This window comes from Leuresthes tenuis, unplaced genomic scaffold (assembly GCF_036924035.1).
Source record: "Leuresthes tenuis unplaced genomic scaffold, fLeuTen1.0.hap1 SCAF_21, whole genome shotgun sequence".
Classification (NCBI taxonomy): domain Eukaryota; kingdom Metazoa; phylum Chordata; class Actinopteri; order Atheriniformes; family Atherinopsidae; genus Leuresthes; species Leuresthes tenuis.
In genome coordinates this window covers 19,333,148-19,440,985 of record NW_027325375.1, presented here as the reverse complement: position 1 = coordinate 19,440,985, position 107,838 = coordinate 19,333,148, and the positions used below count along the sequence as shown (strand labels likewise).

General features: G+C 39.7%; 1 protein-coding gene across 3 annotated transcripts; it reads left to right on the top strand.

Moving 5' to 3' along the window:
* The first annotated feature begins 7,207 nt into the window (after positions 1–7,207).
* Positions 7,208–107,296, top strand: LOC140279535 (rho GTPase-activating protein 7). Of its 3 annotated transcripts, none has more exons than XM_072374687.1 (17): positions 7,208–7,441; positions 85,994–86,065; positions 86,163–86,244; positions 87,696–87,759; positions 87,880–88,469; positions 88,614–88,833; positions 88,945–89,352; positions 90,363–90,667; positions 91,315–91,488; positions 96,301–96,460; positions 96,591–96,789; positions 98,242–98,455; positions 100,784–100,898; positions 100,981–101,205; positions 101,590–101,819; positions 102,347–102,520; positions 107,040–107,296. In XM_072374687.1, the coding sequence occupies exons 1-17, from the start codon at positions 7,321–7,323 to the stop codon at positions 107,146–107,148; spliced, it is 3,462 nt and encodes a 1,153-aa protein (XP_072230788.1). In that variant the 5' UTR covers positions 7,208–7,320; the 3' UTR covers positions 107,149–107,296. The 3 variants fall into 3 exon arrangements, with proteins under 3 accessions (XP_072230788.1, XP_072230787.1, XP_072230789.1); XM_072374686.1 differs by having other exon boundaries at positions 91,312–91,488; XM_072374688.1 differs by lacking the exon at positions 7,208–7,441 and adding an exon at positions 77,558–77,796 and having other exon boundaries at positions 91,312–91,488.
* The last annotated feature ends 542 nt before the right edge of the window (positions 107,297–107,838 follow it).

Sequence of the window (107,838 nt, the reverse complement as noted above, 5' to 3'; positions counted from 1 at the left end):
TTATTAATTGGGTTTCTCTTGCTGTTTTTACTTTCTTTTCTTGAAAGATGTGAAAAAGGAAAGGAGAACTGGGGGGTGAATAGAATTTTTTAAGAAAACATACATTAATATACAAAGTTTATATACTTGCTTCAGGTGGTTCTTGCCGGTTTTGAAAACACTTGATGTGCATCAGGGAGAATGGAAGCAAGCTTGTGAATTGTCACTGATATGACTTTCAGTTGTGTTTTCGGCCTGAGGCGAAAAGCGCTGCAATGAGAATTCAACTACGCTTTAACTAAGCTGACTGTTTGTTTCCTGTTAAGGCAAATACTTCTTCTACTGAATTACAACAACTGGCAGCGTAGCCTATGCCATCACTCTCTGTTGACAGAACTCAGCCTACTTTATGCCAAGTTTCCATTAACTTGTCTGATTCTTTTTTTCTGCTTGATTGTTTCAGATTTGCTTCACTAGTGAATAGAAATCCAGCTGTTGAGGTGACTGATGATAATGCATGGCCAGCAGTTGAACTGAAATGAATAATGATACTCAGTACTCTAACAAGTCCACCAAGGAATGACTCACAACGAGGAAATGGCAGTTCAAGGAATGGACAAATCAAGGCAAAATCTTTATTTCCTTTGAAAAGAGTTAAAAGGATTAGAGATTTTATCCAGCTGAAGGATTTGTGAATGGAAGTTGCAGATGTTTTCTGATGTACAACTATACATAACCCACATTAGAGATGTTTTCTGCTAAACAGGACAATATGAGGCTTTAAAGCTTCTGACTCCAGAGAAGAGTTTTAAAATTCTTGTCAATAAATTGTTAAAGAATAGTGTTTATTCAAATATGTCACCTTTATCTAAAAGTGTTTGTCCTTAGATTCAGTTTACTTGCTTTGAAGTTGAAATGTTTGAAATTTAAGTTTTTGCTGGAATCTTTACTGACCATTTACTGAATATTTACAATGACCGTGATCATTTCCTCCAACTTTGCTATTTTAAATTTGGAGTTCAGTATAATGACAGGGAAGGAAGTCTGCTGAAAACAAAACTGGCCAAAATTAGCTCTCAGATGACCAGTGGAGATCTATCAAAACTTAACTGTTTGCACATCCAGATGAGCATGATAACAGCTACTCTGTTATCATCAAACTGAGTTAAATGAGGTGGACAGGCCACTGGGTGGTGGAATGGGAAGTCAGGGGGATGAAACAGGGTGGTGTTTTGGAAGAAGCTAAATAAAATAAGATGGATATGCATTTTCAGAGTGATAAAAATCTAATTAAATGGTTTAAAGTTAGCTGAAAAAACGTTCTTGTTTCCATCCTAAAAATGAAAACATTTTGCACGTTATACAGCCATCACTTCATTTATTCATAAGCTCCTTTTCTTAGTCTCCTTTACCACAGCACATGTTAATTTCTTGGAATAAAGACATCCGTGATGAGTCTCTCAAAGGATATGAGGGAATTCTGCCAAATTAAGTTCCAAGGTTTCTGATGGGGAAAAAAAAACGTACATATCGAGTGAATCAGTTAGCTTATTAACACAACTTGAATTGCAGCCAAACTTCCAACTTTTGTTGACAAATTGGGAATTCTTGGGATGTTACTTCTGCAATATTTGTAGACCCAAGTGAAATAATACATTCAAGGTTTTTATTCAGTATATTTTGATGGGCCACATGGAGGCATGCTCCGTACGTAGTCATTATTGCAGTTAGTGTGCAAAATGCAAAACAGGATTTCTGTGGTCACAGAAGTGACTCCAGGATGCTTCTCTGAAAGAATAGACTTAAACTCCACATGAGATGTCTGTCTGCTTGAACTTTGAACGCCTGGGGTTGCTTTCTGCCTTTTCTAGGCAGAGTTCAGACTGCAGATGTTAGGCTTAAATTCTGTCTAAGTGCGTAGAGACGGGAGGCTGCTACCTCTTACTGCTACATCCCAAGGCTGGACCATGGATCGTGTAAAGGCAATATTTAGGGAGACCTGATGAATAACCTCCTTGGAAAGACTGACTGTGGCAGTAAACGGCCATATACCACTTTTAAAAGTTTTTAAACCCAAGTGCCCCTGAACAAAACTCAAACACTTCACCAAAAGAGGAAGCAAAATATTTGTGTTTGGTGTAAACTGTTAAGATTCAGTAACATCTTTCAGCCTTTGAAGAGCTAGCAATCAGTCTGGTGTATTTCACCAAAGAGAGCCAATAAAATACAAAAAAATTAATTTGTCATATTGAAGGTGTTTTGATTTATTTTATTTGGCTGATGGTTAGAATATTTCAAATATTTAGCTAACACCTTTATCTAAATTCCTGTGACACACCCGTGGAATCCAGTGCTTGGCAATGGATCTCACAGGTAACTGCCAAGATGTCCAGCTTTACAGGTTTTACCATTACAAAAGTATTTTTCCCTTTTTCATTCTGAAATAACAAGCCCAGACAATGGTCATGGGTGGCAGAATTATGGTGTTGATTGACTGGCAGCAGTTCAGCAACACTGATACTATCGATCACATTAGCAGTGTATTTTCTTTGGCTCGAAGCTAGCATGAGATGAAAGTACCACAGTTCTGTGTGTTATATTGCACAGTGTAGCAAAAGTGTTACCTCAAAGTAATATCTGAAGAATGCGATGTTGAATGTTTTGAATATTACACTTCTGAAGATCTGAATGTCACAAACATAGCCTTAGTTGGAGAGTTAAGTTGAATAATGCATATTTCCCTTATTCAATTCTTCAAATTCAAGGAGCTGTCATTACAACACATTAATCATTAATCAATGATTTGTCATCACTTCACAACGCACGGGGAACTGCTCTAAAGCTGCACACTGACATATGGGATTTCTGCAGCAGTAAGTGACACACCAGCAGCAACATTAACAACAGCAACTTGAACATTTTATTGTGTTATGCTCTGTTATCATCATGTAACATGGTCTATGAAAGGAGACTTCCATGCATGGGACTTGTGTTGAAGCCCAGGCTTCAAACTGCTGTATTTCACTTCTTTTTATGTGCTTTTTTTCTGACATCTTTATTATTTTTATGATTTCCAGTCTTTAACCCTCTTTGCACCTCTAAATGTGACTTCTTGACGGTACCCTGTGCATTCAAAAGCAGCAGGCTGAAGGCATAGGGTACACCCAAAGAATTAAGCTCAGACGTAATTCTGACAAAGGAATCCAACACAGTCATAAAACTGATTAATAAAGAAATCCACAAAGAAAATATTTTTTTACAGTCAGTAAAGTTGAAAGCTTTGACTAAGGGGCTTTTTTTAAATAGAAATCACATGACATATGATAAGATCTAATAATGCAGACAGCACACCAGAACTACTCTAAATGCAATTCGATAGCAGTCTCCAGCAAATTCTGATAAAAATCAGAATGCCTTGTAAATGAAACACAAGATTCTGACAGTTTTTACTACTAAGCACCCCTTTTGGTTGTCATGTATGTTCAGTCCCTACATCGGAGGGTTCCTTCATTACCCCTCTTAAAGTCTTTGTGGTTATTACTGACGGATATTTCTCTCTTCCAGTTCTTTCCATTCAGCATCTCCCTTTGTTTCTATGTTCTGGCTCCTCTTGCTCTTTCCCAGCAGTTCTTTTCTCCAGTGTTTAGTTAATCTCTTTCCCAAGAGAGGAAGTGTGTTTAAACATATTTTACCATTAATAATGATTACGTTGATGATGCCATGATAGGTCATTATAGCTGAGATTTCCCCCGTCAGCTTCAGGTTTCTCTTAATGTGTAACTGTTGACTTTGGCCTTGAACCCTTTTTTATCCTCCCAAAGTGTGTTCTTCACTCACCCTCGTAAGTCTTTTTGATTGTGTCTACTTTTCCAGACTTCTTATTGACTTTTTAGAGCTTTATGATCATAACTTTACCTAATATGACAGTGTTGTATGATCCGAGATATCTTTAAGTCTGTTGGGGCATAACACAAGTCCCTGACAACAAGTTGAATTTGAGTCAATTGCCTGTAAAGTAAGAGCTAAGTCATCAAGATTAGTCCAAATATAGGGTCTGCAGTTTTGCACAATGTTTAAGGTTATTTAAGAGAAGTTCAAGTCAGGTCTGGCCTCATTCAAAACAGAAAGTCAAGTTCCTGTGGCACAAGTCCAAGTCAAATTACTCAAGACTGGACTGAGGTCTTAAGCCTGTCAGAGCCAATTTAAGTCTCAGGTCCTTCAAGACAAGTCATCATTCCATATCTATTGTAATTTTTTTATAAACAAGATTAAATTTTCAACATCTCCAATTGATTTCAAGTCATTACAACATTTTCAAGTCCTTGAGTATGATTCTTAAAAAGGCTTCAAGTCAATTTTGAAGACTTCCATTTTGAGTTCCACATCAGTCAGGCCACAAATTACCAAACAAGTCTTTCATGTTAAAGTCAAGTTGGCACAGTTCTCGTGTCCTTGTAAGTTAATGCCAAATCTCAAGTCATCTGTCTCTTAGGTTGGCCTGAACTACATAAACACATGTATCGTGTTACAGTAACAACTTTGACAGATTCCTAGTCCTTACGACTACATTTACAGTTTCAATTATAAGTCAAGTCCAAAGTCATCAAAAGATAAGTTTTACCCAAAAAGGTCAGTTCATAAGTTTATAAATTCATAAGATTCTTAGAGCAAGTCTTGAGTCTCATGATAAAGTCTCAGATAATACAATTCAAGATTCAAGAGGCTTTATTTATCCAGAGGGAAATTGCTGTGCAACAGTTATGGAACAAGGGGAAAAGTACTAAATAAAATAAAAATAAAATAGACAAATAAAATAAAGCTAACATAAAATAACAAAAGTAACTGCTGTACAATATGTGCAGTGTGCAAATAACAAATAGCAGCCTCAATAAAGAAAACAATATGTACAAGCAAGTGATTAGGAGAAGTGTCATTGTAAACTGGCATAGGGTAAAGTGACATTGTTATTTGGCCTCAGGACGCAATCTTTCCACTAATCCTCTCTCGACCTGAGGTAGATGAATTAAACAGTCAGATGGCCACAGGCAGAAAGGACTTCCTCTGGCGTTCAGTCCTACAAAGGGGTGGAATGAGTCTGTTGCTGAAGGTGCTTCTATGGGAGGTAAGCACCTGATGGAGAGGGTGAGTGTTGTTGCCCAGGATGCTGTGCAGTTTACACAGCATCCTCCTCTCATACACCACCAACAAAGAGTCCAGCAGGACCCCCAGGACGAAGCCAGCCTTCATGATGATCTTGTTGATATTGTTGGCATCTGCTCCCCCCAGCCTGCTGCCCCAGCACACCAAACCAAAGAAGAAGGCACTGGCTACCCCCGACTGGTAGAACATCCTCTGCATGATGTTCCATACAATGAAAGATCGGAGCCTCCTCAGGAAATATAGCCGGCTCCGACCCTTCTTGTACACAGCCTCAGTGTTTATTGTCCAGGTGTACACCAAGGTATTTGTAATCCTGGACCACTTCCACAGTCTCACCATTGATGGAAATGGGTGCAGGGGCAGATTTCCTCCTGCGGAAATCCACCACCAACCCCTTTGTCTTGGTGGTATTAAGATGCAGGTTAGTCTCACACCAGCTGACAAAGGAATCCACAACACCCCTGTACTCCTCCTCTTTACCCTCACTGACACAGCCAACAATTGCTGAGTCGTCTGAAAACTTCTGCTGTTGGCTGGACTCAGAATGGAACTGAAAGTCAGAGGTGTACAGGGTGAACAGAAAAGGGGAGAGAACAGTTCCCTGTGGGGCCCCTGTGCTGCTGACAGTGTCAGACACACAGTCCTGCAGTCTGACATACTGAGGACAACCCGTCAGATAGTTTGTAATACAGGAAGCCAGAGGGGGGTCCACTTGCATCGCCGTCAGCTTACTCCCCAGCAGGGCAGGCCGGATGGTGTTGAACGCACTGGAGAAATTAAAAAACGCGATTCTCACAGTGCTTCCCGGTTTGTCCAGGTGGGTACAGGCACGGTGGAGCAGGAAGATGATGGCGTCCTCCATTCCACATGTTAAAGTCAAGTGTCATCATAAGTCACTGTACTTAAGGTCAAAAAGAAAGTCTAATTTCCCTGAATGTTGCTTATTCAGATTTTTTTATGTAAGTCCAAGTCCTCCATCAAATCAGTCTTGATTTATTTCAATCCATCATAGCGCAGCCCAGGTTTAAGACACATAGAAGAGATGTTTCAAGTCAAGAAAAACAACTAAGCGGATGAAGTAGTTTAAAATTAGCCAAGTCCAGCCAGACTTTGATGTCAGAAGAAGTTTGAAGTGATTGATGTCACATGTTGGGAACAACCTGAAGTCAAACAATCAAGTCTGTCAATTATGATGAAGATTCTACTGTATAATCAGTAGAAACTTGAGGTCTCTGTCGAGTTTCATTACATTTGGGACTTCTCAGCAGAATCGAGCCTCTTAAAAATTCAAATTAAGATGCAGTGTGTCATGTCTGTGAATGCTTTTCATTTAAATGGACATTATTTTCCATTCAAAGGGCTTAAAGAGGTCTTTTACATAAATGAGGTCAAGTTCTTTCCATGCAGAGGCCTGATAACCAAATATTCAATGTGTGTGGTAATGTCCCGCTGTGTATATAAAAGTGTGGTGGTGCATTTGAGTTTGTGTTTATAATGCAAGTCTGTCTCTGTTTTCTTTTGTATGTGTGTGTGTGTGTTTTTGTGTAATGTTGATGTCTTTTACTCGGGTTAGATGTCATTTCCTCCTCAGGGGCGACCAAATCCTTTAACTTTCCACACAAAAACACTCATGGACAAAAGATGAATACTCCTAAGTGTCGCTCTGCTTCACAAGCACTCTTTTTCCTCTCATAGTTTGAAGCAGTTGACACACTTTTTCTTTCTGTAACTTTTTCTTAAACTCACCCGCACACATGTATCTATATTTTTGAAAGGATGATGAATCTCCTTGCTCCTGTCTGTGAGTGAGGACTGGCTTAAATGATCCTTACTTTCCAAAGATTTCCCCAGTCCCAAGAGATATAACTCAAATTAGTCCTCGCAAACATAGATGTACACCCATGAGAGTCTACAGTAGGCAGCTGTTGGGAGGGAGGGAGGGAGGGAGGGAGGGAGGGAATGTGGTGTTTCACAAATTGCACGCAGACTTTTTGCATCAAGTGTCAGACCCACTGCCTCCTCTTCTTCTCCCTCCTCCTCCTCCTTCCTCACTTTGCTTAACTCAAAAGTCCAGCACACCCTGTTCATGAGCTTTGAGGGAGTGGACACTGCTCTCATGGATTAGAAACTGTCTGGAAAGAATTTTCAAGTGGGAATATGTAACCGTTCAACGTGTGGATTATGGCTCAGACCTCCACAGTAAAAACTCCACTGCGAAGATCCTTCAGTGAGCATGTGAAAGACTCCACCAACAAGGCTTGGGATGTCTTCTGGAGGAGTGTGAGGGAGAGGCGGCTATGGGGTGAGTCTGGCTGTGATGTGCTGCAGTCTTAGCTGCAGCTCAGCGTATCTTGTTTTTGCTGTAAAGAAAGATGTCACCCATTTGAAAAAGGATGTCTCTTAAGCACATTGAGAGAGTTGGCACAAGTTCACCTGATCCTCAAAAAGAGTAAAGTTGGAAATGAATAATACTTTTTAGCATTTTAGTTCATGTTGTTGGCTTATGATTTTTATTATTTCAAAGTTGTGGGGGAAAAAAAGAAAGAAACACTATAATTTAAGGATTCTAAGAGATTTAAGCTGTCAGACTGCTCTTATCGAGGTCTCAAACCTTGGCCAACTCATTGGTGCTATGGCTTGTTCACATTCATTATCTGGAGAGGCCTCGTAGTACAACTTTCAAAGCAGATTCAAAAGGCTGATTATGCTAAATGCATCTGTAATTGCACTAGTGACTAGTGATGTCAGCAACCTTTAGCACGAGTGGAGGACTCGCTGCAGTCTCCATTCTGAACAGTAGGTGTCACTTCTGAGACAAATGACATTGCTACACTGCAAGAATCATGCTAGAAGAGGTCATACAGAAATGACATCATTCGTACACAAACATAACTACGGTTTCAGCTTATTTTCTTTATTTTAAAGCAGTATTTTCTGTGTTTTGTAACATCCGACATAGTTGTACTTTCTTGGGTTTTCATGGGTCGCACAAATGCCTTTAGAGACGGACCTGCTCGCTCTTCCATTCTGCTCTTCCCCACTTGCGCAGTAGGCAAAAAGTTACAATCCCGATATGCACAAGCAGCTGAAGTTTGCTGAGAACCTTAAACCTAGATAAAGTACTCCCCAGACTTGGTCTCAGCAGTCATGTCCTCTTTTTAGAAGATGCTTTGGTCCATCAAAACTTTGAAGAAAACCTTCTTCTTCTATTCTCATCACCACAAAATACAGCCTCAATAATTTTCCAATTAACTTGATGCATTTTGTAAACATGATCTCGGGAAAAAAGCTTTGGACCTGTGTTGCAGCCAATGGGGTCAATTAATTACAAACTAACTGTAGGCAAACATTACAGTGTATGTTTTGCTGAAGTTGAACAGAAGATGGCTTCTACAACAGGAAAACGATCCTCAAGATACAAGAAAAACCCACTGAGGAAAGGTTCAAACTGAAGCTTCTACGACTATATATATAGATATAGGTATATGTATAGCACCAGTTTACAATAAAAGTAATAGCAGAGTACTTAAGTTCAGTTCAAGTTCAATAAAATACAGTCTGATACGTGCAATCCAGCCGGCTTCATTACATTCCTTCCATGGTTTCTTTAGTTGGGAAACTTTTTAGAAATTGTCTTAGAATGAATTGGACTAATTTTGAATTTGAGAAGTTTATTGGATTAGGATTGTATTACAGTGAATTGGATTGCATTTGGTTTAAATCGGATTGTATCTTTGAAGTGCCTTGAGATGCAGTTTGTTGGGATTTGGAGCTTTATAAATAAAACTGAATTGAACTGAGTTAATCAATTGATTAATCAATCAAGAAATAAAGTGCTATTAATTGAAACCCAACTCAAAATTTTGCAATATGACGCATCGTTGACTCCAGTAAAAATAAATAACCACCTTTAAAGACCTTTCTCTGTTGGCTGTTGGAAGAATCATCTTCTCCAGGAACAGGGTGCCCTAGCATTAGCTTAGCATCTTTTCTTTGTTCTGAAAGTGTAAAAGATTTGAATCCGTCACTTTTAAATTGCCTTTTGGAAATCAAGCCCTCTTCTTCTCTTGTGCAGATAAAAAAAATAAAAATTGGGGTGCCCAAACCTTTTAGCTTCACTGGTCTCTTTGGTAGATTTATTCAATTATTTCAAATGCTGTTAATTTAAGGCTTTGACCTCATCTTAACGTCCCGGCTGGCTCCTGCTTCCTGCTGTCCGTCAAATGTTGAAAAAACAGCTCCACAAAGCCACGACTATGTGAACTGAAGCTGTGACTGATTGTGGTTTTTCTGCTCTTAAGGCACACCATAACAGTAACTTGAATATTGAAAATGGAAGTGCTAAAAGGAATCTGCGGTTTTCCACTTCGAGGAATCTCAGCATGTTGTCCCCACTGAGAAGTCGCTCCCCATCTGAGGGGTCAGACGGTCCCAGCAGGAGTCTGGCAGTGTTTGATCACTGTTAACACAAAGCAGGTTTTAATAGAAAGTGAGGCTGAGATCACACAGAGCTGCTGCTGTGTGTGTGTGTGTGTGTGTGTGTTTGTGCACATGCAAGCACCGTGTGGAAATTGTACAAACTTAAGCCGAGGCTGGTTTTTATTCATGAAAAGTGGGTTTGCGGTGTGGGGGAAAGTGTGTGGGCTTGCTAGATGAGCTTGTGACTGGAAGGTTACCAAAGGTTTACCAAACTGGCTGGAAAGATGTCTGGATGACCTCAGGCGCGAAAGTTTTCCTCCACCTGCTGTCGTCTCAGCTATGACTGTGACTGTTGTGTGAATGTAAAGCACGAAACTGAGGAAAGAAAACCTAAAAACGCATCCTAGTTTAGATTTTTTATGTTATTTTCTATTGTATGAGTGGATGGCTCATGGAAGGTGGGCCTCTGGGCAAAGTTAATGTTCCGTACAATCACCTGGTGCTCTTATTAATCCTGTTTGTTCAGGCGTTTTCTAAATGATGACTGATGAGATGTGCACATTAATCGTTCCGTGTTACAGACACAGAGCACTGTGCAATAGAAAAATACGTGAAGAGTAAACAACAGTAGCGACTTGAAATAAAAGAAATGTGGAAAAACAAGTATTTACAGAAGAATAATGGGAAAAAAATAAGTACAGTAATGTTCAAATGGACACGTATGTCCATACATTCATTTTCTGTACCCGCTTAATCCAACTGAGGGTCGTGGGGGGGCTGGAGCCTCTACCAGCTGTCATTGGGCAAGAGGCGGGGTACACTCTGGACAGGTTATTAGTCCATCATGGGGAGAATGAGATGAAAATATAATGCAGACAGACAAGCAAACAAACAGACGAATGCTATTCATAATGTTGCACATCATTTAAGAAGGAAAAAAGTATTAAAGGTGCATGTTAAGAGTTCGGACAGCCCATGGGAAGAAATTATTCCTGAGTCTTAATGAGCCTGTACCTCTTACCAGAGGGCAACACGCTGAACAGGTGGTGGTTCGGATGGAGGTGGTCTCTGGCTATGTTTTAGGTATCTATATACACAGATCATGTAATGTGCTGTGATTGATTATCCAGCTGAACCAGTTGGTCATAACCACCAGGTTAAAATTGTCAGAAATTACGTAGATTTGGAGAGAAACTCAGGTCCTCTCCTCAGGCATATGGATATTTTTGAAAAAACAGCTACTCATACATGTTCTGGCCTTTGATCTACATGCAAACATATTTTTGGGTCAATGCAAATTAACCTTCCGGAAACTCTGCTCTTTGCAGCACCTCTGTATTAATATGCTAACTTCAGGGGATGCAAGCAGCCACCACTACTGCAGCGTTCGTGCTTTTTTTCTTCTCTCATGATTCAGTGTGCATGTCGTGAGTATTACATGACGAATTAAATTATTAAGCCTTCAAACTCTCCACCTTTCTTCATCGAGGCTTCATTCTGGTTTTGCATTTTGAGACAGGCACCCTCTGGTCAAACCACCCTCTTAGGCCTCTCTATCCATTCAGGGCAGATCTCAACGGATACTTATCCTGAAGGTGTTTGTAGCCCTGTCCATGCCATGACTCCAAGTCCCAGAATGGCCCTCAGAGGCTTAACACAGTGTGGCGGTTTCACACTCGCTGTCCATTCAGCCTTCAAGTACTTCACTCTCCTCCCACCTCTGGGGAAGTATCAGAAGAAAATGGACAAATGACGTGTGAAAAGACAGTTGAAACGTCGATGGGACTGTATTAGTTTATCGTTTAAAAAGGTTGGTTTAACACTAGCATCTTAAAAGCTGCATTCTCAGTGTACTCTGTGGTTACTAATCCAGTGCAATACTCAGAGCAGACACTCTCCGGAGGAATGGAAAACTCCTTTAAGGCACTTTTACATAATGTTTTCATCATTAAACATGCAGAAAAACATGCTTCACAACCCCATTTCACACGGCCTTGGATGGGGAAAGAGACGTGTGGCTCGTCCAAGTGTTGGACGAAGGGATTTGCAGGGACGACCTATGATTTGGTCTTGAGAGTTTTGCTGAAGGTGGTGAAAAAAAGCTTGAATTTGAAAAACATCTGTTCAGCTGTGGAACATTTTCATGTTGGGTAAATGTTCTTTAAAATGTGAAAAATGTTGACTGGTGTAGCTAAAACCATCCCGTTTCCTGTAAGTAAAATATTATTTCCCGATCGGCTTTTCCCGCGTTGCATCAGATGCGTCATGCTGACAGGCATAGTGGAAAATTAAATCTAAATAGTGAGGTCTGTAATGTTTTTTGCTGATCAGCAAAATCATCTGAGATGAGCAGCTTTTTGTGATGATGCTGCAAAATTTTCAAACTTTAAAAGGAATGCAACAGTAAAGCAAACAGTTGATGTGAAATGCTGCTTTTGGTTTGTGTTGACCTCTGGATTGTGTCTGTTTTAAAGTACTGCTTCTTCTTTTCCTGTGCCTGTGTGTGCAGGTCCATGAGTGTGTTTTTGTGCTTTTTTTTTTTTTCAATCTTGACAGCTGGTTCTGAGTGCTGATTCCTAACTCCAGCTGTGTGTACACTTACATCACCATGCAAATGTTTAGATTAAACCTACAAATTACGCTGGGGCAGTCATGCTCACTGGTCGGCTGAAATGGATTATGCAACGCTTGCATGGCTCAGAGAAGAGAAGCTTGGCTGGCTTTTTCTGGAAGAATCACATAGCGCCCAATGACTTTGCATTAACCTCTGCCCTTGATATACACAGCTTACAGGAAGACACTGATATATAAGGCTGTGAAATCCCAAAGTGAGTGAAAATAACCTCCTTCAATGGCTGGAAAATAAAGTGAATTTCAAATTCTTTATCATTTTCCAGAAACTCCATCTACCCGTAAGAGCTGAAATTATTATACTGAACAGCAAAAACAAGACTGCTAGTTTTCCCGTTTCCTCTGCCCATCACAGTTCTTTAGAATATCACCTGCAGGTCTTGATTCTAATTATTTCAGTGGAAAATGTGACTCTCTGACAGATGGAGATCTGAAACTGGCATAGGATCGTCCATCCATCTATTTTTTATACCCGCTTAGTCCAATTCAGGGTCACAGGGGGGCTGGAGTCTCTCCCAGAAGCCATTGGGCGAGAGACAGGGTACAACTTGGACAGATCACCAATCCAGTAGCATCAATGAACTGATATTAAGTATTATTTTTGTTATTGTATGTACAGCATTTATCCTTTATTTATTCTTGTCTTTAATCCCTGCATGTCTTTCTTAACTATTCTTTTCTTTTCCACTATTCAGTTGTGTATATATAGCATGTAGAAAACATTATGTTTTGCTTTAGTTAATAGCATTCATTATGATAATAATAATAATAATAATAATAATTCACAGCCTTTTCATAACTTAAGTTACTGCATAGAATATAAGTCAAGTTGGCAAGTAAATGCTGCAACGACTGATATAAGCAAATATCATGATGATAGTAATAATGAGACTGGAAAGACTGGAAGTTTCTATCATTTCAGATCTTTAGCGCCATGTGAAATGCTTTATCTTTTTGATTCAGAGGATGACATCATGCCAAACGTTTGGCCAGTAAGATCAATTTTATTCGCTGACTCCAAATTCTAAATGAATAGATTAATTTGGTGCATGTTTCATAGAGAGAAACCCGCCAGTTTCCTTTGAGCTTCACTTGGCAAAGCTGGCAAAAAAGATTCTTCCTTTTTTGAGGAGAAAACCTCCAGCAGCACCAGACTTGCAGAAGGTGTTCATACTAAACCGACTGGGAGAGGATTCATGTTCCACAGCGGGCTCACTACAAATAAATGCAAGTTACTTTTTACAAGTTTATTTAGGTGGTAAGAAGCTGCTGAAATATGGAGCTACAATAGAGACGTTTTGTAACTTGTATCACTATATTTGAATGTGTGCCAACAAGTACAAATCAGTACTGAAGTCTGAAGATGCAAGTCAATTCTACAAAGCTTTTGTCACACTTTTTACTCGCCTTGCTGAGTAACCAATGGCGATGCTAAGTTTAAGTCACCAATCAGATTTATCTAATAGCTAACCAGTCAGGGAGAGAGAGCGATGAGTGCTATCTTCTGCTTTCTTTGCTGTTGTAATGTCGTTACAGACATGTTTACTGATATACTGGTGCAAATGTGGTGTTAAACAGCTCTTTTTGCCAGTGATGGACCAACAGGTGCAGACAATGCCTTGTCCAACCTTTATTTGAAATAACGTGTGCTAGATAAATGGAGGGCAAAATTGTTGGTATCTTTAATCCAACTTCCTCTAAATAGTCACTGTGATTCAACTTGGCTCGTTCAACTTGGCTCGGTCGGACGGCTGCAGCAGTACTTTTCCCTACTCTCTCCGTGACTGGTTGGCAATAAGGCGAGTTAAACCGAGCATCGCCACTGGTTACTCAGCGAGGTGAGATAAAATAATGTGACAAGAGTTTTGTAGGACTTGTAGGACTTGTAAATTTGTTTTGTACTTACAGACATGTATATTTGATTTGTGCTTGTTAGCACACATTAACACACAAGTTACAAAACTTGTGTCTCTATTGCAGCTCCGCACTGAAACGGTGTTGCAAAAGCAATTCAAACCCATCAGTGGGCTTGTTGTAGATGCCTGAGTCCATATTCTATCATCCAGAATCTAACATGATGGAAGGAACCCAAAGAAAATGTTCAATATGATGCTTTTAAACTGTAAAATGATATATCTCTATTTTTTAACATTTACCCATTGTTTTCTTAAGTTGTCCCTTATTGCTCACTCACAGCAAACATTGGTTCTTAGAATTCAAGGCATTGAATTGATTTAAAAAATGTATTTGATATTGATTTATATGTAGAAGTCCCAGCTTTCAAAAATTGTTTTGGTTCATTTTGCCAAGGAAAGCCAACCTCAGAGAAATAAATCCAGCCTGCACTCTCTGAGATTTATTAAAGCAGATACGTCTGTGATAAAACCTGATGGATATTTAAATAAAAGAGTGCACTTTGTACCTTTTCCTTCGGAGTAGCGACTGTGTGTGAACAAGATCCACGAGAACTCCTGCGGCAGTCTTCTTTTCAGTCTCTTTGTGCGCCACTTGTCTCCCATCGCTTGCCGCCTGAGTGTCTCCACCGCAGAAGCATCTCCCGCGCGTTCTTCATCAGCCCCTCTTCATATTTACACATCTGTAAATCAAAAAAAAAGTTTTCATTACTCATGGCCCAAATATGGCCATCCATTCAAAGCTCACAAGCAGCGTTCTTCCAAACACAGTGTGTGCCAGATGCGCTCTGTAAACTCTCCCATAACTTTTTCCTCATGCTTGTTAAGACTGATCGCTGGTGCAACATGGTGAAAGTATCCAGAAACACACCACCAGATGCAGAGTTTAAATTGACTCCAAATGCTCAGATGTCTCCTGTGGTTGGACAACCTGCAAAATTCCCAGGGAGTGTGAGGGTATTTTGGAAAAAAGGGCAAACGCAAACATAATAATGAGAACTTAGACCCTGACTTGAGTTGTATTTTTGGTTACTTTTTATTGTCAGAGAAGGAGATCATGTTAAAGTTAACAATGTACAACAGTTCGAGCATTAAAACAGCAGAAATCTTTGTAAAGATATACTGTATATATGGCAAGTTAATCTGAGAAAGAAATCCCACTCCCTCCACTTTAATTGTCCACTTATTTAATATATGTGTTGTGAAGGAACCAGCAGTGCTTTAAAGGTTATTCACTATATAGAGCTCGGCAAACCCGTCACATGATACACCAGAAGTCGTGCACAGAAACTGCACATATTTTATATTCTTCATTCAGTAAATAACCAAAACAACCTATTTAACAGTTTTGTTTTCATTATATGTGGGTCTTTACAGACATTCACCACTGACGTGCAGTAAAATCGATCGTAAAAATAGCTGTTAGTGGGAGGCACTACATACAAGGGAGGAAATAAACTGATATCACTGTCAAACCTTGCAGCTGATTACCAACATCAGCACTATCATCATCATTATTATTGTTATTATAGTGTAGTGTAGTGTGACTATTGTGGGTTATATTTCCTTCATGATTTCTAAAGTTTCATCTTTAAATGGGCAAATGAAGCTATCTCAACTAAATTAGCTTAATATTTAAAGAGAAAACTTTCATGGCAAACCGTTACTGGGAAATGTTTCAGCTTATATAGAACTATTTGCCCTCCCTCAGTTGATTGTTTAGTTTAAGGCTGTTATTTTTTGTATCACAGATTTATTTGGAATAAGTACATAACAAATTCCTGTGATTAAATTCTACTGTCACATGAAGCCTTAGAGACAACTGCTGTTTCTCAGCATCAACAGATGGATAATTTTACAGTTATTTTACAGTAAAAAGCCTTGTTTAAAGATGATGTGAGAGATACTGATGCTCTGAGCCAAATATGATGGAGAGAATCAATGTTTGGGCTTCTGTTAGTTCTGATCAGACAGGCCAAACTAAACTAAAGGCCAAATGGTGATATTCGGTTGGGAATCTGGTAACTCACACTATCATCAACTTTCAAATAAACACGCAGTTTTGGTTTTCCAACTTGTGCGGTAAATGAATCTGCTCTGGGCCGGAAGGAGCAGGATGAATGAAGAGGGGTGTGTTTGTTATCTGTCTCCGAGCTTCAGAGGGACAAGAGGAAGAGCGCTGTTGCGGGAATGAACCACAGGGTTTAAACACGGGAGACGCAAAGAAAATAAACACTCTTTGCTCTCACAGGAAGGGCTGGGTCACAGCAGCATTTATAACAACAAGATTACAGTAAAAGAAAAATGTCTTTTAAAATTGATTTTGAGTTCAGACCCTGGCTGAGGCAAAGATGTTCCACACTGCAGGCAGGCAGAAGATACAGGCCTTACTGACCCAAAACTGAACTGTATTAAATATTGGACATGCCAGTGAGACATACTAAATGACATACACACAATCCTCTCCAGTTTGTAAAATACAGTGAACTTGCAAAATAGATCTGACCTGTTATTTCCTTCTTCTCAGATTACAAGTCATTAAGTTCTTGTTGTGGAAAATCAGTGACATTATCCACAGGCTATAAAGCACCAAGTGTACAGCAGTTTATTTAACTTTATCAACTTCAAACTTCATCCAGACCGCTAGTTTTATGGTTCAACCCTAAAACCAAGCATCATTTCCTTAAGTTGGCTGATACATTTCTTTTTTAGGTTGACGGGCCTCAAATCAGCATGTTTTGTGAAAGCTTTTTGTTTACACCAATGGAAATAACCGCTTTCATTGGTTACTGGTTGGCTGAATACTGGTGTTACCAGCCAACCAGGCTGGTTGCTGTTAGCAGGTTGGTTGGTTGTTTTGCAGCTTTGCATCTGCTGGTTACTGGTGTTACCACCAGTTACCACCAGTAACCAGCTCAGGTAAAACACCCTTTGCCATAATTGTTTGTGTCTTGCTTTGCAAACGCTTGAGATAATATAAGAGATAAGAGTTGAGTTTTGCACGCCTTGTACATCCCTGATGTATAACCATGGTAATGGAAAATATTTTGCATGTTTAAGCAGCTGATCCAGCTTTCCAAAGCCCAAGTAATGCCTGGAATGAGACCCCAAATCTAGATGAGTTGTAAGGGAGACGTCTGGGATACAGAGCAGGAATAAAATGGAGAAAAAGGAGGAGGAAGTCTAAACAATGTCTTCCTTTGATCATCATAAGAAATGTGAGATAACAGGCAGATAAAATGGATGAGCTTGGAGCAGCAGGAATATCAGGAAGAGACCTGGCTGCAGGAACAACTCTAACAGCTCTGTGCTCAGCTTTAAGATTATACAGGCAGACAGAGACTGTAGACAGAGTGGTAACAGCAAAGGAGGAGGATTGCAGAGCTTGTTGACAACAGATGATGTAATCCTGGACACTGAGAAAGAGCGTCTCTACACCCCAGATGTTGAGCTGTTGGCTGTGAGTTTCTGTCCGTGTTGTCTACTGAGAGTTCACCAGTGTTACCTGCTGACGCTGTGTGTGACATCATCAGCTAAGTTGTTGCTAAGCTACTGAAACATAATTTCTACCACACCTCTCTCTGCTACAACTTTCTGAACATTTGTGAGCTGATTTATTTTTCGATTATTTTGTTTTCTGTCCATAACAACAGCATTACGTCTTTAATGCTAATTACTGCAGCAATATAATTTCCCTTCAGAGATTAGTAAAGAATTTTTTATGTGAATTTAAATGATGACATAGCATGCATACACTCTATAGAGACATTTCTGAGCTATTCTTGCTTTATTTAATTATTTTTTGTGTGTTTTACTTGAACTCCCACGTAGAGACAGTATCTAAGTACATTTGTTCCCCTCCGTTCCGCTGTCTCCCTTTTTCTTGTTTATTTCACAGCTTTTTCCCTCTTCATTTCTTTGCCTCTCCTTACACACTTAGAATGCCTGTCTTCATAGCTGTCTGGATTTCATCAGTGGTATTACCTCATCCTGATCACTGGGACCACATGCTGTCCCTCCTTCCCTCTCAACATTTTTCGTATCCTCCCCTCCTTTTTTCTTCACAAATTCTTTTCCTTTCCTTCTCTCTGTTTGCTGCCTTCATTATTCTCTTCTTTACCCCGTTTGCCATCACGCTGGCTGTACACCTATGCCTAGCTCAGGGGATTGCTGTATGCTTGAGGGTTTTTACTGTTCAGATCGAGGCTCTGCTACATTTAAAAAATCTTTACTAAAAAATCTTTAAAAGAAAAAAAAGAATCCAGCTCAAATAAAAAAGGATTCTGATTTCACGTTTCTCCAGTCCCAATACTGGCAAGAGAATATTTAACAAATGGCTTAGTTTACGATATGTTCACCATCTCGTTGTTGTCTTTCACAATTTGTGAATGTATATGTTTAATATTTTGGACTTTAAAAATAATTTATACCAGAAATAGTTTATAAAGATGCAATCTGTAGGTGGGGGAAGAATAAGACTAAGAAGAAGGCACGTCTCTCTGTTCCAGATGAGAAAGGCTGACTTTCTGCTTGAGCTGCAAAGAAAATGTGGCTCTAATGCAGCTGCAGATGAGTCAGAGAGTGGTTTGATTTTTGCTTTGCCATTCAAGTGGCTGTTAATACTGGCATCAACCACATCTTAATCTCTATGATTTCACAGCTGGTCACAGAGATTTGTGTTTTTCAGACTCTACGTATGTCAACTGAATGACTGATGAGAAGGGTGAAGGAACAACATAACATTAAACACCTGGCAGTTTACCTTTTGATTATGATCCATCCATCAGTTTTCACTCGCTTGTCCGGGTCTACGTCATGGTGGGGGTAGGATGATCAGGGTAGCCCAGATATCCTTGTGCAGGATAGCATCTTCAAATCTTGCTGAATACAGGCCATTAAAAGATATTTCCCCAGTGTTGGGGAAATAGGTCCATTCCCCAAAAGTAATGAATTAACAGTAGTTTTTCAGAATAGTAACCGATTTTTTTTTTCCAACTCTGCGCCCTTGATTTGACATTCCTGCTCTAACAAAGACTACTGATCCTCTTTTTATAACGCAGATGCTGTCCACAGTGGATATCACAATGCCTACTCAGGATTTAGCGTGTTTATTACCAATAACAACAACTCAACTATACCTTTTCATAGTAGCAGTCATTCCCAGAGAACATGAAGCTATATCTTCACTTTTGTTATATTTTGAAAACTCTGAAAATAAAGTTTTTGCCTTACAAAACACAAATCCTTATTTACAACTTCTGGAAATTGTCATTTCAAAGAGAAGATAGTGTTTTAACGTTCCATAATCCAGTGGCGCAAACATAACTTCCTTCAGTTTAGTGTTGAAACTGTTCAGAGGATTTACAGTATGTCCCAACTTCAAATAGTTCTCATCAAGAAGAATTTATGAAGACCATATGAAGAAGAAGCTACAAATTTCCAACTTTATTCCATCTGAAGTTGGTAAAACACTCTTTGAATCAGTGAGTTCATCTTGGTTGCAAAAGAACAACTCTGGCATTCTCCAACAAATTAGCAACAGTGTGAACGTAAAAAGGTGTCTTTCATAAAGCAATCTGTCTATTTTCTGTACTAGGTTCTTCCAGTGGGACTTAACATATGCGGTGCTGGAGCCTATACCAGATGTCATAGGGCAAGAAGTGGGTTACGCCATCGCTGAACACCAGTCCATCACAGGACTATAGCAGAGAAACATCCATTAACGCTCTCAGTCAATTTAGACTTCCCTATTAACCAAAGACTTTGGTCAATGAACTGGAGGGAAAGAAGAGCCCCGAGAGCAAACCCTCAAATGTCAAAAATGGGATTCAAACCAGAAAGCTCCTTGCTGTGACGCAAGACCGTCCTAATCACTACATCGCCCAACTTTCATGAAGCAGGAATAGTAACTTAAAACCAACACACCAAAGTCATAACTTTGCATCAACCAGGTCTTTATTTCCACTGTAGATATACTGAAAAATTTAAATTGAAGTCAATTTGTCATATGCATGTCAACACACATGATACAAGGACAACATCACAATGAAATGTGTTGCATGAGAAGATGGCACAAAGTCTCTCAATCTTTTGTTATTCCTAAAACCTGAAAGGAGTTGTAAAGTGGAAGGGTATAGAGCAGGGGTCGGGAACCTATGGCTCGCGAGCCAGGTGTGGCTCTTTTGATGATTGCATCTGGCTCGCAGATAAAACAAAATATTCTCACTTGTTTTAATCCATCCATCGATTTTTCACTGCTCATGTCCTGTTCAGGGCTGCAGGAGCAATTGTCCATTATTTTAATTGGATGATACTGGACTACGTTGGCCGTTGCAGCGTAAAACAGGTAAACGCCCCCTTTTGAATCAGTCTGCTCGGTCATTAGCTCAAAGCTAACCCTTCGACGAAGAAGATGGCGAAAAGAAAAAAAGATGACAAGTATCGTACATTTCAGGCCGAATGGACTGAAGAATTCGCCTTTGTGGAGAGAGCAAATTCTGCGGTGTGTCTAATTTGCAAAGACAAAATTACATCGATGAAACGGTCGAATGTAAAGCGGCACTTCGACACGCGCCATGCTACCTTTGCATCAAAATACCCGGCAGGAGACAGCAGAAAGAAAGCGTGCCAAGAGCTACTGATTCACTTTTAAAATATATTATATGGCTCTCATTGAAATAAATTTCCAAATTTTTTGCTTTCATGGCTCTCTTAGTCAAAAAGGTTCCCGACCCCTGGTATAGAGTAAAGGAGTATCTACAAAGGTATGTTGGCGCGCAAAACGTTGACTGTGTGGAGTGTAGATATGTGGACATAATGTAAATGTAAAGCAGTATTTACAGTTTAAGGATACAGTGGCCTTGTAGAAAAGCTGCATCAAGTCATGAGAAACAAAACTGTCAGAGGTGATTGCACACACACAATACTGCATAATGTTACTAAGTGCATAAACGGAAGTAAAGTGCAGGGTGGACGATTCTAACTGCAACTCATTTATATCAACCTCCTGTCAGAGCTTTAAAATCAGCAATTTAATCATGAGGCAAATACTCACGCACTCTTCCCTCCTCTGCTGCACCATAAATCTTTGTCCAAGAGCCTTTGGTCCTCTCAAAACTCACATTTTGAAAGGTTAAATGTGTTAATTAGGCTAATAGCATTTGATTCAAAACGACTGGTAAGTCATTTTGATTTTCAAATTAGGATAAACCTGTCCTTGAATTTTATTGTGCACATTGTAAAGAATTATTAATCAGCAAACAAAAACAGTTGTTAAACTTGTCAAGCTGAGCGTTTGAGGGAATGGTTATGTTGCAGTTATTACCCTAATCAAAACACATGAATGACCTCGGGCCTCGTACTGGACAGCTGAGCATAAATCTTGTGCCTTAATTAGATATCTGTATTGTTTAGAGCTCCAACTGAGCGGTGCAGAATGAAATTTATGGACACCACTCGCCTGATAGAAAGTAAACAGCAACGTAGTCAGAATGAAAAGCCAAACAGGGGCTTTACTTTTGGTCCCATACACTCCATCCATACGCACAAATATTCATGGTCTTTTAAACTGGAACCAATATTCAGGATTCCAGCCTGCAGACTAAATTCTTTATTGACTATTTTACTGTTTTTTGCAACAACTTGAAAGACTAGCTGAGACTCAGCTGAACATCTTGTTCTGTATGCTTTGCCTTCCAGTGTTTTGTTGGCATATTTTTCAGTCACAAGACCACACAGCTCAGTAGGAGTCTGCGTGAGGCCATGTTTTTCTACGTTATAAAAGATTTAAACAAAATACAGCAGTACTTGGTTTGAATTTGAATTGGTGGACAAAAGTTAAAAGATGAATGAAGATAACTTGTAGGCCCCTCCTGCTCCCTCTCTGCTGTGCTTCCTCCTTGCAAAGATTCAACATATTCGCACAACTTTAGAAATAAATCTAGAGTAGGAGTTTTGTTGTAATAACTAACCTATAAATCACTTTGGTATAGGATTCATGGAGTTTTCTCTCTTATTATGCCTTCAGAGTGGCAACAGATAACTTCTCCCTGCCAGAAGAGAGATCAAATCGCTCTGAGTAATAGCTTAGTTGGAGTGTTTTATACTGTCGGCTGAATGCAAGATTCTAGGCAGGTTAACTGTAAAATGAAGCAAGCTTGAATTCAGCATAAGCTGTAAAGTGAGCTAGCTTAAAATAAATTAATATTGTATGAACTTTAATGGTTTGTCAGAGTAAATTACATCTTGGCTTTTTGATATATGCTAATCTGGCTGTTTCCTGCTATAACATTGACTCATGAAAATAAATTAGCCCACAGTCATCCTTTTCATACTCTATACTATTCCACTGAATTTTTACGGTTCAGCGCAACATTTTGGAATGAGTAAAATAAAGACATTTTTTTACATTTTTTATTCGTCTTTTTTTTTTATATGTACTCCAAATCACAACAAATGTCATCTCAAGTCACTTCAAAGATACAACCCAGTTCAAGTCAATTATCATCTAATTCATTGTAATACAATAGTGAGGGAAATCAACAAATTGTGTCAAAATTTCTCTTTGACCCAATCTCCTGAAACTGAACAGCTTTTTAAAAAAAATGCAAATTCGACATGTACTGAAAGAGGGTTTTGAAGATGGTAAGGAAGCAATGATATAAATTACAGGCGCTTCTGAAAAGCCACAGAAAGCTCTGGAGATTCTAAAAACTGTCTACATCAAGTATATTTTGTAATACTGCGAGATATACATCATTTCTCATTTAATTAAAAACTGTTCTCATCATACTTCCTCATGTTATTCTTTCCTTTAGGGGCGACACCAATGTTACGATAGCTATATTTAGATACTCAATAGAGAGCACTTTCTGACAACTTTCTCTACAATACCTGTTGATTAGTGTGCAGACCAGAAAAGGTGGGTCACCTCTTTTGACTTATAGTTTCTCAAATTACGTCTCTCAGATTTAGTTGTCCAGGTAGGCACAAACAAAGAGCATTGTTGGCAACCGTAACATCCCTTAATGCACTCCCTTGGGGGCAGTGATGGTAGATACATGTGAAAATCAGTGGACAAAAAATATGTAATTTTTATGTTCATACCGTTAATTTTACTGATTGCGGGCTTATTAGAAACTTAATTTTATTGCACTTCAAACTTCATCCAACAAAAAGTTACTTTTATCCAGACTTAGAATTTCCTCATACATCTGGTAATTAATTTGGTTTGCACATTTTAGTCAACAGTGTTTGTGAGTGGTGCATCAGTTTTTAATAAAATTTAAAAAAAAACTGCTGTCTGGATTGGCACAATGAACTACAATGAGAAGCACCTGCAGTTGGAAACAGGTTTTGAAAAGGAAGCAAAGTGAATAGAGGAAAAATGGGCTTTCAGCAGAAGCCAGGGTCCCATATTCAACAGAATGTATGGAGTTCCTTTTAGTCTCATGAAGAAAAGGTGTTTTGGTTTCTTCCAAAGAGAGTAGAGGTAAGGGGAGGACGAGGCCACCTGAGAGTCACAGAAAGACCCAAAATTTTCTCAGCTCCTCAGTCGATTTTCTTAAAGGAAGGGTGTGGCAGCAAATCAGAACACGGCAGTGGAAAAGAAAGGATTGTGCTGTCTCGTAGCAACAGGATGCTCTGTTTGGCTTAAAGAGTGCAATCTCCTCTTTCTGAAGAAGCTGCCGTTTAGCCAGTTTGATTGTAGTTTAAACCACTCTGTTCATGCAGTCCGCCTTCTTCTCTTCTTCAGCTTTAAACAGAACTTAAACAAATGAATTCATCCTATTCGAGCCCAGACCCATTTTTCCTTAGAGAAAAATGATACGGACCAAATGGGCCATATAGATCAATTTCCGAAGAAAAAAAATTCATGTGTCAAAGATCTGTAATATTGCCCATGTCTGGTAAATTTATTTTAGTTCCAATCATTTGTCACACATGTGTCTCCATGGTTCTTTATAGATTATAAGTTGTGACAAGGTGTCTGAATAATTAACAAACTCAACTTGAGTTGAGTTGAGGTCCTGGCTGCCTCTCAGGGAGTGTCAGTCTGAAATCTCATTAAGAGACAAAAGACAGAAGAGACTTGGGAAAACCTTGAAAAGCTTTGAGCAAGTTTTCCAAGAGGCAGAATAGGCTTCAGTTCAGTTCAATTCAATAATACTTAATTAATACTGCAGCACTATGTTTTTCCTTCAGGGAAGTCATTATTATTAAATATCTTCTGTTGTTGTAGATGGATAACAAAATAAAATATGAATCAGCTGACAAACATGTAGAAAGTTGAAGTGTAGCAGAGAGGAAGGTGTGATAGAAATCTGCATTACACTTTGACTTGCTTTGTGTACGAATTGTTCTCGACAAATAAACTTGCCTTGTTTACCATCAGTGGGTTGGAGTGTTGTTTTTGTAGCTTAGTAACAACGTGGCTGATGATGTCACATATAGCATCAGTAGGTAACTCAATTGAACAGAAACTTACAGCCAACAGTTCAACATCTGGGGTGCAGAGACCCTCCTTCTCAGTGACATGTCCAGGATTACATCATCTGTTTTTCACAAGCTCTGTAATCCTCCTCCTTTACTGTTACCACTCTGTCTGCAGTCTCTGTCTGCCCATATAGTTAAAGCTGAGCAAAGAGCTGTTAGAGTTGTTCATGCAGCCACTTCTCTTCCTGATATTCCTGCCTGTGTCCTCATCTATATAAACAAAACTGAACTGAGAAATGAATTGTAGAAAAGCAAAAAGACTGTATTAGCCCTGCTAATCCACATGATGGAATACTACGACAAAGAGTTTGTCGTACAACGACCCACAAAAAAACAGGAGGGGTTGTAGCCTCACAAACTCAACTTCTAAGCAAAGAAACGTATCTCTTTGTGTCACTTTAGTTAGGTTTAGGCAAAAAAAAAAGAAACATCTTGATAAGGTTTTCGAAAATATGGTGATGTGGCCTAAAAGTGGGACTCTTCACACTGTTAACCAAGAGAAGCTTGTTCCTTTTTTAGCTACAGCATGTCATTTTTTCACGTTGTTTGTGCCTCAATCCATAACACCACAAAGACCACCTGGATGTGCAACATATGCCTGCCTGTGCAAGAGGAGGGAAGTCTGTTTTTAATGAAGCCAACAAAGGAAAACAGAGAACTGTATTGATTTAAAAAAAATGTAAAGAAAGCAGTGTTTGCTGGTCAGTGAGAACTTGACTGTGGAGTAGAATAAAAAGAGGCTGCTCAAAACTGTCCAAAATGTGTACAATCACAGATTCTTCCGAAAAGCTGTAGTGCCGGTCAGAGTGATCTTTCTAACTGACAGACCTGATTCTGGATCAATACCAGTAAGAGAGACAGGAATTCAGCGACCAGTGAAACCAGGCCTTGGTTTAGTGGTTGGTATTTTAGTAGTGCAGATTTGCAATATATTGTGTCCATTCTCTGCAGTTTTCCATTTATCTGTATTTATCTCAGAGCCTTTGAGGCTGAGATTATATGAGCTCAGCCTTTCAGTCGACAACTGTCCAGACCAAACCCTCTTCAGCGCCTGTCAGCCACCGGGAAATAAAAACTTTTTATATCATCCTGTGCCTTCCAGACTCTGGAAGCGGATTAGCTCATATTTTAGTTTTAATTAATCCCTCATCCATCTCCTGTGTCGTTGTTCTACTTCCTGCTGAAGGCCTAGTTTGAACCAAAGCATGCTTTGTGGTGCTGTTTTTCGTCCCCACCGAAAGTTTGGGTGGTGAGCGTTTGTTATTTCATGCGGTGTTTGACTGCTGTGCCATCTCCATCTACCCGAGTGAGGGTTGTGTTCATTTTCATATCCATAAAAACTCCCTTGATAGAGTCATCATTTGTGTCTGTGTGACTGAATAACTTTCCATTCCACTACCCAGGGGGAAGAATCTGTTTATATCTCGCTTCTTTGAAAGTCTGGTAGGAGGACACGTGATAATGGCGCAGGCGACAAATTGGTTTTGATAATGCAGGACAGCAGCATTGTGTGGATGGAGGCGAGTCTGCTTTCGCGCTGTTGCCCCCAAACAGACCTCATTTTCTCTTCTGTTAGCATGTTCACACCGCTGCCAGGTGAAAATCTGCAGTCCCAGACAGTAGCACTTATAAATAACTGGATGGACAGACAACATGCTCTCTTGTAGAGTGGTTGTGGGTGAATGTGTGAGGATATAAATTGTATTCATTTCTATTCATTATCTATGGAAATCCAATTGTTTTAACTTTCAACTTGTCAACCAATGCGTCAACCCTTCCAGTACTTATAGCTCTCCCGTAAACGCTGTAATCTACCAAATCAACAGCGCCTTTGGTTTTCTTGTTGGTAAAGCTGCCATTAACCATCAGCGTCTGTCTTCATTTGCTTCCTCCAGTTGTCCTGCCTTTGGGTCCTAAACTCAAGTTTAGCACGAATCCTGACAGAACTAATGTTGTTGTTGAGGACGTGACTGCTTTTTTTTTATGTGATGCAAAGACTGTGTTTTAAGCCTGCATTAATGGTTTTGTTCACCCATTTGGGGGCAGTGCATCAAGCTTTAAAGGTGCATTTTGTAACTTTTTCTTAAAAAAATAACATGTAAATTAATAAATAAAAGCAGTTTTTGGAGCACTTTAGTTTGCTATACATCAATACAACCCGTATATGCCAAATTTTGATAATATGTAAGTAATGAGTCCATACAAACTACATGAATTGTTAGTTAATTGATTGTTAGTGACGTGCAAGAAAATCACATGATAGTTCATACTCAAAACTTGATGACGTACAGTTAATTTAAAGATAAACGTGCAAATGGGAGCGCGGACGCTAATCTTAACCCCTATTTGAAGGGGTTAAGATTGAAATTAAATGATCGTACCGCTTCCATTTTAACTAACTATAAGACTTAAGATAGGATCATTTTGATCTTCCTGCTGATAATCTGCGGATCGGGCACAATAACGTGTGAACAACGTGTGGATAACGTGTAAAAGTAGAGCTACTTTTACAGGTGTACAGTTTATATTAAACGACTGGTTCAGTTTTTCGTACAACCCAGGCAAAATTGATGGAATCGACACTTTTAGCTTTTTTTATTTTGTGGAAAAAATAACCAAAACACAGATATGATACAAAACCATTTTGTGGCTTTTCAAAGCATTTCACACATTTTGATGAAATTGTTGAATTCTTTTATTTTTTGTATATAAGTCCAAGTCTAAGAAAAAACTGGGATAAAAGAAATCCCAAGTTGAAACACGCTGATAAGTCTGTGGTTGAAAGATTCTCAGCTGTATTTCTTGAGGAATGGGAGAGGAGTTCATCCTCTCCCAGCTTACATTCAGCTTCTAACCTGATAAAGTTCCTTCAGAGCTGTTTACTTACAAACATCTCACTGCCGTGTTGAGCCATAATCGATATTTTTTCCAGAAACGTGAACTAACTGTAAATGAAAGCGTCCTCTTTGAGAAAGCGCTTCCCATTTGTGATGTATTTTACAGCCTCACCTAACCTCTGCTCTGGTGCAAAATTCAGAATGTGTGTCTTTAGAAAAAGATTCTGCTGAAAGCATGAAACTGGGAATGTCATTTTTCTCTGTAATTTTGCTCAGGCTTAAAGGATATTTCGGTCATTCTGGGATTACTTCTGATCATTATTTGCATAAAATGAATCTGTGTGCAGGAAGCTGCATTAGTAATTTCACATTTAAAATACTCTTTTTGCCCTTCTTCCCCATATCATACCAGAGGAGACCGCTGAGAGTTCGCTGAGTGGGGCAGCCCCTTTATACATGTGTAAATGTGCAGTGAAGCGTGTTAAACCCAGATCTCTGTGCTACAATCCTGACATGTTTACTCTGTGTGAGTCTGTCATGCTCCTCAAACACAGCTGTGGTGTTTTTTCATCAGAGCTTCATGAGCTTGTGATGCTCCGACACAAAGCATCACAGGTTATACTGCTCAACATCAGCCACGAAGACTGGAGATTATTAACTGCGGAGCGGGGACGACCATTCAGACATGTTAGTTTTTCTCAGAGTTGTCACCTGGGGATACTTCCCAAAGTGTCTGCGAGCTTGTTTCAGTTCGTCTGCATACGCTTGCTTACTATGTAAGTAGGATAACTGATGGCTTTCTTGGATGTTCATTCAAAGATAAGTCTCAGTTGTGTCTTGTGCAAAACAAATTCATTACAACTGTCATATTTTATTAACTTCAGCTTTGTCTACATAATACACCGTGCAAGCGTGGAGGAAGGAGACACTGAAGACATTCTTAACACACGTTATTATTGGTTTATTATTTGTGATCTAATCACCTCTGTTGATGTTCGTTTATCAGCTGCAGCCAGGTTGTATTTTGTTACATTTCAATTCCAGCATTGTAAAATGGTTATCCGTCCATCCATCCATTCATTTATTATCTTCCACTTATCTGTGGTCGGGTTGTAGAAACCACAGGTCAGGGAGAGAAACCCAGATATCCCTCTCCTCAGCGACACTCTCCTCAGCGACACTCTCCAGCTCCTCCTAGGGGATCTCAAGGCATTCCCAGGCAAGAAAGAATATATAATCCCTCCAGTGAGTTCTGGGTTTGCCCCTGGGCCTCCTCTCAGTTGAACATACCTGAAAAACCTCCAAAGGGAGGCAACCAGGAGGCATCCTAACCAGATGAACCACCTCAGCTGACTCCTTTCTAAGTGGAGGAGCAGCGGCTCTACTCCAAGCTTCCTCCAGAGGATGGAGCTCCTCCCCCCTATCTGGGTGAGCTCAGCCACCCTCTGAAAGAAACTTCAGCCGCTTGTATTATTTCACTGGAAAATCAGAGCCCACACTCACTAGAAAAACATGTCGGTACATTTGTCCACATCTCTGAAAGTGTCACAAGTCATGGTTAGACATTTTAAAATGGCGACTTATACCTAGCCTGTTGATTCGTGTGGAGCAGCGTTCACGTGACTTGATAGGAACCATAACACATGAATGTATAAGTCCTAAACATATACAGTCATGTATACTCTTTTTAAAGTTTCAGATATAAGAACATGTTTTTTATTAAATCCATATTATTAGACACACTGTGTGTGACATTTATTAGATCCATATCAGGTCTTAACATGAGGTAGAATTAAACGTCGTAAACTGAGACAAAATGCAGAAGCAGTGTTTGAAAAACTAAGTGAACCCTTACTGCTTCCACAGCCATTAAGAGAAGAAGTAGCATCCAGATCCTGCTGATCAATGCACAGATTAATTGATCATCAGTAAGTGTGAGCACCTCTCTAAAAGCAGAAGTTTTGTCAGTTTGCTGGTCTGGAGCATTCAGGTGTCTGTTAAATCAATGCCAAGGAGGAAAGGTATCAGCAGTGATCTTAGAGAAGCAACTGTTGCTGCCCATCAATCTGGGAAGAGTTATAAGGCCATTTCCAAACTATTTGGAGTTCATCATTTTACAGAGAGAAAGATTATTCACAAGTGGAAAGCATTCAAGACAGCTGTCAACCTTCCCATGAGTGGACGTCCCAAGATCAGACGTCCCAAGATCGTGCAATGCTCAGAGGTACGGTCAACAACCCCAAGAGCTGCATCTAAGACTCTACGGGTCTCAGTTAGCATGTTAAATGTTAAAGTTCATGACAGTAGAATCAGAAAAAGACTGAACAAGTATGGCTTGTTTGGAAGGGTTGCAGGAGAAAACCTCTTCTCTCTAAAAAGAACATGGCAGCACAGATTAGGTTTGTAAAGTTACATCTGAACAAACCACAAGACTTTCACTACTTAAACAAGGTTCCATGCATAACCTCCACATGAAGCCTTTGAGTTCAACTCTGTCACAAACGGATAACATTAATTTCAAAGAAATTCCCAGAAAGATTTCCACACATGGTTTCTCTCTTTTAAGGAGAAGCATTATCCTGAGTGAAAACTAGAGCATAACAATGTGTCATTTTAACCTAAACTAAATGAGGGACACCAAATGTCACCATAAAGGAGCATTTCCTAATTGTACTCCCAAATACTTTAATCACAGGTCGATCATGTGACTTTTATTGTACTGAGAGCAGTTAGAGTTGTTAGAAATTATGGTGGATTTCATATGATTAAAGCAATAGAGACACAAGGACAAAAGCTTGGTTGGACAGAAGTCAGTTGTGACGTTAGATAACCAGAAAATTCAGTAGTCTACGAAGGCTGCCAGAAACACTTGTGTTAATGTGATTGGATGAGACCAATTGCCTGGTAGCAAACATGTTACCATCATTGAGACATTTCCATTGAATCCATTACGCTGCTTGGTGTTCAGGACCTTCTGTGTTTGAGTGCAAACCCTCACGTCAAACAGCCAGAGGCCTGATGGCCTTAAAAGGAGTCAACCTGTCGGGGGAAGATGAACGTCGGCAGTTGGGTTTGTTTGGACAGAAGCTGCGACTTAAACGTGGCAACTTAAAAACAAAAGCATCACCCAGCACTATTTCTCAGCTGGAAGGTGACTGGCTCTGTGTGACGTTGTTTTTCATATGTGTCCAAGGCTTTTTTGTGTCACTTGTAATGATGAGACTTTTTAAATTAACAACATATGATGGTTTATTTTATACTGTATCCAAGTAACTAAATGTTATGAATTTCGAGAGCAACACCATGCAAAGTCCATGGAAAGAGATAAATCGTCATCAACATGGCTGGTGTAAATACCCTCTTTCTTTTTTAGCTGTCTGGTCCTTTAAGCAAGCAGTTTCTAGTTTGTGAGTCATTGCAAACATAAATATAAATACATTAGAAAAGGCAAAAACAGAGTTTGTACAATTATAATGAGTTCTAAAGTCAGTATTTATTTCTCCAACACAGCCTAAACCCTCTTTGACCAGCTTTCTGTCATTTCTTTAAGTAGTCTTCAGGAATAGTTCTCCAGGCTTGGATGTCTGCTGCCTTTTGTTCCGTTCTCTGTCAAGATGATCCGACACTGCTTCAGTATTGTTGAGGTCTGGGCTCTGGGGAGGATTCATCCCTCCATAAGACCTGTTGCCACTGATTTTCAGTCCACTTCTTGTGTCATTTGGCATAGCTCAGCCTTTTCTCCCCATTCCCCCTTCCTTAAGAATGGCTTCCTAACAGCCACCCTTCCACAGAGACCATTTCTGATGAGGCTTGGATCAGCTGAAGGTCCAGATGCATCTCTCAGGTCCTGTGTCAGGTCTTTGCTGGATTTTTTCCTCACTTTCAGTTACTGTTCATCTGCTGTAGATATTTTTCTTTTTTAGGCCTGACTCTTCTTCTTTTTTCCTCCACTTGTCCAGTTTCCTAAAAATCTTATTGGAGCAAAGATACTATTTTCTGTCTATTTCTGACAGACTGCTGGTAACAAAGTGCCTAAAGATACAATTTAAAACTGGTTCTTTGCTAAGTTGTCTGTTATGTATAGAAACAACACTGGTTCATCCCTTGAGTTAGGAGCCTTTTTTCTGCTTGAATGAGTCATAGGTCAGATTTAGGAGGCTTAACAAAGAAAAATATAACACTTTCCTCTGAACAAGGACTGGACTGAAAAAAATGAGTGAAAAAGCAGCCAATGCCCAAAGAAAAACCTTGAAAGAAAGTCCAGCTGAACCCAATGGATTCACTGGACTTGAGTGAAAGCCCCCAGCTGTGGCCCCCGGAGCGTCGCAGCTCTTCTGGAAACAACTTATTTCCATCCACCTGTCACAGTGGGGGAGTTCTGATGCAGGAATGCTATGACTCCTCCCCATCCTCCTAACCCTCTCTGTTACAATACCTATATTACTGTTGTGTTTATCTATTAATGGCAAGTAGGGAGGACTATTCAGTAGTCCAAACGCTCAGCATGTTTGTGTGTTTCCAGTGAAGATGAAGTATCCAAGTTTGACTTGGACTCTACACTTGTGGTTGAAACTCTTTTCTGTTTTCAGCCCCTTATTTCCATGATTTTCAGCGTTTTACTTTTTTTTTTTTACTTCAGACTACATGTGTATAACCTCAAAACTCCCATCAGTAATCAACATCTTAAGCATTTTAAGACTGTTTTATAGATAATGGCAGCCAGATGAACTCATAACATTTGAACAAGGCTTGAAAATCATTTCTTTAGAGGTGTGGGAACCCTCTCCACTGCTTACTTTAGAGATATGATGAGCATAAGAAATCTGCACACAGGAGTCATTTAGATTAAGTCCACCTGAACTAACTGCAGACGCTGCCTCAACATTAATGCATCAGTGCCTCTAATAACTCCCAGGAGTATTTAGGAGTGTGAGACCAGAGTGGGATCGTTATTCTTACAATTGGTTCCATGTAATTTTTTTTTTTTTTGGTTTTCTGGACGCTATATGCCAGCAGAGAGCCATGTATTTACACCCAGTTATTAAGTGTCCTTCTTCAATACTAACTTTATCTTTGCAAAACCACACCAACAGCTCACTTTAGTGTTCAAATGATGACTCCTCTGCAAATGTTGCTTCAAGTTTGTTGTGTTTTTGCCGGTTATTGTCGCTCCATGCGGTTTTCAAAAGAACTGGTTACTGGTAGTGTCAATTTGAAAATTCTTCTTTTTCTCCCTGGGGTTGACATTTTTCGGCATTACTATCGTCACGACAGACATAGGGGCTGGTCGTACTAACTTACCGGGTTCTTAAACCTGTGCCTCGTAACCACACAGGGACTTTAGTTCTGATTGGATCTCTTTGTAACTCGTCCTGTTTACACTAAAGCCACTAGTTAAAGTTCAGAAAATGTAAGATTAGGACATAAACGCCTAGTTTGTGTCAGGGTGTTCACTATCATCCTATTTCTCCTGATACGGGGCATCTGCAAATGTAAAGCTTCAAATGTATGGAGCATACACATTGCACATATTTATGGTTTTCCTTGAAAAACGGTTGTCTGGAGGTTGGCTTTAAAATGATTTGGCTTTAATATGAGCGCTGTAGAATGGCGTTTGCAGCATTTCAGGTTGGCCTTTACTTGTGGATAGTTGGCTCTTCAGACAGCTAGAAAGCTTGTTTTCTTCTTCATCCCTGAACCTGTTGGAGAAATGCTGCGTTGATGTAAACCAGAATGACCCGGACATTTGCTGATCACAGTTTTGGACGGTAATGCCGTACTTTTATGTGTCACATGGTTTTATTGTTGTCAGACAGTTTTATTTGTGTGGCTGGATCTGAAGAAGAAGGGGTTACCAGCTCTGTCGCTTTGTATTGACGTTACACCTTTGATCTGCTTTCCTTTATTATAAATAATTCTCCTGTAATTGCTGTGTCAAATCTGTGTAATTCAGAATGTGTTTTGACTCTTAACAAGCAGCCACCAGATGATTTTCCTCAGGCAGATGAAAGGAAACCAAGGTGTTGCTCTTCTTAGCAGGATTATACACCTCATCAAAACAACCAGGAAAAAAAAAAAGGTGGAGATTGCTTTTATGGGTGTAGCTGTACATTGATTCTGGATCCAGAAGGAATCCTGATCCACTTTCTGTATTTTTGTGGCTTGTGAGAGGCTGAGGATTACTCGTCTCTGGCTGCACTTCTGTGGATGTGAATGTGGCTGCCGCTGATAAAGCAGCGATGCTTCGCCGGCGTTGTTGCTCTCAGCAGGAGGCACCATCACTTTTGGCTCCCTTCTCCAGTCGAGCATCCTCCTCTCGTCTTCTGTTACCCCACCACACCTTCTTCTTTGTTTTTCTTTTGTTTTCCTTCATATTGCTCAATCCGTTGCTTCATCACTGGTTTCCTCATCATTTCTTTGCATTACCAGGTGTTCAAATGATTTCCAATCCAGATAACTCACTCTCATAAGAAAGCATGTTGTTGTAAAATGATATTTACTTATTCAGCTCTGTGAAAATGTCAAATGTCAATGTCAGCAGATGAAAGTAGGACTGATCATCAAAATTACAGATGAACTTAATTCAGATGAAAAATACATATACTTTTGTAGAAAAAAATAAATATTTGGCTAGATTCAACTTGTCTGTTGAAGTAGAAGTTAAACAGAGTACAGGTTCTTTTAAATGTTAAGGTAAAAATTACTAGTATGTGTTTGTTTTTTTTAGTTGGAGTGTCATTTCATCTCCTAACCACTTGGTGTTGCCCCCCCCCCCCAAATGAGAGTGGAGAGTGAATTTAAAGCAAAAGATATTCCGCAGAGTTGTGTGTGTTTTATGTGTCTGCCAGAGAGCTGATAAGTTTTTCAGGGTTTTGTTTTAGTGTGTGTGGCTGGTAAAAACGGGCCTGCAGGGATTGAGATGTGAAAAACAGAGGGTGGGAATCCACCCTCGAGGCTTGGAATCATACAGGAAGTGGACGGAAATACAAAGCACACACACGCAGTATTTCAGAGCTTTGTTCCAGACTCACTCCTGCCGAACCGTCTGATCCACAAGAGAAAGAGCACAGTCGGCGTCAAAAGAACTCACAAACCTCGTCAGATTCTTCTGAAATCATGAACTTTAGAAGAAAAATGCGGACTCGGCGACTTTTCTTGTCTCTTTTTACCTGCCTCTTTCTGCTTCAGTCTCTCGCACCAGTCTCCTCCGTCAGGCGGCATTCAATTTGCAGTTAGCCCACTTTCCATTTGCAGTTAGCCGGCTAAATGTGCGACTCCGGGGATGTGAGGAGCTGAGGGAAGTTGAGCTATAGTTGTCACGCTTCATTACTTCACTTTTCGCCCTTGGGAGTTAAAAATTCAGTGCAAGTGGGAAGTTGAGGTAGCCGAGAAATTTGGGGCTGCTGTCATTTCTCTTCTGAAATGATTAAGCAGACATCTTTTCCCTGCAGGTGGAGGAGGTTTTTTTTTCACATGGCCTTCAGGTTCTGATGCGGAGGTCTTGTCCAACCTCTTCATATGAATGTTTGATAGCCAACTCAGTGTTAGGATTAATAAAGTTGACGAGCAGAAACTTGTAAGGTGGACAGTGAGTAAAATATTTTTACGCATGCACTGTTGGGCCTTCTGAATGGCGTTTCCACATGAAGTTTCAGTAATGGGTACCATGAAGCAATCAGGAAGAATACATTAGCCCACATGCTGGTTTTATAGTCAAGTCTTTGGGTCTTAATTGCCCAGCAACTATCAAGTTAACACAGGACCTGCTGCTGTGGAAAGGAACATATGCAGTATTGTGGTGTTTATTTATTTATTTCTGGCCTCTGATTTGGAGGTGACAACTTCTAAAGAATCTGTGAAAACTGCATCCTCCTTCTCGATTCATCCATCTGGGCTTGAGCTCCACAGCAAGAGTGCGCACACACGTGTTATTCTTTCTGTCAGTGTCATATTATTATAGTACTGAGTAAAAAAGTCTTAATCCAGCCCTCATTTCTTTTTGTTTCCTTCCAAGCCAGACTTTCTTATAATCTTTAAAGTGGTCTTCAGCAATCATTCTCCAGACTTTCTGAAGGTCTTTCAATGTCATTGGCTGCGCTTTCAGTTCAGTCCTTGTACCTGAACAGTGTTTTTGTCTTTTAACTCACTTAACTCTGACCCATGAATCATTCAAGCAGTAAAAAGACTCCTAACTCAAGTGTTGTGTGTACACATAACAGACAACTTAGCAAAGAACCAGTTTTAAATGGTATCTTTAGGCACTTTGTTACTAGCGGCCTGTCATTTGTTCCCATTTCCTTAGTTGCATCTATGAAAAACACAGTCTGACAGACAGAAAATAGTATTTTTGCTTTCACTCAAACTCTGAGTCCAGTGAATCCATTGGGTTCAGCTGGACTTTCTGAAGGTCTTTCAAGGTTTTTCTTTGGGCATTGGCTGCTTTTTCACTCATTTTTTTCAGTCCAGTCCTTGTACCTGAACATTTTCAGAGGAAAGTGTTATTCTTTTCTTTGTTAAGCCTCCTAAATCTGACCTATGACTCATTCAAGCAGAAAAAAGGCTCCTAACTCAAGGGATGAACCAGTGTTGTGTCTATACATAACAGACAACTTAGCAAAGAACCAGTTTTAAATAGTATCTTTAGGCACTTTGTTGCCAGCAGTCAGTCAGAAATAGACAGAAAATAGTATTTTTGCTCCAACAAGGTGATTCCCAAAGAGCTATTAGCTGAAAACTTGGCATATCTCAGCATGGTGTGCAGTTTGTCCTTAAAACATTTGAGGAAACTGGAAAAGTGGAGGACAAAAAAAGAAGTGTCAGGCCAAAAAAAACTATCTACACCAGATGAACAGTGTCTGAAAGTGATGTCCTTAAGAAAGAGGAAAAAATCCAGCAAAGACCTGACACAGGACCTGAGAGATGCATCTGGACCTTCAGCTGATCCATCTACTGTTGACCCAAGCCTCATCAGAAATGGTCTCCATGGAAGGGTGGCTGTCAAGAAGCCTTTCTTAAGGAAGAGAAACAGGGAGAAAAGACTGAGATATGCCAAATGACACAAGACGTGAAATGACAGAAAGCTCATCTAAGAGTGTTCAGGCTGTCTTGAAGAATAAAGCTGCTCAGACCAAACATTGACTTTCAATCTCCTTAGAATTGTACCAGCTCTGTTTTTGTCTTTGATACTTTATTTGTATTTATGTTTGACCATATTTGAATAGAATAAATTGCTGCATCTATTTCCTGTTTTGCTGGAAAATGAGGGGTCGATCAGGACTTTTGCACAGTGCTGTACATTAAAACCAAGCTTCTACTAAAATTTATAATGAAATGAGGAATGAAAATTAGCTCTGAATATGAGGAGTTTTGATTGATTCTGTTCACAAGCCTCCGTCTCTCCAGGTACATTCCTCCCCTTCATAGCATGGGTTTTCTTCTCTTTTTTATTTAAGTTATTAATTTTACAGATTATTTTCATTAAAACTATTTCTTGCTGTATTTTACTGCACTTCTTAAGCTGACGAGATACAGCATTTAGTCTCCTTCTGGGTGTTTGTATACTCAGAGAAATGACAATAAAGGAGGAAATGGAGGAAAATAAACTGCTTAAATGTAAGCGATGGAAGTTTGTTGACGGAGAGCGTAGCGGACTGTGGAAATTGTCCACCAATTACGATTTCCTCGATATCAAATGTTACATATCTCCTTGAGCGTTCTTTGCACTTGTATCCGCAAACTGCAAACAACTGGATGGAAACGGTCACGGTGGGAAACATTTCAGAGTCTTTACAGCGGAAATTATTTGAGACCTTTGCCCCACAATGAAACATCCACAATTACAAACATATGATAGCACACTTTAGGAAATGAATGCTGACACAAAAACGGAAAACTCACAATTAAGCTACGGGTTACCAGACATTTGTGCGAACACACGTGTTGCTTTTGAAAGGATGCAGCCGTCTGCATTATTGCTGCCATAGTCGTTAGTCTCATCAGTGTCATCATTGTTCCAAAAAGTGTGCAGCTTGTCCTAAAATAGAGGGATTCAATGGAAGATTATGCTGAATGTGGCCCCCTTCCATCTGTCAGAGCTAAATTCTGATTGTCATCATCACCATCATCATCATCAGTGAATAATAGAATCCTACCAAATGGATCTGGCCTCTGCCCAGCAGTTATGAGGTTTTATTTACAAGTCCCAGAAGCCGTCATGCAGCTATTCAGCATCCACTCTGAGCTACAAAGTGCTGAAACGGAGGCATTCTGAGACAAATAAATACTATTTATTTATGGTCACACACAGTAGGGAAGAAATTTCCTCTGAAAGGTGAACGATCACAGCTGTAACAGGTATATAATGAGCCCTCCTGAGACCAAATCAATGACTTTTGTCCCAAAAATATAGAACAAAGTTGTTGTTTTTTTTTAATTAGGCTTTCAGGTGACTGAACACACCTGAGCTGGACATCATTTATCACGTTGATTGTTTACTGAACAGAGGCAGCTGTCAAACAGTGTGAAGCAAAGCTGCGGGTTTGTGTTGCACTGAGACTTTTTTTTTCCCCCAGATTTGACGGCACTATGAGAGTTTTATGGCATCTGAAAATATCAAGGGACTCATGTAGACAACCTCTGCTCTGGTGGAAATGTTTCTCATTACTCTTAGAAGAGGTCAGCATGATTCTGCTGTATAAACTTTAGCTCTCCATCAAAGAATATATCCTATATATTTTTGTGAGACCACTGTCATACAGCCTGGACACCTTGGCTCTATTAGAAGGAACAGTAATAATAAAGATAAATAAGAAACATGTAGCAAAGTCTGAGGGATGTACTACGAAGTTCAACACTGCCAGGCTTTCTTTGTGTTTCTGAGATAACTGGTGTCATGATGGTGCTGCCATGTTCGTTTTAGAGAGAAGAGACTTTCTCCTGTAACCCTTCCAAACAAGTCATACTTGTTCAGTCTTTTTCTGATTGTGCTGTCATGAACTTTAACATTTAGCATGCTAACTGAGGCCTGTAGCTCTTGGGGTTTTGACCTTGGGGTGAACTTGCTGGGACGTCCACTCCTGGGAAGGTTGACAGCTATCTTGAACGTTTTCCGTGAATAATCTTTCTCTCTGTAGAATGATGGACTCTAAATAGTTTGGACCTTATAACCCTTCCCAGATTGATGGGCAGCAACAGTTGCTTCTCTAAGATCATTGCTGATGTCTTTCCTCCTTGGCATTGTGTTAACACACACTTGAATGCTCCAGAGCAGCGAACTGACAAAACTTCTGCTTTTATAAAGGTGCTCATACTTACTGATGATCATGACGTGTATTACTTGAATTATACCCCCAATTAAGGTGTCTCCATATTTTAAATTAAAATCCATAAATTAACGAGTAAATCAATTAAGTGACCTAAATGAAACACCGTATCGTGATGGGCAATAGCTCATTCTGCTCAGCGGAAGTGTTTATATCAAAGAAAGAAATTTTGAGAAATTGAATAGAAAATATTTAACAAGTGAAGATGTTTTGTTTTTCAGATCTTTGACTAAGACCCAGAGTGAGAGCTTCCTTTGAGAATGACGGTTCGGAAAGGGCAAGGATTTCAAACTGTTGTCCTGTGACGATGTAACGGGTTGATGAGTTATAATGACGGCGGAGAGGTGGACGTAGATGGGGCACGGGGGGGATCTGAATGTGCCTGGTTTTTCTGAATACTGATTAAGTGTAACGGGTGGTATTAGACACTTTGATGAGTCTGTTGGCTATCGAGGAGACAGAGATCTGACAAATGCTGAGCCCACTGAGTTGTGGTCCCTCTTCCTAACTGATCATTTGTAGACACAGAGAACAAATTAAACTAACAGATGTGAACACCAGCTCTTGACCACTCAAACACTGAAGCCAAAATCAAGATCCAATGGAAAGACATTTGACTGATTCTTACTGTTATTCCTTTTACTGGTTTTCTATTGTTTTTATGAGGATAAAATGACAGAAATACAAAAAAAGATCAGAACTTGAAATAGCTTTGTTCTGAGTTGTGTACATGAATTCAGAAAAGCATCACAAAATGAAAAAGAGAAAAAGAAAAACCATGTGGAAATGTGTTAAAAATCCAATGTTTACTGGAAGTTCTGGAGTCCATGGTGCAGCAATGCAATGATGTCATCAGTGATGTCACCACATTCAAATTAGATGAGTAAATTTATAAACTTTGGGTCACACTCAACATTTCTCCCATTTTGGGACCGCCTTAAAAATTAGATGTTACATCTCAAGGGACTATCCTTTAATAAATAAATTCAAAATACTGTGTCCCTTTATCTCTAACCATTTTTAAGCTGCAGCCTTAAAAGCCTGAAAGTCTGCAGTTTTCCTTAAGAGGGTTGATTCTTATCATCTGCTGCAGTGTGAGCAGTTTTTAGATGGAGGGAATAGATTATTGAGAGTAAAGAAAACGTCACTCTGCTCCACATTGTGGCATCTCAATGTGCCTCGTCTGTTACATAAGACTGTGACCTCATATTTTTGTGGTTTCGGTGATGGCCTCAGGTGACACTGACTCAGCAGATGTCTTCTCCAAACCGAGGACAATCACCGTACTGGGACAGCACTTGAATGCCATTCAGAAAAAGACGCGTCACGCCACGCTTGGAGCTGAGTTGCTCCTCTTCTGCATCTGCTCAACCTCTGGAGCAAGCTTGCTACGTGATACGTGACATGACGCCAGCATCTTGAGGTTCATTTCCAATTTCTCACTCAGAGTGAACTGTGATCCGCCTGCTCTGAACCTTACAAATGACATGTGAATTCTCATACTAGTGGAGGATAGGGATCACCGAGGTGAGTCCAGGTTTGTAGAAGCCATTCGCCCAACTGGATCTCATTACACTGCCATGTGGCCCCTTAAAACCTCATTCGTAACTGCGGGCACGGACAAGACGGGCAGGACGCAGGAGAGACGAGGCGGGAGGCTGAAAAACAATCTGTTTGTGTTTGAGTTGGAGCTCGGAGGGAGCTCGCTGTCTGAGGATCAGATTTTGGGTCATAGTGGTTTGTAAAGTAATTCATATCCGTGAGGATTGGTTTAGTTTGGAGTTCATATTTGTTGTTGGAAGCTTGTTATGTCGAATGAGGCTCGATGGTTTTCTGACTTTATATATATAAATCCACATATTTCATATCTTACCAGTGGTGCAAAAGAAGACAACATACACTCAACTTCCAACTCTTTGCAGTCTTTTTCTAAAGTAAATCAATAAGAATGAGTACTTTATATATTTGCAGATTATCTTCCTTAACTGTCTGTGCTTTTTGTCCCTTTTCTAATTTGCAAAGGTGGCCGATGCATGAATCTTTAAATGTCTCATAAGCAGCAGATGATTTGAAGGGGGACACTTCGCTAATTGACATAATAATCTAAATACTTTCTCCCTGTTAGCCTGTCATCCAGGGTGAATTTAAACCCTGAAGAAATAATCTCTGTTCACTGAAACTACAAATTGATACTTTTTTTATGCATAAAAGTATGTTAACGATGCCGACATCTAGTGGTCAAGTTTGAGATAGCAACCATCTTAAATAACACCTAAGAAATGGGTATACGGTTATTTTTTAAGAAGAAAGCAAGTCGTCGTCTCGACTGGTGGGAGTAATTAACTTCAGCTAATTACTCAGCTAATTAGTCAGCTAATTACTGGTGCGCAAAGACTTTGGCACAGTACTTTCTAGAATCAGTGCACAAGTGTTGAAGCTTGAAGTGCTGAAGTGTCTGTTTTTTCCGAAACAGAATATTGTGAAGACATGATAGAGTTCTTGTTTATACAGAAGAAGAAATACAAACTGAGTTACTCTTATTCCTTTTTGTATCCTTATTTTGCTTTAATAAATTAGATACTTCAAAAAAGCTCCTTTTCATCTTGTCAAATTCCACTGAGCTTTAAATTTTCTTTCTTTTTTTTCAGCTTTATTCTGCATGAAAGTACAGAGCAAACTATATTCTTATTGAACCAATCTATAGTGCCGTAACTGGTGTAATTAACTTTCTATATACCTGCAACAGGTTGCGTGACGGTGTGGTCATTATCAGTCTCCGTTACAGCCTTTCTGTGAGGAGTTTATATGTTCTTTCTGTCCCAGTGTGACTTTGCTTTGCTTATGCTTTCTATATGCTAATTCTAAATCGACCCAAAACAGGAATTAGGTTTGATATGTGGCTGTTCTAATCAAATATTTATGTCAATGCTCACAGGTCGTGTTGGTGTGTTAAACTCACACAGCTGGGAACCAGTATAATTTTTCAGACAGCTTTCTGTCTTACCTGCACCACTTTTATGTCTTTTGCAGCAACCCCATTTTGACGAGACACACTTTTTTGCCTGTTAAAACTGGCAATTACTTATTTTGTGACAGCATCACTAAATTTTGTTGGATTGTTCCTTTGTGTTCTTAAATGTTAACTTAATGAAGATAAAGTGCGAGGACATGAATAAACAGAAACCAGGAGTTGTTGAGAAAGTTGTTGATTTTATTTGATTATATGCAAGAATTAGGCTTTATTACACTGACTGACTCAAAACAGATTTTGTGGTCGCTTCCAGAGTACCTGAGGGTAAAAGTTGAAATATGCTTTGATTCTGTTCCCCTGGTCTCACGTTGAAATATCCAGAGTATGGCTTCCAGAATGAGGCAATACTTTCTTCCTTATCTGGAGGGCCCAAGCTTTAAAAGTTTGCAAAATCAATTGTAACCGGATCAAAGCGTGTCGGTGCACCAGTCAGTCAAAAATTAAGGCCTCCCAGCTACGACACAACCACTTTTCTCCCCTCTCCTCTCCAAAAATGATGGAAATGGCCTTAAATGGCACCTGTCTGAACTGACAACTCACCATGGAGATTCATGATTCAGGCAAAAGAAAACAGCTTTTATCTGCAGCCATTTCTAATATAACAGACTCCTCTCCAAAAAGTACAGCTTAAATCAAAGAATGATTTAAACAAATGAGCTGCTGGATTTTATCCCATAGGGGGGCCACGATGCCACTGTTGTGTTTCAAATCAAAACGCTAATTTAATATCAGTTTCTACGATGATGAAAACATCTTGGCAGTCATAAACTTCATACCTAACATGGCTCTTATTAAATTTCAGCTTTGATGCTCTCCAGAGAGTTCTCGCTATTAGATTTTTTTCTTTTGTTCCTCAGATGAAATAAAATTCCTCTCACAGTTTTACATAATATTGCTAATTAAGAAACATCTGCGGGAAACAAAAAAAACGGCTCAGTGTTTTTGTAATTCACTGAGGTTAAGCTCCACTAAAACAGAACTAATTAAAACATTTTCATCTGAATCTTCATGAAACAAGTGGACCGAGACCCCCTAAACAGACGTGTCTTCGTATATTTCCAAATAACCCCCGGTGCGGTTGAGTTCAAATACGAACGTGTCACGGACCAGAGACATCTAGACTTGACTTAAAGCTTCACATTTTCTTTTAAATGTAGGAGTTGTGTTGCTCATTAAAGTTTAGGAATCAAACAAACATAAGAACCTTTGTTTTCTTGCAACAAATCTTCCTTTGTGTTGCAACAGGGACATTTACACCTTTTTGACTCCAAACATATAGGAGCTCTCCATACGGCTGTCGAATTTGCTTTGCAGTTCGAACACCCATTTTAATGAGGGGAAACTTTGAATGTCTTCAAACATCTTTTGAGTTCATTCAAAGAATTGTTTTTTTTTTTGCAAATTCCTTCAAACCTAGTTCTTTGTGTCATCTCCAGAGGAGATTGTAACCTGGTTACCTGGTCAGGGTAACTTCAGAAACCCTAATATATGCTCCCAAGAACAGAAATAAATCCTTTTTACATAATATGTCACCTTTAATTAAATCCTTCCTTAGACTCTGCAGTCCGAATGGAAATACTCCCATAAATATGTATGCAACAGGGCCAGGAGCAAAGATCGCCAAGTCCAAGGTCCTAACTTACCACTGAGCTTTACCAGCCATGACAGATTAACGGCAAAACAGTTTGCACCAAGTGCAAATCTTCACAGACGAACTGTTTTCAAGTAGTCACTCTTTGTCAAATGGACAACGTAGGCTCTTTTCACCTCTTTTAGGTTTTTGGTCGTATATTTTGGAAAGTAATTCGGTTAAACTTGCTTCTTTGTTTTTATTGTAATGAATCCAGATCCTGGTTTTCTTTCCAAAAACTAAGCATGTAAACAGACGGTACTTGCCATATTCACCTATTCCTCATTCATACAGCACGTCTCAGTCTATGTAGTCTATGCATAACTATGAGCTTCCTTTGTGAATCCAACTATGTTCACATTCACACACCGATGGATGCATCTTGTCCATGGACTCTTCGACATGTGGCCCGGGGAAGCCGGAGTCAAACCACCAGCCCACCGTTTGGTGGGCGACTCTTCCTCCTGAGCTACAGCCGACCCGAGGGGCTTTAATTATCCTCTTTGTCCCGAATAATTTCAGGAGTACTTTTGTGGCCCTTGAGAAACAATAGAGCACTTTTTAAAAAGTTTTTAAGATATCTGGAACATCTTTGGTGTCCTAAAGAAAATCACTGCCAAATGATGTGACAAATAATTTCCCAGATGTGAGCGGAAGGCTCGTTGCCTGCAGTTGTTTTTGTCTGTGAAAACAGAAACTAGGAGAAAACACAGAGGAGAGAGGAGGGATTAGGAGGTGGATTTTGTGATCTGCAGCCTGAAGGAACGTGAGTGTCTGCAAACATTTCTGAAGCAAAGACAGCTGACATCCAGCAGCCCATTGTTTTTGTCTCCTGACCTCCACCTTCTCAAACTCACCTGTAGTTGTTCAGATAACTTGCAGCCTTCTTTTCACCTTTCTACTCATGCAGCATATGTCTTAATGGGTTTTAGAGCATCAAAATGAACAAAAACATGTTTTTTTCTTTCATTTTGGGAAAGTAAAAACATTTTGTACGCATGTTTCAAACCTGAACTACAACAATTGAACGTAACCACCAGAATAAATATGATTCCTTATCAAATTTGATTCAATGCAAAAGCCAAGAACCGTCTTCCTGGAATTACTCTTCAAAGCCTTTTTCTGAGGCCAGAAGTTAATTGTTATGTTGTCTTGAGATGACAAAACTGACTTTGTCGAGATAACAGGTTAATTTATATCATTACCTTTGCATTTACTTGAGCAGCTGCTGAATAAAGCTGAGGGGCAGCTATAAGATGACACCGTCTGCTTTATAGAACTTAACCTCACCAAATAAGACCACAGATTAATGCCCGAACTCTCTGCTCAGTTATGCATTCACCTCAACAGTCATGAAGATTGTCCTTATTCTTATAATTAGATAACAATAACTACAATGGCACGACAAACTATTGGGTAATCTTGTGAATTCTATGGCTTGCCAGAGGCTGCAGAAAGTGGATGAAATTGTGGAACAATAGGAAATTGGACTACCCATCACATCAAAGCAGGCTGAAAAAGGCTAGCATTAAGCATATGGAATGACCAAATGACCTTAAACCAAATTAAAAATATGTGGAGTAAATTAAATCGAAATACCATTTCCGCTCAGGTCAAATATCCATTGTATTTCTATGACTGATTTCAGGAAACCTGCTTAAGATAAAACTGTTAAGATAAAATTCTTGTTTTTTTCACACATTAATTTAGTTTCAGTTCAGATGTATTTATACAGCACCAAATCACAGCAAATGTCACCTGAAGACACTTCAAAGGTTCAGTCAAATTCAAGCCAATTCCAGTTCAATTTATTATAATGCAGTCATAATTAAATTCTAATCCCCTGTCCTGAGCATGCACGAGGTGACTGTGGAAAGAAAAAACTCCTTTTTAACAGGAAGAAACCTCGGGCAGAACCAGGACCAGGAAGGGTGGCCATCTGCTTCGACCAGCTGGGGGCTGAGAGGACAGGAAAGAGGGGACAACAAGCACCATCACGCCAGGCCAGGCATACCTGCTGAGAAACACAAGCTATATACGCATTAAACAATCATTCTTCCCTAAAACAAAGTTCATAGAAATAAATATTTAGCTCTCATTTCCAGTATGAGTGTATGACTGCAACACAATTTGAATTAAATTGAAAAAAATTCAAAATATTCTATTATTGACTAAAAGAAAAGTAAACAAAGAGGCAGATAAATCATGGAAAAAATGTCCTCTCCCAGCACATAATCTTTGTAAAAAGATGCTGTCCATTATTTTTGGGGAGCTTGTGTTGCATTTCTCTTCTTAAAATCACCTGTTGAGGTTCCAAATCAGTTTCCAGCAAAAATATAAAAAAGAGCCTTCTTTATCAACTTGCTTATTTTCTTTAAGTCACCTGTTGGGTTTCTGTTCAGTGAGGAAGGAAATTGTAAGTGGTTTTTCATGTGTTTACTTTGACTGGTTTGAAGGGAATAAATTGGGTAGCTGCTTGTGGTTGTAGTTCAGTGGAAGAAATTTTAGTCTTAACTCTAAACAAACCCCTCAAGGAGGAAAAAAAAAAAAAACAACAACAACTGCAGTCGACATCTACAAGAAGAAAATGGAAGCAAACAAATAGCACAAAATAGATCCAAACACTAACACATCAAATATAAAAAACACGCCAAATTATTGATGAATATTTTCAAAGGGGAGTTTTGTGAGGTTGTTCAGGTAGCTTTCAGCCTTCTTTTCACCATTCAACTCATGCAGCTTATGTCTTAGATGGTTTTAGAGTATTAGAGTGAACAAAAATGTGTTTTTTTCTTTCATTTAGGAGCTTTAGTTTGCTTGAAATGTATGAATTATACAGCCACAAGAATAAATTGATTCCTGATCCAATTTGATTCAATGCCAAAGCCAAGAACTGTGCTCTTGGAATGATTCTTTCAAGCCTTTTTGAGATCAGAAGTTAATTACTGTTATATTGTATATCAGTTTTTTTTATTTGCACATAAAGTATAAAATCTGGCTCGAGGTGATTTTTCTGATAAACTGTCCTTGGGTGTGGGTACGGTTAAAATTCAGTAGCTAAAACAAAACCCAGAATAGCACAATGTGAACTGTAAAGTCAGAGATCAAAACAGAGAAATACAAATTCAAATGTCCCATATAAACTGTTACTCCTTCTGCTCATTTGAATGAAAATATTTGTTACTTGTTAAAAACTAAACCATAGCTGTTCCCCAAAGAGCATTACGTATTGTGCAGCTGATCATTAATGTTTTCTAATCCTTAGGACATACTAGGGACCTACCATTTTGACTGTGCTGAAATTTTATACTTTTCATCCCAGTTCCTTAAATCAGCGTAAAATGGCTAAGCTATGAAAAAACAATTTAGTTTTTTTATGATAAAAAACAGTGGAGCTATGTAAACATCCCGGCCTTTAAATGGTTAAAATACCCAAAAGATGATTAGTATTTTATAGTTTTAAAAGATTGAGTCATTTAAAGTGGAAACAAATATAAGTACTAGATATTTTTCCAACAATTTTTTGGAAACTGACCTTTTTTGTCGTTCGGGATATTAAAGGACCTCAGGATATTCAAAGGCCTCAACTGAGGTAAAACCTGAAGCTTTTTACGGATCACCATTTTCTCCTTCATGTGCAAGGAAACTCTATGAGTTGCCAAACTCTCTGCATCAGTGCCTCCGAAGCATATTCCTGCTCATTCATCATACTTGTCGGATAAAGTTACTCTGATTTAGATCACCCCCTCTTCGCTTTTTCTTCTTTTAAGCTTTTTTTAGATGGAAATGGCTTCTTTCTCTGCAAGTGGAAGGAAAAAGAGATGCATTTATCTCTGGGTGAACGAGCTTTGGCTCCCCTTATTGCCTGATGCTTCTGTCAGCTGTTTTCTCCTCATACACTCTAACTCCATCTGACCTGCTTATCCAGCACTATCCGGAGCCGCCATGGCCCAGGAACAAACGGTTCCTGGCTCGAGTGAAATCTATCACACCACATGGGCCTTTTATGACATGGAGAGAGGAGGTTAGAGGAGAACCACGGGTGGTCCTAACTCGGGAGTGAAGCGGAGAAAGATAAAGATGGCATCAAAGAGAGAAGTATTGTAAAGGAGGCCGAGGGGGAGAAGGATATAAGAAGGGAAAAGACATGTGGAACGGTGTCGGGAAGGGTTTAGGTGAGCGAGAGGGAGGGATGTGAGAAGCAGCTTAGGAGCTGTGATGGGGTGAATAAGGCAGAGATGTGATGGTCTTGCTGGATGTGATAGAGATAAGATGGAGGATAAATTGCACAGCAGCACAGGGCCAATAATCAGGCAGAAAACGAGAGCTTGCTGACAGCAAAAGGTTTTAAACTGCCCAAATCACAGAATTAACGCCTCTGGATACTCACGATTCAAACTGCCTGAGAAATAATACAATATATATATATATATATATAACGGTAGAATAGATGAGTGAAGAAGCCAATAAATGCATCAAAAAGAAAATATATGCAATGATTAATGTATAAAGTGTGATATAAATGGATGGGGGTTTTTTTCAACTGTATTCATTTAACTTTGTTGTATTATCCAAATCGGTTGTTTTTCACTTATTTCTTAATTATCTTTAATTTCTGTATTCATTTTGATATTATCTCCATTTAAATTCCATTATTTACATTTTCTTTCTGTTTATTCTCTCCAAATAATATGTTTGTCTTTTGTTTTTTATTTTTAGCTATTTCTTAAAATCTATTTCATTATTGTAATTTTTCTTTATAGATGTATTTCTTTCTTTATTATTTTGCCCTTTGAATTTTCAGAGAATGTTTTTATATAATTTTTTTGTAGAATGTGACAACTAATTGATATTTCTGTTTTAATTTTCAACTTTTTTTCATATAGGTTTTGTTAGTACCCGTATTTATTGAATTTGACATTGAATATTTTTTCCCCAGACTTTTTCCCATCTTTCTTTATTCTTATTTCATCCCTGTATTTGTCTCTGTATTATTTCACCTTTATGAGTAATTATTTTTTTACTTTGAATAGTTATTTCTCTCTTTCATTTTTCTGGGCCTATTTATTTGCCCCAAGTCCGTTTATTTTCATATTTCACTGGTTTTCTTGAGGTTTTATGAGTAGAAATCTATGAATAAGTTTACCTGCACTAGTAAGTCAGTTAATCATTAGTTGTACTCTTATCTATGATCTATCACTATTTTGAGGTTTCAGTTTGGAAAATATCAGTTATGGCTCTTTTTTTTTTGCCTTTCTATAAGATATGGAGGCACCTTTTTCAGACCCTGATGGTGTAATTTTTACTGCTGACGGTGACATGAACCTGTCAGACTTCCTGTCCTCTGCTTAATTCGATCCTGGCTGCAGTCTACAGATACTCCTTTCCAAATAACGTCATTTGTAGAGGGACTGACCAGCTTCTCAGACAGGAGCTGATCCCTCAAACAGGTCTAGTGTGTGCCTAGATGTCATTAGCTTGGAGAGCCTGTTTCCCGGTTCAGTAACTCCTTATTAGGTAGTGAGGTTCAATCCTGAGAACAAGGAGTCAGAAAGCTGATGATCACTGTGGCAAAATCTATCGGTTACTATCAGTGTTCATTATATCATATCATATGATTTTTAGGAAATCCTTTGTTTAAAGGTGACATATTACAGATTTTTTTTTCTGTCCCTGGGAGCATATATTTGGGTCTCTGAAGTGTAAAAATCCCCAAAAACAGAACCCTAATAGTTTTTTAGTTCCTTTTTGTTTGAAAAGTTACTCATTTAACATGCCGTTCGGATTTATTTTTTCAAAAGTACATCACTCTTTAAGTTGACCTCCTCTGCTAAGCCCCGCCCACTCACATCCACCCTGCTCGACGGATGAAGCCAGCTTGTGCTTTTAATGTTCTGCTGTCAGCTGTACAGAGGAGCATGCCTCTTACATCTGCCAGCAGCCTCAGAAGATATAAGAGCCCAGTGGATAAACTATATTTGAGGGTAAAGTTCCAGCAGAGTTAGCTAAAGACCGTGTATGTGCAGCAACAACTTTTCATCTCACTGTTTTAACAACTTGGTCCAGTTCAACGCTGGACTGAAGAAACTGAGCCACAAAGAGAGATCAGTTCCCTCTGGGATCATTAGTGTAACTATCTATATATAGGGCTAGAGGAATAGCTTCATTATTTTTGTGTTTACTGCATTAACTTACACAACGGGCGTACAGTTTTTGATGAAAGGTAATATACATAAACGCACCATATCTCTCCACAGCCAGCATGACAGTGTGTCCTTTGCCAATATACAAACATACAGAAACTAACCCTTCACCAACGTCCTGGTGAAGACTTGTTGGTTGAGCCTGTCCAGTAGCTCCTTGATTCTGGTTAAAACTGATATAATTCCACAGTTTTGTGAGAAAGAGTTCCAAAAAGTACCAAAAATGTTTAAACGCAGTAATTAACGGTACACATGAGTTACACTGAGTACATCGCCGGCTTTTTTCATTACTGTTGATGGGAAAGCAGTGAGTAGCTGCTGTCCTCACCCAAAGGCGGGTGTCTCATACATCTCAATAAGACCTCAGAAAATTGTGCATAATTCCTTTAAAGACCATAGTATATCACCTTTAAGTTTATGAATTAAATGTATACTAGCAGTGTGCATCCCTATTTTGCACCCTCTGGAAACATTTCAGTTGCAATCTGAGCTCTTTGCAGCATGACAATAGCCTGTTTATTTGTATTCTTTTAGTCAAACATGGTGACATTTGTCTTATTAATTTGCTAATATTTTGTCTGGATCTTTTTTCTTAATATATGTGATGATTTCTCAGTCTTTTAAGTATATTTTTAAGTATATTTTACCAGAAATACTTCTGTACTTGTAAAGTATTTTTGAAGCAAGAGCCATCCAAAGAGCTTAGACAATAAACACAAGACAAAATAAAGCAGAGATAAAAGTAGAAAACGTGTAAAGCATGTATTAATAAGAATAAAAAGGTCATATAAAAGAAGATTAAAGGCAAAAATGAAGTAAGACGAGATAAGCACAGTATAATGAGAATCTTAATGAGTTTTAAGATGTGATTTAGAAGATGTAAGATTTTCAACAGATCTGCAGTTCTTTGGGAGCTGATACCACATAAAAGAGTATAATGACTTAAAGCAGCTCTCCTTTGAGTACTCCCAGCTCAGATAGCAAAGCTTTACCTGAAGATCTAAGCTGCCTCGAAGGGTCCTAATGCATTGTGGTCCCCAACCATTTACCGCTTTAAAGACCAACAGCAGTATTTTAAAATCAGCTCTTTGCTGGTCAGGATGCCATGTACAGATCTCAGAAATAGAGGGATGTGATCTTCTGTCTTGGTCTTAGTGAGGACTCGAGCAGCAATGTTCCAATGTTTGCGGCACACCTGAAAATAAGTGTTTAGAATAATCCATTCCGCTGAAAATAAATGCATGAACCAGCTTTTTTTTAATCATTGAGACACATTAGTCCTTTGATTCTATGAATATTCCTGAAATGACAACACACAGACTTTGTAACCAACTTAATGTGGCTGTTTCAATTTTGGTCTTGGCCAAAGATGGCACCCAGGTTTGAGCTTTTTTGATCCAAGTACTTCTGTACTGTAGATCTGAAAAGGTCTTCTACGCTTGCTCAGAACAGATGTGTCTGTTTCTTTGGTTGTTTAGCTTCCAGCTGCGAGTTTCTCTTTGCATTTGAGGTTAGAAGAAGACAGACGCTCCAGGTGGAGACACGCAATGTTTCAGCTCGCGGTCCTCTACATCTGCTCTCCCTCTTTCTCCTGTTGAGCATCTTGTTAATGCTGAGATATCGCTGCGTTTACAGAGCACATACAAAACCACACACTGTGTGTTTAAGCACTCAGACTCCTGCTTTGTGTAGGCTCAGGTTAAATCCTGGGTTTTCAGGGTCTTGAATGTGGTTCACCTGCTAATGAGTACGTTCCAGCACACTGAACCTGTTTTGGAACAGCTAATGTTCAAGGAAAGGGGCCGATGTGACTAGAAGCATGATTTCTGACTGCCTGGCCTCACTGTTCCTAAAGATAATGAAAGATAATGTGGAGCTCAATTTGGTGAAAGTCTCTCAGGAGGATGAGTTTCACAGGAGAGACTGTCTAAACTTTTGTTTTTCTCCTAGCATCTGTATGAGGCGTTTATATAAAACAGAGACTGATTAAAGCATTCAACTTTCTTATTGGACTTGTGAGCATTTTTAATTATTTTATTTCTCATGTAGAACTTTATATGCTATATAAATAAAATTCTTACCTCGCAAGAATTGGAAGTTTTATTCCTTTGTTTTTACAAAAATTGTTGAAATATGAGAGACTTCCATGCTGCACATGAACTAACGTACTTGTTTCAATTGTCAAGACAATTGAAACAATTGAACAGATTAATTACGAGTTAAAGAAAACTCCTCATAATGCCACTACTGTTTGTTTTTTTTATGCAAGATTAACATAGGGACATAACGCCACATAACAAGTGATGAAGTAGTCTCGTAAATAGTAATTAAGTAAAATGCATGAACTTTTTATTTTTTCTAAGTAGCGAGAGGCACAATATCCTCATGGATATAAAGATGAGCATGGAGAGACGAGGACTTCTGTGAATTTTGGGAGAAAGAAAGGTTTCACAAACCATAAAGTGTGTTTAAAGACTCTGTACCCTGTGTAGAATAATTATGTCCAGATTTCAGCAGACTAACTGATCAGGACGCAAAAAAAAAAGCTATGAAATGGCCCTTTTCTGCCTTTTTTCACAAATCAGAAAAAGTTTTCACAAATCCTAAATAAGGTATTAATGAATCTACAGCTTCTTTAGAAGAATTGTGTCCAGATTTGAGAAATTTAACTGTTCGGGACCTGTTCTGGAACGATCTGAACACAGAAAATGCAGTGAAGTGGCCCTTTATGCCCATCCCTTTAATTCACAAATGAGAGGTCTTCAGCATTGTGTGCGTCTGCATCTTTTACCGTGAGACCACTTCCCTTGCTGATCTTTCACCAAAGATTGATAGTCAGACACAAACAGTCATAATATGCATGCACTGAAATATTTGCACTGCCTGCATCTGTGCGCACACACACACACACACACACACACACACACGCTTTGATGTGAAAACACACAAACGTACTTGGATAAATGCCTCTCCTCTCTCGCAGTCATTTAAAGCCCCAGCAGCCCTGATCAGATTTCAGAGTCAGCCGGAGTCGCAGCAGAGCCGAACGTTTAGCTCGTGCAGCTTTGTGTGTTCGTGCGTTTTGGTTTTCAGAAAGACATCCCATCAAAAGTGTTTCCCACCTGGGTTGAGAAGCATTAGCAGTGAAACAGAGCAACGGGGTGAACCCCCCTCCACCCCCCGAGCCACTCTCAGAGCCACGCCACCTGCTCAGTTTGAGTCCAAGAGGCTTTTCGCAAGGATGTCGGATCAGGAAACGGCAGAGACCAAATGTGATGTGACTTTTCCTCAAGAGTCGCAAAGATCGGCAGATTGACTGTGCTGTAAACTGCTGGTTTACACGATCAAGATGAAGGCTTGAGCGTTGTCTTTCTGAGGGTTTTATCACACAGGGATGAAATATTTTCTTAAAAGTGTGACTTCCAATAAGAAGCCACTTCTTTTCTGAGGAAACTTCAGTCTCTCATCTTTTGAGTGTATGCAAATGGCCTTAAATGTAGAGAAATATGAATCCAGTTATTCACTGCTGCCAGTGTTTTGGATGTGGTTTAAGCCTTTGAATATGAGCAGACTTTTCAATTTTCTCCTGAATAAATGTTCACATCAAGGTGCACCTTCTCTTGCTGAGCTTGGAAGTACTTTGTGGCGTCATTTGCAACGGAGGCGCAGTAAAACTCAGTGATATTGATGGCCGTTTTCCCTTCAAACACAAATCTCAGGGAGATTTAATCACACAGGGCTATACAGGCTTGGCTCATCTTAAACTATGTGCGTCATGTTGCTCTGATTGTAGCTGGACGAATATAGTTATTGGGACTAAAAGTTGAATTGTATTTATCATGTTAACTGGTTTCTGTTTAAAAAAAGATGACAGTTGCCTCTAAAACATTTGGGAATCTTATATCATCATACATGGCTTAACAATGCAGAACCGAGTGAAACTCTCAGGGTTTAAATGCCTCCATTAGTCATTCAGTTGTTTTTTTCTCTGTGTGTTAGCATATCTGTCAGAAACTACATTCGTAAACTAAGAAGTATAAATTAATTAGCTTATTCAGAGATATTTTAAATCATAAATTCACATGAAAACTACTGACGCTGACCTAAAGCTGTGAAGTGACTCTGCTCTTTCGTCTTTTGGAAATGTTGATTTTTCGGACGTTTTTGTGAGCCTCCACTCTCCAGTCACACGTTTTTTGTGCATCACTGCACTCACTCACACACCCAGATACGTGCCGTTCATCTTGTTGTCTCGGGCTTTTAAAGCCTCAGCTTTCCGTTTAAAAGTGTTTCAGCAGAGGCCAAACAGAGAGCAGCTTATTTATCTCTCTTTGAGCGTCTTGTAGCTCACAATTTGTCACTCCTCCTCATCTCCCTTGAGATTTAGCTAAATTTAACCCTGAACTGAGTCCGTGTGTCTGTGTGCATTCGTCCTGGAGTCCAGACCGCTGAACACATTGGTATCAAACTAAAATACCGTTCAGTTGCTGAAATCCTGAAAAGTAGTTCTGAGGAAGGGTTGTCAGTGGTTTGTTGGGCCGACACTGAAGGTAAACTAATCCACATTTCTGGCTTTTATATCCATGGTACAAAGACAGGCTGTTTGGTTTGTAGAAGGCAGTGGAAGTGGAAAAGTGTAGTTTAAATACACAGCCTTTTATTGGAAATGATTCATATGACTGTGTTGACAGACTTTACTGTATTGTTGGGAAATGTCATGACGCAGAATTAGTTCTGCGCCACCCTGCAGATCCTGTGCACCTTTTCTTTTTATATATTTAGCCGATCACAGTATTTCATAAACAAACTTCAGGTACTTACGTTGACTAAAACTTTCTCTCTCCTACATTTCAGGAGAAATTTAGCACTTTTTCTGCAGCTCTGTTTAAAAGTCTTAATCCAGCCCTCATTTCTTTCTGTTTCCCTCCAAGCAGCCAGACTTTACTGTAATCATTTAAAGTGGTCTCGAGCAATACTTCTCCAGGCTTTCTGAAGGTCTTTCAAAGTTTTTCTTTGAACTTTGGCTGCCTTTTCACTCATTTTCAGTCCAGTTCTTGTACCTGACCATTTTCAGAGGAATTTGGTATTTTTGTATTAACTTTGACCTATGACTCATTCAAGCAGAAAAAAAGGCTCCTAACTCAAGAGATGAACCAGTGTTGTGTCTACATATAACAGACAACTTAGCAAAGAACCAGTTTTAAATTGTATCTTTAGGCACTTTGTTACTAGCAGCCTGTCACAAAGACACATTATTTGTTCCCATTTCTTTAGTTGCATCTATGAAAAACACCACAGATAACACAGTTTGACAGACAGAAAATAGTATTTTTGCTCCAACAAGGTGATTCCTAAAGAGATATTAGCTGAAAACTTGTCATATTTCAGCATGATGTGCAGTGTGTCCTGAAAACATTTGAGGAAACTGGAATCTAGTCACATTAAAAGTCAGACTAAAAAAACTATTTACAGCTGATGAACCGTGTCTGAAAGTGATGTCCTTAAGAAAGAGGGAAAAAAAATCCAGCAAAGACCTGACACAGGACCTGAGAGATGCATCTGGACCTTCAGTTGATCCATCTACTGTTGGCCCAAGCCTCATCAGAAATGGTCTCCATGGAAGGGTGGCTGTCAAGAAGCCATTCTTAAGGAAAGGAAACAGGGAGAAAAGGCTGAGCTATGCCAAATGACACAAGAACGGGACTGAAAATCAGTGGCAACAGGTCTTATGGAGGGATGAACAGTCGTGTAAATTCAGCTAGTGTTTCTGACTGAAAGCAGACGTAGACTGTAGTTTAAGAGCAGTCTGAGAGCATGTGCTCACCACTGCCCCCCTTCTGTCCAAACACTGAAAACAACCAGTGGACTGATGGACCTGTTCTCAGGTCAACAAGCAACAAGTGCTCGCATGTTTGAAGCTGCAATGGAATTCTCCAGCCACCAGGTGTCGTGTTGTAGCAACCCAGTGGGACTTCAGAGGATCAACACACACAGTGACACACACACAGTGACACACACACAGAGTACAGCGATGGGACAGCCTACATGAAGGACACAAGATCCAACACAGATGCTTTTAAGAGAGAGAGAGAGGGGGGGGGGGGGGGGGTTATTGTGGCCATTTTTGTGAGTTTTTTCATAGTTTTTCATCACTGTAGTTTTCTTTTGTGCGCTTATGTGCTTTATCTCGTCTTATCTTACGTTACAGTTTGTGTTGGTTTTGTGTAATGAGGGTTTCGTTCCTTCTACTGATCTGCAGAGTTTATATCAAATCTGCAAATCCTCCAGCACTTTAAACATTTTTACTTTAAATCACAGGTTGTGTTTACACTTCATTTACATCATTTGGCAGCAACTAAGTCAGTCCCCTTCAGCTCTTCATACACTTTGGTTTGGTTTTTCACTGTATTGCGGCCTTGATGTTCGGTTGGTGGATGTGCTGCTTTTCTCTGTCAAGATTTTGAAGTCGGAAAATCAAACAAATTGCTTTCGGGAGCCAAAAGGAGAGACAGAGCTGCTTTAACAAAACCCGGTGCTTAAAAGAAACCACTTATGGTCTGAAAACATCCTTGGAGTCCATTTGTTCAGGCATCAAATGATCAAAAAATTTTTTTTGAAAAATCATCTGGCCCCAGACAAGTGGGTGTTTACTGTAATTATCCTGAGGAACCATGGTCCTTTGTTCTCCCAGTAAGCTACAACAGACACTCGGCTGTAATCTAAATGCTGCCTGCATAGCGTGCTCATGCAGTAGAGATGAATTTTCTTGGTGTATGAAAGGCGGTGCAACTGTTAACTCCGGTTAGGGAGTTTGATGGGGTCTTCCTCTTCTTTCTATGCATGGACAAACTTTCTGCAAACTGCAAACATAATTGCAAAATATACGAAATATATAAAATTGGCATTGGTGATTAAGAAGGCAGTTGCTCGCATGTCTAGCCCAACAATCCACAGCATCAGCTCGGACCAGTAACCTGCCGGTTTGGACTGTAAAGTCACCCTGATGTTTGCATCTCTGAGGTCAAACCCGCTGCCTCTGAATGTGTGCAAACCTTATAAAGAATTAAACAAATGTGTGCAGAGTGAACAGTAATTATTAGTGTTTTCACGGCGGATCAAAAGAAAGTGAATGTGATCAAACTTTAACACTGATTTCTTTCTCTAAAAGTCCAAAAGGCATCGCTGGCAAACTTTACAGAAGCTTTCACATTTACGGGCAAGAATTCAATACATTTTATTAGACGGCGCTGGGAAAAACGGGCCGATGTTGTCATTTCAGGAGAAGTATGGCTGCAACTTTGGAAAAATAAATCCTCAACTACAAATGCTTTCCTGTGGCAGCATTTCTGCTTTTTATATTTCCCCAAATCAGAAATCTAGATGAAGTGGCTCGCAATTTTTCTTGCTGGAGGGAGTGTTGGGTGGTCTCTGCAGCCTATTTTCAAATTTGACAACTATCTGGAAAGAAGTCGAACAACTAATTTCAGAAACCTTGGACTTAGCCTTAGATTTTTCTTTTATCTCCATGTATCTGCAAATTCCCTGAAGGCCCCCAATGAAAAAGACGCGCATCTGCTGAAGATATTCATGGTTGCGAGCAAAAAAGCAATTACCAGATGTTGGCTTCAGCAGAATCCTCCCACCTTGAAGCTCTTTATCAATATTATAAACCCAGTTCACAGCACGGAGGCATGGAGTTTTACACTGCAAAAGGTGAAGGGAGAGGAATTCTCGAACTGCATCAGAATATATCTACTAGCACCTAATTCTATCTGCTTTATTATACCTGTATGGCGCTTTATATGAAATTGTAAGGGCTAGTTTTAAATTGTCCTGGCCCACACTCATTCTTTGTTCATGCAAAATAAACTTCAAGATAGAAAGAATTTGAAAAATAAATAAATGTAAAAAATTCCAACTTTGCCTCACTGCTCCAAAATGACATGTCCAAAATGAATTAAGTATTTCTTTGCAATTACAAACTCAGTGCAAACCATCTTGGTATCAAAATAAAGCTAACACTTGTGAGATTTCATCAGAGCTGGATCTCCCGAGGTTAACTGACCACAAATTCCCAAAAAAAATTACCAAAAAGAGAGACAGACAACAACTAAATTAATCAGAGTGAATACTAAGACGCAAAACTACCTCAAAACCAATAAAAAAAATCCACAATATATGTTGAATGATTACAAAGACATAAAATCATCGCAAAGTGACATTTTATATGATAGATACGCTAAATTTAGTACTCAAAGTATTGGTTGTTGTAGTCATCATGGTACCAAGCTGGCAGGAGGATGGATCAATAATTTGCAACAATCAGTAGAGGATCAGCAGTCTTCAGGATAAATTTGCATACTTTGTTGCCTTTTAAGTCAATAATTTGTTTTATCTGTATCACTCCCCCATCCAGCTTTCTCTTTGTCACTGACTCCCTCATTCCTGATTTTGGTCTTTTTATTCCCATCCCTCCATCTTTGCCTCCGCAGCCTCATCTGCTCTTCCTCGCCGCTGCTCTCTTATGGGCTCTCTCCTCATAACTTTAATGTCATGATCTTTAGCAGCCAATGATTTTCAATAGCTAAAGGTGGCCTGACCTTTCCGTCAAAGCCCTCTTTCTGAGTCGTCCTAACACAAGGAGGCAGGTTGTTGTGGGAATCGCCTCCTGGCTTCGGTCTCAGGTGATGCCTGGATGTGAACTGTATACAAAATGATTGGGAAAGTGGCTCATTTTATGAAGTTTACTCGACAAGGGTGGAAAAGTTGGGAGAAAGTTAAAGCCGCTAAATAGCATGACTGGTTAAACGAACAGTGACTAAACTATTTATTTGTGTTCTGATTGCCATAGTTTTATCTCTTAGTGGGGAAAAATATTCAAGAGCAGAGCTGATTTAAAACTAAAAGTTATCTATGTAAGACATTGAGGCGGGATTATTATGACCAACCAGATTAATTACTAATTATAAACAACTAATTAGTTTGATTGACAACAGGTCAGTGATTTGATTTGGTATAAAAAGAGCACATTAGAGAGGCAGAGTCTCTGTGAGTTAGCATGGAGAGGCTAACGACTAGCTCTCTAAGCTGGTTGAAAAAAAATAGTGGTTGAAAAGATTTTGTCAGAATTTTTTTTTTTTTTTTAATTTTACCAGTAAGTACCATTGAGTTCAAGTAGCTAATTTTGCAAGAGACCTCGTAGCATTGGATTTGTAGTTTATGGCAGCAGCTACAGACAAATGTTACAGCAAAATCAACAGCAGGGAAATGACAGCTCATCATCATTCATCATTAGCTGCTGCTAAAAAAAGAATAGAAAATAATTAGCCATTTTAGCAGCTAATCCAATTAGCTTTGGTGTGGTAATGATGACGGCAGTAGACAATTTAGTAAAGTGTCAACATCATCGTTGCCGGGCTAGAAAAGCCAACATCTAATTCTGTGGGTCAACAGTTTAGACATGCTAGTTGTTAGCCTCTCCATGCTAATGGACATCCAAGACAATAGATGATCCATTGGGTAGATACTTTAGTTACCATCCAGCCACTTGGTTACCAGTGCAAACTTATAATTGTTAGAATCTGTGGTTGGCTTCAGGAAGGTTATAGACCTTTGCTACAAGAATATATCCTTTGCCAAGTGCAAAGTATAGTTAGTCTTAATTTTGGCCTTTTTAATGCACTAGTGCGTGATTGCAACAGCTTAAGCCAGAAGTGAAGAAACAAAACATGTTGTATTATCAGTAAGGCATCAATGAACTGTACTTCAACAAAAGAAAAAAGTTGGTGAAGAGAGACAGATGTTTATTTTAATGTGGCAGGTCCTTGAGCCGCTGTGGGAGTTATGACTCTATTTTTCTGGGAGAAAAAAGGAAAAAGGCACTTAACAGTCACAAAAACGGAACTTTTTACTCAAGAGACTGCTGTTTGTTTCCTGCCGACAGCTAAACATTTGTTTATTTTAATCCCTAATCAGATCATTTTGTGCCTAGACACACTCAAAGCTCAACAAAGTCAGATCAAAATAAGAGATCATGTCTTTTATAGGACTTTGATTTGAAGGACTTGTGTATGAAAATTCATTTTGATTTATGTTTAGTTTTGGCAGGGGAGGTTTGGTAGCCTGTGGCTGGCTTGAAAGAGCCAAATATTAACCACATCAGAACAACAACTTGGAACTCAACATGTATTTGAGGTTAAGAGAAATTATCCTGAAAATGGTCACAAATGGTCACTATTTTATGATTAACAAAAGTGTGAACTTTGAGTACTCACAAATTTAAACATATTCAAAGCTGGTTTAATACTAACTTTTAACTTCTGTCTTCGAGATCTGATAATTTTTCGTTATGGAAAACTGTGCATATGAAATTCCAAAGGCCCTGACACGAACTAATCAGTTTTGAGGCTTCTGTCACTTTTTGAGCTCCTCACATCCAGAAATGCACATGGTGCTGGTGGATTATCTTAAAGAATTCCTCTTTGTTAGACCTCATGGATATATTATATCCTTATTCCCTCAATCATGTCTTAAACATAAGGGGCTCTTCAGGTTATCATAAGGTCATAAGGCTTCAAATCTGTCCTTTACTCTGCTTAACAAAACCAATGTGAATAGCACAGTTAGAGCAGAAACTCTTCTTTAGAGGAATTTGCCATTCGCAACAAAATGAGTAAACAAAACATACAATAATATCACTGTAAGAAAGGATGAGGGAAATATTTTTGAAAATTTCATGTAATCTTGTGGAAAGGAGGTGCAATCCAAGGTATTCAAAGTATACCTGACATTTATAGACAAACTAGACCTTTGTGTCCTTACAGACAGCTTTCTGCCGCTCCTACCTGAATGAATATGACGATGGATTTAAATTTCACATGATGTTGTAAAACTGAGACGGCACATTTAGTAAACACTAAGCATAGAAGAGATGCTTTTTGCCATGCAATCGCAATCAAAAGTATTGATCATCTTGTGTCACGTCACTTTTCCAGGTTTTTCCACATCTCTTTAAGAGTTTTGAACTTTTTAAAGGTCTCATGCTTGCAAAATTCATTGATCCGTCAGCTGTACGGGGGACTTCTTATTATTAAATTTGGCATTAAAGACAAATGTCAGAGGGATTTTAGACCCAAAGCTCAGGTACTGAGTCACCGTGGCAATTAAGATAGTAATGAATGTACTATTACTGTTCCACCAAGCTGGAAATTTCTCTTCCCCAGGCTTCATCAGTCTCCCTGAGCCTCATTATGTTCACAGAGATCCATGCGCATTGACAGCAGCACAGGGACACGTCTCCCTATAGACAGAAAAGAGATGTCACAAAGGTGGCACAACATGTCCTGTTCTTCTTAAATCAAATATCGGAAAATGTGAAAAACACATTTGACCCGGCGCTAAAGGACTACTCCACCCAAAATCTGTGTTAAAGTATGAATAGATCGTTCACAAAGTTTCACAACAGCTGCCATCGAATACAAGAGTCCCAACTTTTTGGGAATTAGATCTGTAGTTTGTGTCTTTATATCCCTAACACCTGTACTTTTGACTAAAAATGTACACTAGCAGTGTGTAAAGGGGTGAAAAAGAGGAGTTGAGTTTTCTGAAACTGGTTTTCACCACATTTTCTGAAATCCTGGAAGTCAGGATTTTGGTAGTGTTCCTGTCACGGTCCAATGAGCAAAACATAGAGAGAATGAGATTAAATTAGAAATGCAATGAGACAACATACAGCGGAGGAATCCAAGATTAAAAGAGAGATTGATAGTTAAAGTTCTCCACCCACTCTATATCCAGGTGTCTTCAAAATGCTACAAAAACCCCAAAAACAAAGTCCCTTTCTGGGCTTATGGCCAATTCTGAGCTCCTCCAGCCCTGCTTCCATTAACACCCCTCCTAACCAAAAAAACACTGGAGCAGATTTAAAGCAGCTGCAGAAAGTGTGTATTATACACTGGCAGCTTAAATACGGCTCTCCATTAACTCTTCAGAAGTGGATTATGAATCACCAGTAACGCAATGGACTAATTTTTTTTCTTGTTCCTGAGTTATCACTCATTGTTCCCATCACAAGTTTATGGGCCTCAAGGGGGGGGGGGGTGCAGGAGAATTCAGCCACTTTCAGAGTAACTGAAAGGTGGAAGTGGGATTGAGTTTTAGGAACAAAGTTGTAAAAGAAGAGGTTAGAAGAAAGGGTAGTGATGGATGATGGGGACCTGCTGAAAGAGACATCAGTTCAGAAGACACTTGTTCTGTTGAAGAAAGGGGAAGAAATGCTGTTTTTTTTTTTTTTTTTGAAAACCAATTCAACAGTGGTAGTTAAATACGATATATTACGGCCCTTTTATATGCTTTTTAACAATTTGACACTTTTTCTGAGGTTTTATTGAGATGTATGAGACAGGCTTTGGTCAAAATACCTGTTGGGTAAGCACAGTGCGTTTTTTCTCAGCCCTGTTTTGACACCACTTTGTTAACAGTTTCGAGGTGTCGAGTCTAGTTTAGCAGTGTAGCTGTAAGTTAGCACCAGATGCTAGTAAACAATGCTTTCTCATCAATAGAAATGGACCAAGCCGGAGATGTATACAGTGTAACTCATAGTAATGCATGTGTAATTACTTCTTAGAAGTTGGCGTACGTCATCTTCATTACCTGAGCTGTTAGCGTTAGCTTCTGCTAAAGAAAAAAAAAAACAGGAGGAATTATTTCTCAGATAATTCCATTTCCCTGGTAAGAAGTTCAGGCTCTGGGAGTTGGAACTGATCCCTCTTTGTGGCTCAGTTTCTTCAGTCCAGCGTTGAACTGGACCAAGTTGTTAAAACAGTGAGATGAAAAGTTGTTGCTGCACATACACGGTCTTTAGCTAACTCTGCTGGAACATTACCCTCAAATATAATTTATCCACTGGGCTCTTATATCTTCTGAGGCTGCTGGTAGATGTAAGATGCATGCTTCTCAGTACAGCAGACAACAGAACATTTCCAGCACAAGCTGGCTTCCTCCGTCGAGCAGGGTGGACGTGAGTGGGCGGGGCTTGGTTGAGTGGAGTCACCTTAGGGAGGGACTTATTTTTTAAATGAAAATCAGAATGGCTTGTTAAATGAGGAATTTTCAAACAAAGAGGAGCTAAAATAACTTCAGGGTTGTGTTTTGAGCGAGTTTTACACTTGCTAGTGACTTCAGACACCCTAATATATGCTCCCAAGAACAGAAAAAAATTATCGTTTTTTCTATAATATGTCATCTTTAATTGGCAGCAAGACAGCAAGACAAACAAACTGCTGTCATTTTCAAGTGATTTGCCAAAATATATGCTCAGAGAAACAGAATACCACCTTTAAAGCTCTATACAAGCTGTTGTGACAAACATGCATTGAAGAAAAAACAACTATTTTAGTCATTGAAGACTTCACTTGGCTAGTCTTGTTTTAAAGAGGGACTGAGTAATTTAGTATATAGACAGGGAATGTTTCATCCAATAAAGGTTGAGTTTCTGCAGCTTGAAATCTTAACAGTTGAAAAAAATAGTTGTTTTGTCACTGGTATTGATCTGAAAACTCTATCAACCCACAATATGCAATATCTATGCTGCAGGATAATAAAAAAAAACATACTTATTGCTCTTTTAAGGCGAAGCAGAAGGTGGTCTGAGTAATAAAGGCACAAACAGGTGATCAGACAAACGGGGGACGGGATTGTTCAGACGGCCGAGCAGACAGCCATCACTCTGCCCGCTCGGGAAGGGCCCGTTAATCATGGAGGGATTTCCTGAGCTGGAGGACAGGACAGAGCGGTCAGAACGGCGCGTTCAGAAAAGGTTGTATCATCCGGTGGATCGCAGCATTCTGGGCGAAGACTTCCTGCGGTCATGCCGCATTGACAAAGACTTCTGAGGTTTCCACAGGAGGCCCTGAGGAATATAGGCGAAGATCTAATCATTTTTAATCACACAGACACCATTCTTAGTGTCACGGTGTGCTGTAATAGATGTAGGAAGTAACATTTTGAAGCAATATTTAATACTTTTATATGAGCAGTAACAAAAGAACAGGGAGATCTGCAGTTTCAATCACCTCTCCAGAGCATTTTAGGGTTTTGTATATCATTACCTTTGTTTTACAGCATATTTATGGCATGGCTGTGTTTCGCATTGTTGTTTTCAGCAGCAGTCAGCTCTTTCCAACAAATAAGCTGAGAAACTCATTATATATTACCTGCCCTGCACTTGGAGGTCTTGGCAGCTATAGGTTTTCTCAGGATTTGTGGAGGGAAAAAAAAGAGAAATAGCAGTGAATATTAGACTTGTATAATTCCAGTTTCAACCTGCTGTATTTCCCCTTTGTGTCTCTTTTGTGTTTTTCTGGCTTGTGCTGATTTCCAACAGCATTTCATGAGTTACGTCCCTCTACAAACGTTTCTAAAATGCAATAAAGAAAATTAATTCTGGAATGTGTCAGTTTGTTTGAACTGACACATTCTTTTATTTAACAGAAATGAATCCAAAGAAATATGGTATTTTTTCCATTCTGGACTGATTTTTTGTGTTTTTATTTACCAACTTCATTAGATTTGGAAAATATATATACGTTCAATGTTTTATGTGACGCAATACACTCATAACAAAAAGGAGAAACGTTGATTTAGTTCAGTTTTATTTATTTATTATTCTAGAATAACGCCGCCCTAGAGGCAGCAGCCTGCTGTAGCAGCTCAAGACATGAGGTTTTTTTCTGTGAAACCACAGATTTCTGACACAATTTTCTCTGCTGGTTACATCTGTTATGATGCATAACCATGGAATGTTAACCTGTTGGAGAAGCTAACCGAGCTTTCCGAAGCCCAAGTAATGCCTGGAATAAGACCCCATATCAAGATGAGTTAAAGAGGAGACATCTAGGATGCAGAGCAGGAACAAAATGGAGAAAAAGGAGGAGAAAATTTAAACTATTTCTTCCCTTGATCATCATGGCAAATGTGAGATCACTGGCAGATACAATGGACGAGCTTGGACCCCTGATGAGGACACAGTAGGAAAATCAGGAAGAGACTTGGCTGCAGGACCAACTCTAACAACTTCCTGTTCATCTTTAAGACTATAGAGGTAGACAGACTGCAGACAGTGTGGTAACAGTAAAAGAGGAGGATTACAGAGCTTGTTAACAACAGATGGTGTAATCCTGGACATGTTACTGAGAAGGAGCATCATCTCTGCACCGCAGATGTTGAACTGTTGGCTGTTTCTGTCCATGGTGTCTACTGAGAGAGTTCACCTGCGTTACCTGCTAAGACTGTGTGTGACATCATCAGCTAAGTTGTTGCTTAGCTACAGAAACAACACCCCAACCCACTGATGGCGACCTCTGAAGATTTCTCCCACACCTTCCTCTCTGCTACACTTCAACTTTCTATATGTTTGTCAGCAGATTTATATTATATTTTGTTATCTGTCTATAACAACAACAGATCAGATCTTGAATAATAGTAAACACCCGCAGTGATATAAATTTCCTTCTGGTATTAATAAAGCATTCATAAATCAAATTTAAGTGATGTGACTCGAAATCTAAGTGTAAAGGCCAAGGACAGAAACCACTGTTGGATGACCTTGGAGCCCTCAGGCAGCACTGCAGGAGAAACCATCAGGCCACCATGATCAATACAGCCACATGGGCTCAGGAGGAGCTTGGAAAACCATTTTTTACTCAACACAGTCCAGGGCTGCATCCAGAAATGTAACCTGAACCTGTATTACACAAGGAGGAAGCCATAGATGAACTCTGTGCAGAGGCACGGCTGAGTTCTCTGGACACGAGCCCATCTCAGATGGACAGAAAGACAGTGGACATGTGTTCTTTGGTCAGATGAGTCCACATTTCAGCTGCTTTTGGGAAAAACTGACGTCTGCTTCTACAAAGATGAGAAAGAGCATCCAGGCTGTTGTCAGAGAAAGGTGCAAAAAGCAGCATCTGTGATGGTATGGGGGTGCATCGGTGTCCACAGCATGGATGACTTCATATGTGTGAAGGGACCATTGATGCAGAGGTGAATGTTGGAGTTTTGGAGAGACATTTGCTACCATCGATCCGACGTCTTTTCCCGGGAGGTGTGTGGTTATTTCATCAGGACGATGCCAAACCTCATTCTGCACGACTTCCAACAGCATGGTTGCATACACACACAGTGTGTGTGCTTGACTGGCCTGCCTGCAGTCCACATCTGTCTCCTATAGAAAATGTACGGAGCATTATCAAGAGGAGAATCACACAACAACCACGGACTGTTGAGCAGCTGGATTCAGCAAGAATGGACACAGATTCCTCTGAAAAACTCCAACAATCAGTGTCCTCAATTCCTAAACCATTAAAAAGTGTCATTAAAAGGAAGCTGAAGGAATACAGTGGGAAACATGACTCTAGAATAACTTTTACTGAGTGTGTTGCTGCATCAGACTCTGCGTTTGTTTCCGTTTTCTAAATACAAAGAAGTTGGTCAGTGAAGACAGTGAAAATAATTTCTTTGTACTCGTGTCTGTTTAAATAAAGGTTCAAATGAATGAACACATTTTAAGTTTTTTTTCTTGTCTTTTCAGAAACTTTGTTCCCTCTTTGTTTGACACATAAGTGAGGGAATATTTTTCAAAACATGACAACGACTCCACCACGTTTAAATCTTGTGCTCTTAGTGCCAAAGTTTGTATTTATTTCTCTCTTAGAACACCTACATTATTCATGTATCCTAATGTTACAACATAATGGCACACTTGAGTAAATGCTACCCAGCTGCCATTCTGTTTAGTTAAAGTGCTCCTCTGGTCAAAAATAAGCCTCCTCTTCTTCAGTGAAGCATCTCTAAGTATCTGTGCAGACTGTGCTGAGCATTCCTGGTGTTATCTGTGCCTCAGAAAGAGTCCAAAATGGTTTTGGTGTCTCATTGTATTTGATGTTCTCCTCTAATCACATTTCAGTAGAAACATTCGTCCTCCATAAAAGAAAATGGTTCCTCCAGACAGGCTTTTACTGTCAATTTGACGGTAATTCTCTCTTGGGATAATAACTTCCAGAGAAATGAGTGTTGGTGTGACACATCCAGAGATGATGCATCTAATCATACCTACACAAAGACGTGAAATACAAAAACAGCAGCACATACACTCAGGAATCAGACACACTCGGCGCAGAGAAAGGAAATCCCACAGACACTCATGAGATCACGCTGGGGTTTTTCACTCTGTGGAAACACACAAGTTATCAGGTCAATTCCAGTCAGAGTTAACAAGGCCTGTTACAGCAAATCCCATGTTTGCGTAGACTGATTAAACCTTCTAATATTTGATTGAGGTTTATAGGTTACTTTATGGTTATATGGGTTAAATAGAGGACTAGGACTTAGTTTTATGGTGAAGGTTAAAGTTGGGACATGAGTTTAAGAAATGCTTTATGTTACTGAGGAAATAAAGCTCAAATGTTTGTGTGTATTTGATTTTAAATTGACTTTTTATCTCAAGTAATAAAAACTGATTTTACATCTGAGTAATTAGGGACACTTGAACAATTTTAGGGCCGGCTTTATTTGCCTAATGCAGAACAAATTAGTTTCAGAATCATATCCCAACCCTCATTATGCCTGCTGAGGTCGATGGCCCCACTCCTCCACTATTTCCCCTGCCGTATTCAAGTCTTTCCCTTAACTCGTGAATCTTTCACGACTTTGTTTTTTACAATGGTGCCGTTTTTTGTGTGCAACCAGGGATGACTTTATGGCCTACGGTATTTAAACAGTGAATTCTTTATGTTAGAAATTAATTCCAAGGTGGAGACGTTTTGGATGATGTGGTTCCAGTATTGAGCCACCCCTCATTTGTTTATATATTTTCAGCAAAACGTGGAATAGTTGCTGTGATTATTGAAACATTGTCAAACATGAATATAAATACAGTATATAAGGCAAAAACAGAGTTTGTACAAGTTTAAAGAGCTCGTTTTTTCTGAGCAGCTTTATTCACCAACAAGCCTGTACCCTCTTAGACCAGCTTTCTGTCATTTCTTTAAGAAGTCTTCAGTAATAGTTCTCCAGGCTCCTTGAAGGACATCCCAAAGCTCTTCTTTGAATGTCGGCTGCCTTTTGTTCCGTTCTCTGTCAAGATGATCCCACACTGCTTCAATAATGTTGAGGTCCGGGCTCTGGGGAGGATTCATCCCTCCATAAGACCTGTTGCCACTGATTTTCAGTCCACTTCTTGTGTCATTTGGCACAGCTCAGCCTTTTCTCCCTGTTTCCCTTCCTTAAGAATGGCTTCTAGACAGCCACCTTTCCATGGAGACCATTTCTGATGAGGCTTGTGCCAACAGTAGATGGATCAACTGAAGGTCCAGATGCATCTCTCAGGTCCTGTGTCAGGTCTTTGCTGGATTTTTTCCTCACTTACAGACACGGTTCATCTGCTGTAGATAGTTTTTTAGGCCTGATTCTTCTTCTTTTGTCCTCCACTTGTCCAGTTTCCTCAAATGTTTTAAGGACAAACTGCACACCATGCAGAGATTTGCCAAGTTTTCAGCTAATAGCTCTTTGGGAATCACGTTGTTGCTGCAAAAATACTATTTTCTGTCTGTCAAAATGTGTTATCTTTAGTGTTTTTCATAGATCCAACTAAAGAATTGGGAACAAATGTGTTTTTGTGACAGGCTGTTTGTAACAAAGTGCCTAAAGATACCACTTAAAATTGGTTCTTTTCTAAGTTGTCTGTTATATGTAGATACAACACTACTTCATCCCTTGAGTTAGGAGCCTTTTTATGCGTGAATGATTCACATGTCAGTTAAGTGGCTTAACAAAGAAAATAAAATACATTCCTCTGAAATTGTTCAGATACAAGGACTGGACAGAAAATGAGTGAAAAAGCAGCCAATGTTCAAAGAACAGCCAAAACTTTGAAACATCCTCAGAAAGCCTGGAGAACTATTTCTCAAGACCACTTTAAAAGATTACAACAAAGTCTGTTTGCTTGGAAGGAAAATATGAAGAAATGAGGGCTGGATTAAGACTTTTGTTCAATACTGTATGTCTCGGTGTGAAAGACAAACTTAGAAACTAACCCATTGACCCATTTGACACCCACGTGAGGATCATTTCAGAAGGTTATTCAAGTTTGGGTTTGTTATGGACAGTTTGTTCCAGTAACATCCACTGACAGGCTTGATGGGCAGCAGAGGTTGTAAAACTTGTGCTGAGGTGGGATTTCCTGGTGGGAACACACACTTCAGACAGCAACCAGTGTGGCCTTTTGCACCGGATGTGTGTTTCTATTCATGCCTATGAACTCAACAACAAGATACCATTTATTTATAGCACACTGGTCTACTTTCAAATACATTTCTTGTTCTAAGGTCATACCATACCTGAGCACACAATGATATGATTTTTAAACCTTCATTATAAAGGTTTTTGGTTAAAAATATGACCAAGCATAGGATGAGATCCCTAGATGGCTGCAGAAGTGTTACTTTCTATGGTTTGTATAAAAATTCTAAGTTAAAGAAACTTATTTATCGGTTTATGTTCTGATTTTGAAAACAGATATTGGCCACAGCAGGTCCAAGTTTGAATTGTTTGGCCTCACCAGCCCCTACACTTGGATTTTAGTCGGAGGAAGATGTTAAATACTCCACTAACTGAAGCAAACTGTCACACTTTGTGTTTAACAGGATTTGGAACAATAATTGTGCTGAAAGCCTGGTAATAACCTCCCTTAGACCTTGGCAGTTTCTCCAGGTTTTTCTCCATTGGGCAGAACAAAGCAAAATACTTTATTCTTTGTGGTATAAAATAGGAAATGATAGATCTTTTTTTCTCCAATGAGGGGAAACTCAATATGTCAGCAAGTATAGTCCGAATGGTTGGGTTTGGAGCGTTAAATTGGGAAGCTGCTGACAGCTGCTGAACTTTGCTCTGTATGTTGCTTATCTGCTGGACTCTTTATTTATTTACTAGTAAAAATAAAAATGTTGTCGCAAGTATGAGGACACTGCACTCAGACATGGGCTCTCTAGCAAATAAAATGCACCTCAAAGAAGTGCAGATACACTCTTCCCACCTCTACCACTAGCAATTTATCAAAAAGAAACCACAGTTGACAGAGTGGGGATGTTTGCATTTTAGTATGGAAATGGGGATGAACTCTAGAAGAAGATAACAAGATGGAAAAAAAGTGAATAATCCATCAAGTAAATCCCCAACCAGCCATTTTTCTTTTGTTGTATCAACAGCACTGGAGATGGAGCTGAATGGAAAGCTGTAGTAACAAACAGCTTTCATCTATCAGTTAACCAATCACAAGTCAGAGCTTCAAAATTCACTCTATTCAACTTTTCTGGACAATTTTTATCTGCCTTTTTTTTGCTCCTTATTTAGAATTTCGCCAGTCAATTGTGAAATAATTTTAACGTGACAAAAATAATCGTATTTGTGTTAAAGCAACACTGGAGAAGTTTGTGAACCTCAAAACTATATGCTTCTGACAGGGTTTGTAATATGTTTTGTTATGCACCTTCCACCTTAAAGAAACCCTAAGAGTGACTCATGTCTTTGGTTTCCAGCCCTTGCATAATTTTACTTTAAAATTTGGGGCTTGTCATAGCGTCTTTTTAGCCTCTTTAACATGACAAAAAAATCAGTGCATTTGGCTGTGCATGTGCAGGGCTCACACAGAGATTTGCTTTTATGACAGTGGTGTTACATCCAACAACTGTAGGGTGAGCTAAACGGCTAAAAAGTAGCCAAATTCTCAAATGTTAAGCTATGCGACTCTCAAAATACGTATTTCAATGCAAAGTTTCAGAAAATCAACACTACTGTTGTTCCAGTCCAATTATTGCAACAAATATGTATCTGAACCTTTAATCTATTTATATTTAACACTCACTTTATTACTAGTATATCACATGTCAATTTGAACCTTAAAATGATTTATATCATGACACATACACACACGCAAGCATTTGCTAATTGAATTTTAACTGATAAATCTGTCTAGTCATATATCATATCTAACAGTTAACTAAGTATATTATAAGGTATAACCAATACATTCATATCTAAATTTCTCTTTTCGTATAACCTACTAGAACTTTCTGTGTGAATGTGTAATCTTATAGTTCATTTGTAGCTTTAGTTTATCAGTCAAAGACACATTTTCCATGTTCATTTCTTTTTTGCAAACATGCAGTGCTTGTTGTGTATTTATACTTTTTTATAAAGCTCAAATCAGGCATGCAAACTGGTCAGTTGTGAAAAAGGTAATAAGAAACAAGCGCTAGTGACATTATTTCATATAGGGACATAAAACAATACCATAACAATGTTAACTACCCAAGTAGATGCAATATTGTCAGCTGGTGAGCTTATTCTGTACCTCAGCTTGCTTTCTGATGGTTAACTATTAGCTGCTTCTCCTACTCCAAGACTGTGGCTCTGATTATTGGTGCGTTCACACTCATGTAAGTGAGGAGTCTGAACTCTTAAGCTGCCCTAGAGCAGGTGCTCTAGGGCAGTCTCTGGCCCGGGAATGTGCATAAAAAAAGGTCAATGGTACTTCAAAACCGAGTCAGAAGCACATAGGTTTAAGGTTCACAAACTGTTCTGGTGTTGCTTTAAAAAGTCATGTTTTCCATGCCCAAACCTAACCAGAAGCCAAAGATTTCATGGGAGCCTTACAGTGAAGTCATACCAGATACCCTGTGTAAAAGTAGTGTGACATCTACCATCCAACACCCCTTCTACCTTTACATGCTTACATTTTACAGCCTGTAGGTCACAGCACTGACAGCAAAGGAAGCAAAAAGAAAATCTTTTTTTTTTTTATGTTGGACAAAACAGGCAGTTTTGGTGCATGTACTGTTGACAGCCTTTGAAACCTGGTGATACAATGCGTCTGTAAACTGTAGAGGTATACAGTCAGTTTATATCATGACAAAAAAAGTGGCTTCTTTATGGTTGTGTTTCACAGAAAAAATAGTTTGTACGTTATCCATTTCTGCTGTTATGAAATTAACACGCTCTATTTTGTGGAAGTAGAAGGCACCAGAGTTTATATAATCCCTCTGTGGAGAGATCAAACAGGTTTTTGTTGCAGAGATGAGCGTGACTTCACACTTTCTGATCACTGGTAACAAAGAATGAAGAGCATGTCTAATCAGATTCCTGATAAACTGATAGTGTTAACATGTTAGAGTTAGGATCTGCCCCTGTGTGAATTAATACAAACTGTGAGTGTTAAACCTTCACCACAGAGGAACAAAACCAGGATTTAGTTTTCTTTCTTTAACCAGGACAAATGGCTGTACTCTTTATGCTGAAAACAGAAGGGGAACTTTCTGTGTAGATTAAGTCATACATACTTGTTTCGTGGTAAAAAATAACATCGCTCTGAGTCAGAGCCATAGAGCAGATGTTTGTCACAATGGAAACCACAAAATTCATGACTTGCAGAGCAGATTTATTTATTTACGTTAGTCTACTCCTCTCTAAGTGGCAGCTTAAGCTAAGAGTGTGGAGCACTTACATTTAAATGAACATCTGTGTCATTCCAGGCTTTGCAAAAAGAGATTACATAATGCTGATTAAGCCCATCAGTTGTGGGGGAAACTTTTTATCTCACAGTTACATCTTATTATCGCGCATAGTTTCTGTGAGGACATTTCCATGGGAAGTAGATATATCCATGTAAAAACAGACATTCACTAAACAAACAAACAAAACCCATATTCCTTTCAAAATGGACATTTATCTTTGGCATTTTTCATAGTGTTAGCCCGATTCTTTCATTGGAAGCCCAAGAACAAGCTGGAGAAATCTATATCCGTTTCTGGATATCCGGAAACATTTCATATTTATATTAAGCTTTATCTCACAGAGGTTGTACTCACACTTGTCAGAGTATAATTGGCCAGTTTTTAGTGGCATGATCAGGCCAACCACTGTCTTCGTTGTGTTCTTTGGATGTGATAAACAATGTCTGTGTGTGTGAGTGCTGTTTTAGGCGTGGATCTAATGTACCAGACCTATCTACTCTAATAGAGATGTTTTGTCTGACCCAGTTGTTTATGTCATTCTAAGGTCTTGGACCATTTAAGGTCATCTATTGTGCAGTATGAGCAGAAAAGTACCAGCTAGGAACATAGGTTATTTAGTAAAATACGGAATATGAATACATAATGTCTAAGAAAAAAAGCCAATTATAACAATAGGTTAAACTAAAGAAATTGAGGCAAATTATATGCTCAGAGCAAAATGTTTTAAATAGATTGTTTATTGCGTGTCAACACAAGACTGGCTCATCCCTTGAGTTAGACGTGCATGCATTTTACAACAGTGTTTCAATCTCATTTGACATTGAGATGTATTTCTGGTTTCCAAGAATGGAAAATGGCAACTGGGCTGGCGTCTGCAGGACGTTGTGGAGGCCATGTTGGTTTATAGTTATATTCTGAATAAACGTCCAGCATTGTCACAATCCCAGCCCCTTCGTACCCCTTCATCATTGGACTCAATAGATTCCCATTGGTTTCATCTCTAGTTTCTAGCTGGTTTCCTGTTCAGAGTAGATATCCTCTTCTTGTAGTCGTTTCACCCTGAAAATCAGTATACCAACACACCGTAAAAACAACAGATGGTCTCTTTCAGTGCTTTATTTAAATACTATCTTTGGGGCTGATTTTTTTTTACATTTTCACTACCGTAAATGTCAGCACAGTGCAGCATTTAGAGGAGGGAGCACATTTAAAGTGAGCAGGCCGCTTCCTGTGCTGCTGCATCGGAAATACCAGGACCGAAGCCTCCGAGGCTGGATTCAGATTAGACTGCGCAGACACACACACACACACACAAGCATTGAAAGCAAACTCAAACCCGTACACACCCCAAAGCACACACGCAAGCAGCCGTGAACATGCAGCGGGGTGAAGCTGGAGACGGTAAACAAATCCTCACATATTGTCGCTGGCTCCCTCAAAAACACCAAAACACACACACGCAAATCACGCTCACACATATGCACATATACCACACGTGAACAGAAACTCCCATCCGCCAGGAGCATTGTTGGATTCTTCCTCCTCTGACGCCCGAGAGGCTCTGGGTTGGGAAAAGGAAGTGCAGTCTTGTGGAACCTTGTGTGCAGCAGAGGCACAGAGTCAGAGTGTCTTTGTGTTCACTGAGGCAAAGGTCGGGCCCTAAAACGCTGCTTTAATCCTCATTTCTCCAGTCGACATCTTATCAGCGGCACAGTGAAGCCAGCATATACTGTTCATGTTCAGCTGTCAGAACTAAGAAGGACCGAGGAACAGTCCCACAATAACCGCATATAAAGCTAAAGGGGTCGCAGTAACTTCCCATTATATTTTAAAAGGGACATATTTTGCCCTTTTTAACAATTTGACGCAATTTTCTGAGGTCTTATTGAGATGTATGAGACAGACTTTGGTCAAAATACCTGTTGGTTGAACCGGAGATGAGGAGCTATTGGAGAGGTTCAACCAACAAGGCTGCAACAGGACGTGTGTTTACGTATGTTACCTGTCATCAATACCGATGTGTGATTTAATGCAGTAAACACCAACATGATGGAGCTATTGTCATGGACCACAGGGCACAGATGCAGGGTCGATTTCAAGGCAAGAGGGTTTATTTGGAATAAACAAGTTGAGGATCTCCTGAGGCACTTTCCTCAATAACTAGGTTGAGGAGGTTGCAGCTATGAAACTTAATCAAAAAGCCCAAAACTCTCTCCACTCTCCACGGGAGGAAAACAGAAAAGGCTATTAAAGATTACAAATTAACTTGACACGCTCTCCTAGTGAGGCGGACCAAACAAAAGATGCTCTCTCAAAAACAGGCACAATAAAACTTTATAAGAAACAAAAACTCTCTCCTTCTAATGGAGGCTCTAAGAAACATAAACAATAAATCAAAGACATAACACTCCATTATCGGAGGTTCTATGAAAATTTAATGAAAATCAAAATCACTCCTTAAGGGAGGAACAAAACAGGCTATGGAAAAAACGTATAACAAAAGATAGCACTGCAGGAGGATCGCTCAACTACAGGCTCTTGGATTCAAGGCTGTGGTTTACTGTGGGACAAGGACACTAGAGTGAGGCAGGTAACAGGTTGCAACACACTGGTACAAGACAAGGGAGACGCAGACTATTTGAACACATGAGGAGCCATGGGGAACAGGTGGAAACACTTTGGAATCAGGCAAGACAATCAGACACTTGAGGAGCAGTTCGTGTTTCAAAATAAAACAGGAAATGACGCGACAAGACATGAATCATAACCTAAAACTCCAGTTATACCAAAAACACTCCAGCTCTGTTAAAAAAGAACCTTCATTTAAAGTGTTGGATATGAGCAAAGCATTTAGAGGGTAAAATGAATGCCCAGAGAGGACGATTGCTGCTACAAACCGTGGAGTAAAATGTACGAGGGTCAGGCCCGCAACCCACCGGCGCACAAACAGAACAAACATGCAACTTGTGAAGAAAACAGAAAGAAACAAAAGGAAATACCTAAATAAATACGCAAAACACTGGGAGGGGGCGCAAAGACGGGTGAGAACCTGACCGGCAACTTTACAAAGTCCAAGCTGCCTCAATCAACCCCACTCCTGGAGCACCTAAACCTCCATGCTGTATCACCATGCTGTATCACAACAATGTGCACTTCCTGACTGAAAAACTTCAATCTTTAGGGCGAAAAGACAGAAACAGCATTAGTGAAATAAAGGACAACTGGAACTAGTAGTGTCTGCAATTACCTTTCCAGCCGGGGGCTACTGGGTATCACCCACTCCGACTTCTCTCCCCAAGGGATCAGCCCCTCTCCGGGAGTTTGGTTCCTGAGCCCAACTCTATCTAGTCGTTACTTCACACACCAGCTTCGGCTCTTTCCCCACCAGTGATGGGACGTGCCATGTCCCTAGAGACCCCTGCCTTTGTCTGCTGCCCAGTTCACATTGCAAAAAATTTTCTCTGAGAGTGGCGAGCCCGCATTACAGTGGCACCCCGGTGCTTCTTCGAGCTGAGCCTGGCCAAGCTGAAGGAGCTCCCTTTTCCAGGCAAAGTGTCTCTTTAAACTGGTGCCGCCAAATCAAGGTCTTTGGATCGCCCTCAGTCTGACCCCTCCCCTGAGAACCGTTTGCCATGGGAGACCCTATCAGGTCTAATGCCCCCAACAACACAACTCTTAGGATCATGGGGGTACTCAAACCCCTCCACCACATTAAGGTGACGATTCTACTGAGGCAGCTTGGAGTAGAACCGCTGCTCCTCCACATAGGAACGAGTCAGCTGAGGTGGTTCGGGCATCTAGTCTGGTCGCCTCCCTTTGGAGGTTTTTCGGGCACATCCTACTGGGAGGAGGCCCCGGGGCAGACCCAGAACTCGCTGGAGGAATTGTATATCCTATCTGTCCTGGGAATGCCTCGGGATGCCCTGAGAGGAGCTGGAGAGTGTTGCTGGGGAGAGGCATGTCTGGGTTTCTCTCCTGAACCTGTCGCCTCTGCGAATCGACCTCAGATAAGCGGAAGATGATGGCTGGATGGATGTGTTTTACCTTCCTCACTTTCCTCATTGCATCCAAAAAGTTCTGTTTTTAACTTCATCAGTTTCTAAGAATCGTCTCCCTTATTTAAATGTTTGTTTTGCAAACTTCTGATGCAAAATTTTGTGGTGAGGATGCAAGTGATGAATCTTATGACAATGTCACATTTGTGCAGGCTCAGCTGAACAACATTCCCAACTCTCATAAGTCTTCCGGTCTTCTTCTGTGAAACAGCAGTTTCCTTTCGCCTTAACTGGAATCCTATAAGCTACTCATTGTTCACCTTCTTGCTTTCTGTCGCTACTATTCTGGGACTTCGTGCCTTTCTGCTGAACATGCTTATAGTTTTTGTCAAAGATTTTCCAAGTGCGGGTGCATGTTTCAGTGAACAGCATTTATTTATAGTTTGGAGTTTCCAAATATTTCCAGAACAATTTCGTGAAATATCAGGGTAAATCCATTTAGCAAATTTATTTTTGGAGTGAACTGACTTTGGGGGAGAACAGCTGCTATCGCTGAGATAAAGTTGTGATCGCTCTTGTTTTTCTGAATCTTACCAAAAAAAAGAGCAATCATAAACTTCTTGTTTTTCTGTTTTGTTTCCCCGTTTCTCTCCTTTGATTCCACAGACTGAGAAAAGTCCATTAGTTGTTTCCACACTCCTTTCGCCCTCCTTTGTGAATTAATGTAGTGAATCCTGCCGACTGCTCTCCTCTCATCTGATGGAATTACTCACATTTAAAAGCCCATAATCAGACACCTATGCGTTAAATGAAAGCCCATTAAGGCTAATGGCATTGCTTGGACTGAGAAATGAAACCTTCAAGAACAAACTATTAGGGCACGGCAAGGACCGTACGCACCTCATGTGGAGTCATTCAGATGCCACTCAAATTATGTCAGTTATTTTTCAACCATCACCAAACAGCAGCAAAGAATATTGGAAAATATTGAATCTAAAAGGGAAAAGTTCACCATGCTTATTTCTCATTTCTGATTTGTACCGCGCGTCTTTTCAGGCAAAGTGGATCACTTGACATCTAATTTTAACGTACAGTATTTAAAGTGGAGACACAAAAACATCCACAGTCTTCCCTGGCTTTGGTCGAGTGGGCCACCGGCTCACCCTGGGATCAATCACCTCCTTCCAAAGGGAGGGTCAGCAATATTTAGCTTTGACAGATTTTATCTCCCAAATTCACACCGCTTATCCATGACTTCTTCCACGTCTCAGCTTCAGAGTCATCTGTAGTCTCGCCAGGCAGGCGCTCACATGTCTACTGAAGTGTTCCCTTTAGGTTATTTTTAGGAAGCCCCAACCCCTCTGTGGTGCTCAGATGGTCCAGTCCGGGCCAGAGGAAGGGGAGTGGTAGGGGGAAAGGGGAAATCTTCAACAATGACTTCATTAAACATGATGACCATCATGAACAGCACAACTGGACTTTACAACTCCATTACAACACTGGATTTATGACTTTTCTCTTTGGATTTAAATCCTCAAAAACCTGTTTTTATCATATTTTGATTCTCAGGGGTAATATGGACACCTGTTAAAGCCCCTTGAAAGCATGTTAATCAAAAGTAAGTATGTATTTGGTTCAAGCTTATGACAGATGAGGAGATAATGACATTATAAGACTCTCCTTTTGATGGCAATTTACAATTTATGCTTGGTAATATTCATAATGGCGATGATTGGTTGAGCCCTGATGATTTCAGGGTTACTTGAAAAAAAAAAAAATTGTAGAGTTACTGTCAATTCGATGGTACAAAGATTTTCCTCTTAACAAGTCATTTTAGTTTAAAGTTGACCTTGACCCATGAGGCAGATGAAGAATGTGAGGAAGTTCAGCATAGACTTTGAGTTCTTTATTGTCTGAAGATTTTAGGCCTGGAAACAGTCTTGAACTCGGCTGGAATGAAAGTTTGTTCTTTAGCAGGAAGAGCGTAGGATTCCCTGTGAATGTGTGTGGGTTACTTTGAAAATGTGCTCGGTTAATGGGAAGGAATTTGTGTGGCAGTGAGTGTGTCCTGTATGTGAATCATATGTAAATTATGTATTATCTTCATCTTTTTGCTTTTAAAGTAACTTCCATGGACCTTTACGTTGTGCTTTCATACATAACATGGAGTAGTCACTTCTAACTTTCTCAGCATGTTGTTGTGTCAGGAAATGTGTGTGAATCTGCAAAAAAATAACCACAATCCTATTTTAACTCTAAAAATGAATCTGGGCGGTTGTGACAGATAGCTTTTACAAATATTTTCTCAAATATTTAAGTAGTAATGACAAAATTGTGATTATTTTCTGTGTTTATCATCACATCATTGTAATTGTAGTCTTTCAGTTGCTTTCTTTTCTTTTTTTTTTTCTTTTAGTTTTTATTTGGATAAAACAAGTCATTTTTCTAAAACTGAAAAAAAGATATTGTAATCTACATCTGCTCTCTTTATTTGTGTTAGAAAATAATACGAATTTGCTATAAGACCTTTTGTTTTTATCAGGAAGTAGCGTACTACTTTGTAAATGAGGGTTGGGAGGCCAAATAATACACCTCCTACACCACAAAAACCTTGACACAATGGATTTGTTTGTTTGCATAGTCAAATCAAGAAGGCAAAGTTTTCCCAGTTATTTTTAAACTGCAGTTAATTCAAGCTAACTTTTGTTATCCTTTGTCAGATTCTCAGAGAAATATGTCAGAAAGTATCTTAAAAACAAGTCGCAGCCTGTCGTGTATCATAAATAATAATAATGTTAACGCTTGAGCTTTCTTTTTCAGAGACAGCTTAATCATAAATCAAACTCAGACTCAACTGGGACGTTTTTTTTCTTTCAGATTAACAGTTAATGAGCCACAAGCATTTCTACCCAAAAGCACAAGGGACTCATTAAGGATCAAACACGAGCAGGAAGAACTAAAGTTGTAGATTGATTATCCAGGTAAAATAGGTTTGACTCCAAAGTCAAAGTTATGACTGGGAAACTTTAAAGAGGAAGGGAAATCTACTGAATTTTAAAATGTGTAAAATGTGTCAGAATGGATGGAAAGTCCACCAGATTTAATTTCTCTCTTAACAAATTTAAATCGGACAACATTCACCCATGTTTGTCACTTAGCGACTTATGGTGTTTTAGCTAACGTAACTTAAGCTATGCAAGTTTCTGCAAATTGTCTGAAAGAAAATAAAAAGTCCTTTTAGACAAGATCCAACAATGTGGTCTGATTATTTGTGGAACCCGTAATTAACTCAAGTTTGTTAAGAAATATACAGGCACATAATGGCATTGAAAACAGTTACAATGTTCACATATATATTTAAATTTATATGTATATATATATTTATTTATTTATAGGCTAAATGCATAAAAGAAAGATAGCTTATAGATAACGATGCTCTACATTTCCAAAATTACATAACTCATAACATTAAACTTGATATAAAATAAATTCACTGCTAAATTTCTTCAAACAAATATCAGGTTCATGGAATGGAAATTTGCCTGTGATGGTCCGGTGACCTGTCCAGGGTGTATCCCGCCTCTCGCCCAATGGCAACTGGGATAGGCTCCAGCCCCCCCAGTAACACTGGTTTAGAAAAAAAATGGATGAATGGAATGGAAATTTGTCTCAAATTTCTTCCAGTATGGGGAAGCGTTCTCAGATCATCGCCAGGGAGGCACAATGTTCCTGTATTAGAGATGCAAGCCAATTCTGAGCACAAAACAACTGACAATTAACGTTTGTTGCAATGGGGATTTGACTGGTCACAACAAGTGCAACAAATACTAAAGAGATCTTCCTTATGTTGTTTAGTTTGGCTTGGTCTGGTGACAGCTGGGTTTCTGGCGGGTGGCACGCCGCTGGGCTGTGTAACGTCAGTTTCTTCTAAATGCCCCTGTGGTCCCTCCAATTTGCTTCATGGTAACTGGAGAATGTTTATCCGAACTCACAAAAGCCTTCTTTCCACTGGCACAGAGGCTCAGGACAGACGGTGTTGTTAGCAACGGAGGACAACAGTGTGGAGGAATGATTATCCTGTACCTACGTATGAGCTCATGCAGCTTTACCTGCCAGCTGAGGGAGAGCCAAGGCTCAGTATATGAAACTTTGTGATTGTATTCTCTAGTTTTCCTCAGTCCTTTGCATTGTCAGTTTATATAAAATTGTAGGAAGGAAAAGCGTTAATGTAAGATGAAATTAAACTTTTCATATATTAAGTAGAAACCTCAAAGCTTTGCCTGATGAGCTGCTTTTCAGTTTACTTGCCTTGTGATATACTGTAAAATTGATGAAAGTAGATTACGTTTTGCATGAAAATAACTCCACAGACTCATAGCATCTTGTGAGATAGTCATGTATTGACAGCTGCACTACATTTAATAGGCAAAAAATTGCCTTTAGAGGTTTGAAGGGTCAGAGAATGCCCCCACACACCCTGCCACCAAGAGTCCTGTCCTGACCACTTGTGTTATCAAGTGACTTTACTTTAAAATGTCGCGTTTGCAACCAGTTGCTGTTTCCTTGTGCTGTCTCCAACTATTTCGTAAAGATTAGGTATTAGACATTTGTTATTAATGTTTGGTAAACATCACAGCTAGCCCTAAAAATTACTCTAATAAAACAACGTACCAAAATGTACTTTTCCTGAATTACTGGCTATTGTGTCCTTACCCAAAACATAGGACTGGGCGATTATATTGTATGAAGCCATGATTGCCAATCAATACTTTAACCCCACAGATGCTGAGATACATATTGTAGATGCACTCAACTTAGATCCTAACCCCTAATTTACAGAAATGTGTTTGACCTCACAGCAAAAAATAATTCTAAAATCAATTAGTTCGTCGTGAAATTTCATCATGTTAAAGACTTGTTAAATGACACATTTTTCTTTCCGTATGATTCTTCTGACACAGAAACAAACTCTGTGACCCTGAGTTTATTACGTCCTCTAGAAAAGATAATAAGTTGATTTAAAATCAGGAAAACCTCCCCGTTGTTAAGTTACAGAAAAATTAAATGCGACTATAACTATAATCTTTATGCTGCTGCTTTAATCCATAGGTGCTGCTGTGAAAGTGTGTGTCAGCTTAGTACCTGAAATTTGATTAGCCTATTGTAATGCAAAAGAAACACACAGGCTGAGGTCGTTAGTAATAAGTTTGTGTTCCTTTTTGAAAGTGTGATTCCTTTATTCTTTGTTCTGGTTTTGTTGTAAGTTGCAGAATGATTATTTCCATTTGGGTAATTAATTAGACGAAGAAGTACTATCATATAATAGTTTACAATCAGCATCACCTGAATTTTCCCAACAATTTTTTTTTTTCACTTTAAACACATATAGTAATCCAGTTTTCTCTTTACTGGGATACTTTAATTCATTTCACCCATTTCTGATGTTCAGCAGGTTATTGTTGAGGTATTGGAGATTTTTTGCTGTTATTTAAAACCAGAGGCATGTTTTCATGTTAATCCTAGTGTGTACTGGTGTGAGTCATAGTTTGTATTTAACCCTCTGGTCTATTGTGACTCATTCTAGACTGTCTGGATTTAGAGGGGAATACAATTAGAGTAACAGCAAAATAGAATAATTAAGAGATTGATAAAGGAAAAGGAAACATCCTTTTTTGTTTTGACATATTGATCTTAAGCCACGCCTCTGAGGATATAAGACAATCTTAAGCATTTCCCTGATATGCAAACAGAACAATGACCAATTACACTAGTGTGCTAATAAAGTGCAGACTGAGATGGCAAATGGTCTTTTTTTAGCATTTGATCTGATTTTGTACATTTTTAACAGATGACATAAGTATGTTAACTGGAGAGCTAAAATAAGTTATGTTAACTTGTGAGGGTTAATTATTTCCCCTGCTTTTAGTCTTTGCTCTAGGCTAGGCCAACAGAATCTGTGCTAGGCTTAACTAGCATACTTTATGCTAGGCTAAGCTAATGAATTTCTGATGGTTTTCAAACATTGTGCTTAGTTGATGTTTTGCAACCAACAACAATCACCTAGTGATTGACAGCTATTTAAAAAACTGTTTTGAATGTATATAGTAAGTGTGTTCAAGATTAATTTATCATTAAAATACTTTGTATAAGAAAATTTAGGAGGTTGTTTTTGCTAATAACAAAAAGTGGTGTGAAAATGTATAATTTGTCAAGTTAAAACATAAATTAATAGTGAACATTACTGAATACAAGTGATTTTAAACTGATAAAATAATTGAAAATATCAACTCTGATGTTGATAGAATATGTCAACACAGGGCTTTAAATTTATGTATATAAATATTTTCATTCCACATTTAACTGTCTTTTTATAACCACATGAGAGACAAACTTTTCCCAAAATCCTAAATTATCTGTATTAAGTCCTCGTTAAACCTTTGGTGTCCAGACAAGCATAAACACAGACATACAAACGGTTCATCGAGCACGTAACTCCGCAATCCCTGGTCTCTCAATGTCCCCACACACGCTGTTCAGTTTCCTGAGCTGGTCGGGCGGAGTCATCCAAATCAGACATCCAATCTCTTATCAGGGTCCAGAGGGGCCAAATCACAACTTCCTCACAGACAAAGTCATTTGAAAAGGGAAGAGGCTGTAGCCTTATGTGGTCATATTCAAACAGAAGCCCATAGATACCATCAAATACGTAAATACCGGTCAGAGTAGAGAGGGGCCCCTAAATGTGGCACCCAAAGTATTTCACCAAACATTGAGTCTGAGGATAAAATGCTTTGTTTGTTTCTGACAGGTGAGGAATTGCCTATTCCTCACTGGGCTCATGATTTATGTGGTAATTAGGTCAGACATGGATTAGGTTCACTCTTAAGTACAGAAGCAACTCCTCATTACCTGGTTGCTTCTCAGGAGATATTTATGAACTCATTTACACATTGTTTGTTCACATTTCACTGAAATTGGTTTGTGTCATCAGAGAGCTGACTCAGTATTCAAAGAGTTTCTTTCTCTGGCTTCATTCTCTAATACACCAGTGACCAGTGACACATCTGACTGCTCATATACTTTGGAGTCTCTTTTCTTAAGGTAAAGTTAGTAATCCCAGACAGGATTTAGGAATAATCCAAAACTTCAGCTGTTTATTCACATATTTTTTTAATAACTTTAATCTACACTCGGCATAAACAGGCTTGGGACTGAGTACCACAGAAGGTCAAATTATTCTTTAAACCCTGAAGTGAGCCAGTGGAATCGTGGAATGAATCCCTACATACAGAAGATTATTTTCATTGGTCTTCCTAAAAGATCTTCTTAAAAGTACTCGATCTTTCCATATTTTGTGTCTGTGGTTTAAAAGGTGTCTGTTAAAAATAAAAGTCAATTGTTTAGAAATCGATGCAGCGGCAACATTTTTTTGTTCAGCTTATTTAAGGTCAGTCTGTGACGCTGTCTAGAAACGGGATCTTTTGATTCGTGTTCACAACCTCTTATGTGTGTGTGTTCAAGAACATGAAAATAGTTGCACTTTGGAATAGTTTCTCTGCAATTTATGCCAAGTTGGGCTGAAAATGTACTTGCTTTTGATTACCTGTTTAAGTCTTAATGGTGGCTGCGTTTGTTTGAGGTGTTAATTGTTTATACTACAAAAGATGCAATATGGAGGTGACCAACAGATTGATTGTATGACATAAAGCTTGATTTAGGGCTTTAGTCAGAGTGGTCACTTTTTCTGCCATGATCTTAACATCAACCAAATACTTTACAGTTCTATACTCCATGTTCATTGTGTCATCCTGCAAATTTGTTTGTTACTTTTGCTTTTAGTAATTTTTTGGTAAGATTTTGGGCACCTAAACAATAACAATTAGAATTAAAATATCTTAGTTAGGTTTGGACAAAGATCTAACAGACAAAAGATATTAAAGAAACCTGGAATAAAATAAAATCTACTTTCTAAATTAGCTTTCTCTTTTCAAAGAAGAAGAAAAAGTTATTTTCAAAGAGTTTGGCCTTAAGCAGATCTCAGCCCTCACAAGGATTTGGGTTTGAATGCTTACCTTGAGAGTCCCGTGATAATTCTTCTATTGATAAGGACTTTGTTTCCTCTGCTAAGATTTTCAGGGTCCAACACATACCTGAAAATCACATCCTTCAGGAGCTATTTCCCTAAGCCCAATTTCACTTGTGCCTTAAAGCAGGATATTAGGACCTTTTAAAGGGTGTAAAATTGGTTTAAATGGCATGCCCTTTAAACTTGTGAGCCTTGGGATTGCAGACTGACAGGCGGTGATTTTCTGTGTAAGTAATGATGGATCAGGATACACTCGGAGTGAGGAAAAAGTGGTTTGGGGCTCTAACTGTCCACATATCCCTGGATTTACAGATACTCTCACAGACATGTGAGGCAGCTTCTCTGCGAGCACACTTGATCCCTTTTCTATCTCAAATGTCACATCTCCAACATGATGCTGGAAATTGGGCTCAACGGAACAATATACAATATATTATTGTAACTGTGAACTGCAGTGGGCTCAGGCTCAGGAAAGAAATCAGATTCAACATTTCAGGGAGAGTAACTGCTCACGTATATTAAGGATGATGCAAAATCCGAAGCATGTGAGGTGCGCTGCCAGAAAAAGCATAAACCTCTCTGACCGACGTGAGCATTTTACGTTTTATGGTGGTGTTCTGTCTAATAATCTGCTACTAATGCAAATACTACAAGCACATTGATTCTGGAGCTTTTAAACTAATGCTTTTGAAAAATTAGACTTTAATATACTGTTATGGAGGAGAAAAAGATGTAAATGATAAAAATGCATTGGAAAAGCAACCTGACGCTGCACGAAAATTACACAAAGCTAGATTAAAAACAAAAATGGAAATATCTAAACAATCCGTGCGTACATTCAATTTGATTAAATTCAGTTTTATTTCCATAGCACCAAATCTCAACAAATGTCAAGCTAGTCCCCGTAATCCAATTCATTGTAATATAATCATCGTCCAATAAAATCAAATTAATTGAAACCCAAATTAGTCCAATTCATATAAAGCCCATTTGAAAAAAATGGCCTTGTCAAAGAAACCAATAAATTGCATGGAAACTTCTATTTGATTTAATCTCTCGTCCTGAGCATGCAAAAGCGATGTTGGGAAGAAAAAACGTACTTTTAACGGGAGGAAACCTCCATCAGAACCAGGAAGGGCGGCCATCTACCTCGACCGGCTGGGGGTGGAGAGGTCAGGAAAGAGGGGACAACGAACACCTGAGCAGGGTTACCTTCTGAGACAGAGAAACACAAGTCAATGACAACAATAATGTCATATGTACATGGAGAGTGAATGAAAACACGACAGCCCCAGATATCCTCAGACGGAGTACAGAATGTATTTGTTCTGCATTTCTGAGCTTAAAGGTTTAATTGTGTGAACCACTTTTTACCCTCCAGAGAGCAAAGAGGCTGATGGATATAAGGTAAACAGGAGGGGAATGTGAAAAAAAAATCTTTTTTTCCTCTCTCAGACACTCCAAACGCCACTCTCAGCCAGTTAGCAGTTATTAAAATGTTCCCTTCCAAGAGTCACAGATAATTAATAGCTTTTATGTGCTCCCAGTTTTTCCTCCCTCAGTCATTTTTTTCTTTTTCTTTTTTTTTAAACCAAAATGCAGATGTAATTAAACTTCGAAAACAGACGACTGATTAACTGCAAATATTTTGCCTCTCAAAACAGGCGGAGCATGAAATGATTATAATTGAATCAGTTTTGTTTTTTTTCCTCTTTCTCCATATTTGTAGAGATTGAAGCCAAGGAGGCCTGTGATTGGCTGCGAGCTGCAGGCTTCCCGCAATATGTGCAATTATTCAAAGGTAAATATGAGGTTGTTTGAGTAATCCTGTGCCACGCGGCCTGCAGAGTTAACTCAGACAACCTCTGAGTGTGTGATTCATCTCATTTGTGTGTCAGACTGCAGATCCCCCATTGACATTGAGAGAGCCAAGCGTGATCACCACTTTCTGGATAAGGATGCTCTCGAATCCCTCTGCAGGTAATCCCTCTGGGTTTTTTTCTCATAGAAATGATACTCATAGATATGGATACAACTATACATAAGAAGCAGACACAGTCAGTATGGAATTGCCACTTTGGGTTGTGAACTGCTATTAGAAATCCTTCAGGTTCCTTCTGAGCTAGAAATAACCATGTTTAGACAGAAAAATTGCATAGAAACACTTCAAACCTGATTGGATAAAAGATTTTTAAGGACCTGATATCTGTTCAGTTATTGAATTATTTCCAAAATTAACAGACAATGTGTTCATCTAGACTGTGATACCACAATAAAAGAATATGTATATATTATTACAGCCTGGTCTCATGAAAAGGTATAGTTACCTCATAAGAAGGCATAGTTTTCTCATGAAAAGGCATAGTTTTCTCATGAAAAGGCATAGTTATCTCATGAGAAGGCATAGTTTTCTCATGAAAAGGCATAGTTATCTCATGAGAAGGCATAGTTTTCTCATGAAAAGGCATAGTTATCTCATGAAAAGGCATAGTTACCTCATGAAAAGGCATAGTTTTCTCATGAAAAGGCATAGTTACCTCATGAAAAGGCATAGTTACCTCATGAGAAGGCATAGTTTTCTCATGAAAAGGCAGTTTTCTCATGAAAAGGCATAGTTACCTCATGAAAAGGCATAGTTACCTCATGAGAAGGCATAGTTTTCTCATGAAAAGGCAGTTATCTCATGAGAAGGCATAGTTTTCTCATGAATAGGCATAGTTACCTCATGAAAAGGCATAGTTACCTCATGAGAAGGCATAGTTACCTCATGAGAAGGCATAGTTTTCTCATGAAAAGGCAGTTTTCTCATGAAAAGGCATAGCTTTCTCATGAAAAGGCGTAGTTATTTGGTGCAACACTTTTTTTTTAATACTTTTCCATGCCATTTTACACAATGAATTTTGAGGAAATGATGTGCTGTCCTGTACTTTTGCCCTAACTATTTCACAGCATGTACCGTAATTTTGACTGTATGTAGTGTGATAGGAGGAGACTCTGAATCCTAACCATTTGACATGTCATTTGAATGGCGTGAAATGACACACCAAAAGTTAAAAATGCTTAAATAAATTGATTACGGAGAATTTTTTTCTTTCTTGGCGTCTGTTCGCTAAGAGTTTTAGAATGACTGCACCTAGAATCACCCTAGTGGTGATTATTGGTTTTACACTTTAAGGCACCTCCTCATTCAGAAACCAATGACAGTCTTTGCTTATTATGACCTTAATGTTGTGGTGTTGTTACTCACTGAGTAATTTCGTAAAATTCCACGATCACCCTTTCCAGAGTAGTTCTTCTTTTCATCTTGCTGGTTCAGGCTGGCTGCCGTGTGTCAGATTTTCACCCTTTATTTTCATGATGTGGTAAACACAAAACACCACTGTATGAAGGAGCCGATGAAGGTGTAGTCACTTCTTCTCTTTCACTTTCAGGAGGTTAATCACCTTAAACAAGTGCATGGAAATGAGGCTGGAGCTGCGGAGATTAAAACGCAGGGTGAGTGTTGAGAGCAAAACATGGCAGGACTCCCACGTCACAGCAGCTCGATCCGTGGGAGTTCACTCGTGTAATTGAGTTAAAGCCAAAAAGTTTATGTTTCTCGTGGTCTTCCTGCAGGGAGATGACTGCGATGAGGAAGACTTCTGTGCCATCAGCCCCAACTGGTTCTATGACAAGCAAACGCAACAGTGGCGGCGCCTCAGCTCCAACGTGGACATCCTTTGCCTGCCTGAGCCAGGTGGGTCTCAAAATGCGTCGTCATGTGATGTCAGCGACCGCCACGATGTCTGCTCCATCAACAGCTCCAGCAGCACTGAAAGCGAAGGCCACGACGGGCACCGCAAGAGCCCCAGTGAACCCGCTGCGAACTCCACCACCATACCGGCCAGCACCACAGATGACCAGGAGACCAGCAGGAGCTCGTCCCGCTGCTCCTCAACAAACAAGACCCTGGATACTTCTTTCAGTGGACCCCCTTCCCCTGTTGAAGGATCTTCGACGATGAGTCTGGAAGCCGAAGGCTGCTGTCCTGACAAACCACCCAGGAGGAAGTGCACCACCCTGCTGAGGAAGATGGAGAAGCTAAGGCTCAGGAGAAACCTCCATTTGGATCACAGTGGGGGAAGAAACAGTCGGAGTCTGACCAGGCACGCTATAAGTGGGCCAATTCTGGTCCAAGATGTCGAGAGACTGAACTGCCCATCAAGGTGAGGATCAAATTCATCCAGAAATGGAACAGAATCCTCAGAGAACCTTGATCGTAGTGGTTTTAGAACTAGTCAGGCAGCTTTCGAGCAGAATTACACGACACATCGTCAGAACTTAAGTTTTACCTTCTTAAATGTCTCCAGTCTGCAGGCCCGACCCAACAGCCATTCGTCTTCGTCACCCTCGTCTTCCCACACCATCAGCAGCGGCAGCAGCAGCAGCAACAGTCACTCAGAGAACAGCAGCACCGTCAGCACGCCCAGCCCCGTCACCCGGGTCAGGAGCAACTGCAAACGCTCCAACAGCACTGCCAGGGCTGGCAGTGGGACGGGCCGGAACAATCAGAACCACACAGACACAGAGGTGAGTCTCTAAAGAAGGCTTCCTCCATGTTTAATTTCACCTGTGTTGTAAATGTTGGAGATTAAAAGCAAATTCTTCTTTCTGTTCTTCTTCTTCTGATCTCCCTCTCAGGACTACAGGAACCAGGTCAACAACAACAACAACAGCAGCAGCCACGAGAGTCTGGTCTTCCAGGTCCCTCACGGACACAAACCGGGTACCTTCCCCATCTCCCTCGCACACAAACACGCCATCCTGTCCCCAATCATTGACAGCACCTCCATAAACTGGAGGACCGGGAGCTTCCACGGTTACCGGGGGCGAAACGGCTGCCAACGTGGCGCATCATCTCTGGCCACCGAGGACCAGGGCCCGGCGCTGTCTTCATCCCGTGGCGAGAGCGGCTCTGGCCGTCTTGCTGTACTGGACCAAAGGCTGAGCGTCTACGACAACGTGCCCGACGACGTGCAGCTGTCCGGAAGTGAGGGCGGCAGCGGCGGAAGTGGCAGCGACGCTGAACGGATGTGTGAGGAGTCAGAGGTGGGTTAGACAGAGCAGATGCCGAACCTTTTACCCTTTCGGCTCTGAGGTTATTTTCGAGGAAAACCATTTTTTAAAACAAGATATCAAAAGGCTGTTGCGTTAAAATGGTTATAGATAAAAGGAGGCTGTGAATGGGGAAAAAGTTGAGTGTGAAGGTTGTAAATTTAATCATCTAATCTGCATGTGATGACATCACTGCACGGCTGCGACTTTGGATTCCACAAATTCTACTTTGAATACATTTGGTTTTCTTTTCTTTTTTCCTTTTTGTGATCAATTTCAATTAAATTCAATTCAGTTTATTTATATAGCACCAAATCACAAGAAATTTCATATCAAGGCACTTCAATGATTCAAGCGAGTTAGACTCCAATTCATTGTAATCAAATCCAATTGGTTAAATTCAAAATTAGTACAATTCTTACATACAGAACAATTGGGAACAAAACAAATATTTCCTAGCTAAGGAGACCAGCACAAACCAATGCTTCTTTACTTCTTGGATGTTAGTATTTACTCTGACCTGCCTCCATCTAACTTCCCCAGCGGTGGATGAGATCCACACATCATGCGAATACAAAACAAACTAGACTAAATAAGAAGGCTCTTTTCTACTCTTCAGCTCTCCTAAGGAAGCAAAAGATCTCAAATGAAAGTCTATAGAACGGAAGTAACTCAATCAGGGATATCGGTTGTGCTTAGCTCGGCTCCACGTGGAGTTGGAGCTTTTCCCATAAAGTCAGAAATATTCTGCATGCACTCGGATCAAATTTCATTTTAGCCTGAAACTGCAGAGTCATCTCTGACGACTTCCATTAATCCCTTTAGATGTGATCCTGCCTGAATTATTAAAGTCCTGAATGAGGTTAGTGGAAAAAGAAGGTTTTGAATATGACTGAAATGATGTGGAAAGGGCTTTTATTTCTGCTGTTTAACATTGGGGGATATCCCAGTTGGTAAAATGGTCATTCAAAGGTTTATATTCTCCACCTCTTTTTTACTCTCAGATGAGCCGGCTTTTGGCAGGTGAGGATGTTTTCTCCGCCCTCGACAGCGTTCTGGAGCGAATCAGCGACCTCCAACAACTGGTCACCACCTGGTCAGAAAACATATCTGAAGACGACTCTCAAAGAGGCTCCTCCTCGTCCTCTCCGTCCTCCCAGGACTCACCTGCCCACGGCTCCTCAGCCACCTCCCCCTGCCCCTCCTCCCCAAGCCATATCCACCTGGAGGTGCAGCATCCGGAGGAAGCAGAGGGCTGCGAGAACGCACCCGAGGAGCCAAAGAGCAGCTCGCCTCAGCCCAGGAGCAGGTTAGCGTGATGCAGTTAACTCCAGCTGTATTTACACAGCACCTCACAAGTGTTGGTAAAGAAGAAAGAAACGATAAGGGTCATTAAAAAGAATAACGAGCAAATTATTGGACATTTGTGAGCGCTAATAATGACAGTAATGGGAAATCATTCCTTCAGGCTTCAGCTGAATCAGACTGAAGTTAATATGAGGCACTAAAGATAAAAGCAGCAACCTCACGCTGGATATCTGAGCCTCAGATATGGAGCAGTAAAAAGTTATGGAGCCTTTTCTGTGAGCGAAAGCCGGCCATATCATCAGAGAGCAGCCTCTCCGATGGACGCAGTTTGTTTGGCCCATTTTCTGCTTTGTGTTCTCTGTAACGGCTAAACCAACAATTGTCACAGACATTTCTGGTGATCCATCTCCATAAGGCCCACCTAGATTATTGTAACATCAGCGTGATGAATACAAATAGAGAATAAGAAGGTTTCTCAGGTTTTAAGTATCTAAACAGTGAATAACTCCTTTCTTGGGCTCTTCTGGTTGAATCCCCATTTAGATCAACTTAAAATGCAAAAACATTACCAGTCCCCTCACTCCGGGAGTTTGTTTTTTCACTCTGCGATGCCTCACTGGTCTGAGTTTGCCGCTGTGTGTCCAGCAGGGTGAGCCAGCAGCTGCACTGGTCCAGCGAGCAGAGCCTGCCCTCCCTGCCCTCCAGTCCCGGAGTGGAGAGCCAGTCGGCTTCCCAGATCCTCCTCCTGCAGAAGCTGTCGCTGCTCAAACTCACCGCTCTGATGGACAAATACTCCCCGTCAAGCAAACAGGGCTGGAACTGGTAAGGACCGTGAAGAGATGAAGGCTGCGGATGGATTGTGGGAGATTTCATGCATGGAAAATGAGTGTGGGGGGGACCTGTTCAGCAGGTCGAGGACAGAGCTGGCAGGTAGGAGCGGGAAGGTGAGGGAACCAAGCCCCATAAAAACAATACGCACCACTGTGTGGAGAAACTGCTGTGGGAAGGTTGGCAGGTTGCCGGGCAGAGGGTAAATGTTTTAGGCAGACTATGTATGAAAGTTATTAATTATTCATGTCTCAGGGTGCAACCTTGCCTCAGAAAAATAACCAGACACACTTCGGCCAGGGTTTTGTCATCCTCTCGGCTGTCTGGTTAACTGCTGAAGCACTGTGGCTGTTTTCTTAGAGGGCGGAAGCATGTGGGCGTCCATTTAAATTCTGAGTCGAGCGCAGCGCAGGCCAGATTGGGTGTCACTGCCACAAACTGGTTCAAATAGGTATTCGTAGTTTTCATTCATTCTGAGGCTGACAAATAAAGGTTTTAATAAACACTCGATGTTTAGATTTTCATTTAGCAGGGATTCTTTAGGCGTTTCCTTTTTTTTTTTGGTTCCTAGTCAAGTAAATTCCTTTTTGGGATCAATTGTTCTTGGAGTAAAGTCAAGACTTTAAGCTGCTCCTGATATAAGATAGCAGCACTAATGTAATTTGAACTGTCTTGGCATAAGGGATAGTAAGTGACACGAGGAAGGATTCATACGAATGCGGTGCATTAACACACGTCAGTCACATCATCAATCACACAATGCCGTTTGATTGGCTGGCTCCTGCGTGAATAGTTGAACTTTTGTCATGAAGAAATGCTTGCAAAGCAAAGCGATGGGCCTCACTCGCTTTTCAAAGTGAGTGAAAAGTGAGACTGCTGGAGCTTGACAGCCTCGGTGTGAATTCTGCTGATGTTTGTTGCTTTTCACTTTTGCTTTTGGAGTCATTTGAATCGTCCGTGCTGCTTCCGTCTTGAAAAAGTTCCGCTTTTACTCCCAAGTTTTGCAGACTTGGCCCAGGACTGTGGCCTGTCTGAATGTACCATCTGGCTTGCATGACAAAATGTTAAAGTCATACTTTCGGACTGTTTGAATGACAAGTAAGCACACCTCTATTTCACAACTGCAAAAACCAAAAAAGACACATTGATAAAGATGAATCAGCCTTGTTGGGCAACTGCATATTTGCATAAAGGTTGCAAACAAGGTTAAACAGCTTTTCTGTTGAAAATTAGGTCGGAAACAAACTGGTTTCCATCTCATAGGCCCCCGAAACAAACCGGCTGTAACTCATATTTGTTTTATTGTTATATTGTTTCAGATATTTGTTTTATAGACTAATCTAATTCATCTAATTCTCTACCAGAAAGCAAAAAACTATCCGATTCCCTTTTAAAAACATATTAATCACCAGTTTAGTGCCTTCTGGATTGATAAAGTTGAAAAAAAAGTGTGTAAAAGTTGCCATGATCTTAATGTAAGCTCATCCATCCATTTTCTATACCCGCTTAATGCAAACTCCACACAGAAAGGCTTCAACCAGGAGCTGAACCTGGAACCCTCTCACTGTGAGGCGACAGTGCTAACCACCACACTACCATACCCTGTAGCCCCATGTAAGCTCAAGTGGGCTTTAAAAACTAATTGGGAAAGAGAGGATTCATATAAGATTAAACTGATGCCTGTATTCTAAAATCAAGACCTCGCAGAACTCAAACTGCAGCTAAATCTTGCTTGTAACAGTATGCGGATTTAATGAGATCAGTTTTTTTGCCTCCTACACCGATTTTGGAATAAGCCCAAATGTAAAATCAAGGCTAAATCATTTTTTTGTTTATTATAAAACATCTGAATACTCGACATGTTTACTTTTCATGAACATTTGTGTCAAGACATGACCTGCTTCTTTTTTGGTTTGGTAGAAAACCAATTAAATTCTTGCACAGGGTGTTGTGAGATAAGGCAGAATGTGGGAAAAGAGCATTTTGAACAGAAGCCCCTCCTGAAATGACTTCTCATAGATATTCGTCTGTAATTTTCAGGATCAGACGTGTGTTTGGAGAGAGACACAAGAAAAGCAGAAGCTTTGTTGCGGGCGGTTGAAAAAAATAAAGCTTCAATGCGACCCTCATGTTGCTCTCATGTGCTCTGTTTTTGCATTTCAAACGGCTCTATTTTATAGTGTAAACTTTATTAGACCACAATGCTTGACGGGGAAATCGTGTCTAATCATCGATGCAGCTGAAGGAAAACATGAAGTTAACATTTGGTGGGGAAAAGCAGAAGTTTTAAATTGGCACAAACTCTGAAGTGCAAATGTCTTTTTGTCACAGTTTTCCTCTTGTGGACATCATGTTACTTCAACTCAGCCTGTATTGAGTGATAAAAATACAATTTAGAGACACGGTTACGGTACATTATGGTGTTCAGTCATTATATGCGGTAAAATATGACATAAAGAATATGTAATTGACATTCCGCATCAGTTTGTTCGGACATATTGTATTTTTGCTTGCTCTTAGTTTGTCTTTTGTATGTACAGAGACTTAAACTGTTGGATCAGCCTATAAAATCAGACCTCAGTCGATTTCTACTCAAAATAACCAAATGTTGAACATGCAAGTAAAATAAAAAACATATATTATTGAGTTTCAATATTAAAACACATCCTTTGTCAATACAGTGACACATAAAATCCACTGCACTTGACTTTATGTAATAAATACATCACTGAATCTGATTTCAAGTCAATAGTGGCTTGCTAATGAGCAGATTTAGCATGCGTGATTCAAGGTCCATCTTCTTTTTCATCTTTTCTCTTCTCAAGATTTGACCATTGTTAGCCAAAGAAAACAAAATCTAACCAGGTTACAGTGGTTTTAAGTGGGGTAGTGAGAAAGCCTTCATCCAAAGATGGCACTAACTTCCCAGTGTAAAATACAGTGTTCTTTATGAGGTAACCAATAACGATTGTCAAAATGATAAATTATGTCTTTCTTTGATTAAAGAAAAAGACTCATACCACCTGCATACATTTCAATTAAACAGACACATTATGTGTATGTGGGGCTACTGCCAGGTGTTAGCATGAAGTTTGGAAAAACAGGTCAAATTTAGCTCTGTTCAGAATGACTAAACTATTTCACAAATTGACACAATATTTATCCCTTGTCCTAGTCAACTATGATTTCCTTTTTTCGCAAATTACCATTCTTAGCGATAAGCTAGCATATGCTTTTTTTAACATTGGGAAACCTTGTTAATATATCAGGAAAAAAGTATAGACATATATATTTATTTATGAAGTAATTTTTACTACTTTCATGCACTATAGTTGTTCTAAATATAAGGCTATGACCAGCTGCTTGCTAGCTTAGCCTAGCACAAACACTGGACATTGCCAAAACAAGCTAGCTTGTCTTTATTCAGAGTTACTAAAGTTCACCTACCAATGCCTCCAGATTTCACTAGTTAACACATTATTATTTACAAGTTTAGTTTGTTGAAAAACTGAACTGAAATCAACAAGTTAAATAAAGCACTAGCTCTTTTTCCCTATTACTATGTTTAGCTATAAGCTATCTAACCACGTTGGGTGAAAATCTCGATTTAACATTTACAGCCACCTGCTTTTTTAATGATACCGGAAAAGGCATTGTAAACATATAATGAAAAATAAATTACATAAAAGTTTTATGGGACAGTTTTTTTTTACCACAGTAATATATCAATTAAATACAATGCCTATGCTTGCGATTAGCTTAGCGTAGCACAAAAACTGTCTCAAGCTCAACACATATTTTTGCTAAGCATTGCATTCAATTAATATGAAAGAAAAATAGATAGTTTTTATTTTAACATTTGGGAGATTTTTCATAACATTATAGAACAAAAAAAAGGTCAGTGTCAAATCTAAATCAATAAAAAATGAAAAAAATGCTCATTGTAAGAACTATTTGATCTGTAAGTTCAGCCCCTTTAAACTAAATGTTCTTGCATAAGAAGAAGGGAAAAACCTCAACATTCTGCCATCATTTCAAGTCTTATCATTTCAATGTAATCACTGATCCAAAAGTGAGTGCTTGATGATAAGAAATACAGCAATTAACTGCTGATTGGGACAGAGGATATCACTCGGAGACACTTTTCCTCAGAATGGCCAATTTGTTTCTGAGAACCACTATAAGATGTTGCTGAAAGGGATTGGAGAGCGATCTGAAAAGCATAAAAGTGCATGTGTGATATCATTTGTGCATCTGTGTTTTAAAGAAAACTGCAGAGCCAATACATGGTTTCATATGTGGGTGAAAAGGAAAACTTTGTTGGTCTTTTTTCAAATGTGACTAATAGAATACTGCATTTTAATTCAAAGTGCTCTCAGACTTTAGATTTATAAATCAGAAACTGAAAACTTTCTAGCCATCGCTGCTTTCTTACCAACATCAATGATGAAATTAATTATTGGATCAGACCTCTTCTCTTTAATAAATGTTCATGGTTTTTCTACTTTTTCCTCCAATGCTGATTTTAGTAGTGCACACATTTCAGCATCACCAGGGACTTATGTAATCAAAAACATTTTTTTTGGCTCTTCCTTCAAAAGGAAACACATCCAGCAGCAGCCAAGTGAGGCTTGTTTTTTTAAACACTTGACTGGTTGAGATTACAAATTCCCAGAGCATTTGCAAAACAGCTTTTGAGTACACACTAATTTCCATTATTTTTCCCTTTGCACATGTCCACACTGTTAAATTGCTTCCTAAACATAAGAGGATTCTGGGGTCTAATGGGGGTTATTGACTTTGCAGGACTGTTCCCAAACCTCTGAGGAAGATCAATGCAATTGAGGTGAAAGGGCGGCGGGTATTCGGTGTTCCTCTGCTCCTCAGTGTCCAGCAGACAGGAGAGCCATTACCTCCCAGCATCCTTAAAGCCCTGGTTTACCTGAGGACCGAATGTTTGGACCAGGTAACTGAGCAACAAGTCTCTTCAAATAGCATATTCGTAACACGTTAAGTCGTGTGTTGTTTGTACACATTTTCTAAAACTTGTGGAAATGAATTGTTTTGACTTATTTCTGATGTGCCATCTCTCTCAGGTGGGTCTTTTCAGGAAGTCTGGGTTGAAGTCTCGTATAGAGTACCTTCGTGAGCTGGTGGACTCTGACCCAGATGGAATTTCGTACAGTGGTCAGTCCGCCTTTGACGTAGCCGACATGGTGAAGCAATACTTCCGAGACCTGCCTGAACCTATTTTCACCAGCAAACTCTGCGAGTCCTTCCTCCACATTTACCAATGTGAGCAGATAACATGTTGTCAGCACTTTATTTTTCTGAGTTCATTTATATTTACATGGTTAATCATCTCCATGTCAAATGGCGATTTATGTATTCTGGCATATGGTTATACATGAACTGTATTGACTTATTGTCATCATCTCCTTTACCAAATGAGAATCTTCATAAATCTGGATAGGTTTTTTTACTTGCCACTTTATTCTGGCTTTTATCACACTACTCCAGATATCAGATCCAGATTTGCATTCTGAAATCAGAATATGGGGTTTAAATGTGTAAAATGTAACCAGAACACACCAAAAATTCAGTCATAACAAAGATACTGGTGTAAACACTGATCAGTGGTTAGCTAGCAGTTTTCATATATAGCCAAACAGCCTCTCCTTTAGGCATGTGCTAACATATCTCAATGCCCCACATTCAAAAGTGACATTTGTTGCCACATTCTTATTACAGTGTGAACTCAAATGTGTCCTAGGCCACATTGAATGATAACCAACATGACTCGCTCTAGTCATTTGTGCACGTCCTCAGATATTAACGCTACACATTCACGATCTTTAACATACGTATATATTCATGACTGGATGTAGGGTCATGGAGTAGATAGTGGTAAATATTGAGCAAAGTTTCAAAGACAAGCTTGTAGAAAAAGTCAGCAGTTACCCGTAACTTTATGTTGTGCCACTAGAGTCACAAATATGTTTGTCAGAAATGGCTGGCAGGAGATTAGTACCATTTTGCAAACACACAGAAGAAAATGTCGGAGAAACGATGTTGGGACAGTGCCAATGTTTTTCTTTTCTCCGATCTTAGTCATCTGGTGTGCCCCCTAGTGGAATCGACTGATAACAGGCATAGTACACAAGCAAATATTAGAAGTTACTTATGTGAATGTGTGGTTAAAAAGGAAGTACCGGTATATTGCCTTACACCCAGAGGAAATTTCCAAGTAAAAAAGAGACATGTTCAGTATAGGGGAAAAAAAAAAGCTTAATTTCTGTTTAGATCTAGACCACAATGAGAGTTGACGGAGCAGTGTTACAGGCGGTAAGGTTGCTGCTTCTTGTGAGAATGTTTTCGTAAAGACACAAAACTGAATGTTTTTTCAGTCGAACTGAAACAAACAGTTAAAAAGATTTCAACAATTTAAATTAATTCTGTCTAAATTAACATATTTTATTGTTCTAGCGTGTTGATTTTTGATTGCTGTAGGCATCTTGAAATTCCAGTCACTGCTGATTGGTCAATATATTTCTTTTCCAGGCTGGATCAGCAAATCTTAGGGAAATGTTTACTGTTAAAGCTCTGGTTCGATATTCATTGGTTTGCCCATGTTATTAACTGTTATGAACTATGCAGAGACTTTCAGCTCACTAACTAAAAGTAACAAGTTAGTTTTAAACGCTCCACTGCTTAAAACAAAAACCATAACTATGTTCTGCCCTGCAGATTTTCCCAAGGACCAGCAGCTGGTTGCCGCTCAGGCGGCCATGTTCCTGCTTCCAGATGAGAACAGGGAGGCGCTGCGAACGCTGCTCTTCTTTTTGCGAGATGTTGTGTCCTGCGTTGATGAGAACCAGATGACCCCCACGAATATCGCCGTCTGCCTGGCACCGTCTCTCTTCCACCTCAACACCATAAAGAGGGATAAGGATGCGGCCAGGTACGGTGATTCGAAATGTCATTTTTAGACCACCAGTTATGTAATCAGTTCTGGTTACCACCGTGTAAAACATGAGGTCAGATCTCTTTTGACATTTAGGAAATTCCCATAATCTCAGTAGAAGTAGGAAATAAATTGAGGGTGAGAGGTGTCTGACCTACATTGTCAAAGTTATGTAAGTCTTAACTGCAGTTACATAAGACCTTTGCTGTTTGTTGTGGAGTTCAAGAGAATAGGGCTCAGAGGAATTATTCTTCTCTTGGAAGCTTGTGAAGCTGGTTTCAGGCTCTGAACTGCAAATTGTTTAAAAAATAGTAAATCTGGAGCGTATCATCCAGTTTCTCCAGGGTTGACTATTCTTGAGCAATTCACTTACCAGTGTTCAAACTTTCCAAATACTGCATTACCTTGTGTTTTTTGTTTTTTTTACAGGGAAATAAAAAAAAAGGTTACCAATACATATTAATGGTTTAAATGAGGTCAAGTTTTTCGGAAGAAAAGCATCTTTACATTTGTTTGGCTTTAATGTTGGCACCTCTCTACCTTTGCCCAGATGTTTCCAGAGGTTTTTCACAGTGTTGGTTGTAGTTTGTGCCACTTACATAACTACATTTAACCTGCAAGTTCAATAATAAATAATGCTGCTAAACTTAAATTTCGAGATCATTTTAGTTGAGTTATTTTTGGTTTTAGTTTAGCGTAATAACCTGACTTCACCTTTTTGTCAAGTTTATTGTGATCGTGTAGAAAGTCTTGGGAGGTTTTCATTTAAGGTGTCAAAGGGAGAGCGTTAGATCACGTCACCTCCTGGACCAGATCCAGATCCAGATCTTACACAGGCCTCGTTGTAAATGAAAAGCTTGTCTGAATAGTTTGCACAGAGAAAGAAAATTACATAACTCCTACCAATTTAACATCTGGCCTCAACTTCACCTCCCTGATAGGAAAGAGTTTGTCTGACACTTATCAGCCTCCAGCTGAAAAAGACCTGAGAGAAAACAGAGACAGAGGTTTAAATAAGGACATGCAGGGTGTGAAGCTTATTTTTACAAAATAAGAGTAAGCGGTCGTGAGGAATGTAAACGTACGTAAAATCCCATGCTTGTTATGTACAGAGTGAAAAGGAAAAAAAAAAAGATAAAATCTTATTTTCTCATTCATTTTAATATAAACACTCACAGCATCTCTTAGCATGACAAAAAAAATCAACTTTTATCTAGTAATAATTAGAAGTACTACATGAAGTAATAAGAAATTCTCATTTAATTTTTATATGTTTTCAAAAACAGCGAAACAGAAACACTGAAAATTCGAAGAGCCTCAAAATTTTACACATTTTCATCTCGACTTCACTTCAAAAAGCAGAACTCTTCCACGAGCCCTTGAAAAATGTTTTTCTGGCTTTATTTATAGTTTCGACTATTTGGCTGTCTTTCCTTTCTCTTTTCAGACTTTTTTGCCCACCCATCCTCATTCTTTCCTCTCATTTCCTTCCTCTTCTCGTTGTAATCTCTGTCCTTTCACTAACTGTTGAACTTTCCTCCCTTGCTTTCATCTCGAACCTTTTCCTCTTTCCATTCTGTCCGACTGTACGGTCAGCTTGTCGTCATAGTGGACCCTGAAGTCCCAGCCCTTTAAAATCCATGTCTCGCTTAGTGTTGAAAACAGGACTTGCCACAGCTCTTTCCCACAGTTCTTACACAAGTTTAATGTTTTTGCTGAACAGAGCTTATTACTCACTGTGACAGTGTACTTACTTTTTAACTGTCAATCCATCGTGTGACCAGCTGGGTTTATTAGAGATGTTGGTGTGTAGTTTCTTACTTTATCTCTCAGGGAACTTAAGCCTTAAATCGAACAAAAAACAAGTAAAAGTTTGTGTAATCTGCTAAATAACCTCAGCAGATGCATCTTGAAAAGCTGAAGTGTCACGTGTTGAAAACATTTGATAAGATATTGTTGCCTGGCACCAAGTTAGTCAAACATATACTAACAAATGTGTTTGCATTTCAAATAAATCTGATTCTGTTTCATTGCAAGTAAACAACACATTATTTCTGGCACAATTTATGTCATTTATATAAATCATATGTTGTATTTTTTGCTCTATGGTGAAATGGTTTTCTTTTGTTTAACTTTATGATTATGATGACAAGAACAAAAATATTTGAATAAAATGTTTCAACAAGTTAGGAGAAACCAAAATTGCTCTTCGGATTTTTCTTTTGCCGCTTCCAGCTTGTTTTCTGTTTCTCGTGTGAAGGTATTTTCTCCAAAAGGAGATTATGAAAGTGACCATGCCATTGACATCCTGTGTTGTTGCGGCAGGTCCAGTCACAGGAAGTACAGCCTGGGCCGCCCGGACCAGCGGGACCTGAGTGAGAACCTGGCTGCCACCCAAGGCCTGGCAAACATGATCACAGAGGCCCAGAGACTTTTCCAGGTACAGCCCCCCAAAAATAAAAAAAATAAACGCATATTTTTATTGTAGAAAGGTTGGTGAATTAACAAAATCCTCTCTGCAGCTTCCAGAGTTTTGGCCCGGTCAGAGTGCCGCAGGCGCTATAGACAACTCCCACTGTGATGAAGGCCAAGCTGCACCGAGTCAGGGAGGAGGTGATGAAGACCCGGAGGAAAGGAGGAGGAGGATGAAGCTGAGCACCCAGCAGCTCCTGAAGGAGGCCAGAGACAAAAGTCAAGACTGGGAGAGCCACCCAGCTCCAGAGCCGGTGGAGCTGGCCTTCAAAAAGGTGACTGAAGGGAGGGAGGAGGGAGGTTTCAAGTCTTCACGTAGTAATTTAGACTGGAAATATTACGTTGCTATATAAATGTGTATTTCATTAACAGTCTTTATTTGAGTCACAAAAGTCCATATAAACAAAATAAGAACAATAAAGTACAAACAAAAAAAGAGAAACGGCATAATTTCCATAAAAGGAACATCGATACAGTTAATACGATAAATACCTAGTGCCTCTTCATTTTAGATCAGTTAAAGCTATTACAATTTATTACATATGTATATATACTGAAAGATAATCACTTAATGTACACTCAAAACTATTTACCATCAAGGGTAAAAGAAAACCCCAAACAGCATAAACAACAACACGGTGTCATATCTTTGTCCCCAGATGAATGATGACTGCCCGCTGTGGTTGTGGCGAGGCTCCGTGGAGGTGGACGCTCCACAGCAGGAGCTGCTCCACCGGCTGCTGAGGGAGCAGCAGCTGTGGGACCGAAATCTGCATCAGGCTGCCGTCATCCAGACTTTGTCCAAGGACGCCGAGGTCTACCGCTGTCTCCTCCAGGGCCTGGTTCACAGCCTGGGCTCCCAGCCCCTGCAGGAGCACCTGCTGCTCAGGTAATGAGGCAAAGCCAGCCCCGAGTGGCCCCTGCTGGCCTCTATGGAGCGCCGAGGACAGAGGGGTCAGAACCGAAAGCACCCTTTAAGTGTTAGTTCGACTGAAACTGAGACAGACTTTTCTGTGTGGAGGTTCGTCAAAGTTTAATCGAGCCCTGACGATAGTTGGACAACATCTCTGTGCACCTTTGCTCTTCTTAATAACGATGCGCATGACCTCAGAGTTACTTCTGAGGAAGAAATTATTCTTACGGTCCAATTCAATCAAATTCATTAAAAGTCCAATTCATACAAAGCAATAGAAATTAATTTTGTTTGTCCTGTTTTTTCATTTTCATAGCCTCCTATTTGCTCAGTTTTTGTATGAAAACATCAGTCCAGAAAGATGCTGACGAATTTCATCCTGGAACTATATTTATCAGGATTGTTGACAGTGAAAAATGTATTACTCTATCCTACTGATCCTTTAAAAAAAGCATTTGATCTGGTGTCAGATAACAAAATAGTCCTTTTCTCCTCCTGTTCAGGACTTGGCAGGCTGACCCAAATTCTGGCCCGTTGTATCTGTCCTCTGTATCCACGGATCACCCAGATGTGCAGGTGGAGGGGATCAGGGCCCACGTCCACTGCTGTCTCTACCTGTTGGAGCCAACAGGAACCATCAAGACCCGACTGACACACCTCTGTCGAACGGATACCGGGTAAGAACAAGCTTTAAAGTCGGTTTTATATGAAAATAGCAGAATATTTCTTTAAGGTAAAACTAAGAGGGTTAAAACCCATATGAAGAAGTATCTGGAGAAAGTGCTTAGTCCATTTTATATGCCTTAATTGAGCGTTTTTCTGACTCAATCTGCAGCACTATTACAACCTTCCTGTAGGTGAGCGTGTAAGAAAGAGGAGGAGGAACGTCTCTCCTCGTGATTCATGCCCTTTGAAGCGAAGTTCCTGCAGATTTTCCCTCTCTGCGGAGCCTCGCTGCTGCATTCGTCTCAGCTTATTAAATGACACGAAGCTCTGTGTGACAGAAAACAGGTGGCAACGGCGCCATCGCCGCGTTCCTCTCTGTCATAAACTTCATGGCGACAGTGGGACAGGCAGCCACCGCATGTGTGGTCGATTCAGTTATGAGAAGTGTTTCCTGAGCACAGGGAGGCTTTTTTTCTGCCATAACCCAGCTCACCGTTTTGTCACCTAAACCCACTTAGTGTTAACTTAGTTGTAGCTGAATGCAGCACATTTCAGTCTGGAATACACTGGGTTGTGGCTCACTCCTGTGAGCTCGTTCGTTTGGTTTAAGGAGGTCATAAAACTTCATCCAGGCTGCTTTAAGGCGGGCTTTCTCACATCTTGTCTTGGGGTTACGACAAAAGTCAGTTTTTAGTCTTATATAGATTGTGTTCTTCAGTTATCCATTCTGTGTCGAGAGTAACCATGGCAATGAGGCAAAAAAACCAACAAAAAAACAGAAGGAGGAGCAACCTATTGCACGAATGTCTCTACGACGTAAAAAAAAAGCTGCTGTAGCTTAAAGCTGCTTATCGGTCGGCGTCATTGTTGTAGAGAGTTTACACCAGGTGCATGATGGGAAATAATCTGTAAAATCTAGTTGCGGTCTTGCAAATCGTGACCCCGTGAGATCTCCTGTGATGTAAAACGCAGCGACATACTCCGAATGTAAAAAAGGAGACAGGGAAACGTAAAAAATAAGAAAACCTTGACAAAAACGTACTTGGAGAAATGAGACTAGAAGGAAAATAATGCTGAAATAAATCAAACAGAAATTTGAGTGTGAAGGAGGGAAATAAATATTTCAAATGAAAGCAGAGGAAATTATTTCCTACATCCTATTTAAATGCCTTTGTGTCATTTTTCATTTAATTTTAACAGCATTTATCATCATACAAAGACATTTATTTTGCCATTTTCATATATTCATTTTCAACTTCTTTTACAGTTGTTTACTGTATGAGAGGCAGAAATTAGTGGCGGTGCCTCTACACTGGTTCTGTATGAATTGGACCAATTTGGAATTCAATTAATTTGATTGTAATGTTGGAACGAATTGGAATTCTAATTGGCTTCAAACGGACTGTATCCTTGATTTAACGCGAGGTGACGTCGTTGTGATTTGGCGCTTTATGAATAAAACTGAATTGAAATGAAAGTTAGGGTGCAGCCTGTCTGAAATTATTTGTTTTTATCAGTCGTCATTACTTAACTTTATGTGGTGCAGTGCCCTTGAGGATCACACTTTAGTTTTACATCCTCCTGGCATTATGATTTAATACGGTTTTCAGGTCTGCAGTCAAATGAATGGACAGATGATGGTGTTTTGCATCAGTTCCTCTATTTATTGACAAGTTGCCGACCTTTCGACAGTCTTAGCACAACTTTAAATATTTCCAACTGTTTCCTAATAAAATCTAAACCAGTCATTATTTCCTGGAGGTCAGTCAGGATTCTTTAAGAATAAGGCTCCGAGAGGGAAAACGGTGACTAACAACATCGAAAGGAGGAGGGACAGATGTGATCTGTAACTGCAGTTATCTCAGCAGGGATTCAGTCGGCGCATTAGCTGACAGGAGGACTGAGACCATCGCACACTTGTGTCTCGTTTTGATCAGCACGAGCTGAACACAGAGCGGCATTTAACTGAAACTGGAATCTGGAGCGACGCGGAGCGCATGCAGAAGGAAAATAAGCCTAATTTCCGAGATTGTTCACAGGTAGCCGGCAGGCGTCTGAGCAGCGTCGGCCTGCAGTTACACAAGAGCGATCATCTAAGAAAGAAGTGGAAACACCCAGAAGATGTTCCTCCTGCCATTTCCCTTCGCCTTTCATTTCCTGAACCTCCGTGCCGCGCTGGCTTGTTTTGGGATTATTTGCTGTGGCGTTCATTTAAAGAGCTTGTTTGCTTTCAGGGTGAGACGGCAGAGCTTTTTATTTTGATATATTTTTTATATTCACAGCATAGGCCTGTGACACTGTTCCCAGCACCTCCAGAGGAAATGAAACATGTTACTGTCTCACTGAGGAGGTGAGGGAGAAACACTGATGCTAATTGTGGACCGGAGTCTATAGTACAGTACAGTTCAGAACCTATTAACTCAGAGATCATTTTACAAACAAGACGATATACAGTGGACTAGCTCCTTATGAAAGAGAAACTACAGCAACTAAAGCCAGCTGCTCAAAATGTTCTTGCAAGTTTAATTGTTCTTTAAGTAACAATGAAACTGCTCTCTGACCAGTGTTCCCACCACTTCCAGTGTTGTAGATGTAGTTTGGTTAAAAGTCTGTCTTCTCAAACTCCAGCTGGTCGAGGCGGATGGCCACCCTTCCTGAGTCTGGTTCTGCCAGAGGTTTCTTCCTGTTAAAAGGGAGTCGTTCCTCTCCACAGTCGACTCAGGCACGCTGAGGACGGGAAATTGGACTGAACACAAGTTTCGGTACAATCTGTTGGTTTCCTTTGCTAGGATATTAGTTTTTGAATTGGCTCTATATGAATGAATTGGATTATGATTACAATGAATTGAATTCCAATTGGCTTGAATTGGACTATATTATTTAAGTGCCTTGATAAATAAAGTGCTATATAAATAAAATTGAATTGACCTACATAGTCAAAAAAGTCTCTAGTCCTTAATATATTGTTGGACTGGAAATTGCCCTTGTAGGACAAAGAAAGGTCTAATGTCATCAGCAAGTTAGCACATTTAAAAGCCGTGTCTTTAAAAAGTATTCGAAGGCTACAAATCAATTAATATAGATATAAATATTATGTGTAATATGATAAATATGCCAGCAATCTTCACAAGCATGTTTATCACTGTGCGCTGGCAGAGGTATATTGTAAAAATTCGGGTAACTACGGACTTTCAACAAGCTTATCTTCAAAGCTTCCCGCCATTTTTATTTTTATTTTTTTACCAACCTACATTCGGTCAAATTTGGCCTGACGCTGCCCTTTACGGGTCATCGACATATTTCAGCTTGTGAACACGCAGCGTTGACTTCTAAGGACGTGCTGAATAAAAAGCGAGCATATTCACACTGAGGTTGTTTGTCCTAAAGGTCTCTAATGTACTCGACTGAGTGGGTCTGAAAGAGGCTAAATCTCGGGACAAAATCACCAAGTTGGCAACACTTTTTATCCGACTGCCATTGGGTTAGGGGTGGGCGATATGACGGTATTAAATGGTGAAGGATTGCAACGTGAAGACGATCCGTAACGATCTGTCAGACTGCAGAGATCGTGGGATCGTCGAGGGCACGTTCTATAAATTGCAGTTCTATGCTGATGCACCGACGCACCCGACATATAACGTAATCAACCTGACTGACCAAACACAGTGAATTACGGGCAGTGACGCGCTTTCTTACCCGCCTCCTTGTTTGTGTGTGTAGCCGCATGGAGAGCCATGGCTGAAAGCCAAACAGAGGAGTTGGTCGCTAAAAAAAAATCCACCTCCATTATATGGAATTGGTTTGGATTTTCCGCAACTGATCAAGCGCAAGCAAATGTAATTTGCAAAGTTTGCACAGAAATGGTTCGCACGTTGGGTGGCAACACGACGAACTTGTTCAATCACTTGAAGAGGAAGCATCCCAAACAGTATGCTCAGAGCCAAACAGCGAGGGGCCCGGTGGTACCGGCACCGCAGGCAGCAGCTAGCGTAGGCAGCAGCTAGCGTAAGCAGCAGCTAGCGTAAGCAGCAGCTAGCGTAAGCAGCAGCTTGCTAAATTTAAGATTGTGATAAAATCGAAATCGTGATTTTATTTTAGAAAAATCGTGATGTGATATTTTTGCCATATCGCCCATCCCTACATTGGGTCCTGTATATCTGCTTGTTCCTTAGGAACAGAAGGTTTGACGAATCATTTAAATGGCTGTGAGGTTAGTCATTTTGTCATCATTCTACAGGATATAGCAAAACTCAAATATACGTTAAGGAACACCGACAGCTAAATTTTTGTCATAAAAAACTTAAAGATCTAAATTAAGACCGCTGGGATAGGCTCCAGCCCCCCGCGAACCGACCGACGGATTAAGCGGGTATAGAAAATGGATGGATCTAATTTAATTGGACTTTAATCAGAGCACACCACTAACTTCAAGTATCAATACTTAAAATGAAGGAGAATCCTCTTTCCAACTCTTCATGTAAGGTGTTTGTGACTATCTCACCGTTCTCTGCTCTGTGTTTGGTGTTTCAGGGGTCGGTCGCAGGAGTGGCACGGCAAAGTTAGCGGGCATCTTCTGGCCTCCGGTCTCTTGGCGATCAGAGACTCCTTCAGAGCCGACTACAAAGAAACCAAGATATGAGTCAGAGCCGAAGAGTCACGCCAACGTGGAGCTCTTATGTTCTTCTTCTACACACCTGGTTAGATGGCGTCTCCACCGCAGAGGACACGGCGGGAGAAAAGGCGGAATGCCGCCTCATTTTCCTGCTTCTTTAAGTTTTAACATTTTTAATTTTTTTTTTTCCCCCGTTTGTCAGACTGCGTGCTGCATCTTTTACACTTCAAACTCAAGTTAAACAGGATTTGTAATTTGTGTTGAAGGAAAGAAGTCGTTAAGTGGCAAGCAGTGAAGTCTGGTTGCAAACGCTTTGCCTGTAACATGTTTATCGAAGTCTTTCCTGAGGGAAGAGAAAGAGGCAGGGGAAACGTGTGGAGGCTGCCGGGACAAACACAGGAAACCGGGACAGAAAACTTCAGGAAACAGACTTTTAACCACCAGACATTAGGCTTCAGAGGAAAGGGAGGAGGAGAGGATGGCTGCTGAGTCCAACCTACCAATACGAACAGAATCCAGCTGCCCTGAAGGCTGGCTGAAGCAGGGACAGCTGCCCGTCACTGTCAACAGCAGAGCTCATCCCATGGTTGAACGAGACCAGAATTCTGGGACAGTTAAATCTGTATTAATGTGGTTTCACCTCCCATTCACTCCACAGATTGGAGAAAACTAAGTTTGTTTTGTGACACAGAGATCGACACACTGCAGCTAATTAAA

What these genes read in the sequence shown, in the direction of transcription:
- LOC140279535 (XM_072374686.1), top strand. Translation starts at nt 7,321, where the DNA reads ATGGCTCAGACCTCCACAGTAAAAACTCCACTGCGAAGATCCTTCAGT. An exon ending in TCGCCTCAGCCCAGGAGCAG is followed by an intron (nt 90,668 to 91,311) that starts GTTAGCGTGATG and finishes CTGTGTGTCCAG; the next exon opens with CAGGGTGAGCCAGCAGCTGC. An exon ending in TGGAGCTGGCCTTCAAAAAG is followed by an intron (nt 101,206 to 101,589) that starts GTGACTGAAGGG and finishes CTTTGTCCCCAG; the next exon opens with ATGAATGATGACTGCCCGCT.